The sequence below is a fragment of the Lynx canadensis genome, chromosome A3, assembly GCF_007474595.2.
Source record: "Lynx canadensis isolate LIC74 chromosome A3, mLynCan4.pri.v2, whole genome shotgun sequence".
NCBI classification, from domain to species: Eukaryota; Metazoa; Chordata; class Mammalia; order Carnivora; family Felidae; genus Lynx; species Lynx canadensis.
Genome location: NC_044305.1, coordinates 94,318,132 through 94,462,310, shown reverse-complemented (window position 1 = coordinate 94,462,310; position 144,179 = coordinate 94,318,132).

Below are 144,179 nucleotides of genomic sequence, written 5' to 3'. Positions count from 1 at the left end.
TGCTTTCAGAATTCTCTCTTTATCCTTGTATTTTGCCAGTTTCACTATGATATGTCGTGCAGATCGATTCAAGTTACGTCTGAAGGGAGTTCTCTTTGCCTCTTGGATTTCAATGCCTTTTTCCTTCCCCAGATCAGGGAAATTCTCAGCTATGATTTTTTCAAGTACACCTTCAGCCCCTTTCTCTCTCTTCTTCTTCTTCTGGAAATCCTATGATATGCATATTGTTCCGTTCGATTGCATCACTTAGTTCTCTAATTCTCCCCTCATACTTCTGGATTGTTTTATCTCTCTTTCTCTCAGCTTCCTCTTTTTCCATAATTTTATCTTCTAATTCACCTATTCACTCCTCTGCCTCTTCAATACATGCTATGGCCACCTCCATTTTATTTTGCACCTCATTTATAGCATTTTTTAGCTGCTTGTGACTATTTCTTAGTCCCTTGATCTCTGTAGCAATAGATTCTCTGCTGTCCTCTATGCTTTTTTCAAGCCCAGCAATTAATTTTATGACTATTATTCTAAATTCTTGTTGCATTATATTGCTTAAATCGTTTTTGATCAAGTCATTAGCTGTTGCTACTTCCTGGAGTTTCTTTTGAGGAGAATTCTTCCATTTCATCATTTTGGGTAGTTCCTGTGGTAGCTCCAAACTTCAGGGCACTTTCCCTGTGTTTCTGGAGTAACTTGTTTTGGTGGGTGGGGTCCCAGTCAGAACTGGTGTCTGCTCCCAGCCCACCCCTGGAGCCACAGTCAGACTGGTGTGTACCTTATCTTCCCCTCTCCCAGGGGCAGGACTCACTGTGGAGTGGTGTGGCCCCTCTCTGGGCTACTTGCACACTACCAGGCTTGTGGCACTGCTTTGATGGGATCTGGCATATTAGCTGGGGTGGATCCACAAGGTGCACAGGGGTGGGAGGGGCAGGCTTAGCTCACTTTGCCTTTGGTGGTCTCTTGCGGGAAGGGCCTGCAGCACTCGGGGGGGGGGGGGGGGGGCAGACCCGTCGGAGGGATGGATCCACAGAAGCCCAGTGTTGGGTGTTGGGCGTTTGCACGGTGCAAGCAAATTCGGTGATGGGAACTGGTTCCCTTTGGAATTTTGGCTGGGGGATGGGAGAGGAGATGGCACTTGCTAGTGCCTTTGTTCCCCCACCAAGTTCTGTCCTTCTGGGGCTCAACAACTCTCTCTCCTGGTGTCCTCTCACCCTCCCTGCTCTCTGAACAGAGCTCTTGACTTATAATATTCCAGATGTTAAGTCCCACTGGCTGTCAGAACTCACGGAGTTGGGCCCCTCCAATTTTGTAAACCAGACTTCAGGGGCTCTGCCTTGCCAGGCGGGCTGCCCCTCCACTGCCCTGGCTCCCTCCCACCAGTCCGTGTGGCACGCACTGCCTCTCTGCCCTTCCTACCCTCTTCCTTGGGCCTCTTGTCTATGCTTGGCTCCGGAGAGTCCATTCTGCTAGTCTTCCGGTGGTTTTCTGGGTTATTTAGGCAGATGTGGGTGGAATCTAAGCGATCAGCAGGATGAGGTGAGCTCAGCGTCCTCCTACACTGCCATCTCCCCCTCTCAGAACATCATTTAAATTTAAGTTTGTATTGGTGTCTCAGTCAGTTGAGTGTCCATCTCAGCTCAGGTCATGATCTCATGGTTTGAGTTTGACCCCCCCCATCAGGCTCACTGCTGTCAGCGCAGAGTCCGCTTCAGATCGTCTGTCTCCCTCTCTCTCTGCCCCTTCCCCTGCTTGTGCTCTCTCTTTCTCTCAAAAATAAATAAACCTTAAAAAAAAAAAGTTAAGTTTGTATTGAAAAACTTGGAGCACAATTATGTTAGGTCTGATGGGATGTTTAATTCTTTTCTGCAAATGATTACATGATCAACAAATAATGATAATTTTTCTCTCTCTTTGGTATCCTCTTGCTATTTCTCTTGCTGTGTTTTTTTCTTTCCTTTCCTTTTTTTTTTTTTGTTTATTTTATGGTATTTATCCCAACCTTTTGTACTATGTTAAATGCCAGCAATGAGAGTCCACATACTGAGCATCATTGTGGGATGTGCATTTTTTCCTTGTTTTAAGAGATGTGATTATTTCTCTTCTAAATGTGATGTTTGCTCTAGATTTTATATATAATTATTCACTAAGTTAAGGAATTGTTATCATTTTAAAAAATTCTCATGATTAAAAATATAAATAGGTATTAAACTTCATAAAATTACTTTATTTTGATAATCATGTGATTTTTCTTCTTTATACATTAATTTGGTAAATGTGATAAATGTCCTGATGTCAAACCATCCTTACATTTCTGGAATAAATCCTACATGATTAGTATTGTAAAAAGTGAGCAAACATGAAAGTGCTAACAATTTATTTAGAAGATGCCAGTTCAGCTCTGTGGGGATTGGTGAAAAAGAAATTGAGGTCAAGGGAGACATAATGCATCACAGATAAAGAAAATGCAGTGTGATGCATTATAGCACTGGCTACTGCCTCATGATGAACCTTGAATAAAAAAGACTAGCAGGATTCTCAGTTGGCTTTTTAATTTAACATGTATATCTTCTCTGACAGTGCTGGGAAAAAAGAAAAAAACAATCACATCTCTGAGAGGTCCCATTAGAGAGGAAAGAGGAAGTATTTACCTGCTTAACTCTTCTGATTCTCTATTTCTAATTGGTTATATTTCACTCCATGGAGTTCTAATGCCCCCATACTTCTTTATTATGCCATCTGGGCCTTGGTGGCTGCTTAGGAAGGAGATCTCATAACGCAGAGTATGGGGTTTCATCCATATCTGAAAGTGGAAGACTGTCCCATCTTTTACCTTATAAGGATAGCATAGAATGATGTGAGACCACTAGACCTCTAAAAATGTCCCCAGTAAGGCAGTACTCTGAATGTTTCAGGTTATTTTTCTTCCACTCCCTAAGACACATGTGTCTAGTAGGAAATCTAACATACATATCAATTCTTACTCACTACGGTTCATAATTGCATGGCATCATCAATATAATATAATAAACTGAGCAATATTCTTTGGAATATCAAAGCAATCAAGGCCCTAAGAAGTATATAATGACTGAGGCCAGGTAAGTTTATATAACTCTGAGGCACAAAGGAGAGATTTAAAGTGGCAAACTCAATGGGTAGGTGATATGAACTAACAGACCCATACCTTTAAAATTTTTAATGACATTAATCTCTGTAATTCCTCCAGGAAGAAGCAGAAAGTAGAAAAAGCATGTTTTATGGTATGTGGTTCATATAAACTGCAGGTGCTATTGGGAGTCAAGGTAATTGTTAGGAAAGGCACAGAGACAAATCACAGCTCATCCATATCCTATTGTGACAATTTTTTCAATGTCACAGCCTGCTTGTTTCCCAAATCTTCCTTACAATTATAGCAACTGTGGCTCAGCTTCACTCTTCCCTGTCTCTTTTTCCTTATCCTTATTCCCATTAAATATCACAGAGAATTATAAAGTATATCTTTCTACAGTTAATTTGGATTAACAACAGGGATTTAGAGCCAAGAGAACTGCAAGTTGAAGCACTCTGGTTCTTTAGTTAGCTCGTGAGGCATTGCATATCCACTCATCCATACATTTATTCATTTATTGATTCAATGGTTCCACAAATTCTTGTAGAATAAGAACATGTGGAATTCTGGACCTAGATCTCAAGGGAGATAAAGAAAATGGAAGGAGATATTTGAGAGCCAATTGCATAGAATAAACAAGGAAGACTGGAGGTGGCTCTGCAATACAGAAGGAAAATAAAAATATATAAAGAATGAGTCTTAGGGAATGCTCAGATCCGGGAGGAAAGGAAAAAGCTATGATTAAAAACAGAAATCCATGGGATTGATAAGGGATAATGCTTATGAAAGGTATACCCTACAGAGCTGAGAACATTTCATCTCTTCAGAGAATGTTGATGTTCTCAAAATGTGATATTAGGCCAACATTTCAAAGTCTCACCCTAGCCTACTAAACTAGAAATCTGGAGGGGAGGTACAGAAATATGTTTCTTAACAAGCCCTCCAGGTGATTCTGATACACAAGCTTGAGGATCACTTCTACAATCAACTATATTCCTTCGCCTACAGAGATAACCTGTGGGGATTTGTATGTCCTCATGGAGACTAACAAGCTTATAAGGCATGAAATTATTTTTTCTCCTCCCAACTCAGTGGTTTGTTGTGAGTGTACACTTTCCTTATTAATTAAGTGGAAAACCATCAACTCAAAGCCAGAATTCACCCAGGCAGAAATTGGAATAATATTTATTATTTTTCTTACCAATTACCAATTACTGTACCAGGATGGCCTCAAGACATATTAATAACTCCTAAAAAACCTGCTGAATTAGTTCAAATGAGAACAAATCCATTTTGAGGTTTTAACTAGGAAAGTAAAATCTAGTAATTTTGTATTAGATTGGAAGATATTCAAACTTAATCTTCTGTAACCACGATCTCCTTTTCCAGTGTGTAACAATGAAAAATGAAGCTCAAATAATGTCCCTAGAGTCCTGTGCAAAAATTCAATGATAAAAGACAGATTATACTATACACCGAAACTACTAAGGCAGAAAAACAACTCAGATATTTTAAAATTATGTCAAACAACAAAACAAAACAATATACAACATATTCTTATCTGGTTAAACCAGGAATTCATGCATATATACACTAATTCTAGAAAACAGAAAACCAATATATAGTATTAAGGTATATGGTAAATATGAAGCATAATAACTCTGGTTAAGGTAATGACTATGGTTAGGTGACCATGGTTATAGTTAATACTATATGCTGGGCCTCTTTTTTTTTTTTAAGTTTATTTATTTTGAGGGGAAGTGAAAGTCTGTGCACGTACCACCCATAAGTGGGGAGCAGGGGGTGGGGGCTGAGGGGAAAGGGGCAGAGAGAGGAGGAGAGAAAGTCTCAAGCAGGCTCCACGCAATCAGCACAGAGCCCAACATAGGGCTCAAACTCATGAACCATGAGATCATGACCTGAGCCAAAATCAAGAGTCTGATGCTTAACTGACTGAGCCACCTAGGTGCCCCAGGCCTAGTTTTAAGAATATTACTTATGTTATCACCTTGAAACATGTCAGGTAGGTGGTACCCATTTCACAGATGGAAAAGTTGAGAATCAGGAAGAATAAGGGCTTACCCAAAGCCATCTGGTAGTAGGCTGAATACAGTTAGGTTTGCACCTAATCATGCCTTAAATCAAAGCCTATGTAATTTACCATTGGAGCACAATGCCACAGATCTAGAGACTTCAGAATGTTGATACTCTCAGTTTCTAATATTTTTTATCTTTGATATGTATTCATGATATGAGATTTGTGTATTGGAACACAGCAAACCCCTGACTCTATTATCAGACCTCCTATGAAAACACATTTCTAAGTCCTTCAGATAGCTGTGTTTAACACTTCCAGAAATTATGGAATTTTCCCTCTTGATACCACTTCATTATTATTAATCACATAGTTGGAGATACATGATGACCTCTTCTCTGGATGCACCAAGAGTCTTATTGCTAGGGTACATCTGCAATATAAATACAGGCATGAAGAAGCACAGATCTGAATTTTTGTAGGGTCAAGGCATCATTGGAAAAAAAAATCTCCTTTTCTGCATGTCATCTCTGGTATTTTAAGTGTAACAGTCAATATTATATCTACAAAGTGTAAAAGTCAATGTTATATCTACAATATTATTACATCTTCTTGAAAAAGAAGACACAGAAAAGTGTACAGGGCCATAACATTCTGGAGGCCTTGGCTACCACTCTAATTCAGGAGTTACTAATAGTACCTACTTTATTTATTTAAACATTTTTAATGTTTATTTATTTTTGAGAGAGAGACGGAGTGCAAATGGGGAAGGGGCAGAGAGACATAGAATCCGAAGCAGGCTCCAGGCTCTGAGCTGTGAGCACAGAGCCTGATGCGGGGCTCAAACCCACAAACTGTGAGGTCATGACCTGAGCCGAAGTCAGACACTTAGCCAGCTGAGCCACCCAGGTGCCCCTAATAGCACTTAGTTTAAAGAGGGGTTGTGAAGATAAAAAGCTTCTGCACTGCAAAGGAAACAATCAACAAAACTAAAAGACAACTGATGGAATGGAAAAAGATATTTGCAAATTACATATCAGACAAAGGGCTAGTTTCCAAAATCTGTAAAGAACTCACCAAACTCCACACCCGAAAAACAAATAATCCAGTGAAGAAATGGGAAGAAGACACGAATAGACACTTCCCTAAAGAAGACATCCAGATGGCAAACAGGCACATGAAAAGATGCTCAACGTCGCTCCTCATCAGGGAAATACAAATCAAAACCACACTCAGATACCACGTCACACCAGTCAGAGTGGCCAAAATGAACAAATCAGGAGACTATAGATTTGTCAGGAGACTGGAGAGGATGTGGAGAAACGGGAACCCTCTTGCACTGTTGGTGGGAATGCAAACTGGTGCAGCCACTCTGGAAAACAGTGTGGAGGTTCCTCAAAAAATAAAAAATAGATCTACCCTACGACCCAGCAATAGCACTGCGAGGAGTTTACCCAAGGGATAAAAGAGGGCTGATGCATAGGGGCACTTGTACCCCAATGTTTATAGCAGCACTCTCAACAATAGCCAAATTATGGAAAGAGCCTAAATGTCCACCATCTGATGGATGGATAAAGGAATTGTGGTTTATATACAAAATGGAATACTACGTGGCAATGAGAAAGAATGAAATATGGCCTTTTGTAGCAACGTAGATGGAACTGGAGAGTGTTCTGCTGAGTGAAATAAGTCATACAGAGAAAGACAGATACCCTATGTTTTCACTCTTATGTGGATCCTGAGAAACTTAACAGAAGACCATGGGGGAGGGGAAGGGAAAAAAAAGGTTAGAGAGGGAGGGAGCCAAAACACAAGAGATTCTTAAAAACTGAGAAAAAACTGAGGGTTGATGGGTGGTAGGAGGGAGGGGAGGGTGGGTGGTGGGTATTGAGGAGGGCACCTGTTGGGATGAGCACTGGGTGTTGTATGGAAAACAATTTGACAATAAATTTCATATTAGGAAAAAAATTAATAAACAAATAATTGAAAAAATGAAATGCAAATGTCTCAAAAAAAAAAAAAAAGAGGGATTGTGAGTACTACACTAGTACCCTGGGTAGTGCAGGCAATACCCTTAGCACTATATCAAGCAAAGAAGCATCGGTCAATAAATGTTAGTTATCATTGCTGTCATCATTATATTTATCATGAGCATTTCTGTAAAAACACATACAGCCTTCATTCACAGTGGCCAGTTTGACTTTGCTGAAATAAGTGGTAGTGTCTATTTGCACTGGGATTTAATCCTAAACACCTATAAACAAGGCCTAAGGGTCTTCTTTGGCCACTTTGTAAGTGGTCAGTCTTTCACCAACGGGGCACGATATGTGTGCTACTGGGGTGTCACTGTGCTTTGGTAAGTGATGTCCTACAGTGCCAGAAGACCTATAGTAAAACTGAGATAAGGAAATTGATTTACCAATCTGTGCCTTCGTAAAGGGGGTATATTCAACATTGGTGTTATGCCAGGTTTATTTTCTTAAACCACTGCAATCTTAGGACACTTTTCGAAGTGCTCATTTCTTTTTCACCCTTTTAGGTGGTAAATTTTTGATTGTTAAGTTTCTCTCACCCAGTCACTATTCAATCCATGTACATTATCTATTTTATTAATGAAATAAACTTGTTTTTAAGAGCTTGCTCTTAGAAGGTCTCATTATTTTACACCCCTGATGCAGAATTCAGGGTAACCAGCTATGTTGCCAGGAGTGGTTCCCATGCCAAAGGTTCCCTTGGGGTCACAGTGAATGAGATAGAAGAGAAACAGTGATTGTCAGAGAAAAATGGAAACAAAAACAAAAACAAACAATGTGACTGGAGCCTGATCCTGGGTGCATGTATCATGCATATAAAGTCTTATTTCCCCACCTGAACCCCCCACTGGTGAGTGAACATGATGGCTCAACCCCTGTGTGAACCATGTGCAGAGCTGTGTGACTGCACCTTGAAACCACAATGGAAAGTGGCACTAGGATAACAGGATTTCTATCAGCAATTGAACTAAATGACACAGGTCAGTGGCTCCTCTTTGTTAGAACTGGGGCCAGGAGTAGCCAAATGACCCTGACCAGGGAAGGTGGTGCCAGGGAGTCTAGGCAGTCCTGCAGGATTTGATAAAAGTCCTGGAACAAAAGAGGAAAAGCATGACATGGGAAGTGACCCTGCAGGGGGCAGGGCTTTATGGTTATTTGAATCTTTTTCTAATATAAAACAACAAATGCCGTGGTTGGAGGCTGGGAGGGAGAATAGGTGTAGGCTGAGTTCTATTAGCAGGAAAACTGCAAGGTGTGTCCATGCTCTTGGTTATCACTTCCAGCTCACCAAGCTTGTTCTGTGTGCCAATGCTTTATGTAAACTAGTAAACTGAATCCATTCAATAACACTTGGCGGTAAGATTTATTACATTTGCACTCTATAATGAGGAAATTGAGGTTTAGAGTAATTGAATATTTACAGAAAGTTACCCAGAAAATAAGAATAAAATTAAAAATTAGAAGTCATATCTTTCTGTTGTCATAGGTGATATTCTCAAGAACTCAGAGAGCCTCCAAGTACTCAGCAGGTCAGGGCAGGAGGGTACAGCTTTGTGGATGGCCAGATAAAGAACTCTCCCAGGCTGGAGGTGATGCTAATCACACAGTTGTTGGCCTCACTGGCTTAGAAAATAGTGACAAAGTTTGCAGTCTCTTATGTGGGAATGGCATCAGGTCATCACAAGAAGCTAGGACTGCTAAGTTGCACTAGGGAGTCACAGAAGCATGGTCCCATGCCCCACTCCCTTGTGTAAGGTGGAGACACAGCTCCACCCAACACCCCTCCTTAGAGCCTTCTGAGCCCTGGTGGTCCAATTAAGACCACCAATCTTGAGCCAGAGACTCTCTAGGAGCTTATAAATCTCAATCAGATAATGATGTTTTCAAAAGCAAATAAAAATATCCCCTTACAGTATGGAGATGTTTATACAATTGGGCAATAAAATAAACATTTGTCTCAGTGGTTTATGAGGAGACAGCAAAGCATAGTGCTCATGGGCAGGTGCTAGAATCAGATTGTTAGGGATTGAAATCCTTGTCCTCCTACTCTACAACTTTTGGCAAGTTATTACTCTAAGACTAAGTGTCTTCATTTGTGAACCTGAGATAATAATAGTACTCACTTCATTGGTTTGTTAAATATATAGAGAGAGTTGAATGAAATAATTCATTGTAAAAATTCACCAATTGTTAGCAGAAATGATGATTGTGATACTGGGTAGAGATTCCTACAGTGTCTGCAGAAAGGCAACCAGCCCAGAAGGAGGGTAGAACAATGGTGTGTACTTGAGTGGGGATAAGGACCCTCCTTGCTCCTGGTCTTTGCTTTTCTGTATCCGTCTCCTACTATTTTAGTCACTGATTTCTTCCCTGGACCCTTCCTTAGGAACTTCTATTTTTTCCATTGATGAATTAATCAATTAATTCAATCATACATTCATTTATTCATTAAATAAAGTTGTTGAGCATCAGTCTTCTTGGAGGATGCTGCACTGGTAGGATGATAGTTTCACTTCTAAAGGCCCCAGTACAACTTCTGCACTAACATCTGTGGTTTTGGAAGATCTGTTATATACCTTGTCAAGGTTGGATACCACAACAATCCTGGAAGGTGTCATTCCTATTTGCATATAAGAGAATTAAGGCTAATTACCACATCACTATTAACAAGAATTTCATGGGTGGGGACTTAGTCTGACTCCACTTAATAAGATCCAAGTATTTCTCAGGTAGCAGCCACATTAAGCTATGTGTGACAAGTGCTACAAGGAAACTGTAGCAACAACATGGATGGAGTTAGGGAGGATTATGCCAAGTGAAATGCATCAGTCACTCAAAGACAAATACCATATGATTTTACTCATGTGGAATTTAAGAACAAAACAAATGAGTGAAGGAAAAAGAGAGAGAGAGAGAGAGAGAGAAACCAAAAAACAGACTCTTAACTATAGAGAACTGCAAGTTACCAGAGGGGAGGTGAGTTGGGTGGGGGGGGAGGAGAATGGGTAAAATAAGTGATAGGGATGTAGGAGGGCACTTGTCCTGATGAGCACCAGATGATCTATCGAAGTGTGTAGCCACTATATTTTATAGCTGAAACCAATATGAAACTGTGTGTTAACTATACTGGAATTAAAATTTTTAAAAATCTGCAAACTTGGTATTGAGTTTAAGGTAGAGAAAAAACTCATCAAGATGAAATAATCACTGAAAGCTTGATTGAAAAGGTGGGATTGAAACTGTAATTTGAAGGAAGAGAAGAAAATGTTTTGTTTCTCTGATCTGAAAAACATAAATTCCATAAGTCTGGTACCTGAAGTAAATTGAAATAACATAGAAAAGACAGGTGATGGTTCAGTGTGCCAGAGATCATATATCCAATTGCTGATAAATAGGTGAAATTCAATATAATTATCAGCCAGGCTCTGCTTAGTTACTTGTTTATTGCTATTTAAGCAGTCAGATTTTAAATAAAACATGGAAAGAGAAATGCCAAGTGCTGTCAAAAGAAATAAATCAAATTTAATTAGTTTCCAGGTACACACCTCTTATTTAGGCCCCCAGCTGGCTTTCTCTCTCACCCCTGTCAATGTGAAGAATGGGGAATGACCAAGTTAACAGAGATACTCAGAGGGCAAAGACAAACAGGTGTACTTCCCAGAGTTGAGAGAAAAAAATGGTTTTGCTGATGGTTTACAAAATTAGACTTTTATCCATTTTAAGGCAGGAGATGCAGTTTCCTAGAATGCTTATTCTGAAGTAATCATGAAAATAATTAGCTACTTTACATAATTATTATCAGTTGATGATATAATTGCATGGTAATAGAAAGCATGCCATTCATTATTACCCCATGAAGGAAAAACACATTTTTCTCTAAATTAGCCTCATTCAAAGCAGAAGAAAACACAAAACACATAACTGAAATGTGATGTAATGTTAGAAACATTTAATCCATGTCACTCTTTGATGTCTAGAAATCCCAAGCCAGATCATTCTCATTGTTTAAGTTATGAAGACAGATAGTGAACATCTTCTTCGTGTGCATGATACACAAAACTATGGAAGAAACACAACTTCTATTGAATAAATTTACCCTTGCTGAAGGTGACAAGAATTCACCTTTAACAAAACATATACCTACCGGGCATAAGTATGTTTTTAATTCATAAAATGTGCAAAATTCTCTCTTTTATCTTATTTGTTTCCAAACATTGCTTAGTGCTGCATATTTTCCCCAGGTTGATTATCTGCAAAATACAGTGGCTCATTTGCATATCCTAGTTTTGTGCAAATTTAAGGTTATAGGACTTAAGTGAGTAATATTCTATTTAACTTGACATTCAGGCTGCAAACAGGACTGGATCTATCAAATTTTTTTGTTTATTTTCCTATTTATTTTAGTTATATGATGGACTACAATTTTATATACAACTGGAAAGCTTTGTAGCAAGCCAGATAATTATGATAAATAAGGTAGACCATAATGGTAATGTTTTAAAAGAAAATATTCACTTTTGTTTGCATTATTTGGGTATTAATATGTTCTCTCAAATTCTTCTTTAAAATAGAATGATTTGGGGGTGCCAGGGTGGCTCAGTCGGTTGAGCTTTCGACTCTGGATTCCAGCTCAGGTCATAATCCTAGGGTCGTGGGATCAAGCCCATGCTGAGCATGAGATTCTCTCTTCCTCTCCCTCTGCACCTCCCCTGGCCTGTGCACAGGCACGCACACATTCTCTCTCTTTCTTAAAAATAAATAAATAAAAAGAATAATTTCCAAGTAAAATTATTCTTTTAATTCTGGGCTTCCCATGTATTTGTGCACTGCATAACCCCAAACTATAAACAAGGTTAAATTCAGTAGTGTCCAGCCTGGCTGGAGCCAAGGTAGGTTAATTGTGATTAAATAGAGGTGAATATTTATTTTGCAGGGAAAAATATTCTAGTGATGAAACCCAGAAAAATATTGGCTAGTTGGTGAGGTATTTATAAGATAGTGATTAGAACTGAAGAGGGAACAACAAAGGAAAGAGGGGAGAAGAATAAAAAAGAGAGGGGGGCTGTGTTCTAGGATCCAAATGTAGGCTGGTAAGATCAGGAACTGAAGTAATTCTTAGTAACTGCCTCTCACCTCATTGCATCTTTGCGAACATCAGAACCCAGCAAGGTAGGGCAGGAGCAGGACAGGGCTAGAAGAACCACAAATGAAGATGCTGGACACCTGCAATGAGGTTATACACAGTTCCACTTCAATGACTGTAAGGAGAGATGCATTATAAAGCTCTACACCTGTGTTTGTAACTGCAACCATGTTTTATATTCATCCTGTTTTAAAATCTACAAATAATTCCAAGAAATAAAGGATGAGGATGGTCAATAATGCCATTTACCAAGAACTTCTGGTTCTATACCTTCTCAGTAAGTTCTGGGTTCCTTGGGTGAGGCCATGTAACTAGTCTTGGCCAATAACCCATAAACAGAAGAGTCATGTATACATTCTAGGCTGGGCTATTAATTGCTGATTCAAGACCTTTCAGAAGTCTCCCTTCCTTCCCTCTAGAACAGTGACCTGTTCTGTTAGTCTTGATTACTGGGACAGCAAGGTCACCAGTCTCCATCCAACATGCAGTGGATATGTAGTGTGAATTATAAATTAGTCTTTGCTATTTTAAGCCAATGAAATCATGGGATTTATTCTTTGCAGCATAACCCAGGTTATCCAACAGAAATATGCCCCCTAATTATGCTCTTAGATTTTCCAGCTTCTAGGACAGTTTTGATTGAGTTAGATCATTATTTTTATATCTTATTCTCCCCTCTAAAAGAGTAAAATATTAAGTCCTGTTTCAAGTTGCAAAATCTGATGGCTCATTGTCATCTGAAATTAAGTTCTTTTAATAAATTTTTTAAACATTTGTTTATTTTTGAGAGAGAGTGAGAGAGTGGGAGAGGCGCAGAGGGACACAGAATCTGAAGCAGGCTCTGAGCTGTGAGCATGGAACCTGACATGGGGCTTGAAATCACGAACTGTGAGATAGTGACCTGAGCTGAAGTCAGAGGCTTAACCAACTGAGCCACCCAGGTGCCCCTGGTTATATTACATTCTTATGTTCTGTCTCCCCACTCTCATACCTGGTTTTGGCTACTTCCACAGATTTTTCTATCATCATTCGTTTTCAGTTTTCTACCAGTCTGACTTTTTTCTAGGACCAGAGCCTTCCTGGAACAGTGTACTTTAATGCCAATAAGCCCCATTGCTTCTCTTCACCACAGCCAGTCTAGAACTCTGCCCTTCTTGTCAGCCTAGGATTTTGAAGTTCTGCTTTCTTTGGACTGTGTTTCCAAACTTACCACTAGCAGCCAGTCTGATTCTTGGCTGAATGATATACCTAGCTGAAATCATTGGTGCCAGCCAGTGCTAAAACAGGGATTGTGAGTACGGTGCTACCTTGAACTTGGTGCTTGGCCCATGTAAGCTGTGCCTCTAGAGCCAAGCATTGAAGTCTAGATACATTTTTCCAAATGTTGACTTCACTGAAGTCTAGATACATTTTCCAAATGTTGAACGGTGCGCAGTTCTGGGCTAGATCTTGGCTGTTTCTTCTTTCATGTTGGTTCCGTATGGTAAATGTGACCACTGATGACTTAGAAGCAAGTTCAGAATAGGGAAGATAATCCCTGATGGGTGAAGCTGGAGGTTGAGGGTTTATTAAATAGCCCAACAAAGAGCATTAATAGCAAGTTCAGAAGAGAGAAAAAGAGAAAGAACCTCAGGTTCTGACTGCTCAGAAGAAGTAGGCTGTCCAAAGCCCGTGCCCAGAGCCCAGCAAGGTAATAGAAGACAAGTGGTTGCACTTAGAATACAGGGACTTGGAACACTGGGCCAGGAACTTAGAAAAGATCTTCAGATCTTTAGGGAACTTAGAGAGATCCTTAATATAAAAGCAGGGTGAATTATTTTGAAAAGAAAAGTAAAACAGATATGACTGATAAGGGAGCATGTAATATTACAGCAACTACATTTTTGACTCTAGTATCTTCTTAGACCAATGATTCTCAAACTGGCAATCATGTATCAGTTACCTCACTATCTCCAGGGCAGAACAGCTAACAATATGAATAAACAGGTCTATTATAAATAATAATACCTAGGGGCACCTGGGTGGCTCAGTCAGTTAAGCATCCGACTTCGGCTCAGGTCATGATCTCATGGTTTGTGAGTTCGAGCCCTGCATCAGGCTCTTCGGCAACAGTGTGGAGCCTACCTGGGATTCTCTCTCCCCCCACCCCCTCTCTGCCCCTCCTCTCCCTCAAAATAAAAAAATAAATAAACCTAAAAAAGAAATACCTAGATAATTAAGATGAACACAAGAAGATTCTACTTTCCACTAAAAGAGACATGACACCCTTTGTCTATGAGTCTAAAACTGAAGAGGGCAGAGAGAAGTACAATTAATTATTAAATAAATTGTGGTTGGCACATAGATGGAAGTAGAGTTTACAATACATGCAAAGGCGAAAATAATTTCTGGAAGCATTCCCTATATTGAAGCTTTTAGGTTAACACACAAAGAGAGAAAAAAGGTCAAAGGTGAGAAAAAGATAATTAAATAAGGTAAGTTTTCATTTTAAAAAAAGAGTGTTTAATGGGAACACAAAGGAAGGGCTATTTATTTCAAGTTAAGAGTATATGTTTTCAATAAAAGGGTATTTAAAGATTTTTAGAAGAGGGTACTATGGGGAGGGAAGGTATTCTGAGAGGAGGAAAGAATATAATTGAAGACACAGAGGTGGGATAAAGGTACACAAGTGTAAGGTTCTAAGTTAGTGCCTCCCAAATATTGTTTCACAGAGTTACGCTTACTTCTAACAGGTAGTTTATTTTAAAAGACTCCTGGATCTTAGATGGGAGGATCTGGGCTTAATAGTTGAAGCAGGTCCCAGGGAATGATAATTTGAAAACTCCTCATATCCATCAGGAATCATGACTGCAGGAAGTATAATCTACTCCCAAGGCATTAAGAAGAAATTTATTGGAGAAAAAACTGTGTAAAGGCGGCATTATCCATAGCAGCCTAAAAGTGGAAACAATCCAAATGTCCAACAGCTGTTATATGAATGAACAGAGAGCCATGCAATGGAATACCACTTAGTGAAAAGAACCAAGTATTGATACACATGACAATATAGACAACTTCAAACATTATACTTCCTGAAGAAAAGCCAGATGTCAACAACCACATATGACACCATTGGGTTTATGTGAAATATTCAAAAAAAAGCAGAATTATAATCCAGAAAGAAAGGAAATTAATAGTTGCCTGTGGCTCGGGGTTAGAACCAGGATTAACTGCAAACAGGCATAAGGGATTTTGGGGGGTAACAGAAATATCCTAAAACCGGACTGTGGTGATTGATGCGCACAAATCTCTGTTAATTTACAATAAAAAAAATCACTGAATTGTACATTGAAAATGGTGAATATTATGACATGTAAATTATACCTCGAAAAACTGTTTAAAAACGACTCACAACATTGCAGCTCCGAGGGAGCCTGCCAAAACACCTCAAACCATAGCACAGAGTTGAGGCTGCCGCCATGTTGCCCTAGACCGCACAGCAGGGCGAGCATCAGGCCTCTCATTGACACCTGGGGCACTCCAAACATGCCTCTTTTACTTGCCTCTCCAAAGCCCTCATTCAGAGTCTGGGGTGGGCATGGTGCCTGGCAGTACCTGGGTGCTGTGACCATGCACTGGTGGCTAGGGAGGCTGGGGAAGTGAGTGCCTGGCACTGGCACCTTTGTACGGCGAGCAGTGTCTATGTCCCAGCAAAGCTCATCTGTGGAAATTCTCTAATCATAGCAAGGATGCTCAGCAGTGAGGCAACCAAACTCATGGTGAGATTCTGACAGACAGCTTCAGGGACCTATATTCCATACTATAGGTACCTCTGGCGGTGTAATTTCTGATATTTGGGGTTGCACTCAAGTAGCCTATGTGGCTTGAACAAAGAAGAGGGGGCATTAGAGGAAAGGTGAAGTGCATATAGGGGCCACTCCAAAGGGAGAGGGCAAGCTTCATGAGCAGTAAAGTAGCCAACAAATAGGATGCCTCTGGTCTCTCTCAACATTACCTGCTATCTTAACATTTATGAAGGAATGGCACACATCTTCAGAGGACAGGTCCCCAAAACTGAACACACTAGATACTCAAGTTTTCTGAACACTTCTATCATTGAAGACTATAAGTCAGGAATATTGAAACATGATAAATTTCATAAAGAAAAATAACACAATCATAGTAAAAAAGCACAATGTAAATAGGTAATAGAAATTCCATGCATATGCAAATGTGCAATATATATGAACATCCATAGCTTTATGCAATGAACATTTAACTATAAATGTAACCAAGACTCAAGAAATGTGATCATCTTTGTAGATTTAGCATTGTAATTACCTTTAATTACAATGGCTTTATCATGCAACTTCGTTTTGAATTTTTTTTTTTACCATTTATTCATTTTTGAGAGACAGAGACAGAGTGTGAGTTGGGGAGGGGCAGAGAGGGAGACACAGAATCCCAAGCAGGCTCCAGGCTCTGAGCTGTCAGCACAGAGCCTGACATGGGGCTCGAACTCACAAACCACGAGATCATGACCTGAGCTGAAGTCGGATGCTTAACCGACTGAGCCACTCAGGCGTCCCTATCTTGTGACTTCTATGTGACCCTGAACTACATTTTTGACACAAACCTATATTTGCATCAACTATTTTGTTCTTCTCTTAAATAAGTGAGATTAGAAACCATAGACGTGGGGTGGTTGGACTTGAGATTGGGTAGAATTTTGACAAGGAAAAGTAGAGAAGAAAGAATTCTGCACAGTGGAGTCAGTTCACACAAATGCACCAAAAGGATGCAGAGTAGGTGAAGAAACAGCAAACAGCCTTGCAGTCCCATTTTCTCTACCTTTTAAAGATATGTCGTTTCTTCTAAGTTGTCTTGAGTACCTAACATCCTAAGTGCCTCTGAATGCATCTACTGTTTATATTTATTCGACTTACTGTATATCAGAGCTACTCTGACACCTATGTTTCTTATCACTGTTATTTCAAACTGTTTGAGATCCTAGTTGGTTTTGAATACACGCACTAACGTGCATTATCCCAGAATGCAGGGAAAGAGAGAGAAGAAATATTCATTCTAATTACCAGGGAAAGTATATGAAATGCTCTCCTCGTACAGTCTACAGATGAAAACCAAATTTTCCTGATAACCAATGTGAAAGCACTAGAAGCTTCAGTAGTTACTTTTAAGACTGAGGAAAGAGAGGTTTTAGCTGGAAGTGATGCAAGGCTTTTTAATCAAAGCAGCACAAAACTTGGCTCTCTAATTTACTCTATTTTCCTCATATACTCCTCCCTAAATTCAGTAAACCCCGGGGAGGTCGCAAAGCCAAGCACGCTCCACTCCTTGTGCCAATCGTGGTTGCTAAAGGCTTCCCATTCATTATAATGAATCCCCTGTAAGAGTTCTCCAGTTTCTCTGTGTCCTTTCCACTCTTTGGCCTGCACTGATTGTGAATGCGCCTGGATAATAGTTCCTCCTTTCCCCTCTCCCTCTCTGTCCTACTTTCAAAGATAACAGTTGCTTGTTACCATGATAAATAGGGATGGCGTACAAACACAAGACAGCTTTTTGATGTGCCATTTATTTCATCCAGAGGGTAGACAGCTCCCATGCACCCCATTTCAGCAAGGGACTAGTGTATTTGATTGACAAGAAACTGCATTTCAAATCTCACACAATTCAGGAAGGGCTCCCAACATAAAATTGGGTATGATGCTTGTCTGGCTGCTGAAATCCGGTTATTTGCACTGCATATTAAAGCCTAAGGCAGCACTTAGGGCTTGGTGTCAAAATAGGGAGGATGGATATGTTAATTATCTTGATCTTGGTAATTATCACATAATGTGTGTGTGTGTGTATACATATATCAAATTATCACATTGTACACTTTATTTTGTAAATTTTTTAAATGTTTATTTATTTTTCACAGAGAGACAGAGCATGAGAGGGGGAGGGGCAGAGAGAGAGGGAGACATGGAATCCAAAGCAGGCTCCAGGCTCTGAGCTGTCAGCACAGAGCCCAGCATGGGGCTCGAACCCACCAACTGCGAGATCATGACCTGAGCTGAAGTCGGATGCTTAATGGACTGAGCCACCGAGGAGCCCCACATATTGCACAGTTTAAATAAATAAAACTTATTTGTCAAGTATTCCTTAACGAAGTAAACAAAACAAAACATGATAGGGGGCAAAGCAGCTCAAAAATTAGTTCTTTTATATTCATTTGTTTATGCATCATGTTATGTGATGGGAAATTATAAAGTAAAAATGTACTTCTGCAAACACTTTACTGCCTTAGGTTTCTTACACCAAAACCCCCTTACAGCATACATATAGATTTCTACATAGCTTCTACATAGAAGTTCATGCTCCCTCTTTCTTATCTTTTATCTCTATAATAATCCTCTGCACATTTAAATTCTATTCACTCTTTAAGGACCATCCTAAAACCCAACCTCTCCAATCAATTATGTTCCTTACTTCCACAGATGTTACAGAATTTACAGATAATATCATCAACTTTACAGGTGCATGTTCTTTATGTTGGTTATATCATTATCTAAGAATTTTAGTGAATTATCCTTGTCTCCTAAGCATTAGTGAATATTCTATTTGGGAAGGACCTCTGTCATCTACTACTTTTACTCCCATAGCTAAACTTACCACAGGAGATTCATGAATATTTGTTTGATACTTTGGTATCTCACTTTTCATAGAAAAACTCACAGAATTTTAGTATGTGAAAGGTAGAGAGTTGAGTGCAATCTCTCATTTAATGTGTTATTTCTAGGGGCGCCTGGTAGCTCAGTCGGTTAAGTGTCCGACTTCTGCCTAGACCATGATCTGGCAGTTCCTGAGTTTCAGTCCCATGTTAGGCTCTGTACTGACAGCTCAGAGCCTGGAGCCTGTTTGAGATACTGTGTCTCCCTCTCCCTCTCTCTTCCCCTCCCCCATTCGTGCTCTCTGTCTCTCTCTCTCTCTCAAAAATAAACTTAAAAAAAATTTTTAATGTGTTATTTCTATTTTCATCTCTGTGACATCACAGATAGGTGGTTGAACATTTCCAATGGAAAGAAGTTTATTAAACTTCAAGACAGTTCATTTCATTTTTGGACAGCTTTAAATGTTATAAATTTCTTCCTAATTATGGTCTAAAGTACTCTTCAGTAACTTCTGTTTCTTGGCCTAATTCCACTTAGAGAAATGATGTAAGTTGAATCTTCCTTTTTTTTTTTTTTCTTTACAGTCCTTTACATCGTTGAAAGCAAACAAGCATATATTGCTAGGAATTTAATCAGAATGGAACCTACCAACAGAGGGAGAAGCAATTATTTCTGCAACCAGGCAACTCTAGCTCATCACCTCCAACAAAGAGAAACTTCAGCTCAAACCCAAAGGTGCTTGTTGAACAGCCTATTATGACTCAGAAAGCTTTGAACCCTGATAGTCACCCATTTATAGACAGAGAGAAGTCACATTCTGCTGGAGCCTCAAAACATAAAGGAACCTTAGTATTTCTCAACTGAAGTCTGAACTTCTTTTATAAAATGACTCCAATGTAGTTTTTTCTGCTTGACTTAGAAATCTTTACTGATGCATAAGCAGCAACAGCCTTGATTTAACAAGCAGGTAATTCAGTGAAGCCATGGTATTAAATGGTTAGATGCAGCCAAGTGCATTCGATCAACTGAATCAAATCTGTGAAGATGCAAGGCATTGATGAAAATTGTGAAAATTAAAATACGAATTATATCAGAGATAAAACTTTGTTTTCATTAACCAAGGACATAAGAGGTATGTTGAAAGAACACTGGCCTTACAGCTTGTGAGATTTCATCTCTAGGTTGAGTTTTTTTTCATTAATTTACATCATCCATTATTAGGTACATGAATTTCAGCTTCTTCAACTATAAATCAAGGAAGTTAGGTGGGTGAACACCAAGGCTGCTTGAAACTCGAACTTTCCCTGTTGTTAAGCACTCTTTTGAATTCTGTGTACTCAGGTTTCTTGGAAAAGTTCTTCAACATCTTACTGGAAAAATAATAAAGCAAATGTCAAATATTGCTTTAATTGATGTTATCAATATCTCCTTAAAAATTCTATGAAAGCCAAGTAAAATTATTTATAGTGATCAACTATCTTCAATTCTTACTTGTTCTTCTCAAATTCTAGAATTTTAAATTCTCATAATTTCCCAAATTACTATAACCCTCCCCCAATTTTGCCTGATTCCTGTGCCAGCCTCTATATAGTATATTTCACATATAATTTGAATTCACAAAGGCCTTAGAGATTGAAATCCTTTATCTTGCAGTCCAGGTGTACTGAGTTCTAGTTTAGAATGTCTTCCACTATCCCATCACTTAACAATGCAATTTATACAGAATAGCGACTTCTTTCATAACATTCAAAACCACCTTCTAATTTACCTGTTTTATATACTAGGTAATTCTTACTGTGGAGAACTAACTCCGTATCTCCGAAGCCATGTCTAATTGCAATTATCCAGGTGTGATAAACCTTTAAAATACTGTTTTTTTTTTTTTCTCTATAGTTGCTTGCTTCATTGAAGGGAAGGAAAAACAAAAACCCTGATGGAAGGGTAATCAAAGCCTGAAATATGCACTTAGACTGCTCAGAGTAACTGAATTCACAAACTACTGGTTCATCATATGTTCTGTGCTGTATGATTCTAGATTGGAAGGAGCTGCCACATACGATTGTATCTCTTCAGGCCCAAGTTGGTATGACAGGCAAATGTGTACCAAAACCACAAAATGTTCCATTTTCATAAAGTGGGAGAGGCACAAGCATATAAGGCAGAGTAATGTTACTGCCTTCAGGGTTCTAATGGTGAACCTGTCGTCCCTGAACGACCTCAGACAACTTGCCCATTCTCAGTCATGACAAAAATAAAATAAAGTAAATTTCTCAGCCGTGCTGCAGTTTTGTTCCCTGCCATACCTGTTTCTCTAAACAAAACTCAGGCATGTGTGCCTTGGAGCTCCTTTATACTACTTTCACTCTACTTCATTTTGCAACAAAATTTCTGTCCAGTCCTGAGGTTACACGGTGTTATTCAATAATTTCCCTAGGGATAGACAAAGTGATTCAGTAAAATTGTAGCAGCACATATTTATAAACAACATTAGCGGAACTCTACCAATTATGACAATTAAAGGACACTAAGGGTACCAGGATCTGTGAAACTGGATATTTGGAGGACCAGTGTATGTAAATTATACAACCGAGTTTATGTTTACTTTGGATACTGAGTTGGGAATGGGACTGAAGGAAGCTGCTTCCTTTCTCAAATCCATCTTTTTTCTTCTCCTCTGCCTTTTCTCATTCCAGGAAGATAACATGAAAAAAAGGCAAAAAGGCAAAAAGACCAAAAAAAAAAAAAAAAAAAAAAAACTGAAATCTGAGATCATTAATCCTGTGATAGGAACACTTTTCAAGGTGTTAGCTCAAGTATTATTTGGCAAGTGTGAAAAGATGTTAGTAGAAGGATCTTAACCACAATGGTATTATTCAATTCAATCCAACAAATATGGTAGGAAACCCACTATGTGTCTGTCAGTAACTGGTTAGGTATTCAATTTTTTTTTTTTTAAGTCAGCTAAGTAGGCAAAGGTGTATAGAAGCAAGGAATAGGTATTTACACAATATAAGTGTTGGACTAGAGCCTTTTAGGTGCTATAGGTGGTTGGAGAATGGACACCTAGCAAGGACCAAGGGGACGAGTAGACAGTAGAGATTTAGTGATATTGTGATTTATAATAAATATATATTTGGTCGTCATCCCCTTTCTGGCTTGGAGCGACTGTAACCTTTGGAATTTCCTAAGTGATGAGAGCCATAAAAATATCTTTTGCTATGTTAATGAGGTGACTTTTGGAAAGCATTTAAGGATGGGGGCTGGCTGCCAGAGCATCCAATCTAGCACATAGAAAGGAGCGCGGAGGAGCTGTACAAAATCAAAGACTTTTATTGGCAGACAGAGTGGTGTTAAAAAACAAAATTCAACTGAGTGAATTTAAAGATCTAATTGGCTTTCTTCAATGACTCATGAATTAGGCACCATCCTATCTAGCAAATAAAAGGGAGCTTCAAAGGGCTGTACAGAATGGAAGATTTTTAAAAATTTTTTTATTATTTAAAAAAAATTATTACTTTTTTTTATTTTTGGGAGGCAGAGAAAGACACAGCATGAGTGGGGGAGGGGCAGAGAGAGAGAGAGAGGGAGACACAGAATCTGAAGTAGGCTCCAGGCTCTGAGCTGTCAGCACAGAGCCTGAAGCAGGGCTCAAACTCACGAACCATGAGATCATGACCTGAGCTGAAGTTGGATGCTCAACTGACTGAGCCACCCAGGCGCCCCTGAATGGAAGATTTTTAAAGGGAGAAAGTGGGTAAGACAAGAAAGCCATAAGATTGTTTCAGGCAAGGTCACCTCCCTTTGGTGGGGGTGACAGGGATCTATCAAGCAGATTACCACACTAGTGTTGATCAGGTAATTCTAGATAGACTAGTTAAAGGTCATATTCTACCTGGGAGTGGCTGAAATTAATTAAGTCTTCATTTGCTGTCTTGGGGGCAAGTAATTCCATTTTGGGCCTGTTCTGTTTTTAACAGTGGGAACGAGGAGGTTACACTAGGCAAAAAAGTGAGTTGGTAATTGCAAAGTTGCTTTCCTTTAGGGGTTCTCAGGCATCTACCAGTGGGATACTTAAGTAGTGCTGACTGGGAGATTCCTGATTGACTGATTTAAGATTCCACATCTGAGAGAGTCAAAATTGTTAGAAGTCAAGTCTGGTGACATGGGACTTGACATAAGCTACTTTATTTTGAGTAACTGTCTTGTTTCTGTTGTTGTTAATAATATTTTTATAATAAATTGATGATCTAGTAAGCAAAATGTTTCTCTAAGTTCTGTGAGCTGCTCTATAAAATTAATAAAACCCAAGGAGGGGGTTATTGGGACTTCTAACCTATAATTGGGGTCAGATGCACAGGTGACAACCTTGACTTGTAACTGCCATCTGAAGTGGGGGCTGGGAGTAGACTTGTGAGACTGAACCCTTAACTTGGGGGATCCTGGTAGACAGTGTTAGAAATGAGGTGTATTATAGGGGACCCACTTGGTGTTGGAGAACTGTTGGTGTGGAGAACCACCCCCACACACATACATGCCTTGGAATTGGGACCAGCAACTGTAGGCTTCCTAGAAATTTCCAGGTATGTGTTAACTCAAATAATGAACAAATAGATGGTTATATTTTCATACAATGGGATAATATGCATCCACATTGTATGTAGTCATTTGTTTATCACCATGAAACAGTGGTCGTAATATATTGTAAAGTGAAAAAAAAAGCCAACGTAAGGTATGTGCAGTGGGATCCATTTTTGTACAATATGTAACATATTCATGTATAGTTAAATATGTATCGAAAAGTTATCAGGTTAACTGCAGTCATCTTGGCATTAATTTCTCCCTTTTTGTCTAACTGTATTTAAACACATGGAAAATTAATCTGTATTACTTCTGTACTTAAAAGTAAATGATGCTTATGACTGAGACAACTAGCATAGGAAATCAAATGGAGCAAATGCTGGGAAGTTGACACATGTGGTATCTGGTCAACCTAAGCACTTCTGTTGCCATGGGCAGGGATGCCTCATCAGCTCCACAATGCAAGTGAAAGTCAGTATTAGAATTGAATCCAGGCATGTCTGACTCTAAAGCTTAAGCTTTACCTGAGCTGTATTTGAGTCTTTTTAAAAATTATACTATGTTGCTATCTACAGCTGTCCTGACTGCTGCTGATGCAGATGAGAATGAAATAGCAAAGAGAATTCAAAATGAGTCCCAGCAGCAAACAATTTATAAGCTATGAAGACTGTAGGGAATATGCATGTAGGATGGTCCAAAAATGAGTAACTCTATTATGCTGGGAATCGTCACCTCATTATAAATGTCTCCATTCTAATCTCCATCCCTTGCTCTCTCTTAATAATTCAAGCATTAAAAATTTTTATTGGATTGCAAATTGGCACACAGGTCATGAGTCTGACTTTACAACTGCTATATTCAGAATTGGAATGGAAATAATCTTTTCCTGTTCCTAGTCACGTCACTCATTTGTACTACCCAAATACGCCTAATGGGAAGGAGAGACGTACTTGATGAGAGCAAAAAATCTCATGAAGTTAACATTTGTAGTGCAATCAAATTAAATTTCCTTTGGATTTCAGTTTAAAATGGTGCTTGGCTAGTTGCCATTGATGCATCATCTCCCATATTTCTACTAAAATAACAATGAAGACAGAAAACGACAAAAAATATACATCATCTCCAGAAACTAAAACTTAAAAAGAGACTATTGCCAGAATCAGATGTAAACCAAACATGCAAGACCAAAGAACCATGATGAAAAAAAAAAAATATATATATATATATTTTATGTATATATATATATTTTATGTATATATATATATGTGTGTGTGTGTGTGTGTATATACATATATATACATATATATACGTATATATATACATATATATATACACATATATATACACATATATATATAGTTAGTCTAACAATGCTTATGCCTAGGAAACTGAGTAAACCTCTCCCCTTAGATAGGAATATGAAAATATTTTATTCCTTCTTACACCATCAGTCTATAAATCACAGTGTTTAAATTTGTAACAACTAAAGAATGCAGCCACCTCTTTATTGTCTGTGTGTGCTTATTTTATAGCAGTCAAAATACTGAATTGATGCCCTTTTACAGCTCTTTCTATATTCTTTCAGAAATGTTAACTCCAGAAAATAAGAGGGCCAGGAACAGGGAAACATATGCAATTTTATGCACTGGGCCTCCACACAAAATTTTATTTGAACAAGTAGTATTCCCACTATTTTTGTTACCGCTGTTCCTGGTAATGATGATGAATAACCAGGGACCCGACAGGTAGAGAAGTAGCAAATCCTATTGTAAGCATTAGATAATCCCAACTGGAGTTCGTAGAATAGGATGAAGAACAGGGTTGAATAAGATAAACTAATAGGGTCTGTCTTGCTTTTAGCTTCAGCCAGAAGACATTCATAGAAGCCTGCTGTGGCCGACTGCTTCTGCAGATGTTCATTCTGGACTTCAAGGCCATACTTCTGCTGGCACTGATCTTGAAATTTGGCTCTGAGACTTAAATCTGTGTGGCCTCAGGGAAGCTGTTCAACTTCTCTGAGTCTTACCTTCCTCATCTGTAAAGTGGAGATTATTACACTCATTTCAAAGATTATTATAAGAATTAAATATGATAATGGGTGTGATTGGACACTATAAAGCAAATATAAGAGCTTATTATGATTATTATGTGTCTTCTTTTCTTTTAGTGTACTTATCTTGCTTTGTGAAACAGCCCCGCTTTGGCTATTATATCCTCCTCCAAACTACGTCAGCATTTAGGGTCTGGTGACTCTCTGACCACTTAAAAAAATGCTATCTAGGGGCCATTATTAATCTCTTTGTGTATATTTACCTCCTCTCCCTCCAACCAGATTGTGTGCTCATTTAGGGCAGAGTCCAATTTTTTTATGCCTGTTTCTTTCCCTTCTGAAATCCACTACCCTTTGCTTACTGAGCACTTGAGAAATGCAAATTGATGATGACGGCAGCCAATTTAAGTTCTACAATAATTTAGGTATTCTCCCGCTGCAGACAAGGGCATATTTTTCTTTTTCAGGTGTGAATCATTAACTTTAATAGCATTCTACATGTTTCAGTAGGAATATTTACCATGATGTGTAAGGTCTTTGAGGGCAGGACTACTTTAAAGATGTTTTATTTATTTATTTATTCAAGTTTGTGCATTGCACAGATCCAACTGCAGAGGTAGGCTTGCTTAATAAATAAATCTGATACAAAAATTTTTTCCAATGATGAAGGTGCAATCCTTAGCCAGAAGGTACCATAAAAGTCTCAAGCCCATATTCAGTTTTGATATGTGATAGATAAAAAGTAAAATGTTAGTACTCTATAACAAAGTATTTGCTATTCTAATTCAAAGTGCTAACCATTATAGCAATTTATTGCAAAACATTTTCATATTGCTATATATTCTGCCAAGGATTACACTATCCTTTTTATCCACTTTATTGTATTTTATTAGGTTCCTATACTATGCTGCTGTCCATTTGCAAGGAACTACATTTCCTCGTTGTACAAACCAAGGAGTCATTTGTCTTCTGAAGAACCTGTGTAAGTGGGAAGGAAGTGCAAGTTTTAGGTTTTATCTTCCTTTCCTTTCTCCTTAACTGTCTTTCAAGAAGATGGCACACCTTCCATTGGCCTCTGCCAATGTAACATTCAGCTACCTCGCCAGCTTTGAATCAACACGACACAATATATCCCTTTGTTTTGGGCAAAATAACCATTTTTATCATTCTCTGCTGTTTTACCTTTAAGCCTCTTCATGTCCTCAGGTGGTCATGATTGATAGGCTTGAACCTAAAATGTGGCCCCTTAGGTTGCCTCTTTGCCCCTCCATTCAAATGCTATCATTAGTTTTGATTCCCTTTCCCTGCCTCAGAATCTTTTTTTGTTCCTTCCTTCCTTTTCAGAAAGTGCCCCCCTCCACCTTATTATTAGCCATAGAAAAGAAAGAAGTGGATGCCCAATCTTCCAGATTTTTCTCAGGGGGGGAGATTTGGTTATATTGTACCCGTGGTATGTGACTGCACATAGGAAACCTCTGCACAGAGAGAACCTGGACACATTCCCTACAGACCATTCAAAGGAGCCTCATTTTTGTAATTCTTGGAGGATAATATGCATAGGTTTCTCTAATATTGTCTGAGACAATGCTCATCAATGCCACCCAATACAATGGTTCCTACTCCTGTCACTGCCAGAGCCCACCTCCATAGAACCTGATGCAGTTGTCCAGACCTGGGCCAGACATCAGTGGTTTTAAAAGTTGTCCCTGGGGGCGCCTGGGTGGCACAGTCGGTTAAGCGTCCGACTTCAGCCAGGTCACGATCTCGCGGTCCGTGAGTTCGAGCCCCGCGTCAGGCTCTGGGCTGATGGCTCAGAGCCTGGAGCCTGTTTCTGATTCTGTGTCTCCCTCTCTCTCTGCCCCTCCCCCGTTCATGCTCTGTCTCTCTCTCTGTCCCGAAAATAAATAAACGTTGAAAAAAAAAATTAAAAAAAAAAAAAAAAAGTTGTCCCTGCTTGTGAAGATAAAAAGCTTCTGCACAGCAAAGGAAACAATCAACAAAACTAAAAGGCAACCAATGGAATGGGAAAAGATATTTGCAAATGACATATTGGACAAAGGGCTAGTATCCAAAATCTATAAAGAGCTCACCAAACTCCACACCTGAAAAACAAATAACCCAGTGAAGAAATGGGCAGAAGACATGAATAGACACTTCTCTAAAGAAGACATCCAGATGGCCAACAGGCACATGAAAAGACGCTCAACATTGCTCATCAGGGAAATACAAATCAAAACCACACTCAGATACCACCTCATGCCAGTCAGAGTGGCCAAAATGAACAAATCAGGAGACTAGATGCTGGAGAGGATGTGGAGAAACGGGAACCCTCTTGCACTGTTGGTGGGAATGCAAACTGGTGCAGCCACTCTGGAAAACAGTGTGGAGGTTCCTCAAAAATTTAAAAATAGACCTACCCTATGACCCAGCAATAGCACTGCTAGGAATTTACCCAAGGGATACAGGAGTACTGATGCATAGGGGCACTTGTACCCCAATGTTTATAGCAGCACTCTCAACAATAGCCAAATTATGGAAAGAGCCTAAATGTCCACCATCTGATGAATGGATAAGGAAATTGTGGTTTATATACACAATGGAGTACTACAGGGCAATGAGAAAGAACAAAATATGGCCCTTTGTAGCAACGTGGATGGAACTGGAGGGTGTGATGCTAAGTGAAATAAGCCATACAGAGAAAGACAGATAGCATATGTTTTCACTCTTATGTGGATCCTGAGAAACTTAACAGAAACCCATGGGGGAGGGGAAGGAAAAAAAAAAAAGAGAGGTTAGAGTGGGAGAGAGCCAAAGCATAAGAGACTGTTAAAAACTGAGAACAAACTGAGGGTTGATGGGGGGTGGGAGAGTGTGGGGGGGTGGGTGATGGGTATTGAGGAGGGCACCTTTTGGGATGAGCACTGGGTGTTGTTTGGAAACCAATTTGACAATAAATTTCATATATTGAAAAAAATGTATTTAATGAAAATATATGTATGTTTAAAAAAAAAAAAGAAAAAAAAGTTGTCCCTGTGATTGAAAGGATTGAGAACATCTCGTTTAGAATTTTCAGAAACCATGAACTCTTTCCTGCTTTCCTTCCTCTTTTTAATTTTTCTCTCTTCTAGAACTACTTAGCATGTTATGCCAGGGACTAAATATACAATTCCTTTAAGTGTCCTCTGGTCTACCCTCCTCATGCCTCAGCATCAGAATCACCTGGGAGTGCTGGATACAGATGCAGATTTTGGGGTCTCATCCCAGACTAAGGAATCAGAGTAATCAGAGATGTCATAGGGTGACCAGTTGTCCCAGTTTGCCCAGGCTTGAGGGACAACTATCCTAGGAATGTCAGTGTTAAAACCAGAGAAGTCTTGGGCAAACTGGGGAATTTGGTTACTCCAGGAAGACCTAGTGTTTTTAATCATGTTCCACATGTGATTATTAGGTGCAATATGGCTGAAAACTACTATCCTCCTCCTTTTTAGAACAACTTATTTTCTCAAGTACAGATATAATGGTCTCCAGCCATTATATCAAGTAGGAGGTTCTCTTATTTTCTAGCTGAAAGAGGCTGACCCTGTCCTTGGTTCCATGTTTTATGAGAACTAGGCTCTTGACATGTGGTCCTCTGTCTCCCATCCTGACTTTCCATATGTAGGCTCCACAGTGTGGGCCTCTTCCCTTTGACAACTGCTGCCTGTGGCTTTTGCCTCCTCACGCCGCCCCCCCCCCCCATTCAAGCTTGGCCCTGTGTTGCATTTGCCTGTTCATTGCCATCTGTTTCTCACTTTCTCCTGCCTGGAGCAGTTCCATGATATATGGCTTCTGAGAGAAGTGTTCCTTCCATTGACTCTTTCATTCCAGAGCCACCATTTAAAACACCCCACAAGCCTTTCTCCAGTATTTTCTGTGGCCCAGATCCTTCCTCTCCTCTCCAGCCCTGCCAAGACGATGCAAGAATGCATTCTGCTCCCAGGCCTCTAATAGGAGTGTGCATTTTCCAAATAGACAAAGTGGCAGGGAAGCTTCCTGAGTGGCTAGGATAGGACACAGAAGTGCTGATCAACTTAGAGCATGACGTGGGCCCTGCTGAGCCCTAAATGAGCCATTTATCCAGTGTAACATCTGGAACAATGGAGTTGGAGGCACTCAGAGAAGTACTTATTTATTTAGGGAGGAGATGAAGCTGTGATTTCAGACTTCCCTCAAGTCCCTCAAAGGGGAGGAGGAAAAGGCGAGGGTTAGCATCTGGACTCTGTAAATTATAAAACTATGGCTCTATTTTTGAAGGTGCTGAGAGAAAGCTTTCCAAGGTTTCAGAAAAGGGGCTATAAGCTAGAGTTTCAAAAGTGCTGCAAAACCCAGAAATTATGCACAGTGTTTTGTTGGTTTGTGTGTATATGCATTTTCCTAAGTCTATATTTTTAATTATATTCTCAGTGGGTTCTGTGACCCAGATAGAAGAAAGAAAGAAAGAAAGAAAGAAAGAAAGAAAGAAAGAAAGAAGAAAGAAAGAGAAAGAAAGAAAGGAAGGGAGGAAGGGAGGGAGGGAGGAAGGAAGGAGAGGAAAAATTAAAAAAAAAAAAAAGGTTAGAACATTGCTTTAGAAAAGGACACAGAATTCTGGAGTCCTGAGTGTGAAAGTTGAGTTCATGTCATTTTTATTTCCATTTCTCCTTGGTCTCACAAGCCCTAGTACAGAGCCTGGGGCATAGAAAATACAAAGTACTTGTCAAACTTCTTTCTATCACTACCATGCAGACACCAGAAACAGAAAATGCAAAGGGACAATATGTGGAGATTCACTGAGGAGTTCTAGCTGGAAATTCAGAACACTTAGGATCTGGGCTTCGTTCTAGCACTTATTTCCTCTGTGACTTGGGGCAAACACTTCACTTCTCTGGGTTTTGAATTCCTCCTTGGGGGTTGGATTATATAATCTCCAAACAACTGTTCAGTTCTGAAAGTCAAGTAGTCTTTCCTTCACAGAGCAGAGTCAGAATTCTCCAGTTTTAGCAAACAAAACAAGACACTCGACTTCTTTCTTTTTGGGTGGAGAATTTGGACATTCAGAGGGATGAAGAGAAGAAGTACACAAAAATCTTTGTACTCCCTTATACTGAAGTCAAAATTCTATTCTATTTCATGTTATATAAGGCATTGATCCAATTGCATGGCCATAAATTTGAGCATCTCCTCTGTGTGCAGAATTGGGCTAAGCAATAGTAAAATACCTGGATTTTTTTTCTCAATATCTTACAACCTTATAGATAAGATTCAGACACATTAAACAGGGTGAAGGCCATTAATTGCTAAACTGCAAGGTAGCAATTATACTTGTAATAACCCTGAAGACTGGAGTGGCTTCATGAGACAAGTGGGATTTAAGTTGTGTCTTGAATGTTAGGCAGAATTTAATGTTTATTTATTTCTGAGAGGGAGAGGGGGCACGCATGAGCAGGGGAGGGGCAGAGAGAGAGGGAGATACAGAATCCGAAGCAGGCTCCAGGCTCTGAGCCATCAGCCCAGAGCCCGATGCGGGGCTTGAACTCACAAATTGCGAGATCATGACCTGAACTGAAGTTGGATGCTCAACTGACTGAGCCACCCAGGCGCTCCCTCCCCACCTCCCCACTTTTTTTTAAAAGTAGCCTCCATGACTAGCACAGAGCCCAACGAAGGGCTTGAACTCTGGATCCTGAGATTAAGACCTGAACTGAGATGGATGGATGCTTAACTGACTGGGCCACCCAGACACCACTCTTTTTTTTTTTTTTTTTTCCCTTGGGGATTTGTGGATACCAGTTTCTCAAAACCATTTGTTGAAAGTCTGTCATTTTACCCTTGAATTGTCTTGACACCCTTGTTGAAAAATTCTTTGACTGTATATGTCAGTTTATTTCTGAGCTCTCTAGTCTATTTCACCAGTCTCTGTATCTGTCTTTATGCCAGTACCTCACTGTTTCTATTAACCATAGTTTTGTAGTAGCTTTGAAATCAGAAGGTGTGAGAGCTCCAACTTTATTCTTTTTCATTTTTGTCAATGTTTATTTTTTTTTATATTTGAGAGACTGAGAGAGACAGAGCGTGTGCAGGGGTGGGGCAGAGAGAGAGGGAGACACAGAATCCGAAGCAGGCTCTAGGCCCTGAGCTGTCAGCACAGAGCCCAGCATGGGGCTTGAACTTACCAACTGCGAGATCATGACCTGAGCTGAAGTCAGATGCTTAACTGACTGAGCCACCCAGATGACCCAAATGTTGGCCAGAATTTAAATAAGTGGTAAAGGGATGGCACTCTCAGAATGGAACAATACGAGCAAAGAATGGAAGGAGGAATATACACAGTATTAGGTGAAAAGCAGATTGGCCTATATGACAAAAGCAAAGGTTGCTTTTGGGGAAATGTGAGAGTATTTGACTTTGGTAAGTCTTCAAGGCCTGAAGTTTAGGGCATTACACCTACACAGAGAGGCTGCTTTCAGCAGGTGGTCACCACCGAGAGTGGCAGTGGAGGAGCATCAGTGTACACAGTGAGCCAGAGACTGGGGTGCTGCTACAGTCATGTGAGTGTGGCTCCATAAAAGCCAATGTTAGAAGTGGAGGAGAGAGAACACATTGTGGAATCTACAGCAGCATCAGCAGCAGGCGGTGCTCAAGGACTGTGGGGAAAGCTTAGTGTGCATGTTGCTGAGGAACCATGAGGACAACACACTGTGGGTTTTTTGTTGTTGTTGTTGTTTATTTATTTATTTTGAGAGAGAGATAGAGAGCAATCAGGGGAGGGGCAGAGAGAGAGGGAGAGAGAGAATCCTAAGCAGACTTTGTGCTGTCAGCATGGAGCCCAACGTGGGTCTAGAACCATGACCTGAGCCAAAATCAAGAGTCAGACGCTTAACTGACTAAGCCACCCAGGTGCCCTGAACACACTGTTCTTGGCTGATATCTGGTTTGAGGATGGAATCCTTGTTCTCCCCAGGGAAACCCTGAATGATTCCTGCCTTTTACCCATTTATAGGGCTGATGCTATTGACCAGAGGAATGTGCGACTGAGAGCCAACCACATTGTTCTTTTTCAACTTTCTTATTCTAACAGCACTTCGCTGAGGTGCCCAGTGGTTGGAGAGAATTCTGTGGCTGGGTTAGGTTGACTGATTGGCCAGTCTCTGTGTTTAAACTTTAATAGATAGGGTTAGACATCATCCCCACTTAAGATCAAGGAAGGGTCTGGCAGGAAAAGATTTTCTTTTTCAGGTACAACATCATCCAGCCCTTCTAGAAAAAAGCCAAAACCAAAACCAAACCCAGAAACAAAACCATTTTGACTTTCAAGAATCAGAACCTTATCTAAATAAAGGTTCTAACTTGCTTCTATCCTGTGGCACAAGGAACTGGATGTAAACCCTTTCTTGTCACCTGCTGTCATTATTATAAATAAAGTGCTCAGCAGTGAATTTTTTCCTAAGTTAACTACTCTACCTTGAGTGGCCCAGCAGAACCACACTCTATTTCAGGGTGGAGGGAAGGGTCTAGAGTTTCATTCTTGGCAGCATTGTATATGAGCTGCCTCCCTGTCTAATGAGACTGTGGTGTGTCTGAAGGAGATTCCCAAGACATCTTCCCATTTTCAAGTTCAAGGGGCCCACTGTAGCATAGAAAAAGAATCCGCCTATCTACAAGAATATGGAGCCTACTCCAAAAGAAATAAATCAGCAAATGTGAAAAGGAGAGGAAATCCTGACAGCGTCCAGGTATGGAGAATCTAAGGGGTGTGATGCTGGGATGAGGCCCTGGAAAGGATGAGGTGAGACCACCCAAAGGTTTTATTGCAGGGGCACCTGCGTGTCTCAGTTGGTCGAGTGTCAGACTTGATTTTGGTTCAGGTCATGATCTCATGGTTCATGAGATTGAGTCGCAGCGGGGATCTATGCTGACAGTAAGGAACCTGCTTGGATTATCTCTCCCTCTCTCTCCACCCCTCCCCTGCTAGTGTGCGCACATGCTCTCTCCTCTCTCTCTCTCTCTCTCTCTCTCTCTCCCAATAAATAAATAAATAAACATTAAGAAAAAGGCTTGATTACAGAAGGGAATTTTGAGTAGTGTGGGAGGACCATAAAATTTACCGCAGAAGAAATAGAAGAAATAGAATTCCAGCATTAGACAGAAACAACTCTGAGCAGGAAATAAGACAGGAGGAAAATACCGGGACAGATAAATGGAGGTGCTAGCTGCTTTAGGCAGAGGTCACAGAAAATTTTTTCAGAAGGAGTCTTTTACTAAATATAGAAAGTATGCTTCTCAGATTTGTGTTAATTCTTTCTCTTGACTCAAAACTAAATTAAATTAAGTGGATGATGGAGAGTACCACCTTCATCAGTCTACACACGCAGGTAGGCAGAGTGCGTGGACAGAATTTTGTCTGTCTTAATCAAATCCTATAATAATAGCCATGGTCATCCTTTATTGAGCGTGTTACTCTGTCTCAGCATTATTGCATTTTCTCTTCATTACAACTCTATAAGGTAAATAGTATTATTTTCCCCAGAATTTAGGTTAAGAAACCAATGCAAAACTGTCATGTGTAGACTGCAGGTTATAATCACAGTATAACTGAGGTAATCTGTGTAAATTGCTTATCCTGTTTTTACTACTGCTCCATCGCCCATGATTTCTAATTGCTAGAGTGCATGCTAACCTAGTCTCTCTGTTCCCAAAGCCTACCTGTCTCTTGGCCTGGATTATGGGAACTGTGTTCAGGGGCTTACTCTGCTTCCCTTTGCCCTTTCTGGTAGATTCTCAATGAAGCAGTTAAGGAAGTCCTGGCACTCTTCTGCCAGGGATCTGCAATAGTCTAGAAAGCCTCATGCAATCTCCTTCCCAATTAGCTTTCAAGGTCATTGTTCTACCCCCAGCTTAACCGCCTTCAGCCACACAGACTTTCCCTGCAGTCCCTTGACAATGGAACACACTGTCACCCTAGGGCCTTTGCACTTGCTCTGTGCTCTGCCACGAATGCTTCCTCTTTTTTGCTTGCTCTTTTCTCTCATTTCCTTTAGGTCCTTTCCTTCTCAGACATCCTGTTTTAAATTCCACTTTCTGCTTGACCAACACTCCTCATCTTTCTTTTCAACTACATCTGAAGTATGAAATATTTTACACAAGTATGAAAATAGCTTCTGTTTATCTCCCCTTCCTGGAATGCCAAGGCAGAATATCCTTCTCTCCACCCAGCACATATTAGGTGCCCCCGAGTTGTGTTAAATGTTGAATGAATGAACTCTTTTATCTGCTTTGATCTCTAATGTCTCTCCCATGACACTAAAATCTTGTCTCTGCACTAAGGGATGGAATATTGCTTCCAGTTTTCCTTCTGAAGTCCTCTACAAATTAGACAAAGCAGAATCAGCCGGCCTGTGGCCAAAATGAACATGGATTATAAACCCTTCTCTGCTGAGAAACAGCCTTCCATCTTTTTCATCCCTTTGTCATTCACTGAGTGCTGGCAGAGAAAAGCCCAACAAAAGAGCATAATTAGGAAAGACAACCCACACCAAACAGGCCCTATAAACACATAAAACTAGGTCATTGTTCCTAATATAAGGAAGAAGATCCCTCTTTCTAGCTAGGCTATGTTCCACTTGTATGAAAACACTGTAATTAATTGAATTAATTTAATTCTCAAATATTGTGAGAAAATGTGTGCCTTGTAGCCATTCAGATCTGCCTTTTATCTTTTTTTGTAGATGGCATATCTTGTGCCCATCCTGAATTGCCTACTTAGGCTAAATATCTGTTTGGCAATATGTTTGAGGAATGCCCTTACTTCGCCCTCCATGTGATAAATACTTCCTACCACCTACTATGTAGGAGCCAAACAAGCCCTTGCCTTCCACCAGATTACAAGGCTTCTACTGAGGGCACAGACTGTCTTCTAAACTTTGATTAAAGCTGCAGAAGCATCCTCTTCCACCCAGTAAGTGCTGTGGCTGAACTGAACATTAACCCTCACTGTGTAACCTTGGGAAAACCTTTTGAATGTGCAGCAGTCATAATCCATCATAGTTGCCAGTGACCCAGGACAAATCAAGGTATGAATTACAGTGGCCATTACTGAAACATTTCACAGAACTCATGAAACATTATCTGACCCGAGCTCTCTTGGTAGGAGAGAGAGGGTACAAAGCAAAACAGCTGTGGCAGAAAGAACCACAAAAGGAACATCTCATTTTCCTTCTCATCTCCAATTGCTAAAAGAACTAGAACTAGAATCATCTTCCCACATTTTGGGTTCTTATTTGCAGGTTGCAAACATTTATTCAAATATTTTACATATACCAAGGAAGGTTGCACTATAAATCTGACATGAGATTCAAGATGCTGGGATGATTTTTGAAGAGCAAAGCTAAAACCATGTACTTTGCAAACAAACAAACAAGCAAATACAAGATTTAAATGAAAGTTAAGAAATCTTTTCTGCCTATCCCTCTTCTACCTAAACTATTACCTGTCACTCCTTTTTTTTCAAAAAAGTTTAATTATTAGTTTACATGTTAAATCTACTTTTGACATGAAACTTAGGGGCGCCTGGGTGGCGCAGTCGGTTAAGCGTCCGACTTCAGCCAGGTCACGATCTCGCGGTCCGGGAGTTCGAGCCCCGCGTCAGGCTCTGGGCTGATGGCTCAGAGCCTGGAGCCTGTTTCCGATTCTGTGTCTCCCTCTCTCTCTGCCCCTCCCCCGTTCATGCTCTGTCTCTCTCTGTCCCAAAAATAAATAAATGTTGAAAAAAAAAATTAAAAAAAAAAAAAAAAGAAACTTAGATTGATGGAGGATGAAGCTACATTCTCTCAGAAGCTTAGCTGGGCCCCAGTGAAGTGAAGGGTCCTTAAAAATTTTTGCAGGGCAGTCTTTGGTACTTTTACCTCCAGATTGTGTATTATCTTAAGCAGTTGAATGTTCTATACCTTCTGTCCAACAGACAATCCAAATTCCTACCAAGGTACTGATTTTGTTTAATGTATTGTTCCTGCAAAGGGTGAAGAAAACTTTCACCCAAAGAGTTTCATAAATTAACAGACTTGTTAGCAAAAGAGAAATTGTTTATTTTATACTAGTAGATTTTTGCAGAACTCTATAAATTACATGTCTGTAGATCTCCAACATATGAGACTGGCCCAGTAGTGACAACAGACTTGTCAGAACTTAAAGCAAACGTAAGCTATTGCTCACTGAATATATATTGAGGAAGAAAAAAAAAATCATAAGTCATTTTATAAACTTAAGGGAACAGAGTTATGAACCTTCACAAATACTTGTTATGGTCATGGTTCTAACTGTCTTGCCAAAGGATGAGTTGGGGTATTCCTTTACTCTCCTTTACTACCCATCAACTTAGCTCAACTGCCTACCCTGAAAACTGTTTACTGGTAGTTTCCTCCCTGCCCCCCTGGAATACCTTGCATTGTGAGAGACTTTAATAGCCATGATTTGCTGTGGCAGGGTGGTGCCCCATGCATGTTCAAGTTACCTTCAGATTTAATGTTTTCTGTCCGGCTCAAAGTCACATTAGAAAGTGAAACTCTGATCCGAGACCTTTACCACCCAGGAGTCAGCTATTTTCAATGACTTTCTCAGTAACATTCAATCCTTTTGACCTGCCTCTCTGCCTTTCATTTGCATTCTAGCCCGGCCCAAGGAGAGTGATTGCCTGTCCTGGATTGCTTCTTGCACGGTGTTGATTTAGTGGTAACACTGTACTGTATAATTCATCTGCTCCTTGGTCCCATAATGACACGGCTTATACAATGCACACACTGAATATCTATCTAGGAACCTTGGCCCTAGGGCATTGAGAGCAGCAAAGGAGAGTCCTTGCTCCAGAGATGGTCCCTAACTATGGTTGAAAGGAAAGTTTCAGGGATGGCTGTTTATAAACAACGTAAGAGGGTTCAGTTTTCCATATGGTATGATCTTGGCTGTGTTGGGGTAGGAGGGATATGGAATTAAATTAAATTTAATGAATACCTACCATGTGATAAATACGGGGACAAGCACTTTGCATATGTTCATTCATTTTTCAAAGCAACTGATGAGGAAACTGAGGCTTAAAGGGTTTAAGTAACATTCTTAAGATCACACAGCTAGAAATTGATAGATTAAAACTTAAATCTCTCTGATGCCAAATCCTGTATTATTTTCTTATTTGATATTAACCATTCTTCCTGTTTTTCCATGGCATAGTCTTCTGTCTCCTGTATTACCTCTGCCCCTAGCAATCTGAAGGACAGAATAGGTTATGCTGTGATGACAAACAGTCCTCAAATCTCAGTGACTTGAAACAAATAAGTTTGTTTCTCCCCTAACCTAATGTCTACTCTGAAGCAGCTAGAGGTTATACTCTGTGTCACCCTTAGTTAAGGACCCAGGCTGATGGAGCTACACTGTCTGGAATGGTGTGGTCCCCATGGCAGAGGGAAAAAGAGCTGTGCCAGATTATGCACTCATGATTACAACTTCTGCCCAGAAATGACACACTTCATCTGCTTACATTTCATGGCCATGCCTAAGGACTCAAGAAATGCAAATGTGCCATGTGCTTGGAAAAAGAATGGGGAATATTTGGCCAACACTAGTGATTACTATAGCTCTTCAGGGCCATGAAAATACCACTGGGTTTCTAAATAGGTCTAGAATACCAGAGGTGAACTCACCTGTTGCCAGTTGCAACTTCTTGGTCTACTTTTACTAATATCAACCACAGAAGATTTATAAAAATAGTTAGATGATATATAAATTTTCAAAAGCTGTGACTATGGTTTCCAGTATTTGTGAGTGCATTTGGGAGGAGATGTTGGATGAGTGGAAGTGTTTTCCAGGACGAGATCAAGGGATCTAGCAAGATAACAAATGATGGATCGGGCTGGACCAGATAGCCAGGTATAGTCACTGCTTAGTTTGACAGGCTTGAGCAAGTTCAAAATGGGACATTTGCTGATCACCATGCTGCCATTCTACAGGCAACTTTTTTTTTTTTTATTCTTAAAGATTCTTTGGCTAGCCAAGGAACACTTAGAATATGACCAGCTAACTTCTTTCCTAACTTCATGTATCATGATCAGACAAAGGCAGGAAGTAGTCATCCTATAAAGGCCTGGACATCTGATGGAAGGGACGAAAGAATCATAATCCAAATATCCATCTATATTCCTCATTCCTCCCTCTGATATTGTCACTGAAACCTCCAGCTGGACTTCATTCAGATAGAATGTAACTTCTCCTTACATTAAGGATACTTTAACTATATATTCTTTTTGTTTGCCTGTCTAAATCATAAGCATGTGTATGTATCATCTACTTAAAACAACCAATTAAACAAACAAAAATTGGAGGGAAATATCTCTCAAAATGTCAAGGTACTCATTCTGCTATAGATCTCAATTTAGGGACAATAGAAATTATTATTTTTATTTAATTTTATCAAGATCCTCCCAAGGAAGGCATGATATTCTATGTTGTTTCCCTCTCCCCTGGCAAAGCAAAAACAGTCTTGTGGTTTCCTCTGATCTGCACATACTCATTGGCCACCCATTATCTTGAACTATATTCAATGCCTTTCACTGAGATTGACAACACGGTTTCTGGGAGCTAAACATTTATACCCTTATGCAGCATCTTCTAATATCCAGAGCTTGACCACTTTTCATTTACTCTCTTTATTTTCAAAACAACTTTGGGAAGTAGGTGGGCCTTATGGTCATATGACTTGTGGGTATACTGATGTCCAATGAAAGAAAGATATTTGCTTAGGTTCAGATAGTGGGTCAGAATCAGGGATAGATCTGGACTCTTAGTTTTGGGCATATTTATGTATCTTCCCTGAAACAATTCCCTTTCAGTTTTTCTATATTCACTTAAAAATATTTACCCATACCATTAATTAGTAGTATAATTAAAGAAGGTCTTAATTATTTGCTGCCTTGGTAGTAACTTGTATTTGTTAGTAATTTATTCTCTTAGAGTGGGGAGTTTCTTTTTTTTTTCCTCTCTCATCTGCCCAACAAACTATCATGATCATTAAAATTAAGTCCTATTTAACTGTCTGGCATTCAAGCCTCCTCATACTTTCATCTCATCTCACATTCTTGGTTTTCCCTACTACTACTTATCTTCATGCACATGACATGTCACCTAAGGATTGACGGTTATCAGAATGTGCTCCATGATCTGCTGCCTCTGAGTATCTGTTTTTCTCTCAACCAGAAACATTCTGCTTCCACGTTACCATATGTTGAACTTATCCTTCTTGAAAACCCTCCTCTTGATCTATCTCTTCTATTAACCTGTTACCGACTCGAAATACATACAGCCTTTTTCTCTTATGAATACTTCTTACTGATGTTAGTAGGATGGAACCTTTTTTTGAGGGCGAAGAAAGCTCTCAGCACTGCACTTTAGTCATAATAGCAGCTTAATAATATTTGCTCATCTATAGCAGTGGTTCTCAAAAGTGTTGGTTCCAGGATCTTTAACACTCTTAAAAACTTTTTAGGAGACTGAAGAACTTTTGTTTATGTAGATTATATCTGTTAATATTGGATATCTTAGAAATTAAATTGAAAAAAATTTAAGTCATAAGAGTACTCAAGCACACATTCATTATCCATCAGAGTAATGATGTCATCATATATTATTCAGACACTGGAAACGTTCCTTATATACTTGGGAAAGGAGAATGTAAAAGGAAAATAATTCATTAATATTATTATGAAAATATTTTTATCTTACAGATTCCCTGAAATGGTTTAGGGGATACTCAGAGGTCCCTGTACCACACTTGGCAAGCACTAAACTATTACTACAGAAAGAAACTTGGACTAAGAGTCAAGAGTTCTGGGTTCAGGTCCTCTCTCTTACACAAACATAATGTTTAATATTTATCTGGGCTTGAGCCATCTTCTGAAAGTCAGGGAACAGGGGCTAAGTGACTGTGAAACTTCTCCTTGCTCTAAGTACCTGCTCCTAAACTTGTGTAGATGGATACTATGATGCTCTTGGGTAACCCTGATGCTTTCAGGTAACCTCCCATCAAGGGATTCTTCTCCCAGTTAGCATTAACCTTTTTGCTAACCGTTGAGCTGGTTGGCTATAAATGTTTCTGCCATGCCTAGAAAATTATGAGATATGTTTAGGGCATGATAATATGTGGATGCTAGGAAGGCAGGCAACGGAATGAATCTCAGACATCATTTTGAAATAAGGTGTCTCTTGCCAGAGGTGTCATGATAAGGCCCTGCTGTTAAGTTCTAACAAAATTGGGTCATGTGACATATGAAGCTAGCTGGGGAGGATTAAGACTTCTAAAAATTTATGAAGTCCATGGATGTTCTTTATAATTAAATCCCAGGGCACCTGGGTGGCTCAGTTGATTAAGCGTCCAACTTCCGCTCAGGTCAGGATCTCACAGTTTGTGAGTTCAAGCCCCACATCGGGTTCTGTGCTGACAGCTCAGAGCCTGGAGCCTGCTTCAGATTCTGTCTCATTCTCTCTCTGCCCCTTCCCAATTTGTGCTCTGTCTCTCAAAAATAAATAAAAATGTAAAAAAAAATTTTTTTTAAAAAGAATTAAATCCCAGACCCTTTGGTTTCCCCACAGATATCATAACATCCTCTCTCGGCAACTTCATGCTTCACCTTCATGTGCAAACTTGTGCCTAAGTCCATATGAGGCTTCTCTTTGTCACATCAATTCCTCTGCATCAAAAATTATCTGTCTTGTGTCCTTAGGCCATACTCAAAAGCTGAAAGTTACCCAGTTCACCTGAAAATAAATTATCATGTGTTAGTAGGATTTAATAATTTAGCATATTATATCTCATAGGTATAACTATGGTCTTTAGTAGACATCTTGTTATTTATAAAACGGACTCGCCTGAATCTCATCACACTGAAAGTTCTGTCGGGAAGATGGTTTAGGTCACGGGGTTTTAAGCGATAGAGATCACATGAACTAAGAGTCTCTGAGTGATGGAGTAGAAAGTATGTGGAAAACCTGGGTTCAGCTCCTGACTATGCCAAGGAATAGCTGATCGACCTTGAACAAATTGTGTAAGCTCTCTGAGCTTCTGTTTACTTATCTGTAAAATGAAGTTATTTGTAGTTATAAACCTAGAGTATTTAGGCTTAAATTTGCTGCTGCTTTGATTTCATGAAATGAATGCTTTGGTTCTCAGCCTTCAAAGCTTTCTGTTCAGCTGCTCTACCAACCGTATGCGGCATGCCCTCCTTTTACCTGTTATTATTTTTTTAAGAGAAAATTTTCAACAAAGTGCTTGCTTCTTTCCAGACACAAAGAAACAGCTATTTGAAATGATGTTGTACTCAAGGTTGGAGTATTTAATATAGAATCAATAATCTCAAAGGTTTTCCTTTAATAGGAAGAACACTGTGCTTTGTCCTCATCAAATTTAGTTCTCTCTCTCTCTTTCAGAGAAGTAGGACTCCAAGATAATGAGACCCACTGGAAGAATAAATAAAAGGAGGGTCTTAAAATGACATCAAGACAAAGGCCAGGATACAGGATTGTAGCAAAGAAGAGATCATATCTGTGCAGGCAATTCCAAGGGGTTTCATATCTCCTTCTTCCCTTTTAAAGGACATTTTGGCTGGATTATAGAATTCTAATTTTATAATATTACTTATTTTTTTCGGAAATTATTCAAAAATTAGCAGTCAGTCTTATTGTTGTTCATTTAGAGATATTGTGTATTTTTCCTCTGGCTTTTTTTCCCAACTACTTCAAGTATATTGATAAATCTAGAAGATATTTAAAGTATACATTATAATGATTTAATATATGTATACATTGTAAAAGTATTTCCCTGATCTAATTAATTATCACATCCATCACCTCACATATGTACACATTTACCTCTTTTTCTGAGAACATTTAAGTTCTACTCTAAGCAAATTTCAGTTGTACAATGCGGTGTTATCAACTATGGTCACCGTGTTATGCATTCGATCCTCAGACCTTATTCATCTTAGAGCTGAAAGTTTGTATCCTTTTACCAACCTATCCTTATTTCTCCCATCCCCATCCCCTGGCAACCACTTTTCCATTCTGTATTTCTATCCATTTAACTTCTTAAAAGTAGTATTATCCCACATATAAGTGATACTATGCAGTATTTGTCTTACTCTGTCTGGCTGATTTTATTTAGGTCCATCCATGTTGTTACCGATGGCAGGACTGCCCTCTTTCTCATGGCTGAATAATATTCTGTTGTATGTACATAGTACGTCTTCTTTATCCGTACATCCAATGATGAAAACTTAGGTGTTTCCATATCATGGCTATTGTGAATAATGCTTTAGTGAAGATTGGGATGCAGTTTACTTTTTGGCACCTGGTTGCTTTTAAGATTGTACTTTATCTTTAGTATTTATCAGCTTTGATATGATGTGACCAGGTATATATATTTTTTTAATCCTGCTTAAGATTTGTAATAATTTTTTTTTGTTTATTTATTTTAAGAGACAGAGAGACAGAGAAGAGAGAGAATGAACACAAGCAGGGGAGGGGCAGAGAGAGAGAGAGAGAGAGAGAGAGAGAGAGAGAATCCAAAGCAGGCTCCACACTAAGTGCAACTGCAGAGCCAGATGCGGGGCTCAATTTCACGACCGTGAGATCATGATATGAGCTGAAATCAAGAGTTGGATGCTTAACCGAATGAACCACCCAGGCGCCCCAGGTTTGTAATAATTTTTGAATTGCTGGCTTGATGCTTTACAATTTGGGGGAAATTCTTATTCATTATCTCCTCAAACATTGCCCTTGTGCAATGTATCTCTCTTCTGGGAACCTGATAACATTCATGTTAGATTGTTTTGCTTTTTTCCATGTGTCTTTGAGCTCTTTTCTGGATTTTCCATATTTTTTCTTTCTAATTCTGTTTCAGAATTTTCTACTGACATATCTTCCAACTTGATAATTGTATTTTCAGCTAAGCTCAACTGCTTTTATATGCACCTACTGAGTTCTTAGTTTCAGATATTGTATCCTTCAGTTTTAGAATTTCTATTTGATTCTTTTAAAATAGATTTTATCTTGTCATCTGATTTCTTGAATATTGAATCACAATTATGTTCAAATCTCTGATATTTTTATCCAGGATTCCCATGTGTTATTTCTATTGTCGGTTTTTAACTTCTGGTCCCATTTCTTGGTTTGCTAGGTAATTTTTGATAGTTAGCTAGTCCTCTGTAGGAAGCAGTATTCTGGATGGTGCTATCTTCTTGTAAAAGGGATTCACCTTTTCCTCTGTCAGGCAACTAGAGTAGAGGATGTTCCCCTTAATCAATCAGGGACTGTGGTGATAGAGGCTGGGTCGTATTCTTTTTCTAATTTAATATAATTCTTGTTGGGCCTAAATTAAGAACTTGGATTTTGGGGGTGGGGTCTGTTTCTAGTTCTTTACTTTATAGCACAGCAAGACTTCAAAAAGCTCAGCTTTACTTTTCAGCTGCTTCTTTCTATACTAGCCACTGCCTTACGTTAAGAATGAATAAATATAAGACACCAAAAACAAATCAACAAAAGAATAAAATAGACATCATCAAAATAAAATACTTTCATATATCAAAGGATACTATCAAGAAAGTGAAAATGCAACTATGGAACAGGAGAAAATATTTGCAATTCATATATCTGATATGGGTCTAGTATTCAGAATATAAAATGAATTATTACAACTTAACAACAACAAAAAAGATAAGCAACCCAATTTTAAAAATGGGCAGAGGACTTGAATAGACATTTCTTCAAAGAAGGTATATATATGGCCTGTAAGCACACAAAAAGTGCTCAACGTAATTAGTCATTGGGGAAATTTAAGGCAAAACCAAAACGAAATGTCACTTCATACCTACTGTGATGGCTATTGATTTTATTTTATTTTATTAAATGTTTATTTTTGAGAGAAAGAGAGCATGAGTGTGGGACGGGCAGAGAGAGAGAGATAGAGAGGGAGACACAGAATATGAAGCAGCCTCCATCCAGGCTCTGAGCTGTCAGCACAGAGCCTGATGCAAGGCTCTAACCCACTAACTGTGAGATCATGACCTGGGCTGAAGTTCGAAGCTTAACTGACTGAGCCGTCCAGGTGCTCCATGATGGCTATTGATTGTAAAAAAAGAAAATAACAAGTATTGTTAAGAATATATAAAAATCGGGGGCACCTTGGTGGCTCAGTCGGTTAAGCATCCAACTTCAGCTCAGGTCATGATCTCACGGTCTGTGAGTTCGACCCCCATTCGGGCTCTGTGTTAACAGCACAGAGCCTGGAGCCTGCTTCAGATTCTGTGTCTCCCTCTCTTTCTACCCCTCTTCCACTTGCACTCTGTCTCTCTTTCAAAGATAAATAAACATTAAAAATTTTTTTAACGTGAAGAAATTGGAACTCACATGCATTGCTGGTGGAAATGTAAAATGGTGCAATCACTTAGGAAAACAGTTTGGTGGTTAAAAGAAAAGTAAAATACAGAATTACTATATGGTCCAGCAATTCCTCTTCTAGGTATATACCTCAAAAAAATGAAAACAGCTATTCAAACAAATACTTACACAGGAATGTTCATAGCAGCACCATTGACAATAGTCAAAAGGTTGAAACAGCCTGATTGTCCATCAAGTAATAAATGAATAAAATGTTATATCCACTCAATAAAATATTATTCAGTCATAAAAAGGAATGAAGTACTGATACATGCTACAACATAGACAACTTTATGCTAAGCAAAAGAAACCAGATACTAAAGGGCATGTATTGTATGATTCTATTAATTTGAAGTATCTATAATTGGTAAATCCATACAGACAGAAACCAGATTAGTGGTTGCCAAGGATTAGGCACTGGGGATAGGAAATGACTTCAATTTGTACAGGGTCAGTGTGGTAGACATAAAAATGTTTTGACTTTGATAGAGCCGGTGATTATATAACATTGTGAATGTACTAAATTCTACTGAACTATATGCTTCGAAGTGGTCAATTAATTTTGTGTTATATGAATTTTACCTCAATTAAAAAATATTAAGCCAATATCCTGATAGCAAAAGCAACATGGAGACTGTTGGGCACACTGCAATGGCCTTCTCTTCTTTCTAGTACCTCAACTCCTCAATCCTTGGCTCCCTCATCAGCTCTCTGATGCCTTTAAATCTATGCCTGTTTGTTATATTTTATTCAGAATTGGCATCTTCCTGACTCATTCAAAGTTTTTCTAACCTTCTTCCTCTGACTTCCACGAGCTATTATTGACTACTACACTCAAATCTATAGAATTTTAGTTATTCCTCAACTTATACATAACTTGTGTCTTTAACCATCTTATATTCTTTTTCACAATCAGAGTAGTTTGTGTTTCTTACCTCCAGCACATTACACAGTGGTTTTCAAAGCTTAGAATAAGTAGAATCACCAGGGGCAATTCATTGGCCCTAATCCCAAAGATTCTTTTTATTTCTTTTTATTTTTTTTAATGTTTATTTATTTTTGAGAAAGAGAGAATGTGAGCAGGGGAGGAGCAGAGAGAGAGGGAGACACAGAATCCGAAGCAGGCTCCAGGCTCTGAGCAGTCAGCACAGAGCCCGATGTGAGGCTTGAACTCACAAACCACGAGATCATGACTGGAGCCGAAGTTGGGACACTTAACCGACTTAGTCACCCAGATGCCCTGGCCCTAATCCCAGAGATTCTGAATAAAATCCTAAATTGAAAGCAAGGAAACTGCATTTAAGCACCACAGATGTATGAAACCCATGAGCTATAAAACTTCAAGAGATACTTCTCAATACTGTTAATATGAGAGATGTCTAATAAGTATTCGTTAAGAGAATGACTATGCTCATGATTGAAAAACCCTTTTGAAATGTTCTTCCCAGTCTCATTCCCCATTGAAGATGCAATGCCTTAAGTGTTTTACATTTCACCCTTGCCCACATTCCACCCACTGTGCAATCAGAATATGCAAAGAAGGCTACACCATCAATATGCATAACATATCAAATTGTGGACAAGGTGAGCCAGTTAATATCGCTTAGAGGAATTTCCATTTTGCATATCATAACTTTTATCTTAATATTATATTGACATTCAGTGATCTTTGACAAGTAATTTGACTTTGCAATTACATTTTTTGTTGTTGTTGGCTTGCTAAAAGAGCTAATAAGGGGCACCTGGGTGGTTCAGTTGGTTAAGCTTCTGACTTTGGCTTAGGTCACGATCTCAGAGTTCATGGGTTCTGGCCCTGCATTGGGCTCTGTGCTTTTAGCTCAGAGTCTGGAGCCTGCTTCAGATTCTGTGTCTCCCTCTCTCCTTCTCTGGCTCTCTCCCACTTGTGCTCTGTCTCTGTCTCTCTCAAGAATAAATAAGCATTTAAAAAAAGAGCTAATAAGCCATATACATCATGAGTAGTAGTAAGTGTATGGGCAGTGACTGACTGCCCTACCATGACCAAAGTAAAGAGAGAGTGAAGTGGGATGAGACATCAAGAAGTGTAGAGGTTCTTCTAAAAGGGACCTAGTAAAGACCTATGTGTCCGGAGAGAACAGAGGCAAATGGAAAAGCATTATTAGAGCAATTCATGTTCAAGTATTTTTGTCTCAACTCTTATCTCAGTATTTAAATGGAAGTATTTTGGGAGCTTCTGTGATGCAGGTAATCAACTTCATGCCTTAGTTATCATTATGTGGAAACACAGACACCTAGCCATGGTTTCAGTTCAGCCCATGATATTTGAAATGTTGAGAGAACTGGGAAGAGAAATGCATGTCCCAAGATCCCCTACGTTGTTGTCTTCACATCTAGGTAGCTACCCAAATCTCCCTGGATCTAGTGGATAACTCTTCCTTCTCTACACGTTGAGACTTAAGAGAGTTCTTTCATGGATTCTACCCTCTTTGTTCTTTGTGCAGTCTAGATCCAGGTGCTGAAATCAGGTAACTGTGTTTTCATTACAACGCAGCCACTTTCATACTCTGAGTCTTTGACCAGATTATTTCATCCATTCTAAGACTCAGTTCCCTCATCTGAAAAATGGATCAGTACCTACTATAAAGGATGACCATGATGAATCAATTACATATTTTACTTAGCATAATTCTCTCTAAGTCATGAGAATAAAAAGCACAGCATAAGGAATGTAATCAATGGTATTGTAATACCAGATGTATGGGGACAGATGGTAGCTACACTTGTGGTGAACATAGCAAAATGTATAAACTTACTGAATCACTATGTCTATGCTGTACACCTGAATGTACAATGTACAGTGTACAAACGAATGTAACATTGTGTGTCAACTATACTCAAATAAAAAAGAAAGAAAAGGAAAAAGAAAGCAACTTATAAAAAATAAATGAGATAATGCAAGTAAAACAATAAGTCTAATACTGTCTAAAAAAATGAAGTACTCATTAATAGAGTATCTATTTTTATAGGAGTCCAAAGTGAGTAGTTTTGTATTTTTGTTCATTGATTCTCCCAATGGAGTTCATACTGTGTGGCCTTGTCATATGCTATCCCTTTTGAAAGTATCTTGACTATACCCTGAGCCAGCCATGCTTTCCTCCTTACCTTGTTTCCCTGCTCTATACACACAAGTCCTTAAAATGACTGCTGTTCCATGTCTGGATCCTGGTTTAAATGGACTGTGGCTGGTATCCTGTCTGTAATGATGGTCCCATCATGCAGGTGGTTGTCATTACGGACAGGATACTTACACACCTTCCCCACTAGCTTATTTAATCCTCACCTAAAACATACACAAGATATCTATATATCTATATAGCTATACAGCTATATAGCTATATCTATAAATAGACAGCCAAGATTCACAGGTCACACAACTTCATGAAAATCACACAGTTTGTAAGAGACTGAGTAAATATCTAGCCTGGTCTGCCTATCAGATAGAAAATTGATCTTTCTTCTTTCTTTCTCTTTCTTCTTTTCTTTCTTTCTTTCTTTCTTTCTTTCTTTCTTTCTTTCTTTCATCATACTCAGTCATGGTTAATCTAGAAGTGTTGAATTTTGAGCCAGGTTTTAAATAAGAATTGATAGTGGGAAGACTAAGAGGAGAAACTTCCCTGGTAGAAACATTGTGGGGGTATTTAGAATTAACTCATAACAACCACATTTGGTAGGATCCTATGGTGTTTCATTATGGTTTCAATGTGCTCTTGTATAATTTAAGACTTATTGTGCCAAACTTTTCCAGAGGGGTAACAATCATAAAAGTCAAGCTGTGACTTTTCACAGTTATTTAGAGACTGTAATATCACTGAATTTAAGCCATGTGAATAGAAAATACCAACCATTGGAGCAATAATTGCCACTAGGAAAAAAAAATCCATTTATCTTACAAGAGCCTCAAATGATTCTTTCATTGATATAAAAAATAAATCCCAGAAACATCATCCTCTTGTCTTCTGACCCAATGCCACCCACTGGAGGTGATAAATGCAGGACCATCTGGGAGGCCGCTACTCAAAGAGCTGTGCAGATTGGCTTCCTTTGGCAATTTACTGGGCAAGGACTGCCCCTTGGGACAATATACCTTCAGAAAAAAAAAGTGAGAGGGAGCTGAGTTTTTCAAGTGGCATTCCAGGACTGGCAGCTTGTAACAAGAAATGAAGTAAGGGTTTATAGACCCATAGGCAAGGAGGGTCACAGATTATGGAATGCCAGGAACCTCACTAGTCTTAGATCTAAGACCAATCTCACAGACAGAACTTTTTTTTTGTCTATTTTAAATAATTTCATTTATTTATTTTATATAACTTTATTAATTTATGACTCCTGGGTTATAAGATACAGAAGAGCCAAGTCTGGTTAACAAAAACACTTACCAGAAGGTCAAATGTGGGTCAAGAATTAAAGGAAGAGCTAAAGAATTAGCTTCAGAAAAATAAGGGCAGAGTAACAACAGGGTTTTTAGTAGCAAAAAATAATGGTTTATCTCTTCAGGCCACTGATATAGGTGTTAGGTCAATATTAATCCTTTTAAATCCTGTTTCCATAATCCAAATCCTCAAGAGAGTGTCCAAATAGCCTACACAGGGTAACGTGCCTGCTGCTTGGACCAGGAAGGAGAGAACACCTTGATTAATATCCCTATCAAGACTACCCACAGTGGGGAAGTTGGATCTGAGGCAGGGAAATTGATATGCTATTTCTAGAAGTTGTAGGAATGCAAGTCACATGAAGCAATCCACTTTGAATCATACACTTTTACTCCTGAGAGCGGAACTTAGTTCTTCTAGAGCAGAGTCCAGCCCACAGAGTTTCTCCATAGACTGGAAACTGTGTACTTGGAGTAAAAAAAGAAGTCTACTATCTCTCCCTACATAAATCATGTATATGGGTATTTTATATTTTTACATTTAAAGGTTTATTTCTTTTTAACAATTATAATTACTATACCTAATTTTCTCCATTAATATTTCATTAAAAGAATTTCCTGTCATTAAACTTATCCAAATACATAATTTACTGACTGCTATGCCATTATGGGTTATCATAATTTAGCCTATATTCATTTTCAAGTAATTTAAGTTTTTAAAGAAATTTGAACATACTATAATGGATAATCTTGCATATAAATTTATGTGCACATCTGCAATTATTTTCCCAAATAAATTCCTAGAATTATCAGGTCTAAACAAATGAACACTATTAGGATACATATTGCCAAATTTACCTCCACAAGGGTATTTACCTCCACAGAAGAAGACCCTGAAGGTGTGTTTAAAATGAAGGCAGAGGCACAGGGCTAGTACCCTGGAGAGTATTGTGGACCACTGGCTGGCTTGGCACAGTGGAAACATTTGGTCTGGTTATCACATACCTATCCCTGGGAATAGGGTGAATACTCAACTCCTAAGGAATAGTGGATATAGATTTCCAAGTTAATTTGTGTCCCAGGAATACCCAACATGAGATGCTCTGTGGTTAGAGATGTATTTACAACTGCTAGCACCAGAATGACCATAAACCAATCTTAATAAACTATCCATAGCATGTCTAATTGTAAGTAAATCTTGATAATATCTTGAAGGTAACTAATTGCAAATGTACCCTAAGGTAATTAAATCAGGCGACTAAATCATTGTATTTCTTCTTCCAGGATTATTTGCATTTGATGTCTTCTCCACAGAAGAAAGTTTGTGGTACAGAATCAAATACAGATGTGGAAAAGACATAAAATAACTTGTCCCAGGAGGGACATAAAATAATTTTTCCCAGGAGACAAATACACAGAATGTGTACCAACTCTCTTCTATTCAAAACCCATAGCAGAAAGCATTAGTCTATCAGGCAATCTTTCCTACTCAGCCTGGATACAACTTTAGAATCTTTCTCATCCCAGCAATTCAGGCAGATAATAGTGGTAGCTGGAGGAGGAACTTCACTTAAAATCTATTTCAATCTCTGATATGAAGTTTACCTCAGTTATCTTAACACTTCCCATCCCAGTGTAGTGCTCTCATGTAAGTATTAGCTAATGTTGATGCAATACACTGTACATTGCACAGTGAGCATAGGTTGCTCCATTTAATCTTTATAACATTGGGACACTTATTATCCCCCATTTTATGGCTAAAAAGATTGAAGTTTAGGGACGTTAAATAGTGTGCCCTAAATTCCCTGGCTAGTGATTATCAGCTATGTGAAGGGTCTGAGAACGTATTCAACTGGGGTCACTGTATTCAAAAAAATTTCCTGATCCATATTATGTGGGACATTGTCTATCTTACATATAAGGTATTTGAAGAAGGAGTTTAGTTGCTGTATTTTTTAGTGTATAAGACTCATCCCAGCAGCACACACAAATTCTGAAAAGCTATTTGAAGAAGACAGTGAAAATAATGATGCTCTTATTTTTACAAGGATTCTCAGTATTTCTGTAGATAGTTTGAAAGCTTCTCTCTTTGCTTTCTGGCAGCTTGAATCTGAATGATTATTCCATGAGAACACATCTTTAAAATCGTTTGAAAAGGTAATCCTATAGCCTGTAAGATCTAAGGTTTAGGAAGCTTTGGGGGGAATCATCCTTGATTTTTTTTCATTAATACATATATTCCTATTTCTCATAGTTTGGTGTCCTTCTTTTTAAATGTAATATCTCTCCTAGGTTTCTGCACCTCAGGGAGATCTTAGGCGGTTTTGGATTTATCTCTTATCTTTGTCTTCCAATAAAAATGAGACCATCCTTTGTGTTTCGGAAGATAGCTTTGAAAAGAAGCTTCAGAAAGCCCGGGATTTTAGACATATTGAAGGGTGTTGGATTTATGTAGCTTCATTTTACCAGTAGTGTCAGTCCATGCTGAGCCTGGACCTATTTCTTTGGCTGGAGGCACATCGATCTCAGGTTGTATTTTCTTTCTTGGCAGTGTTAAGTACGGCTTCTCCTTGTACTGCCTCCTGCCATGTTCTGTGGTAGTCAGGAAGGGTGACTTCTGGTATCAACTGTTCAAGACTTTTCCCTGAATAGTGATGGCCATTTGTGTGTGTGTGTGTGTTGTGTGTAGGTGTGTGCGAGCTTGTACTCTGGCCCTTCACCATCAGGGATCTCCTGGCGTGGTCATGGCTCCTGAAGGTAGAGAAAGGAAATGCCCAGAGATGCCTTGGGAAGCTTGTCCAAGGGAAATGACTGAAGGTGGCAGCTGCTACTTCTTTCGGTTGACTATGTGTAATGAAGTCTGTTTACTTTTAAATTTTGCTGTTTTGATCCAGCTTTGAGGCCCTTCTGGAGGTTGGTCAGTTCCTGTTTGGGGCCAGGTGATTAAGTCCATACCCAAATCCCTTCCATTATCAGGTCTCACACTCCAGGGCCTCTTAATACCTAATGCCCAATTACCCTAGGGCCAGGTACCAAACAACTAGCAACTGTCCCTGTGCCTGGAGTCAGAGAAGTTATTTGAATTAGCCAATTCACAGGGAGCCACAAACCTAATTAATCTCACCTCAACTGTCACACATAAGCTGTACCCTACAACTCTAGCTTGCTGCTACCCTATCTCTAGAGTGCAATCCCCTAGGTGGCCCTGCCTGGCAGTTCTTCTCTGCCTTCCACCTATTCAAGTGTAATTATGTTGCGTGCCACTAAAAGAATCTTTAAATCTCATAAAATAGCAGGGTACTGTTTAAGATGCCTTCACTCTCAGGAATTGAAAGCATGGATTCAAGTGGCTTAAACTATAAGGAGAGCTTTTGACTCAATTACAAGAAATTCAAAATAGGGTCAGCTTCAGGTACCCACTGATCAAAGCTTGGACTCTTCTTCTACATGATTCTGAAGGCTCTTCCCTTCTTTGTTAAATAATTTTTTATTGACATATAATTGATATATTAGCTTGAGATGTACAAGATAATGATTCACTATTTGTATATATTGTGAAATGATCATCACAATATGTCTGGTTAACACCTATCACCAAAGTTAAAACATTTGTTTTTTCTTATGATGAGAACTTTTCAGATGTACTCTCTTAGGGACACCTGGGTGGGTCAGTTGGTTAAGTATCCAACTTTGGTTCAGGTCATGATCTTGTGGTTTGTGAGTTTGAGCCCCACATGGAGCTCTCTGCTGTCAGCATGGAGCCCACTTAGGATCCTCTGTCCCCAGCTCTCTCTGCCCCTCCTCCGTTTATGTATGCTTTCCCTCTCTCTCAAAAATAAACACTTAAAAAAAAAAAGATTTACTCTCTTAGCAACTTTAAATGTGGAATACAGTATTGTTAACTATACTTGCCATGCTGTACATTACATACCCATGACTTAGTTTATAACTAGACATTTGTACCTTTTGATCCTCTTACCCACTTTACCCCCTTGCCCCTGCTTCCAACCTCTGGCAACCACTAATCTGTTCTCTGTATCTGTGAGCTTTTTCTTTTCTTTTCTTTTCTTTTCTTTTCTTGAGATTTCACATGTGAGATCATATGGGTTGTCTTTATTTGGCTGATTTATTTCACATGGCATGATGACATCAAGGTCCATTCATGTTTTTGCAAATGGTAAGATTTCCTTTTCTATGGTTGAATAATATTCATGTGTGTATGTGTGTGTGTGTACAGTAAATTTTCTTTATCCATTCATTCATCCACAGGCATCTAGGCTATTTCCATTGTCTCCCCTATTGCAAATAATGCTGCATTGAAAATGGGGTGTATATATCATTTCAACTTAGTGTTTTCATTTCCCTCAGATAAATACCCAGGAGTGGAACTGCTGAATTATATTGTAGTTTTATTTTAAAATTTTGGGGGAACTTCGATATTGTTTTCCACAGTGGCTGCACCAATTTACATTCCCATCAATAGTGCACAAAAGTTCCCTTTTCTGTACATATTTACTAACACTTGTTTTCTCTTATCTTCCTGATTCTAACAGCTATGTGCATTTTTATGCTATTACCATACTCTCCTGATCACTACAGTTTTGTAGTGTAGTTTGAAATGAGGAAGTGTGATGTCTCCAGCTTTGTTTATCTTTCTCAGGATTTCTTTGGCTAGTTGGGACTTCTGTGACACCATATAGATTTTAAGATTGTTTTTTCTATTTCTATTAAAAATGTCATTGGAATTTTCATAGGGATTTCATTGAATCTATAGATGGTTTTGTACAATATGGACATGTTAGATAAAATAGACTTTAATCCAAAAACAGTAAAAAGAGACAAAGAAAAAGCATTTGACAAAATACAGCATCCTTTCATGATTAAAAATGTCAACAAATTGGGTATAGAAGGAATAAACCTCAACATCATAAAGGCTATATGTGGCAAACCCACAGCTAATATCACACTCAATGGTGAAAAACTGAAAGCTTTTCTTTTAAGATCAGGAATAAGACAAGGGTGCCCACTCTCACCACTCTTATTTAACATTGCACTGGAAGTCCTAGCCAGAGCAACTAAACAAGGCAAAGAAATAAAAATATATCCAATTTGAAAATGAAGAAGCAAAACTGTTGTGATTTGCAGATGATATGATTTTATAGAGAGAGAATCCTAAATAATCAACAAAACAACTGCTGGAACTAATCAACAAATTCAGTAAACATGCGGGATATAAAATCAATATACAGAAATCAGTTGTGTTTCTTAATTTCCTCCATGAGAGAAATCACAGCCAAGATCTTTCTTTTTCATAAACTGTGCTGTCTTGGAAGAGGGCTGATATGGGTAGTAAATCTGCTTCTCTTACCCTTTCCCATGTGTCCAAACTTGTATTGTTTTGCTCCAGTAGTACACTGAAACTTCTCCTTTGAAAACCTGAACTCCCATAAAGGCTATTTTGTCCATGGGTGATTGTCTAAAACACTGTTTTCCAGGGAGTCCCTGACTTTGACTGACAGGGGCTAGGGCCCATTCATAGGCCACTGCAGGTGCCATTGCCAGGACTGAGGTCTGTATGTCTGTTACCCAATGCACGGGTTTGAGACTCATCTTCAGGGACTTGATGTATAATGCTGGATCCCATAGTTCCTTCAAAGGCACTTTTATCCATGGATAGATCTCAAACCATTGTCGAGGGGAGAACAAAAGTGAGAAACACTTTATTCCACCATATGCTGATGTCACTCCTCCTTCTTAAATTGTTTTTAAATTTTTTAAAACGTTTTTATTTATTTTTGAGAGAAAGACAGAGACAGAGACAGAGTGCGAGCAGGGGAGGAGCAGAGAGAGAAGGAGACACTGAATCCGAACCAGGCTCCAGGCTCTGAGGTGTCAGCATAGAGCTCGACGCGGGGCTCGAACCCACGGACCCTAAGATCATGACCTGAGCTGAAGTCGGATGCTTAACTGACTAAGCCACCCAGGCGCCCCAAATCGCTCCTCCTTTTTATTGACTCAAGTAACAATTCTTGGCTTTTGTTGAGACCACTATTAGGCTAAATTAAACCCGAGTCAGAATATAGCCACCCTCCCTTGAAACTCATGGTGACATAGAAGAGGTTAAATGTATGTATATATATACACACACACAGATCCACAATTTGCTTTTCAGCAATATATATATTTCACTTTTAAGGAGGAACGTGGAAATGAATGTTGGCAAAGAACCAGCAGTATTTACTGTGCCTAGGTATACGTCTTTATTTACTTCATTCTTCTAAGCTCACCTTTATAATTGCTAGCTTTGTAATCTTGGACAACTTCCTTAGACTCTTGAAACATGAATTTCCTCAACTATGATACAATTTTAGGGGAAAAAATCAATGAAAATTCGTCACCATTAACATATAGGACAAAACAGTATAGCTGATGGCTGATATTCCTTGATTTTGGATAAAGTCTTTTCTTCCTAAATAGAGGAGTTGGCTTTAGAACACACAAATAATATTGCAAAGGGGAGTAACTTACTATACTATATCCATCAGTGTAGCTGATGCTGGATGCGGTCCTGTGGTCAGGACTTGCAGGAGTAGGGGGAAATATGGAACACCTTCAGCACATCAGGGATATGAAATTTGGGGGAAGGAACACAACTAAATCTTGTCTATCTTTTATACTACTTATCTTTTTCCTGCCATGGTAAAATATCCCAAAGTCCATGAAGAAAGATGTTAAAGCAAAGAGAATGTATTTGTAGGGAAATAAGGAGCCATGGCAAATCAAAAACTTCTCTCCCTAAACACAAAAGTAATGGCTTACTAGTGAAAGAAAGCTATAGGAAAATGGGCGGGTAGAGACCGGTGAGGTAGAATGAATACCTGACCAGGAGACAGAAACAAAGTCCACCTTCACCATTTGCTCTCAATTTTATCTTGAGCAAATTCTGAGCCTATTTTAGATACAGTCTTTCCATCAGTCAAATGGTAGTAAATGTGTCTGCCTTCTGAACCTCTCAAGTGGACCATGAGAACTGAATGACTCAGTGGAAATGAAAGTGTTTTAAAAAACACTATTCTTCATAGATATGGACAAAAATATGCCCTATCTCTGTAAATATATCGAGTCCCCACACCTACCTTCTCTCTTTACTAGTCAGATCAACCAGCAAATTTAAAATCTAGGCTGAGTGTACTTTCTAACGTTTATGTTTTGGAAAAACTGAAAAGGCAAAATATAATCCACTCTCCTAAACTGATATGAGATATTCAGGAAAAACTTCTACCAAATGATTCTTTTCGTAATAACAGATATATACGTATATATGAAGATCAAACACCACCATTAAACACAGAAAGGTAATGCAAAGCCACTTCAGGGTCTCAATGAAATGGCAAGACAGTAAGATTAACAGGCAGCATACCATAGTCCATGCCTAAGAAACCATTCATTTAGTGCTTGGAAACTTCTCAAACAGAATCTTCTATGTCCTCGTTCACAATTTCCTTTGTTCCTTTAAAGACTTCTCCTTTAGGAGAGTAGTCGCAGGCTTGAGGATCATTTCCAGAATAGCTTCTGCCTATAAAACAGCTTTATTAAAGTTTTGATTTATTAATTGTCCTTAATTAGGTTCTGTGATCACATTTGCCCTTTTATCTTCAAATGATGTTCTCAGTGTAATTTTTATAAATGAAAAGACTAAAAATATGGACTTCAAATACTCAGTAGTGGTGCAGTTGGGGATAATATATCTGCTGGGATGTTATCTATGTCTGTCAAAGCCCCGTGGCTAGTCAGAGTCTAGGACGGAAATGTGGGACTTTCTGTGCAGCTACTGCTTTGAGATTATGTGTGTATGTATATGTATGCTTGCATGTAATGGTGTGTGTGTCAGCAGAGTAGTGAGAAATAATAGACATGGTTGACTGCAAAAACCTACATCTTGTCTCTGCCCTCTGACCACATTATCACATAAGGGTACCCAGCAGTCACTGTCCCTCCCTGGACCCTGGCTTGCTTTATTTATTTATTTATTTAATTTTGAGAGAGACAGAGACAGCCTGAGTGGGGGGAGGGGCATAGAGACAGGGAGACAGAGAATCCCAAGCAGGCTTTGCACTGCCAGCACACAGGCCAAAGCGGGGCTCAGACTCACAAAACCATGAGATCATGCCCTGAATGGAAACCAAGAGTTGGACACTTAACTGACTGAGCCAACCAGGTGCCCCTTTTGTCCCTGGCTTGTTATCTGTGATGCTAAGATCATGAAATTTGCTCTTCTTACTTCACAGTGCTTTCATAAAAATTATTTAAATAATACATCATTAGGAAGCATTGTGTAAAGGATTTCCTGTCAATGACACTCATCAGAGACTCTACAAACAGAAACCCTAGTCAACTCTCACAGACTAGCTTATGTCCTTCCTTCTTCACAAAACATTTCTAACTTCTTTAGTAAACACATTTCTGTTTTTTCTCAACTCCTGTGGCACCAATAATTCTCCATAACTTATTTCTGAGTGAGTCTCATATTCATTTTTATCTCAATGGGTGAACTCTAAGATTCTTGTAACTGGGGCCAATGTCTTACATGAAAGGTGGTGAACTAGGTAAGGGCAGTGGTTTTGGAGTCAACACATATTAATACAAATCCTAGTTTTTCCTAGGAAGTTGGTTTCCTAGAAGGCTGACCTTTTAAGTCTCAGTTTTTTCCTTTGAAAAATGGAGGTAGTAATAACTAGCTCAAAAATTTGGTGTGGTAATTAAATAAGACAAATATCTGAAGGCTTTAGCATGGTTTCTGGCAAATAATAAGTACTGAGTAAAGGCAGGTATGATTACTTAATAATAATAGCCAAAAATGTTATGGTATTATTTATAATGATGACCTTGAGACACCATAAGAGTCTAGAGTGCTTTTGGAATCAGTGAAGAAAAGTTAGATTCAAATTCAACATGGTATTTAGTCTTTAGTGTATTTTAATAGACCTGTGACTTTTAAACTATTATTACTTGCCTAGACTTTTGATACTTCACTGTGTCTTTCTTACTGCCAAAGAATAAAATTTGATATTTTGATTGTGAGCAAGCACTTCCATGTTGTTTTCATTTTTTTTTTTCCAAATGGTGATTTCTTTGGGGCCCCTGGATGGCTCAGTCAGTTAAGCATCTGACTTCGGCTCAGGTCATGATCTCACAGTTCATGGGTTTGAGTCCTGTGTTGGGCTCTGTGCTGACAGCTCAGAGCCTGGAGCCTTCTTCAAATTCTGTATCTCCCTCTCTTTCTGCCCCTCCCCTGCTCATGCTCTCTTCTTTAAAAAAAAATAACATTAAAAAATATATTTAAAAAATAAATGGTACTTTATTTATCTGAAAAATGCAACCACAAGTCTGATTTCCCTTTCTGCACTAGATTCTGACTAGTGCTCACGGATCTTCTCTGCAAAGCCTGCAGCCATCTCATATGTAATTTTGTCTACAGGTCTTGCCAGTGGATCTCAGCCTCTATAAGACTTCCTCCTACTTTGGGTGCAAGGATCATCAGAGCTGAAGAAACAGAGCCTTACTTTCTGCCTGCCAGGTACTGATTCCATTCAACCTTGAGGTTTACATCATGGCAAACTACAATTTTTTATAGCAACATCATCAAGTACTCAGAAGAAGCTGTATGGTACTCTATGCCTAGGACTAGGTTAGAGATGTGATAAACTTCACGTCTCCACATGTGCCTTTCATGGGCCTGGAGACCATTTGGCACATAGGATGAGTCACTTGGAAAGCTAACACACATCATAGTGGGAACCCATCTGTCCCAAGTCCTCCAGTTTCTGAGACTGCCCTTTTCTTCAAGACTAAGGTAAAATAACTTGAGACTTAAAAGTATGTAACTAAGGGAAGTCTTCTGTGTGTTCTCCAAAGATTCCTGAGGAGGTTAGGGGAACATTTCATTTTCTTGTGTCAGGCCTTGCTAAACCTGCCTGCCTCTCTGCTGTTTTCATCTCTTGACATTGGCCTTCATTCCTGAGTTTGACTTGTTTTGTGCCATACTAGGCAACTTTTTCTTATTTGATTTCCTGAAAATACCCAACTCAAAAATGTTTTTGTGGTAAGTATTTACAGAAAAAGATGAGGATAGTGGAAAGTAATGCCAGTATAGGGAAGAAATGCACATCAAGATCAATGTCAAATAACAATTCCTTGAAATTCCCTGACAAATGGAATTTCTACTAGCTGAGGCTCTTCATGTCCCCCCCCCCCCACCTACCTAGCCAATCTGGTCTCTCTTCTTTTCCTTCCCTTCATGTCTCTCTGCTTCTTGTTTTTTTCCCAAGGTTCTCTTTTCCTGTGTCTCATGAGATAGAGTGAACAACTCTCAAATCCATGTTACTTTTGTAGGCAGAGCAATTTTAGTGCTCTTGTGTTCATTCTTCCCAGAAATTCCAGGACAAAATTCAGAGGATGATGTTGTGCTTATTATCTTAAGAGAAATGTCAAAGTGTCTGTCTGAAACATGAAAAAAAATCTCATTTATTGGTGATTTATTTCACTTTCTTACTAATTACAGGCAGTTTCAGTTGTATTTTAGAAGATACATTAAGTTTACAGTAAATAAGAGGAGGGGAAGTAGATAAGGATAATAAGAAAAAATGTAAAAAGGAAAAATGTGGCCATAATATGAGTCCTGAGACCTTCAGAATGGGACTGAAAAGAGAAGGAAAGAGATGTGATGATAAGGCAGAGTTCTAGACTTCACTTTCTAGCTCCATGGTAGTCTGGTGTGGCTTAAGTTGTGGCCAACAGCATGTGAGCAGACATAATGTGCACTATCTTTAGGTGTATATTTATATTTTTTTCCCTTCTGCCAGATGACTGAGTAGGTTGCCAAGAGCCACAGGTGAAAGAATCCTGGATCTCTGAAGGACTATATGGAACAGAACTCCTCTGCACAATGGACCGTGAATAAGGTCCACATTAATTTTCTCTCGACCCAGAGAAGAAATGAGTAGTAAATTGGTTAAACTCCATGCTGGTACTTTCATCTTCTCAACTACAACTGAAACTGCCTGTAATTAGTAGGAAAGTGAAAGAAATCACCAATAAGTGAGATTTTTTTTCATGTTTCAGACAAACACTTTGACATTTCTCTTAAGACAATAAGCATAACATCATTCTCTGAATTTTTCCTAGGAATTTCTGGAAAGAATGGAGCACACATTGTATATTACAAGTTGGCAGTAGTGTGTTGGATAAACCCCATGCCAGTACGTTTTCTCTATTGGAGAAGGATTCCTTATCATTATTAAATAGTGTTCTTTCCTTATCTTCAGTACTGGCCTCACAGGTCATTCTTCTTCAGAAAAATCTTTCCTAATTTTTCAGTGGTTATTAACTCTGTGCTTCATTAAATTAGTTTACATTAGGATTGTTCTCATGTTGTATCAGGTGTACTTGTTTAGTGGCTCTGTTTAGACCAAGATTAAAGTCCAAATGGACAGGCCAGTTATCTTCTTCATTCATTCAGATGGATACAAAGGAGTAGAGAGAGTTCTTTGAGAAGGGACTGGCAAACTTGTACTGTAAAGAGCCAGCTAGTAAATGTTTTGGGCTTTGCAGGCCATACAGTTCTGTCAGGACCACTCCAACCTGTTATTGTAGCAGAAAAATAGCTATAGAAAAATAAAATGAATAAGTGTGCCTTTGTTCCAATAAATTTCTATTTACAAAAACAGGAAGCAGAACGATTTGGCCTTTAGACCATGATCCTGTTCTTGAGGATTCCTTAGACTTTCATAGTTTTCTATAGGGTACACATCCTCCCATCTATGGAGAGCACCTTAATGCCCATATAAACGATACACTCATCTTTTTATACGAGTGATCAGAGCCCAATGTATGGAAATCAATGGGATTAATCAATGTTTCTTAATTCAAATTGAACTGGGACCTGGTAAACTTTGAAAAAGTGAGGTAGTAGCCATCTTGATGTAAGAAAAAGTTAATTCTTATTAGAGAGGAACTCTTAAAACACTTTATTTTTCCTTTTTTGCTCCACCTAAAATCTACTGTTTCTATCTTATTGACCAGATTGCATTTGAATGATGGCTTCAGAAAGAACACTGATGAAAAAAACAATGAAATCATCACTTTTAAGATATGGACCAATAGCCTCAACCTAACATTCATCTTGCATTTGTCTAAGAAGAATAGATGTTCAATAAATATTTTTGAATGAATAACTACAATGTTTTTATATAATATCCTTTATAATATTACATGATTTCCATTTATTATATGAAAATTTGATTAAATGATTTAATATTTATATTGATTAACATTTGCTTATTCCAATACTTTCTTAATTTTTAAAAAAATACCTATGGTATTAATACATTAAGAGAAAATCACAGAAAAGGTCAAAATACATGGCAAACTTTAAGGTTTTTTATAAATCTTGCTAAATTTCCAGGAAGCCTAGAATTTGAAACAAGGAAAAATAAATGATCAACCTGCTCTATTTCCAGCAAAACTTATGAAAATAGACATATTCAAAGCTTTGGAATGAGAAGCCAAGTATAATTAAGGAAAATTGAGAGAGGGGGGAAACAAGCCATTTCCTCAGCATTTGGTAGAAACCTATAACAGAAGGGGCTCACTGTGCAGCCAAATCAATTCAGTTCATCACACCTTTATTGAATTATGGGTTTGTAAGTCTTTGAGTTTGATTCTGCCCATAAGTACTTATATTCTTGGTGGAGAAGAGTCTGTGAAGAAAATCAAATAACCCAATTCAATCTATAAGGCAAGTTTTACCCCGGTACCCAAATCAGATGAAGACATCAAGAGAAAATAAAACTACAGATCAATATTTCTTATTAATATGAATGCAAAAATCCTCAACAAAATCCTGGCAAACTGAGTCCACCAACATATAAAAATAATTATATACCATGACCAAGTGGGATTTGCCTCAGTCATGCAAGATTGGTTCAAGCTGTGAAAACGACTTAATGTTATGCACCACATATACACCAAGTGAAGATGTAGAGAAATCGGAGTCTTCATTAATTGCTGGTAGGAATGTGAAATGGCAAAGCCACTTACAAAAACAGTTTAGCAGTTCTTCAAAGAGTTAAATATGTAATTACTATATGTCCCATAAATTCCACTCTTAGGTATATGCCCAAAAGAAATTTTAAAAAATTCCATACAAAAACTTGTACACAAATATTTACAGCAGTATTCATAATAGTCAAAAAGTAGACAGAACTCAAAAGTCCATCAAATGATGAATAAGCAAAATGTGGTATATCTACACAATGGAATATTAGTAGGTCATAAAAATGAATGAATGGTATAGGTTATAACATGTATGAATCTTGAAAACATAATGCTAGTCTAGGAGGATGGCAGCGTAGGAGGACACTGAGCTCACCGGGCGTCCTGCTGATCACTTAGATTCCACCTATACCTGCTTAAATAACCCAGAAAACCGCCAGAAGACTAGCAGAACGGAGTTTCCGGACCCAAGCGCAGACGAGAGGCCTACGGAAGAGGGTAGGAAGGGCGGCAAGGCGGTGCGCACTACACGGACTGGCGGGAGGGAGCCGGGGCAGAGGGGCGGCCCGCCGGCCAAGCAGAGCCCCCGAGTCTGGCTTGCAAAAGCGGAGGGGCCAGACGGAGTGTGTTCTGACAGCAAGCGGGATTTGACACCTGGAAGGTTATACACCTGCTCAGAGAACGGGAGGGCTGGAGGACAACAGGAGGGAGAGTTGTTGAGCCCCAGACGACAGAGCTCAGCTTGGCGGGGAAAAAAGGCGCTCGCCAGCACCATCTCCCTCGCCCATCCCCCAGCCAAAATCCCAAAGGGAACGGGTTCCTGCCAGGGAACTTGCTTGCACCGCGCAAACACCCAACGCTGTGCTTCTGCGGATCCATCCTTCCAGCGGTGGGTCTGACTCCCTCCTGATGCCGCAGGGCCCCTCCCGAAGTGGATCACCAAAGGATAAGTGAGCTGAGACTGCCCCTCCCGCCCCTGTGCACCTTGCGGATCCACCCAGCTAAAACGCCAGATTCCCAGCATCACAAGCCTGGCAGTGTGCAAGTAGCCCAGGCAGGCCACGCCACCCCACAGTGAATCCTGCCCCTAGGAGAGGGGAAGAGAAGGCACACACCAGTCAGACTGTGGCCCCAGTGTGGGCTGGGGGCAGACATCAGGTCTGACTGCGGCCCCGCCCACCAACCCAAGTTATTCAAGACAGCACAGGGGAAGTGCCCTGCAGTTCTGCACCACTCCAGGGAGTATCCAAAATGACGAAACGGAAGAATTCCCCTCAAAAAAACCTCCAGGAAATAAAAACAGCTAATGAACTGATCAAAAACGATTTAAATAATATAACAGAAAGTGAATTTAGAATAATAGTCATAATTAATCGCTGGGCTTGAAAACAGTATAAAGGACAGCAGAGAATCTATTGCTACAGAGATCAAGGGACTAAGGAACAGCCAGGAGGAGCTAAAAAACACTATCAATGAGCTGCAAAATAAAATGGAGACAACCACGACTCGGATTGAAGAGGCAGAGGAGAGAATAGGTGAACTAGGAGATAAAATTATGGAAAAAGAAGAAGCTGAAAAAAGAGAGATAAAAAAATCCAGGAGTATGAAGGGAAAATTAGAGAACTAAGTAATGCACTAAAGAGAAATAATCTACGCATAATTGGTATTCCAGAGGAGGAAGAGAGAGGGAAAGTTGCTGAAGGTGTACTTGAAGAAATAATAGCTGAGAACTTCCCTGATCTGGGGAAGGAAAAAGGCATTGAAATCCAAGAGGCACAGAGAACTCCCTTCAGACGTAACTTGAATCGATCTTCTGCACGACATATCATAGTGAAACTGGCAAAATACAAGGATAAAGAGAAAATTCTGAAAGCGGCTAGAGATAAACGTGCTCTAACATATAAGGGAGACCTATAAGACTCGTGACCAATCTCTCTACTGAAACTTGGCAGGCCAGAAAGGAATGGCAGGAGATCTTCAATGTGATGAACAGAAAAAATATGCAGCTGAGAATCCTTTATCCAGCAAATCTGTCATTTAGAATAGAAGGAGAGATAAAGGTCTTCCCAAACAAACAAAAACTGAAGGAATTTGTCACCACTAAACCAGCCCTACAAGAGATCCTAAAGGGGATTCTTTGAGTGAAATGTTGCAAGGACCACAAAGTACCAGAGACATCACTACAAGCATGAAACCTACAGACATCACAATGACTCTAAACCCGTATCTTTCTATAATAACACTGAATGTAAATGGACTAAATGCTCCAACCAAAAGACATAGGGTATCAGAATGGATAAAAAAAATAAGACCCATCTACTTGCTGTCTACAAGAGACTCATTTTAGACCTGAGGACACCTTCAGATTGAGAGTGAGGGGATGGAGAACTATTTATCATGCTACTGGAAGCCAAAAGAAAGCTGGAGCAGCCATACTAACATCAGACATACTAGACTTTAAATTAAAGGCTGTAACAAGAGATGAAGAAGGACATTATATAATAGTTACAGGGTCTATCCATCAGGAAGAGCGAACAATTATAAATGTCTATGCGCCGAATACCGGAGCCCCCAAATATATAAAACAATTACTCACAAATGTAAGCAACCTTATTGATAAGAATGTGGTAATTGCAGGGGAATTTAACACTCCACTTACAGAAATGGATAGATCATCTAGACACACAGTCAATAAAGAAACAAGGGCCCTGAATGATACATTGGATCAGATGGACTTGACATATATATTTAGAACTCTGCATCCCAAAGCAACAGAATATACTTTCTTCTCGAGTGCACATGGGACCTTCTCCAAGATAGATCACATACTGGGTCATAAAACAGCCCTTCATAAGTATACAAGAATTGAGATCATACCATGCATACTTTCAGAACACAATGCTATGAAGCTTGAAATCAACACAGGAAAAAGTCTGGAACACCTCCAAAAGCATGGAGGTTAAAGAACACCCTACTAAAGAATGAATGGGTCAGCCAGGCAATTAGAGAAGAAATTAAAAAATATATGGAAACAAACAAAAATGAAAATACCACAATCCAAATGCTTTGGTATGCAGTGACGGCAGTCCTGAGAGGAAAATACATTGCAGTCCAGGCCTATCTCAAGAAACCAGAAAAATCCCAAATACAAAATCTAACAGCACACCTAAAGGAAATAGAAGCAGAACAGCAAAGACAGCCTAAACCCAGCAGAAGAAGAGAAATAATAAAGATTAGAGCAGAAATAAACAATATAGAACCTAAAAAAACTGTAGAGCAGATCAACGAAACCAAGAGTTGGTTTTTTGAAAAAATAAACAAAATTGATAAACCTCTAGCCAGGCTTCTCAAAAAGAAAGGGGAGATGACCCAAATAGATAAAATCATGAATGAAAATGGAATTATTACAACCAATCCCTCAGAGATACAAGCAATTATCAGGGAATACTATGAAAACCTATATGCCAACAAACTGGACAACCTGGAAGAAATGAACAAATTCCTAAACACCCACACACTTCCAAAACTCAATCAGGAGGAAATAGAAAGCTTGAACAGACCCATAACAGGCGAAGAAATTGAATCAGTCATCAAAAATCTCCCAACAAATAAGAGTCCAGGACCAGATGGCTTCCTAGGGGAGTTCTACCAGATGTTTAAAGCAGAGATAATACCTATCCTTCTCAAGCTATTCCAAAAAATAGAAAGGGAAGGAAAACTTCCAGACTCATTCTATGAACCAAGTATTACTTTGATTCCTAAACCAGACAGGGACTCAGTAAAAAAAGAGAATTACAGGCCAATATCCCTGATGAATATGGATGCAAAAATTCTCAATAAGATACTAGCAAATCGAATTCAACAGCATATAAAAAGAATTATTTATCATGATCAAGTGGGATTCATTCCTGGGATGCAGAGCTGGTTCAACATTTGCAAATCAATCAACGTGCTACATCACATTAATGAAAGAAAAGATAATAACCATATGATCCTGTCAATCAATGCAGAAAAGGCCTTTGACAAAATTCAGCAACTTTTCTTAATAAAAACCCTTGAGAACGTCGGGATAGAAGGAACATACTTAAACATCATAAAAGCCATTTATGAAAAGCCCACAGCTAACATCATCCTCAATGGGGAAAAACTGAGAACTTTTTCCCTGAGATCAGGAACACGACAGGGATGTCCACTCTCACCGCTGTTGTTTAACATAGTGTTGGAAGTTCTAGCATCAGCAATCAGACAACAAAAGGAAATCAAATGTATCAAATTCGCAAAGATGAAGTTAAGCTTTCACTTTTTGCAGATGACATGATATTATACATGGAAAATCCGATAGACTCCACCAAAAGTCTGCTAGAACTGATACATGAATTCAGCAAAGTTGCAGGATACAAAATCAATGTACAGAAATCAGTTGCATTCTTATACACCAATAATGAAGCAACGGAAAGAGAAATAAAGAAACTGATCCCATTCACAATTGCACCAATTGTGCAAATACCAAGGAATAAACCTAACCAAAGATGTAAAAGATCTGTATGCTGAAAACTATAGAAAGCTTATGAAGGAAATTGAAGAAGATATAAAGAAATGGAAAAACATTCCATGCTCATGGGTTGGAAGAATAAATATTGTCAAAATGTCAATACTACCCAAAGCTATCTACACATTCAATGCAATCCCAATCAAAATTGCACCAGCATTCTTCTCGAAACTAGAACAAGCAATCCTAAAATTCATATGGAACAACAAAAGGCCCCGAATAGCCAAAGAAATTTTAAAGAAGACCAAAGCAGGAGGCATCCCAATCCCAGACTTTAGCCTCTACTACAAAGCTGTCATCATCAAGACAGCATGGTATTGGCACAAAAACAGACACATAGACCAATGGAATAGAATAGAAACCCCAGAACTAGACCCAGAAACATATGGCCAACTAATCTTTGACAAAGCAGGAAAGAACATCCAATGAAAAAAAGAAAGTCTCTTTAACAAATGGTGCTGGGAGAACTGGACAGCAACATGCAGAAGATTGAAACTATACCACTTTCTCACACCATTCACAAAAATAAACTCAAAATGGATAAAGGACCTGAATGTGAGACAGGAAACCATCAAAACCCTACAGGAGAAAGCAGGAAAAGACCTCTCTGACCTCAGCCGTAGCAATTTCTTACTTGACACATCCCCAAAGGCAAGGGAATTAAAAGCAAAAATGAACTACTGGGACCTTATGAAGATACAAAGCTTCTGCACAGCAAAGGAAACAACCAACAAAACTAAAAGGCAACCAAGGGAATGGGAAAAGATATTTGCAAATGACATATTGGACAAAGGGCTAGTATCCAAAATCTATAAAGAGCTCACCAAACTCCACACCTGAAAAACAAATAACCCAGTGAAGAAATGGGAAGAAGACATGAATAGACACTTCTCTAAAGAAGACATCCAGATGGCCAACATGCACATGAAAAGATGCTCAACGTCGCTCCTCATCAGGGAAATACAAATCAAAACCACACTCAGATGTCACCTCACGCCAGTCAGAGTGGCCAAAATGAACAAATCAGGAGAGTACAGATGCTGGAGAGGATGTGGGGAAACAAGAACCCTCTTGCACTGTTGGTGGGAATGCAAATTGGTGCAGGCACTCTGGAAAACAGTGTGGAGGTTCCTCAGAAAATTAAAAATAGACCTACCCTATGATCCAGCAATAACACTGCTAGGAATTTACCCAAGGGATACAGGAGTACTGATGCATAGGGGCACTTGCACCCCAATGCTTATAGCAGCACTCTCAACAATAGCCAAATTATTGAAAGATCCTAAATGTCCATCAACTGATGAATGGATAAAGAAATTGTGGTTTATATACACAATGGAGTAGTACATGGCAATGAGAAAGAACGAAATATGGCCCTTTGTAGCAACACGGATGGAACTGGAGAGTGTTACGCTAAGTGAAATAAGCCATACAGAGAAAGACAGATACCATATGTTTTCACTCTTATGTGGATCCTGAGAAACTTAACAGGAAGCCATGGGGGAGGGGAAGGAAAAAAAAAAGAAAGGTTAGAGAGGGAGGGAGCCAAAGAGACTCTTAAAAACTGAGAACAAACTGAGGGTTGATGGGGGGTGGAAGGGAGGGGAAAGTGGGTGATGGGCATTGAGGAGGGCACCTGTTGGGATGCGCACTGGGTGTTGTATGGAAACCAATTTGACAATAAACTTCATATATTGAAAAAAAAAAAAAGAAAAGAAAACATAATGCTAAGCGAAATAAGTCAGTGACAAAAGATCACGTACTGTAAGATTTTAAGATTCAATTTGTTTGAAATGTCCAAAATAGACAAATTTCTAGAGATCCAAAGTAGACTAATGTTTGCTTATGGCTGGTTGAATTGAAGAAAAATAGAGAGTGACTGGTACTGGGTATGATATTCCATCTTGGAGTGGTGAAAATGTTCTAATATTGATACAGTGATGGCTGCACAATTCTGTAACAGTAATAAAGCCACTAAAATCATAGACTTTAAATGGATGAATTATATGATGTGTGAATTATACTTCTATAAAGATATTAAACTCTTTAAAAAATGAAATGAGTCAAGAATTAAAAGGTGGGTGATAAGGATGGTAGGCCATCCAATGTTACATTAATTTCAGATATACAACATAGTGATTCCACAAGTGTATACATTATGCTATACTTACCACTAGTGTAACTACCATCATGTAACACTATTACACTACTATTGTAATAGTGTTTCTTTTATCCTATGCTGTTCCTATTATCCCCCCCCCCCACTTACTAATTCTATAACTGGAAGCCTGTATCTCCCACTCCCCTTTAGTTATTTTGCCCATTCAACCATGCCCTTTTCCTCTGATAACCATAAGTTTGTTCTCTGTATTTATGCATCTGTTTCTGCTTTCTTCATTTGTTTGCTTAATCTTTTTTTTTTCTTTCAGATTCCATATATAAGTGAAATGATATGGAATTTGTCTTCTTTGTCTGACTTATTTCACTTGGTACATCCATATTGTCGAAAATGGCAAGATCTTAGCATCATTGAAGTTTTGAGGAGAAACACAGGGAGAGGTAGAGGGAAAACAAGAGGGAGAGAGAACTTTGGAGGGATAGGGTATACCTATCACTTCAGAACAGTAACTTCCTAAACTTATCCATATTATTTTTCTGATATTCTGGAATTCATAATGAGACTAAAAGAATAGGTAATAATTCATTTCCATTTACCAAAATGTGCCTTTGAGCTTAATGTGACCTTCACCTATTAAAGAGCTAGTACAAAAATGGGGCTTTGTCAATGAGTGATGACTTCAAGGCATGCCAAACAGTGTTCATGTACTTGGGTACTAACAAGTAACTGAAGCATCTGAGGATACACAGTAGACCCTTTCTCAAAGAAAGGAATTGGATCCTATGTGTAGAATGTCGTATGGGAATCCCCCAGTAAAGCAACATGCAAGGTGGACCAACCATGCTGAATAAAAATGGGGAACTTTGGAGAAATTCTAATTTGGGGAACAAACAAATTTGGGAACAAATCCAAAGACCAGTTGAGGATTTGGGACCATGCTCCTGAGAGGACGGGACACTAAAATTATCCTTTGCCTGGAGCCATCCACTGGGGTCTCACTTCTTTGGGCCTTGTTACTACCAAATCTTTGATGTAATTCTGTATTGCACACTCCACTCCAAAGAGTTCCTTTAATTGTGCACTGTCAAAATTGTGAAACCATAGACTTGAGTGTCAGTTCCAAATATAACACCAATCCATCAGGTCAGAACCAATTACACATATATGTGAGGTCTGTCCAGCTTCAATCCAGCTATATAACATAGAAGGGAGTTAGGGGTATAAAGTATTATGTCAGTTGAAATGCTTGAGGATGGTTTTATAAAAAATTAATTGAAGTCACTGAAGTAATTTTTCTCTAGATATCAGCATTTTGGTCCTTTAGTTCTTTGAGTGAGGTAAAAATGTGGCTAATGCTGTAAGCTAATTAATTGCTCTGTGCACAAACATTAATTACAAAGAGATAAGGTTCAATACTAGCTGTACACGGGGTGTTAAGCAGCCAGCTAGGTTTTGAAAAGAAAAGAAGAAAAAGCTCATTTCTTGGAAAGGAGAGTGAAGAAATGAGAGTTATTGGATTTAAGCTAGGAAAATCCATCAGGATAAAACACATCCTTGTTTCTTTACCTTTTTGATGAGATGCTGCATGATTCATGCATCTCATCTTTGCAGGGATATTAGAATTGTGACAAACACCCAGCCAAATATTCTGCATGGTGCATGAAGGTCAAGAGTGAGATTTAAGCTGGGTGTGGAACATCTATTTTGTCAAAGGCTTTATCTACAATCTTTGGACTTCAGCCTCCACTCTGGACACATTTTCAACTATGGACCTCTCAAACTTGCTTAAGAAATAATTTCCTTACTTTAACTGTTAATTGACCTTTAATTTAAACACGGTCTAACTCCTAACAGATATTTAGCATAATTTCTGATGCACAAAGTACTCACTACATCCTTGTTGAATGAATGAATGAATGAATGAATGAATCAATCAATCAATCAATGAGACTACTCAGTTGTGGCTGTCTGAGTCTACACCTGCTTCACTGTTGGGAGAACACAAAGCATATATTATACAAAATGTTAAAAGGTAGATTTTGTGTGAGAATGAAAGCTTATACAATTCATATCATAAATAAGCAAAGAGTGACTGTATGATATCCTTTGAAAATTCTCCAGAAAGGCACCTCGCCAAGTAGATCTCTTTCTGTTGACTAAAGTTTTACATTTTGACTAATACCTTATGTCTGGTTAAAATAAAACTGCCCTTGGGATAGAATGCATTCATATGTTGCAGATGTAAATACATCCATAAGAAAAGACTTACCACTGGGGCGCCTGGGTGGCTCAGTCGGTTGAGCATCCGACTTCAGCTCAGGTCATGATCTCACAGCTTGTGAGCTTAAGCCCTGCGTCAGGCCCTGTGCTGACGGCTCAGAGAGCCTGGAGCCTACTTCAGATTCTGTGTTTCCCTCTATCTGCCCCTCCCCTGCTTGTGCTCTTTCTCTCCTTCTCTCAAAAATGAATGAAAACATTTTAAAATTTTTAAAAAAGAAAAGACTTACCAGATTCACTCTGCATGCTGAGGGTCTGAAGACTGCTCCCAGAAACAAAACAACTAATGGACACGGTTTGCTGGAGGAAGGGTGGTGCAATGCCTTACAGCAGGAGTTGAGAAGGGTAGACGTGAAGGTTTGTAGCAGCTGTACGACAGCATGAGGGTACCAAGAACCTGAAGATGGGAGAAAAGGAATGAACTGAATTGGAGTTTAGGAATGTGGGAGGCAGTTGCTGATGTCTTAATTATTAAGAAGCAGCTGGGGGGGCGCCTGGGTGGCTCAGTTGGTTAAGCGTCCGACTTCAGCTCAGGTCATGATCTCCCGGTCCGTGGGTTCGAGCCCCGCGTCAGGCTCTGTGCTGACAGCTCAGAGCCTGGAGGCTGTTTCGGATTCTGTGTCTCCCTCTTTCTCTGACCCTCCCCTGTTCATACTCTCTCTCTGTCTCAAAAATAAATAAATGTTAAACAAAAATTAAAAAAATAAAATAAAAAAAAAAGCAGCTGGGATAGACTCTGTCTTTACAGTACAATGAGACTGCATCTTGTGTCACTATTTCACCTTCTGACTATGAGTGAGAGATGACTGTAGAACATCAGCACCAAACAAGTCTTTAGAAATCATCTAATCACTTCATTTTACTGTTCCAGTTAAGTAATTTGGGCTAAGTCACACATAAGTAGTTGATGATGAGAGACCCCCCCTCTGCAGTGTTTTTGCAGTAATCCACAAATATGCAAGTTATAATTCTTCTGCCTGTTTTATTCCCCAAATTTCACAGGTATGAAAATAAAGGATTTCCAAGCTGATAGTGGAAGCCACCTGAAGCTGAGCCACGTTGTGTCCCAGTCTCAGTGCAGGTGGTTACTCTAAAGAAACACACAAATCTAAGAACTGGAAGGAAATGATGAACACTTAATATTTTGCAGTTATTCAGAAAAATACATTTGTAACATTCAGCTAATCCTCCTATAAATACTTTCTCAAAGTCTCATCCATCACAGTATAGCTGCCCCCAGTCTCTCTTCCCCTTTTTCTAGTTCTCCTTTGAACCCAAGCTATACTGGCTGTGACTATCTTAATTTCTCACTTTCTGTGTTGATTTGTCTCTTCAGAGGAAAAGAAAAGTATTTTTCTTACAAAATTAATTACATTATCCATACTTTTTAAAATTATTCTTACCACCTCTCATTTCCTACATGGAAAACCAGACCCATTAACTTCATGGGCAAGGAAAATATTTCCTTAGTAGCCTGAGAATAATCTTATGTTACATTATAACTAGAATGTATGGCAGAAATGCAATGATAGTTTAAATACATGTAGAAAAACTATATGAAATAATTCAGCATTACTTGTGTTTAAAAATAAAAGCTCTTGGAAAAACTTGGAAGTGAATTTTCTAACGCCCAAAAAAGGTATTTACAAAGGCCTATAGCAAACATCAAAGTATCTTAAAGATAGGGGAAGAAGGAACCCATTTTATCACCACTGATCTTTAGTATAATATCAGATGTTCTGGCCAATATGGGAGGACCCTCAAAAATAACAAGCAGTATTCATAAGAGACAAACTGTTGTGATACATATATATATTATGATCCTTCACATAGAAAACACAAGAAGACCAACAGACTATTAGATACGTTAAAGACCAGCACATGCAAATCAATAATATATTTGTAAAATTTTTTAAAGTTATTTATTTATTTGAGAGAGAGACAGAGAGAGAGAGAGAGAGAGAGAGAGAGAGAGAATGAGCAGGGAGGGGCAGAGAGACAGGGGACAGAGGATCTGAAGCAGGCTCCGCGCTCACAGTCAAAAGGCCAATGTGGGGCTTGAACTCACAAACTGTGAGATCATGACCTGAGCCAAAGCTGAACACTTAACCAACTGAGCCACCCAGGCACCCCAATAATATATTTTATACTGGAAGTTACTGATTAGAAAATGTAATTGAGAAAGAAGATAGCATGTACAACAATAGGTGTAGAGTATATAGGAATCAACCAATAAAAATGTGCAAATTTTATGAATAAAATTATATTAATCTTAAAAAAATGTTTTTAATGTTTATTCTTGAGAGAGAGAGAGAGAGAGAGAGAGAGTGAGTGGGGAGGGTCAGAGAGAGAGGGAGACACAGAATCTGAACCAGGCTCCAGGCTCTGAGCTGTCAGTACAGAGCCTGAGGCAAGGCTCAAACCCATGAGCTGTGAGATCATGACCTGAGTCAAAGTTGCACGCTTATCCCACTGAGGCACCCAGGTGCTCCTATGAATAAAATGTTATTTAAAAACTTTTAAAAAGCTGAAATAATGGAGAAATATACCAGACGAAATGAGGATTTCATATTATAAATATGTCAATTTTCCCTAAGTTCATCCAAAAATATAATGAAACTCTAGTTGAAATCTGAGGATATGGGGAGGTGAAATTCGATAATCTGCTTAAAATGCACATGGAAAAAGTAAAGGTTAAAAATGAAGAAAGGAAACTTCTCAAAAAGAATTAACACTATGATATACTAGAATGTAATATATACTACAATATATTACAAAGCCAAGGCAATTAAAACAATGTAGAAATGGGTCAGAGAAAGACAAAGAGACCAAAAGAACAGTCTGGAAAGTTGAGAAATACACCCATATCTACAAAGCTCCCCCATTTGATAATGGTGACAACATGAAGCAGTAGGGAAGACATTGCTTGACAAATAGTGTTGAGAAGTTTGTTTTCAATATGAAGAAAATAAAACTGGATTATATTCCAAATAGTAAAGAAAAATAATTTTCTGATAGATTAAAGATGAAAACATTAAGGGAAAAACTAGAAAACCATTAATACACACACACACACACACACACACACACACACACACACATAAACCAAGGAAAAAATTCTTAAAGACACCAAATGCAAAAACCATAAAAGAAAACATTTTGTAGATTTAACTATGTCAAAATTAGATTGTAAATAATTATAGTGTGAGAGAATAAGTATTCATCTATAGAGAGATAATTAATAAAGGATTAATATTAATTAATACATAATTAATAAAGGATTAGCACATAAGCAAAAGAAAGATAGTCTTCTCAATAGAAAACTAGGCAAAACATAAGTAGGCAATCCAAAAAGGCAAAACCAAGAATTGCTAATGTGCATGTAAAGAGATGCCCAATTTCATTAATTATCAGAGAAATGCAAATTAAACTAACAATGATACAGTACCCTATACCCATCTGATTGGCAAAAGTTAAAGTCTGATAAAATCATGTTCTGGTGAGGATGTGAAAACAGGAATTGTAAACAAGTAGAGCTATTCTGAAATAATTTGTAAATATTTAATAAAGTTAAATATGTACATACCTAATACTGAATATGGAACCTAGATTATTTCTTACACAGATGCACAGAAATATAAATGATTGGGCAAGAATATTCATCACAGTATTGCTTACAATAGCCAAAGCCTCGAAACAGCCTAAGTGTCCATCAAAAATATGTTATCTAGGGGGCCTAAGTGGCTCAATTGGTTAAGCATCTGACTTCAGCTCAGGTCATGGTCTCATGGTTCGTGAGTTCGAGTCTGCGTTGGGCTCCATGCTGACAGCGCAGAGCCTGGAGCCTGCTTTGGATTCCGTGTTTTCCTCTCTCCCTGCCCCTCCCCTGCTCACTCTCTGTCTTTCTCTTTCTCAAAAATAAATAAACATTAAAAAAATCTTTTTAAATGTGCTATCTAGAAAGTATGAAGAGTTATGGATAAGCTAAAAGGAGGGTTCCAGATTTTTACCTAGCTATAGATTGGTCTATATAGATAGATGCATAAATGGGTATCAGTATGGATTGATCTCAGAAATAGATCTCAGAAAAACTGTCATGTTGAAATATTAAAATTGTAATTTATTGTATAGAACAATACCAATAACGTAAATTAAATGGTTAAGAGTGGGTACCTATGGTAATAAGACTAACGAAACAAAAAGAGGGAAGAATAAAATTAAACACAGAACAGAGAATATGCACAGACCAATTAAGATAGTTACAAAATTATTACAGTCAAATCCACATCAGTGCACCTGAATTTATATACATACATACATGTGTAGCTATATATTTGTGTCACATAAGAATTTGCTAATTTTTTCAATTAAATACATGTCAGGTTTTGTTTTAAAATGACTTCACATTTTCTTCCGTTAATTCTTCTGACAAGTAATCTGAAGTGTACTGTTTTGTACTTGTCCACATGGAGACTCCTTGGTTACTAGTGTGACCCACTTTCCCAGAGTGAGTATAAAACCCAGCTGTTGTCTTTCCTTGTCTGCATGGTTTGTCATAATCAAGATGCTCTGGACTTCTCTGCAAAGCTCGAGATCTAATTGAGGGTTTTACTCCACAGTTCATTTATATACATATCAGATAAGACTCGTTGGTATTCAACAAAACCCGTCAGTTAGCAACTCATTTCTGAGTTCCTCATTGCCTGAATCATTTATGAGCTCTGGTGCCACCTTAAAAAGACTGTATCTGTCCTGTTTATATATCTTCCTTGTGGCCTAAAGCACTGACAAATTCTGGTTAACTGAAAGTTTGTTCTAAATTTGGTTTTGCTCAAATCTTTTTTATTTTTTAATTTTTTTAATGTTTTATTTATTTTTGAGAGAGAGACAGAGTGCGAGCGGGAGAGGGGCAGAGAGCGAGGGAGACACAGAATCCGAAGCAGGCTCCAGGCTCCGTGCTGTCAGCACTGAGTCCAATGCAGGGCTCGAACTCATGAACTGTGAGATCATGGCCTGAGCTGAAGTCGGATGCTTAACCAACTGAGCCACCCAGGCTCCCTGGTTTTGCTCAGTTTTTGATGTTTTAACCACAACAGATATTTATTGACTTCTTTTTTATTTTTTTTAAGTTTATTTTGAGAGAGGGAGAGCATGTGCACGTACACATAAGGGAGGGGCAGAGAGAGAGAATCCCAAGCAGGCTCCATGCTCTCTGCTGAGCCTGACTCTGGACTCAAACTCACAGACCATGAGACCATGACCGGAGCAAGAATTAAGAGTCAAATGCTTAACTGACTGAGCCACCCAAGCATCCCTATTGACTTCTTAAAACAGATATATTTTTTTGAGTTCTTACAATAGTGATATCTATTGAAAAAGAACCCTTTGGAGGGAAGATCTTTTCCCTCTCTCTGTAGGATGTGCTTAATCCTTTGGTTTATGAGTTCATAATCAAGGCATTTACAGCCACCTGAGACAGTCTATTTGTATTACAGATGACTTCTCCAGGAGGGAGTAGTCTGTCTCACCTAGACAAAGCCTTGGTAATTCACTTCCTTAAAATTAATGAAAACACCACAGTAGAAATTACATTGAAATTCACTTTCTTTTTCTGTAATTCAGTCAGATTTAGAGAATCCAGATAGTGTTCTGGGATTGTTGTGCCAATTTCCCCATTTTTCTCTGAACTAATATCTACTGTGAATAAATGAAGTGGCCTGGGAAGTGTGGGAAGCTAGTAAGATTGTCCCAGGATGTTCATATGACAACAGTGGTTTCCTACATTATATCTCATCCACAAAGTCTTTTTTTCTTAAAAAAAATTTGTTAATGTTTATTCATTTTTGAGAGACAGAACAGAATGTGAGTGGGGGAGGGGCAGAGAGAGACAGACAGAACCTGAAGCAGGCTCCAGGCTCCGAGCTGTCAGCACAGAGCCTGACGTGGGGCTGGGGCTTGAACTCACTGACTGCAAGATCATGACCTGAGCCGAAGTTGGATGCTCAACTAACTGAGCCACTCAGGCGTCCCATGTCCACAAAGTCTTATACCACAAGACCCCATTCTGGATCAGGACCTCTAATCTCTATGACATCTTAGTGGGTAAAGAGCTAGAGCTGATGATGAGACAAGGCTGATTTCCTAAACTGACTTTCCCTCTATTTTCAAACTCTGTTCATGGGCTATAAAATGAGAATAATAATAATAATAATAATAATAATAATAATAATAATAATTCTCATCTTACAGGGCCAAAAAGCAGGGCCAAAAAGCATAGTTTCTACAAGTTTGGGCACAGATTCATTTGGTCCTGGAGTCAATTTTCAGAACTGTTTTACTAATTATGTTTTCCTAGACAAGTTGATTAACTTCTCTTTATGTTTTATTCCTATCTGCAAAACAAGGATAATTTAAAAGTACCTATATTATAAGTGGTTGTGAGGGTAAAATTAGGTAGCTCAAGTAAACCTGTTAACAGAGGGCCTGACACATAATTAGAGCTCAATAAATGCTGGCAATATTATTATTATGGCTGTTGTGAAAATTGAAATGATGACTATTTATGCAAATCACTCAGCGTTAAGCTTGGTGCCGAATAGACACTCAATTAATATTAGTTCCCTTCTTAGCAACGAAAAAAGTGTGGATCTAATTTGCATAGGACTTGAAAGAGGGCTATCTCAAAAAACACCATAGGAAAACAAAACAACTTTCCTATACTAAGGATTTACATAGCAACATTTGTTAGAAAGTGTTGTAGACAGCCTTCTCATCAAGATACCTCAGTCTTCACTAAGAAAACAGCTAATATTTCCTAACAAGAGAAAGATGGCCCAAATCTTCAAAGAAAGATCTAAAGGAATGAGATGGACACATCAGAGCTGTCCTTTGCCTCTCCCACATTCCTTGCAGATACTCTTTAGTCAAGTGACAGAGGAAAAAAGAGTCTGATATTTTGTTTTGTGAGTGAACAGAGCCAGTCTGGCTTGACCTTAAACACTGAGTAAACAGCCTGTCCCAGAGAAAGGGGAGATACTGTTGGCCAGCACCACCCATGAGAAAATGAATAGGAGGAACCTGAGCCAGAGATGGACAGCAGAGAGGAATGAGAAATATGAGAGGTAGGTATTGTCATGATAACTCTTTCAGATGTGGGTTAGCATTTGACCTCATTAATCCTTTCAAATAAATTCCCTGTTCCTGGCAAAGCTTCTTATTTAATGAGAAAGCCTAGATCTCACTCCTTTACCTTCCAAGGTAGCCAACTGAGGGGACTCAAGTTGTCCCCTGTTGAGATAGCTTCACAGGCATTACATTGACTTTACTCAAGGGGGAACTGGAGAGATAATGTTGTGGGAAAATGTTGTCTATGCCAAGATATGAGCAGAGAGAAAAATAATTTCTAGGTATTGCAATGGATTTCAAAGACATTAGCACGGAAAACAGGAACATAGAGCATTGGATTTTTATCAGGGTTCCTGTAGTCCATTCAAGAGTCTTCTGCCCCAGACTGTGGCTTGGGCCAACTGTAGCCATCTTCCATATTGGTGTCCTCAGTGAGAGAGATAAGGACTTCAAGCATAAAAACTCTACTCAATGGTCAGTCAGGAATCAGATCAGTCTTAAACATGTACTCTTTTATTCATTTAAATAGCATCTATAAACTGTACTATGTAGCAATCTCTTTGCCAGGAGTGATGGACTTAATGATGAATGAGTCTCTGTCCTCATGAATCTTACAATCTAGTATAGAAGGCAGATATAGAAACAGATAATCCTATAAGCCACAATAAGGCAGGTATAAAACTAGATATATGCACAAGGTCTACTACAATCAAGAACAGGGGATTCAACACAGTTGAGACAGAGAGGAAGGAGATAAAGTAATTTCAGGGAAAGTATATTGTAATGTAATATTTCAGCTAAGATTAAAGTCAAGGGAAGTTGATCAGGGGCCATAGAATGACATTTTAGAAAGAAGGAAGAGTAAAGCAGTCAGAGAAGTCAGGAAGAATGTTGTACAAGAAGTGGTGTTGCCAAAGAGCAAAGTGGCAGGGAGGAGCGAAAGATGAATCTGAGAGGCAAGTAGAGTCAGAAGACAAGGGACCTGAACTTCATGCCAAAGGAGTGAGGAGTCAAATTATTTTTGCAGAAGAGTGACATAGTAAGATTTCTATGTCAGAAAAATCTCTCTGGAAACAGCAAAGAACAGAGATTGGTGGAAGGCATGGCTGAAAGCAGAGAATGCAGGTAGAGAATAATGCAATAGTTTGTTGAGAAATTATCAGGGCCTAAACTAGTTGCAGGTAGGAGAATTTAAAAGAAGGTATGGATCTAATAACATTTAATAAATTTAGGAGGTAAAATATTCAGGTTTGTTGTGATTGGTTGGAAGCAGTTTGTGATGGTATATCAACTGAGGTAGAGAATACAGAAAGAATTATCCTGATAGGTTGCCATACACAAACCAGTCTTCTCACAGTGAATGAATTCTATATGGTCCTTCTCCATTGGAGAAAGAAGAAAAGGATGAGATTTCCTGGATGGTGTTCCCTTGCTACTGGAGGGGGTCTATGATATATTGTTAAGAATAACATATTTTTGTCTCTCTCAGTCAGAAGAGACAAATATGATTTCACTCATATGTCAAATTTAAGAAACAAAACAAAGAAAAAAAGAGACAATTACAAAAAACCTAGACTCTTAAATGTAGAGAATGTGCTGATGGTTGCCAGAGAAGTGGGTGGGGGGATGGGTGAAATAAGTGAAGAGGGTTAAGAGTACGCTTATGGTGATGAGCACTGAGTAATGTATAGAATTGTTGAATCACTGTATTGTACACCTGAAATTAATGTAACACTGTATGTTAATTACACTCTAATTAAAAAAAAAACTACAAGGATTCAAAAGACAAATAAAACACATCTTTTTATATCCATGCAATGGAATATTATTCACAAATATTCACAAAAAAAGGAATGCGCTATCAAGCCATGAAAATTCTTAGGTGAAAGAAACCAATCTTCAAAGGCTATATACTGTATGACTGCAACTTCCTGGCATTCTGGAAAATGCAAAATTATGAATGTGAAAAGTGAAAATACCAGTGGTTGCAAGGGGTCGGGAAGAGTGAAGAAGGAGTGAACAGGTGGAACACAGAAAAATCGTAGCATGGTATAACTAATCTGTATGATATTATAATGGTAGGTACATGCCATTATTCATTCGAGAAAATCTATAGACTACACAACACAGAATGAACTTCAGTATAAATTATCATCTGTAGCTCATAATAAAGTATCAATACTGGCTCATCAGTTGTAATAAATATACCACTAATGCAAGATGTTAATAGTGATAGAAACTATGTGATGTATGTGCATCTGGAGGGGTAGAGAGTGAAAAAGTATATAATAACTTGCCATAATTTATGCTCAATTTTTCTGTAAGCTTAAATATCTTTTTTTTAAAAAGTTGATAATAAAACAATATATTTCCTGGCACATCTGCTTCTTAATTTACAGAAAACTGTTACTGCAGGGTAGCCTCAGCTCAACACCAAATATGACTTAGTTCCCTAGGGTTTACCTGGAATTTTTTATGCATATATGTGCATAATGTATTGCTAACATGGAAAACACAAATCATGTGGAATTTTATTTCAGTTTTGGAAAAATTCTTCAAGCTTTAGATCCAATAAATCCTCCATTTGTTTGATTATTCATTATTACATCAGAAGGTACATACAGTACCTTGTATTACTATTGATATGTCCATATAACCCTAGAATTCAGTTATTACTTCTTACTCACTTATCTCATATTTTCTGCTTTGTGCATTATGATCTCCAAGATGAACAGCAGGGGCAATTTATTTAGTTTGGGATTTCTAATTTCTCCCATCACTGGTTTGGCAGTGGGCTCTGAAACAGAGCAACCTCTTAGAATCCAGAAAGGAGAATTAATCTATAAAAATTCAATTAACCTGTACAATGCTCATTGAGTCCTCTCGAAATGTAATCAGAGTTTTCTTAACTTATTAGCCGCTTCGCCTATTTTGCATCTTGTAGCCTGTGACGATGACACTAAACAAATAGAATAATGCTGACAAGCTAAACAAACTAATAGGGTACATATAAAGTTTGGATCCTTCCATCACTTGTTAAAGACATTCACATAAATGTCACCTGTGAGTTGCAGAAGCAAGGCTTCAAGTGCTGGTAGGCTGTGAGGTTAAGCCATCACACCCTGCCTGATACAGGAATTCACAAAGCAGATGTGTTGCCTGCTCTACTCCCAACTTACTGTGTCCACTCAGAGAAAGCGCCACACTCTTAGAATCCAGTCTCGGGATCCCATGTAATAGAGCTTATCTCAGAGCCAGTATTCACAACAAAGCTGTTCAAGAAGCTGTCAAAGAAGGATAATAAAGGACTATGGATTATTCCAAGCATTTGAAATGAATATCTCTGTTGAGAGATCTATGTAGAATCAGCAGTGCTTATGCTGGATAAGTTACTAAGTGATTCCAAGTTCAATGTCCTCTCTACTCATTCAAAACCTATTTTTAACTACCAACTATGCATCAAGCAGATTTGTGGAGAGCACACCTGTAGGAAGAAAGGGTAGATTCATTTTTGGATGTTCAGAGTTTGAGATGGCTATTTCAAGTATATTTCAGTGGAGATGCTCAGCAGGAAGATGGTACTGAAGCTCTGGAGAGAGTTTTGACTTGAAGATAAGATTTGGGAATATCAGCATCTAAGGAGGAGTTGGGTCTTTGGATATAACAGAGGAATATATATATATATATATATATATATATATATATATATATATATATATATACACACACATTCCTCTCTCTCTCTCTCTCTTTCTATATATGTATATATCTATATATAGATACATAGATAGATATATATATGGAGATATATATATGGATATATATATATATATATATATATATGGAGATGTATATATATGGAACAGTCAGATCTGGGGGGAGGAAAAGATGAGTGATGTCAAATAAGCCAGATTTGGGGGGGGGTGTGAAGTGTTTTCTGTAGCAGTATCAAGAATGATCATGACAGACTGTTTTTGGAATAATGAGGTCATGAGTGACCTTTGGAAAAGCAGTTTCATGAAGTGGTAGAAGCTGAAAATAGATTATAGAGATTTGGAGCTCAAGTGGAAGATAGATGAGTAACTATTTCCAGTTACTTATTTGTTTCCAGTAAGTGTGGACAATCTGTCTCATAATTTGACTTTAAGGGAAAAAAAAAGAAAGAAAAAGGAAAGAATGGAAATCAGAGAAAGGAGATATGTAAAACAATGAATAGGTGAAAGATAAGATGATAGGTAGATAATAAATAGATAGATGATAGATAGATAGATAGATAGATAGATAAAAGATAGATTTGGGGAGAGAATGAATTTGTAGTATCTCCAATCTGCATGGTTGTATGATTTGCCTCAGCAGTCTGGGAATAGGTGTAGAGAAAACTAATGGATTGTATTCACCAAGGTGGTTGCATGATAGGTGACAAAGAGCTTTAAGTGCAAAGGAGAGAAAATAATAAAATAAACCATGAGGTCTAGCTGAGGATAGGAGAAAGTTAAATACTGGTGGGGAATTAAAGTAATCTGGAGACTGTAGGTCTTGCTAGTGTCACAGGATTAGCTTTTTAGGAATTTTTTTCAGGATTCTTGTTTAAATATAAAAGAATAAGGGGACACTGTTAGTACCAGTTTAGAACTTAAAAAATTAATGTCTTTGCAAGCTTCTGGAATCACAGAATTGTTTGGTCCTGTGGTTTTGGGAAGAAACTCTGAACAAAGCACTGTAAAGAGAACATTACTTTCCTTGCTGGGGGTAGGGTGTGGAGAGGAATATTTTCTTTTCCATATATGTGTTTCCTATCTATCATTCAACTTTCGGATGCAGTAAGCTCCAGGAACATGGGGTCTGTCTTACTTATTGCAGTATCTTCAGTGCTTAGCACAGTGCGGGGCACATTGTAGGCACTCAGGTGCATACGCGCATGGACAAATGAGAGTTGCAAATGAGAAAAAGTGGACATGCTTAATAAGCAAAAGTCATAGTTCATATTGAACTTCTATTCCAGCAGGAAAGTTCTTTCATGGCTCTTAAAGTCTTTGTTTTCTGACCCATAATGTTGACGGAGATGCTTTGGAAGTCTGAAAAGGTAATAATGCTATATAAATTAAAAGAGATCCAAGGAAAGAGTTCTGTTATTCAGAAAATCAGATAATTCAGCATTCTCCCTTCTTCAATTTGATAGGGACAATATGATTACTTGTCTCTGCTGTGAAGAATGTTCCTTATAGTTTGTATATGTTCATCTCTTTAACTATCTGTTAGATTTCATATAATCTGAGCCTAGAAGTTAGGTCAACATCTTCCCCTTTACCTTCCTACTATTCCTAGAAATCTATTAGTAAGTGTTTACAGTTCTACTATTTACTATTTTTAGGTGTAGTATAAGGAAAGGCAGAAAAAATAGAAGTCAAAATTCCTGCCTTTGGAAACTTATAATTCTGTTCAGGGAAACAAGATTCACATCCTGGAAACATTTGGCAGAGTGTGTGATTAAACACTCAGTAAATCCAGGTAGTACTTTAGGAATCTAATGGAGGATGACAGAGATCCTAAGAGGATGTCATAAAGAATTGGTAGAATTTGGATATACAGAGAGGTGGGGATGGAGGGTAGGTTCTCTTAATATTCACAAAGTCTATAATTTGTAGTCTCATTTCATTCCTCTACTGTTAACCAGATACACACATCAGTATTTGCCAGTTAAAGAGCTTTTTTTTAAAAAATTTTTTTTAACGTTTAATTATTTTTGAGACAGAGAGAGACAGAGCATGAATGGGGGAGGGTCAGAGAGAGGGAGACACAGAATCCGAAACAGGCTCCAGGCTCTGAGCTGTCAGCACAGAGCCCGACGCGGGGCTCGAACTCACGGACTGTGAGATCATGACCTGAGCCAAAGTTGGCCGCTTAACCGACTGAGCCACCCAGGCGCCCCTAAAGAGCTTTTTAAGAAGTCACTTTGGGCATCGCACATGCAGGGGCAGAAACAGAGGCACATTTAGGAAAAAACACCACATGTGCATATGGAGGTTGGAATCAAGAAACCAAGGAAGCCGGCCAAGTGGAGAAAAGCACCTTTTCCATTGACTGGAAGGAAGAATTGGCACTGTTTCATTTATCTGTGGCCTTTTACTTCTGGCCTAGAGCTGGCATTTAATTTGAATTTTATTAACACATGAAATCTAATGCAGCAACTTGATTCTTCCCATTCAGGGTGCTTAATTTTTTAAAAAAGCTTGCAAGTTGAATAAGTGGTTTTGCAGAGAGGATAGGGTTTCTTCTCAGCAAGGTAAGTGTCAAGCCCACTAGCATTTGAACTAGATTAGCTCTCCTGGATCTCAGGTCTTGGACTGGAACTACATCATCCACTTTCCTGAGTTTCTCGCTTTCCAAAAGCCAATATTGGGACTAGTCAATCTTCATAATTGAGTGCCAATTCCTTATAATACATACATGCAGACAGACAGACACACACACACACACACACACACACACACACACACACATCCTATTAGGCTCTGTGTTTCTATGTATGTAGAGACTTTTCTTTCGTTTAATCAAAAGCTACCTTCAGGAAGGGCTCTGAAAATAGTTTATCTTTGTGTGAAATACTCATATATTTTCTCAACCAGGGGGATTTGCTTTCACTACCTATATCATTCTGGTATATAAGACATCAGTAAGCCAGTGGGGAGATGTCTTTTCAATATTTCTTTGCCTAATGAAAGCAGATATGTGCTTCACCTACTAATCAGATTGTTTCTTCAGGAAAGTTATGATTACCTTGCTAAAAACATGTCACCGCTGGGTTCTTTGAAGACACAGATTGGGCAGAAACCTTGAGGAGTCAGCTCTTTCCCCATCAGACAGAACTATACATACTCATATACAAAGAATCTATATAAAAGCAGGATGTTTCCCTTTTCATGTGCTAGGACAAACATTTCTGGTTCTTTAAAAAAATTTTTTTTAATGTTTATTTATTTTTGACAGAGAGAGAGAGAGAGACAGAGCACGAGCGGGGGAGGGGCAGAGAGAGAGGGAGACACAGAATCCGAAGCAGGCTCCAGGCTCTGAGCTGTCAGCACAGAGCCCAACACAGGGCTTGAACCCACAAACCATGAGATCATGACCTGAGCCAAAGTAGGACACAACCAACAGAACGGCCCAGGCACCCCTGGTTCTTTTAATAGTTTTTCCCATATTTTCTTTGAGGAATTTAGTCACCCCCAGGACATAGTAAAGATTGTCAATGTCTTCTAAATTCATTACCAGATTCAAGTATGCAGCCAGCCCCTCCCAGCGAAATGATGAGCTCCTTTATGTTGACATTATTGTTCCAGAACAGCCTAAAACTAGTGGCAGTTTGAAGGCTACCATAACGCTCTCTTCAGTCCTTCAGATCATATTTGTATAAGGTACTATTCACTCTTTGACTACTCTTTGCTTTTGTTTGTGACATTTGCTAGCTTTATTTTTATCCTATTCTATCTTCCTTTTCTTATTCCTAATGAAACTGGAAATAAAGCAAGAAACTAAGTTATTTGCATTTTATAGCCCATTATAATCACTGATTTGAGTAAAGTCTTCCTCTGATTTTGTTTTCTAGTTACACCTCAACCTCACTCCCTTTTCTCCCTACACAAAGGCACCCACACTAATGTGTTTGTTGTGAGTGATTAAACCCATATGTCCTTGAAAAATAGTGTTATCCTGTATGTGTATTTTAAATTTATATGAATGGTTATATGTCAATTCTATTTTAATTTGCCTTCAGTTGATGGCAATTTCTTCTACAAAGTCTTTTCCAACTTTACATTCTCTGTGCTTTTGAGCTTCTGTATAGAATCCTTATTGTCTGTATTATTTACTGGATTCATAATATGTTTACTTGATATTGCTTTCCCTTCAAGCCAGAGTGTAAGCTCCTGGAGGAGAGGGACTGTAGTATTTTTTGCTCAGCACCAAAATCGTTTTTCACATATTGCTTAATGCATTCATATTAAATAAGTGAATGAAAATGCCCAAGGAAACTAAGCAGCCAATTTATGTTCCTAAATTTTTTCATCTGCAACACTTCTCCTCCTGAATCAGAAATTGGCCCACACATCTCCATGAAGACATTTATATTCTGAACCTCTTCTAGGTAAAACCCAAAATGTGACTCAATACTGCAATACCACTGATGTCATCAGTGGCCTCATGCATGCAAATAGATGTCTCAAAAAGGAGGTCAGCTCTGAGAACTCACTCAAGAAAGACCCATCAGCTTTTGATGAGTGAGGGAATGCTGCCAAGTAGCCCAGGAGAAAGCTTTGGGGGATAAATCAAAGAACAGTTGAAGCGAAGAGAAAAGGAAAGGTGACAAAGAACTCAGGCAGGTAAGTGGTGACATTTGGATTGCTGCAGGAAGCAGGCAGTTGTGGACCTTACCATTATTCCACCACTTTGAAAGAGAAAACAAAGGTTATTATACTAGGGAATTCCGATGAGAAGCCATTGCTCAACCCAGTGTGATACTGACCAGACCGAGGGCATTGTCCCCACTCAGAAATGCTCCAACAGAACAAAGGGAAGGATTATGGGAGCCAATATGTTTTTGTTAAATTCTTGTACTGAATCCAGAGTTGCTCAGGGAATAAAAGCTCAGTTTGCTAACTCTGATCCTCAATTCAATCCAAAATTCAGGTTGTTATTTTGTGTTTTCATTTCCATCATTCATTTGCTGTGTAAGTCTGAAAACATCCATTTCCATCTGGGCCTCAGTGACTTACCCTGGAAAATGGGGTACTTGTACTTACCACACCCCTGCTTCTAAAGACACAGTGGGAAAATTAATTGGAAAATTTAAAAGAAACCTTCCTCTTTTAGTCCCTCAGAGACAATCTGGCATTACAACTGATCACCTAGGTGATGATTCAAGCCATTCAATTCTTGCTGTTCTGTATGCACTTCTCTCTCAGTTCGCCTCTGAAAGAAAAGCCAGCCAGTTAAGGCATCGGCTGGAACTTGCTCAGCTCTCAATGACTACAGAGTGAAATATAGCTCTCAGCATAGAAAATGTCCTTCTAGTGCTCCAATAAATAGCATTCCATTTGCAGCCCCAGGGAATTCAGTGTAGCCCTAGCTACCCCTCACTGCCACTATCACCATAGCTTCCTTGGGGGCAGAAATGATTTATGGAGGCAAATAGCCATTCCAAACTTTAATTAAGGATGTAAAGAACCATTAGTTTTTTTAAAGGGCACCCGCCAAGAAAGATGAGAGCTGACCCTATAGAACACTAATTACCTTTCCAACATTTCATCTCCTTGTTTTTCATCAAGATGAGCTGAGATACTGAGTCAATCAGTCACCCCCAGTGGGTGAGCTCCATGTACCCAAACTCCTGGTTATCTGAAGTATTGCTCCAGAGGCCTGTGAATTTACTCCTCAATCCTGTTGCTAATCAACAATCTCACTCTCTTTTCTTTCTCTCGCCACTTCCCCCCCCCCCGTCTGTGTGTGTGTGTGTGTGTGTGTGTGTGTGTCTCTCTCTTTGTCTCTTTCTCTCATCTTTGCAATACAAGATCTTGGCTGCCATGGCAATAGGAACCATGGCAATGCATAGTAAATAGTTTTCTCTTTGAATAAGTATGTAAGGAAATAAAAATAAATATAGATGACCATGGGCCAGATCCTCCCCAGTGTCCAAGTTACTGCCTTGGGTGGAAACCATTTGCAAATGATACAGTCAGACTACCTGACAAATTAGTGAGTCTTTATGTATATTCACTTCCTTAGGAGAAAGGTTGGAATTAAGGAGAGAGGTTGGCAATAAAGGGGGCTGGCAGCCACACATCTGAGTAAATAGAAGTATACCAAATCTTAGGGTACAAATTGTCCATACTCTGTAGTGGGAAATGTTTTCCTAAACCCCTGTGGTTTAGGGAAGAAACAGACGAAAGGGAAGGAAATAGGAGAAGTGGGATGACTGGAAATTTTGGAGTTCAAATACTAAAAAAGTAATACATTATCAGTTATACTTCAGCAAGATAGACCCAGGTGTGAGGCAGAGGCTAGAAAGTACTTCATAAGTAAGAAGATAGAGGGTATGCTACATGCACCTTCTCCACTATCTCCGCCTCTTAGAGATCTGAGACCAACATTCACCTGACAGCCTCCCAGGACATTCACACTTGTTATGATGCCTTGATTTTAAAATATTTCAGCATAGACAGTGTAACACAATACATATACTAGTTAGTTTACAATTTACCTCTCTGGCCAGTTGTTGCTCAAACTAAGAATTCATGGCTTAAGGGTAGTTAGCTGGCATCATATCAAAAAGGACCACACTCCAGGGGCAGCTGTTTTAGTGCTTCTGCTGTCTGTACTAGATCAGTAACCAATGCTCTACTAATCAACACACCAAATGTCAGGGGGAGGGGTGGGGAGCGGTTAACAGTAAAAAATGGTAGTCATTGACCAGTCTGATAAAAATGGCTCTCTTTGGTTTGGTTTTTAAATGACTCCATGTCCAGACCAACATCTGGATTAGAGTGAGGCAAGCTCAGAGCCCAGGGTGCAAAAAGTTAAGGAAATGTTCATTTTTAGGGTCATGCAAGTGCATGGTGGGTGCCTGAGAGGAAGTAATATCTTAACTCGCCTCGCATGTCTCACCCTAGTCTGCACCCTGGTCAGCCATTTGTTTAGGCGCCTTTCTGAATTTTGATACTGCCTCTAAGGTGCCAAATCCTGTCTCTGGAAAGTTGTTGTGTTGGCCACAATTGAATCCTTCATGTAACGTGAGAGCACTGGAAAGGCAACAGCACTGGAATCTCACCAAGCTTAGGAGACAGTTTATACTATCTGTTTTGTGCCTCTCTGCATGCATATCTATATGCTGACAGGTTTTGCTGTGAGACATTAAAAAAAAATTGTTTTGATGTTTATTTACTTTAGAGAGAGAGAGAAAGCGAGCAGGGGAGAGGCAGAGAGGGAGACACAGAATCCAAGGCAGACTCCAGGCTCTGAGCTGTCAGCACAGAACCCGACAGGGGGCTTGAACTCACGAGCCATGAGATCACGACCTGAGCCGAAATTGGATATTAACCGACTGAGCCACCCAGGTGCCCCAAGACTTTATTATTATTTTTTTAATGTTTATGTCTTTATCTATTTTTAAATGTTGATTTATTTTTGAGAGTGAGAGAGCGCATGTGCAGGGGAGGGACAGAGAGGGGTGGGCAGAGGATCCGAGTGGGCTTTGTACTGACAACAGAGAGCCAGACTCAGAGCTCAAACTCATGAACCATGAGATCATGACCTGAGCTTAACCAAATGAGCCACCCACGCACTCCAAATGTTTATTTATTTTTGAGAGAGAGAGAGAGAGAGAGAGAGAGAGAGAGAGAGAGAGAGAGAGTACAAGTGGGGAAGGGGTAGAGAGAGAGAGAGAGAGAAGGATCTGAACCAGGCTCTCCCAGCAGAGATCCCAATCTGGGGCTCAAATTCATGAACTGTGAGATTACGACCTGAGTTGAAGTTGGACACTTAAGCGACTGAGACACTCAGGTGCCTGAGACATTATTTTTTAATAATCACATGGCAAGGTTGTGGAGCTTGCTAGTATAAGCCAGTAGGGAGTAAGGGAGTAGCTAGTCTTTACCCAACTCAATCTTTTGGTATCTACTGTTTACCTAAAAGAACCTAAAAGTTGTGCTTGATTATAATTACTTTAGTCTTCCCCAACAACATTTACTGTGTTCCCCTGGTTAGACAGTAGACAAATCAAAATCACCACCAGCTCATTGGATATGGTGTTCACCTCATCTATCATGCTCCTGACTTGGAATTAAAATTAGGAAGGGAGGTGAGATGATTGACTGTGCTATTCATGTTGACATTTTCAACACAAGAAAAATCAAGGGAAATTAAAACCAAACAAAAGTGGCTGGTTGATAAAGAGAGATCAGTAACTCCTTCAGATTCTGAATCTATGATAGACACTAAACCCTGTCTGGTCTCAAAAATAATTCCACTTAGTGGAGAATAGAACTTTTGATAGATTTTATTGTATATGGTTACAGACAGCTGGGTCTTCCCAAAGCCAAATCTATGACTAAGCTAGGCTCAAGTGTTGAAAGGATACCCCCCCCTCTTAGTCTTTGGGAGATTCCACTGAGCTGGGCCTCCTACATGAAAATAAACTCTCTGGTCTGTCCTTTGTTCTCATCTAGTTTCCCTGTGAAGTCATATTTTTAAGTAGTGGTCAGGCCCCTGAAAGGGATCAGTTTGTAGTCGGTCAAAGTGTAGCCTCTGATGGAAGTTAGTCATCAATTTATGGAAAAAGTTATGTGAAGTCTGAAGCCATGGGACCCAAAAACCACCATCTTGAATAGCAGCCAATTATACTGAGTGCTACACTTCTCTGAGCATCTTACATGTAGCATCTTATTTAATCTTTATAATCCTCTGACATAGATATAGAATGTATTTCTATATATGATAGAATATCCCCACTTCACAGAATTAGAAATAGAGGCACAAAGAAGCTGAATAACTTGCCCAAATTTTCATAGCTGGTAAGCAATAAAATCAGAATTTAAACAGTCTGAGCCCCCATTCTTTTTTTTTTCTTTTAATGTTTATTTACTTTTAAGAGAGGAGGGGGAGGGGCAGAGAGAGAGGAAGACAGAGGATCTGAAGCAGACTCTGTGCTGATAGTAGACAACCTGATGTGGGGCTTGAACTCACAAACTGTGAGATCATGACCTGAGCTGAAGTCAGACACTTAACCGACTGAGCCACATAGGCACCCCTAGAGCCCCCACTCTTAACTGATGCGTTGCATTTAATGCTATGATGATTGCCTCAGCAAATACAAACACTAATAAATTAGACAACTTTGGTTGTTATAGGGCTGAATACTAACCAACCCAATTCATTAGCCCACCAATTGTCACATTTACCTATAGGAAACTAGACAAAGAATATAATTATCATTTTTAATAACAAACACCCACATCTTTTTCATCTTCATCATTAAATCTATATTTACCTTATGGAAATTCTGCTAACAGCTCACACAAACAAGACAAAATAAAACAACCTCCAAATAACAGGAAAGAAAAATAACATCCTTGCTTTCACTGGCTTTTTCAGAAATCATCCTTTCCAACTCAGCTTTGTGAGACTGAGGTGGTGGAATCTATTGTCCACACTCTTGAATTGCACAGACAATAATAACAAAACACTGAGAGGCAGAGACCCAGTTTGGAAGAAAATATATTCCCTCTAATTTTCAGATATAAGATGCCATTCTAGGAAAATCCAATTTGACCCATATTTCTGACATACACAAGAAAACCAGGTTTCAATACATAGGCTTAAACCATGTAGTTTTTAGACCACATCTTGAAATACTATTATAAAATAAAAAATAAAGTCATCGGGGTGCCTGGGTGGCTCAATCAGTTGAGCATCTGATTTCTGCTCAGGTCATGATCTCACAGCTCATGAGTTTGAGGCCCGCGTCAGGCTCTGTGCTGACAGCTCAGAGCCTGGAGCCTGGTTTGGATTCTGTGTCTCCTTCTCTCTCTGCCCCTCCCTTGCTCATGCTATGTCTCTCTCTCTCTCTCAAAAATAAACAAACATTAAAAAAAAATAAAGTCATCAACTCGTTTCTTGAGAAGTCAGGACAAAAGACATAATGCCTACAACAGAAAAAATATATATGATTTCCAAATAAATGGATTATTCTCTTTTTTCTGTTTCAATTTTGGGAAATTTTTCAATTCATGATTAGCTTTTTCATATCCTTGTGAAAGTAATGACTAACTCTAAATGCCAGGGATAGAGTTTAGGATGATGCGGCTAATTAAAGAAAACCACGAAGTGTTTGACACTCCTCCCATTAAGAGATGAGATCTATGTCTTCACATTTCAAATCTGGGCAGACCCTGTGACTGTTCTAACAAACAGAATACAGTGGACATACCACTGGGCCTAATTTCCTGGTGGGCCTAATTTCCTGGCTCAGGTCTAAGAAATCAGAAGCTTCTACCTTCTCTTCTTTGGAATATTAGCACATGGAACATGTCATAGACTGAATGTGTCCTCCTAAAATTCATGTTGAAGCCCTAAATGGCAATGTGATGTTATTTGGAAGTATGATCTCTTGAAGATAATTACGTTTAGATTGGTTAAATTTGTTATATTAAGGATGGGGTCCTGGTGATGGGTTTAGCACCCTTATATGAAGAGGAAGAGAAAGAGATCTCTGCACCAAGAAAAGTCCAGGTGAGCACCCATTTTGAAGGCAGTCATTTACAAGCCAGGAGGAGGGCCTTCACAAGATCCAAGTCTGCCAGCATCTTGATCTTGGATGTTTTAACCTCCAGAACTGTAATAAATAAATGTCTGTTGTTTAAACCACCCAGTTTATGGTATATTGTTACAGCAACCTGAGCTGACTAAGACAGAATCCTACAACAAACATCTGACTCCAATCACATGAGAGACTCCAAGTGAGGAATACCAAACAAGTCCCGTGAACCCGCAGAACCATGAGTGATATTAATACATTTGAGTTTAAAGCACTAAGCTTTGGGGTTGTTTATTATGCAGAAATATCTCATAAAAATGTCCTGTAATGTCCTAAACACTGGACAATAAACTACAAAGCACTTATAAAAGATAAAAGCTATTATTATGAATATTTTTATTGACAGATACCTACTATAAATGAGTTATTTGCAAAACCAGTAGTTGCACTGGATTATTAGAAATATTAATGAAAGATTTAGAAACGAGCTAATTGTGATTTTCTGGATATATACCTAAGGAATTATATCAGTCATCTCTTCTGTAACAGCCAATGTGCTCCTGGCAACTATGCCAAAAACTGATAAATTAACAAATATAAAGCACAGATGTCTGGAATCACCTTATTCTGTTCTTGGAAGATGTTAATACTGTCATCAATAAATAAAAATTCCGACCACGTGTGCATTGTCTTTGGTAGTTTCAGAAAGTTTTCTTGTCAACTGCTGAAACTGTGAAATGCACAAGTAAAAGCTCTAAAAGGCAAATATAGGTGTTTTCTTTGGGTAATGTTAAATAAGCAATATAGTGAACAGCAAAATAGCACTAAGTGGGACTGTTTTTGCAATAATAACAGATGACTTCAGAGGAGTGCTCACAGTTGACAAAGCAGTTCTTTGTTATTTTATTTGATTTCTGTGTCAGTTAGGGTTATTTAATCACAAGCAATTCTCAGTAATGCAATGGAAAAACATAATTTATTCTAAGTATATAGGCTAGCTCACAGAAATGAAGACAGTTGGGAAAATGAAGTCTGTGGAAGACCAACAATCACTGTTGTGGTGGATATGGAAGTAGAAATGATTGGCTGGTATCTTTAGAGTATCACCATGGAAACCAGCTTCTCCAGCTGAGTCATCTGAGGGAAATGTAAATTCCCACTTGAGAGGGTCTGGTTGGTGCTTTGGGTCACACGCCACTCTTGGTCTGTGGAATTCCGTACCTGACTGATAGTTCCACCAAGACTTCTTACAATCATGGAGGGATGGTACTTCTCTTCATTTAGATTCTCCAGAAGCATTCTCTGAGATGAGGATTTATCTGCAAATGACGTGCGAAATGCTTCTGGGAAAAACTTATAAGGATGTGGGAAGGGAGAACAAGGAGGAAGTCAACCAGGAGTGGGATCCCTGGAAAATTATATCCAAGATCATGTCAGTCTGATCCTGCAAGGAGAGCTTCAAGGTGTAAGCAGAGTCTCAGAGTTATCTCAACAGGATTTCATAGTCCAGCACCCACTATCACTGGTTATAGGCTTGTTTTGGAGAGGGAAGATTGTAAATCGCCAGGCACTCTCCTCTTTTTGGGCATGTAAGGCAAAGTATGCTAGTAGACCAAACAGACCAAGGGCAGTCCTCTAGAAAAAGTTGCCAAAAGGGCATGTGATAGAGCCCAAAAAAAGAGTAAATGTGTCCTAAGGAATTCTGAGAGCTATACTTCTTTCAAGGAAAAGTGAAGCACAGGGGACGGATGCTGGGCAAATGCAAACAGTAAAAAGCCCACCATAACATTCAAACCACTGACATTATAATCTTTATTTTCCCAGTTTTAAACCCAGGGAAGTTAACTGTTTTGTCACTGGTCTAGTGGTGAGACCAGATTCCACTGGTGCAGTGATTTTTTTTCATCAGACCCTAAAATAACTGGCTTGACTGCTCTGTGTATTTCATTTGTTTTCTGCCTGTAGAAACGGCCAGTTGTTTTGGCAGAGGCAGTCAAGACTGTGCAGTAATGTAGACATGCTGTGTTTTCATACACATTCCAGTTAACAGATTAACCGTTAAAGAGCTTCCCAATACAGGCTTTTTGGCTTCCACACCACAAGGATGAAAATAGAGTCCCAGGTAGGATTCAAGAAGCTATTTGTTAGGATTGGTACATATGCCTTACCAGAAGAGGCAGATAATTATGGGTATGAGAAAGAAAAGACATGCTATTCTTTCACCCTCCTTAAAACAAGTGATAGTGAAAATTTTTGTCCCTTAGCAAAATAAATGGCAGGAGGGAAGAAAAGTTTTGGAAGAGGTGACCTTCCAAGTCCTATAGACCACAATTTCAAAAGGCTATTTTGGAACACAAAGGCATGGAAATGAGAATGCAAAATATCACCACCAGTTCCTTAGCATTTCAGAGATGGAGAAGAGCAAAAGGTGAGAATTAACCTTGAGAGTTCTATGTCCTAACAAATGAACATAAATTTCATTGTCATTCAAGAAAATATTCTGGGAAAGTGGGCTCACAGGAGAGTGCTTAAGAAATGAAAAGAAACAGGATTCCCCCAAAAGGAAGGATCATATTTTATTCTTCCCATAAATCCCACACATTGCAAGCAGAGTTGGCTATATAAGTTGTGGGGCCCAGTGCAAAATGGAAATGTGAACCATTGTTCAAGAAGCAGGAAACAAAAAATGTGTTCCTAAAGGTTCTACAGTGTAAGCCTTTCTCCTTTCTGAGGTCTCTCAGTCAAGTAGTTTTTATATTATTTATTGTGTGGATCTTCTAGGTGCCTGCATTTCTCTGTTCTCTTCTGGGTACATTTCTACTCCACCTGAGCTGGTCTATCCTTTAGCCACAACAGAAGACATGGCCTTGTTCCTGCTATTCTCTGACATACTGTCTGATGGCTTCAACCTGAACAATCTAGACAGTCCCTGACACTCTTCCTCATTGGCATAGGATGGGGAAATGTAAGTTTAATGCAGATAACTACACTGGAGGTAGGGGGAGTCTCTTACTAGAGGGAGCTGGGACTCTTCCTTTGTGTTTATTTTCTGAGCAGAAAATTATGATTTAACAGTTTCACCAAACAAGTATAACCAGGACTTAAGTTTTTTCAATATACATAGCTAACAAAATGCATTTCACAAGTTTATGACAACTACTTTTTCTTTTTCCCATCTTGGATTTGGGCATATCATTCTTGTATTGTGAGGCACACATAGGCCCTCTCTTTATGGCTGGCCTGAAAATATGCTTTTGTTGTCCATATAATCCTTTCTACTTCTAGAATAGTGTCCTTGCCCATTGCTTCCTTCCCAATCTCTCCCCATTAATACAGAGGAGAACTAAGTTGTGTTTTCCTTACTCAGTTTGGACTTGATTGCTGATTGCCAGCACTGTCCCTGGGGCTGCTGCTTAGGACCCATTTTCATCCCTCACTCTGCCAGTTCTTACAAACTTTCCCTCTATTTGGCTCATTTCCCCATCTATGTTAGCTGCCTTGCACCCAGGGCTAGGCAGTAGAATGAGAGCTAGAGATGGTGAGGCCTTGGTTCTACAACAGCAAGAATACTTTCTCTTACAGAGTCCTTCACCCACCCACCCACTCCCAAGTACTCTATAGAAGGGAAGCCTGTGTTTTCAAATGAAATCTTATATAGAGAGGTTTTAACAAATCAACAAGCAGCAAGACCCCAGAGCAGGCCTTCACAGCCATCCCTCACCCACACCTCCCACCTCTAGAGGGCTTCAGAGTATAGTTTGAAAATTACTGATTGGGCCAAACTTTTCATTTCACAGACAAAGAAAATGGAAGTCTTGGTAACTTGCTCAAAATTACACAGCTTATAAGTCACAAAAGCTAGGTATTCGGATTCCAAATCCAGGGGACTTCTTTTCTCAAATGGCTGATGTACAGATGTGGGTAAATAAAAGAGTCCATGAAAGTTCAAAAACACTTTTCTGTAATTACTTAATGGTGATGGTCCCAATCTATTATTTTCTCCCATTGCTCTTAAAAGCATCATTAGAGAAAGTAGAAGTTATGGTGGCAAGACATGCACAGGTTTGAACCCTAAATCTGCCAAAGCTGACTTGAATTGGTCACCTCTGAGGCTCAGTATCTTATGTGTAAAATGGGGATGATAACAATATCTATATCATAAGGCTCTTATAAAGATTAAATAGTATAATTAGGCATAGAGCTTAGTGAAGGAAAAGGTAGGAACTTCCTATCTCCCTGAGAAAGCCACTAGTGAGGGGATTCCCAGACTCCAGATACTTCAGGCTGAATTGTTGTCCTGCCTGCCTCAGACTATGTTCTGACCTCCTCACACAATTGCCTCAAAGGACTCTGTCCTTTGGTGTTGGGCTCACTGTAGCTGGCATTGGTGGTGGGCTTTTAATAAGCAAACACAATCAGACAGAGATCCAGTCAATAGTGTAGATTTAAAAAGGCAAGCCAGAGCAGCCCACATACTCAACAAGATAAGAATGATAAACAGCTTTTAATAAAAAAGGAATATTCCACTGCATACAATTTCCTTTAAGCTATCTGACATCTCTCTGGGCTGCTGCTGCTGCTGCTGCTGTTGCTGCTGCTGTTACAATCTTGTTGCAAGCAGATGTGGAAGAGTATAGTCAGTCTAAAGTCATCCAGAGAACTGAGTATTTGGGAGACAAAATGACCCTGTACTTTGCTTTTTGAGGAGAAAGTTCCTTCATGATTTTCTGGTCTGAGACCCAAAGACCCACTCTCAACAATGCAAACAAAAACAAAAACAAAACAAAACAAAAAACCAGTGTGGATAGGTGCAATTCTAGCCATGTAAAATGGCAAATACAAAGTGTGTGTGTATCTGTGTGTATGTTTGCACATGTGCAAGTGTTTGTGCAGGCTCAGAGGGTAAATATGTGAATATGGCTCATGATGATGACAATAATAAAAGTAAAAACAGGCAAAAACTCTCATCCTACATACATGCTATTCCCTTCTCTTGATAGGGAAATACAAGTGGGCTATGATATTTTTTATTTTAATCAAAGTAATCATGAGTGCAAGAAGAGAAGATACATAGATTCCAAACTAAGGGAAAAATAGGACAAAGAAATCCTCAGAAAACCACCAAAAGACAAAGAAAAATTAGTAAAATTTATCAATATATAATAATAACACAAAACAGATAAACAAAAGATTAAGAATGAGTGTAGATACTCAGGTAAATCAAATGCAAACAAAAGAAGGCAAGGGTAGCAATATTGGTATCAGACTAAATAGAATTCACCAAAAAATTTACATTGGACAAAAGACATACAGTGACTATATATACACAATGGAATATTATCCATCCATAAAAAAAAGAATGAAAGTTTGCCATTTTCAATGACATGGATAGAACTAGAGAGTATAATGTTAAGGGAAATAATCAAATACCATATGATTTCACTCACATGTGGAATTTAAGAAACAAAACAAATGAGCAAAGGGAAAAAGGGGAAAGAGGGAGACAAACCAAGAAACAGACTCTCAACTATAGAGAATAAACTGATGGTTGCCAGAGAGGAGGTTGGGGGAGGGGAGGACAAAAACTGGTGATGGGGATTAAGGAGGACACTTGTCCTGATGAGCACCGGGTGATGTGCGGAAGTGTTGAATCACTATATTGTACACCTGAAATTAATATAACACTGTATGTTAATGAACTGGAACTAAGATAGAAAACCTGGAAAAAATTAAGTATAGATTGCAAGGCAAAAAAAAAAAATCAATATGTGGATCAAAGGAACTCAAACAAGAGCAAATACTGTACGATTTTACTCATTTATAATAACCAGCCTACAGTAAGGCGGCGGTCTTTGGGTAGGTGAGTAGTACTGATTGGAAACTGTCAAAAGGAGACCTTATGTGGTGATTATGTTTCTCTATAACCTGTTTTGGGGGTGGTTATAACAGTGTATACAATTTTCAAATTATACTGAACATATTTAAGATATGTGTATTTCACTTTACATGAAATATACCCAAAAAATAAAATGCTTAAAAATAAAAGAAAAATATTACATTGGACAAAAGTTTACCTTGTATTATTATACCCATTATATGGGTATAATTTGCAATAAATGCATAATAGTCACTTTACTTTTTCTAATTTTAAACTTTTTTTATTATTTATTTTAGAGAGAGGGAGAGCAATGAAGTGTGAGCAGGGAGGGGCAGACAGAGAGGGAGAGACAGAATCTGAAGCAGGCTATAGGCTCTGAGTTGTTAGCACAGAGCCTGACATGGGGCTCGAACTCATGAACCGTGAGATAATGACCAGAGCCAAAGTTGGATGCTTAACTGGTTAAGCCACCCAGGCACCCCCACTTTACCCAATGTAATGTACCCAATAAAATAGCATTGAAATGTATAAAGCAAAAACTGTTAGAAAAATAAGAAAACTCACCTAATGATAATATTGGATATTTTAGCACAATTCTTTCAACCTTGGATAGCTCCAGCAAATTAAGGCATTGAAATAAACACACAAGTAAATACAAAAGCAAGGATGCAGAGGACTTTCTTGAATAAAATAATTAACAAAATAAACAGTGTGAAACAGAAGTCCTTTCAAGAGCTTAGACTGTGCTCCTTGATCTGCTCTGCATTTACTTCTTCAATGTATCTGTATTTGTAAGCCCGCACATTCTCACATCAATGTATGTGTACATTTTGTTCTCTCTTCCTAGAGAACTCTTTCCAGATATCTTGAGTAGTTCACTTGTTCACTTTTTTAGGTCTTTATTTTATCTGACCTCCTGCTTCACCCTTTCTAAACTGTGACCTGGCTCCCCCTCTGATGCTTCCCATCCCACTTCTCTGCCTATTCCTCTTTGGCATTGCTTGCTATCTAACATATTGCTTATTTTCCTTATTAACTTTTTTGTTGTCTGCCCCCACGCTCCAAATATAAATTCCCTGAAAGCAGGGATTTTTATCTAATTTGTTCACTGCTGGATCCTCTAGAACAATGTCTGACACACCACATGAGCTCAATAAATATTTGTTGAGTAAATAAAATTTAATTTTTATATGCTCTCAGATTGACGAATGAGCACATACTAGGCAATATGTAACACACTAATATAGTCCAAATATTATAAAGTATATAGCTTCCTTTTAAGAATAATATTAGAATAATATTAGAATTATTAGAATTCTATTATTATTATTATAATTATTCTATTAATAAGAATAATTATTAGAATAATAATATCAGACAAAATAATAACTTTAGAAAATTTTCCCTACAAAAATTATCTTCCCTGAAGGAAATCCTTTCCTCAAATTCTGAGGGAGTCTACATTAGTTTGGGTTCCTCCAGAAACAGACCCTAAGAAAAGGTGTTTATTTAGGGGATTTAGGAAGTGCCAGCAGTGGAGTGAAAAACTGAAGAAAGCAAAACCATCCAATGAAGGATGAATTGTTAACCTGGCTATACAGCTCTGTTATGGGTGCTGACTCCCACAAGGGAAACTGGAAAATCTTATCCCACACAAGAAACAAGGAAGCTGGGGTATTTATACACCAGCTCCCATCAGTCATTGGTAGGGAGTGGAGCTGTTCTTGAGGATGTCAATTTGTCTAGTGCTTCCAGCCAATTATAGATAGTTCTAGGAATGCAGATATTGGCAGTTTGAAAGCCCACCAAAATGACAGAGTCAAAGGGATAACGTTAGAGCCATGCTGACTTGTGTTATAGAACCCAACCATCCTGACATCTCATATGGGAGCATTCAGAAACTCCACCCTCAATGATTCATAATAAGCAGCAATAATTCATAGTAAATAGCATTCAAAGTAGCTTTGAAGCTTTTCCAAGACAGTTTGCAGAGAAGGGATCTTAACACATGGGAGATGGAAAAAGATCAGGAAAAACAGGGCAGCCTGCACTAGGTGATTGGCTTACATGTGTGACATCTACTTAGGGCTCCTGGAAATATTGGAAGAAACTTGGAGTAGACTACTGAAAACCTGTTACCATAGGAGGTGACTGTTAAGCCAGGAGACTTTACTGAGAGACATAAAAAAGGATTAAGTAGGGGTGCCCGGGTGGTTCAGTTGGTTGAGGGTCCAACTCTTGATTTCAGCTAAGGTCATGATCTCAGGGTCATGAGACTGAGCCCTGTGTCAGCCTCTGCGCTGAGCATGGAGCCTGGTTGAGATTCTCTTTCTCTCTCCCTCTGCCCCTCTTCCCTATTCACTCACTCTCGAAAGAAAGAAAGAAAGAAAGAAAGAAAGAAAGAAAGAAAGAAAATCAGAGAAATATACCCCAGTGTGAGTTTAGAAATAGATGATTCACTGAAACAGTATAGTTCAGAAGCAGAGTCAAGGGTTGTTATGACTTTGTTAAATTAACATCTGTTAAATGGAACCAGGATACCAGATGGCAAGCTGCAGTTCAAAAAACAAAACAAAACAGGGGCGCCTGGGCGACTCAGTCAGTTACACAACCAACTTCAGCTCAGGTCATGATCTTGCAGTCTGTGAGTTTGAGCCTTGCATCGGGCTCTGTGCTGACAGCTCAGAGCCTGGAGCCTACTTCAGATTCTGTGTCTGCCTCTCTCTCTGCCCCTCTCCCACTCACGCTCTGTCTCTCTCACTCTCAAAAATTAATAAATGTTAAAAAAAATTAGAAAACAAAACAAAAAAGCACACGACAAAGAGAAATAGACAAGTTTACTACTTACAGATATATAGATCCTGGAATAAGTATATGGCACACCTCCAGGGGCCACGTGGGGAATTCATGGCAGAGTGCAGGCAGAGAAAGATAGGACCTAAATCACATGCTTTTGTTAGGGTCAATGGGTGGAGTGCCTTTGGCTTCCTGGGATAAAGCCATATTTGTCAATTCAAACCAAAAGAAATGTGGTTTTGTTCAATTCCACAGAGGTCTTACCTAAGGGGTACACAAAGGGGAGGCCTTGGGAGGCTGAAAAGACTGTCAATCACAAATGCTGTTGGGGAAGTCCTATGAGGAACTTATATATGCTTGTGAGTCTATGAGCTATTATTTAGGTCATGCATTTGTAAAAACTATAAATTAAAAAAAAGATAAATGAAATACTTATATGTAAAAAATTAAACTATGAGAAATTAATATTGACAAAAAATCATATATCTTTAGATATGGAAGGAAGGACTTTCCACTTAGAAAGCATTAAAAAAAGAGTCAATACTTTTGATAAAATATACAAAATGTTACAAAAACATCAACAAAATATTAGAAGATAATTTAGTTTGATTAAACTTATATCTTCTGCTTCTTCCTTAAAAAAAAAGAAGATAATTTAAATTTTAATTATGAAAATACTGCAGTATATATGATAGACTAATATCCGTATCCTTAATATATAAAAAGCTGTTACATATCATTAAGAATAAAATGAACAGGGGTGCCTGGGTGGCTCAATCAGTTAAGCATCCAACTCTTGGTTTCGACTTAGGTCGTGATCTCACGGTTCATGGGTTTGAGCCCTGCATCAGGCTTAGCACTGACAGCATAGAGCCTGCTTAAGATTTTCTCTCTCCCCCTCTCTCTGGACCTGTCTTGCTCACTTGCTCTCTCTCTCAGAATAAAGAAATAAACATTAAAAAAAAATAATGAAATGAACATTAATGGCAAAATGGGCAAAAATTAGGCAATTCAAAGAGAAGCTTTACAATGTCTAATAAACTTACTGAGCCTTAATAGTAACTAAACCAAAAGGAACCAAAACAGGTATTCTATAACTTTTTTTAGGAGGTCTAACATAATTTTTTTCTCATGTGGATTATACTTTTGGTATCAAGAACTCCTTGCCTAGTTCTAAATCTCAGAGGTTTTCTTTTGTTATTTCTTAAGTTTTATAGTTTTACATTTTACATTTAAGTCTGTGATCCATTTTAACTTAATTTTTGTATAAGGAATGAGGTTTAAGTAAAGATTCATTATTTCCTTTTGTCTGTTTCTATTGGGTTGTTGAATTGTGAGTGTTCTTTGTATATTCTGGATACAAGTCCTTTGTCAGATATGGTATTGTGAATATGTTTCCCAGTCTATCTTCTTAATAGTATCTTTTGATAAAAAGTAAATTTTAATTTTGATAAAGTCTGACATATCATAATGAAGACTATGAAGACTATAGTTAGATCCTTAATGTCTCAGCTAAGAAATATTTGCCTACTCTAAAGGCATGAAGATATTCTTCTGTGTAGTTTTTGAAAATCTTTGTCATTTTGTCTTTTACCTTTAGGACTATGATATATCTTGACTTATTTTTGGGTATAAGGTAGGGGAGGAATTGAAGGTTTGTTTGTTTGTTTTTTCCCTCACTGATATCCAGTTGTTCCAGCATTATTTGTTAACTCTACTTTCCTATTGAATTTACTTGGTAGTTTGGTTGAAAATCAATTGATGGTGTATACACACACCCACACATACAAATACACACACTTTCTGATTCTATTCTATTCATTGATCTATGTGCTTGTCTTTTTTTTTTTATCTTTATACCAACACTGCAATGTCTTTATTAATGTAGCTTTAATAATATACCTTGAAATTAGGTAATAATTGTTTTTCAACTTACTTAGTCAAGTTTGTTTTAGTTATTGCCCATCATCTGCATTTCTATATAAATTTTAGAATAAGATTACCAATACCTTTGAAAAATCTTGCTAAGATTTTGGTTGGGATTTCATTGAATCCATAGATGAATTTAGAAAAATAGGTAATTTAACAATATTTTTTAAATCCACGAACATGGTATATTTTTTCATTGATTTAGATTGTTTTGAATTTCTCTGTGTAATGTTTTGATCTCGGGAAAAGCAAGGCTGGCATTTTCAGAGAATTACCATATAATTCTCTTTCAGCAGTGAAATAAGCCTTATCCTTAGCAGAGTAGTAAACTGCTTCCATTAAGTGATTTGAGCAACTAAGAATGCCAATCCTGTACTAAGATTAGTTTAAATATCAGAAAAGTTACTAAAGTCTATAAACTAGAACCTAGTGCATGTTAGGTATTATTACCATAAGTCATTAGAGTTCAGTATGAATTCATTTTATAACAAGGCCCTGACACAATGGGTTCAGGCCAGTTTTGATGGAAGAAAAGGAAAGTTATAGCACAGAATAAAATATGAGCTGATGAGGGCTCCATAGACAAGTCTTCTGTCATTAGGAGGAGCAGAAAAGCACACTTGCTATTTGCCTAGGATGGAGACGGAGCCAAGGAGTGATGGAAAGACACTGAAATGCAGCCTGGACTACTGTGCAACTGTGCACAGAGTCATCTCTGTTAACTTCCTGAGACAGAGGAAACTTCAAGGCTGCCCAATTTGCCCTGGGGACATAGTCTCCTTCTTCACTGTCTATCAGCAGGAAAGGTAGAGAGGGGTGCACTTCAAAGAGAGAGCCTCCTTGCCCAGGGCGGAGATCTGAGAGCTGCCTCCACCCACTGTTGTGAGGATTCTCTAGTCAGACTGCCTGAGATCAAAAGCTATCTCCATCTGCTGCCTCTCCACACACACAAACTGAAAAGCTAATCATATTAGCCACTTTATAAGGAATAAATCGTTATTTCCTCTCTACTTTGATTTCCCCTCTTCTCTCCCTGTGCTATGGCCAGTAAATGGCTCTCTATCAGTCTCTCCAGGAATTTTCTTTTTTATTTATCTATTATGTCAGAAAAGCTCTTTTGCTGTGGCTTGTGTTCACTGCAGGAATACGCCACCTCCTGGGACCACCAGTTTCAGGATCTACATATGGTCCCATAACCCATATACAGACCATCTCTCTCATGGCTCCACTATCATCCTTTCATAATTTTGAAAAGTCTAACTGCCAAAATGACTGAAAGAGCAATTTATTCCTTACTAGAATATATTTACCATTCACAGATGCTGAGCATCTTGTTTTCAAAAGTACAGATTCCAAGGCTATACCATCAGAAATTCTAATTTTGTAGGGTTGTGGAGGGAGCCTGGGGGTCTGCTTTTTAGTAGTTACCCTAGGTGACACTGCTACAGATGGCCTAAGGACCACCCTTGGAAAATCTGTGGGTAAAGAGCAGAGCATAAATGAGGCACAGTAGAATTAAATGGTAGAACATACATAGGAATTGACACACATTAGAATTTTACTAGGAGTTGGGGCACTTGGGTGGCTCAGTCGGTTAAGCATCTGACTTTAACTGGAGTCATGATCTCCCAGTTCGTGGGTTCAAGCCCCATGTCAGGCTCTGTGCTGACAGCTCAGAGCCCTGAGCCTGGCTCAGATTCTATGTCTCCCTCTCTCTGCCTCTCTCTCTCTCTCAAAAATAAATAAACATTTTTTTTAAAAAAAGAATTTTACTAGGAGGTAAAGACACTGCAGTCCTCTCCCTTCTCACCTGGTCACTGGGAGCATTACTGATGACTAAGGCTGAAATCTGCAGTGAATGAACATGATGTTGCTTTCTTTGATTTGGTTAGGTTCAGAAGTCCTTCCTTGCAGACTTAGGTCCACTTCTGCCAGGTTATGACAAATGCCACCTCTCAGCCATAATAACCTCCACTGAGCTCCTAGTTTAGGCTGTCAATGTTTTATAGCCTTTGCTGTAGTATAACTGCATACTTGTCAGTTGCTGAGTTCTCAACTGGTCTCTTCCTTGGAAGTATCCAGGAAGTTGCAGATCCCTTTATGCCACATAAGGCTGAAGAACTCTCAAAACCATTGTCTTTTTGTCCTCAGCAGCACAGCAGGCATTTCTAACATACTGCATGGGTTGTGCCAGGGTTAAGATGTGGTATCTCTGAGGTGGCTTGATATGCTTCCATTCTTCATATAAGGAAGTGAGGAACATGCCCCACACAATGGGGTTCAAACTTATCTTGTTAAGTTGGATGCCCATTTCTGATGTGAGTAACTGTATTTCATGTCTGGCAAAAGTCATTGTTCCAAGGAGTTGGCCCATTAAGGCCTTGGACTTTTTAGCTGTCTATCTCTACAGACACCAGAAACAAGAAGTTCATTTTCTCTTTCTCTCTCTCTCTCCCTCTCCCTCTCTCTTTTCTGACAATTGCAAAGTCAGAACCTATTTCCATAATGTGAAAATAGTCTATTTTCAACAGGAAAAAAAAATGAAGTCAACTTGCCAAATTAGGCCAAGATTAGGGATAAGTAGAGAAGATCAAGTAAAGAGACTGCCAGGAATATTGAGGCACAGACTTCTTGCACTGTTCATGCTCCTCAATAACTTTATTCTGTCTTGTTCCTGACTCTTCAAGGTAGTTTTCTGATTATTATTATTACTATATGATTTAAATACATGATTAATATGAATATATAGGATATTTATATATATGATCATGTCTTTCTCTCCCTCTCTCTCCATATATATATGATTAATATATATGATTAATGGGACAAGCTAAATTCCTGCTGCTGCTCTTACAGCTGGTCCCAAGGTTATAATGGACATTTGTTATATTGCTCTTCAAGGAGCCTGGGTAGCTCAGTCGATTAAGCATCTGACTCTTGGTTTCCAACTCAGGTCAGGATCTCAGGAACTGTGAGAATGAGCCCTTCATTCGGCTCTGTGCTGGGCATGAAACCTGCTTGGATTCTCTCTCTGTCTCTGTCTCAGTCTCTCCCTCTCCCTCTCCCTGCACCTCTCCCTCTGCCTCTCCCTCACTTGTGCATGCATTCTGTCTCTCTTAGAAAAAAATAAGAAACAGAGGAAGATGGCGGCATAGGAGGACGCTGGGCTCACCGTGTGTCCTACTGATCACTTAGATTCCACCTACACCTGCCTAAATAACCCAGAAAACCACCAGAAGACTAGCAGAATGGATTCTCTGGAGCCAAGTGTAGACTAGAGGCCCACCAAGAGGGTAGGAAGGGCAGCAAGTTGGTGCGCGCTACATGGTCTGGCGGGAGGGAGCCGGGGCGGAGGGGCAGCCTGCTGGCAAAGCAGAGCCCCCGGGTCTGGCTTGCAAAAGCAGAGGGGCCGGACGGAGTGTGTTCGGACAGCAAGTGGGACTTAACATCTGGAAGGTTATAAGCTAACAGCTCTGCTCAGAGAGTGGGAGGGCTGGAGGACAACGGGAGGGAGACTTGTTGAGCCCTGAACGACAGAGTTCAGCTTGGCAGGGAACAAAGGCGCTTGCCAGCACCATCTCCCTTGCCCATCCCCCAGCCAAAATCCTAAAGGGAACCGGTTCCTGCCAGGGCACTTGCTTGCACCGTGCAAACACCCAACGGTGTGCTTCTGTGGATCCATCCCTCCGGTGGTGGGTCTGACTCCCTCCGGTGCCAGAGGGCCCCTCCTGAAGCGGATCACGGAAGGAAAAGTGAGCTGAGCCTGCCACTCCTGCCCCTGTGTACCTTGCTGATCCACCCCAGCTAATACGCCAGATCCCCAGCACCACAAGCCTGGCAGTGTGCAAGTAGCCCAGACGGGCCACGCCACCCCACAGTGAATCACGCCCCTAGGAGAGGGAATGAGAAGGCACACACCAGTCAGACTGTGGCCCCAGTGTGGGCTGGGGGCAGACATCAGGTCTGACTGTGGCCCCGCCCACCAACACAAATTATTCAAGACAGCACAGGGGAAGTACCCCGCAGTTCTGCACCACTCCAGGGAGTATCCAAAATGAGGAAACGGAAGAATTCCCCTCAAAAGAATCTCCAGGAAATAACGACAGGAAATGAACTGATCAAAAACGATTTAAACTATATAACAGAAAGCGAATTTAAAATAATAGTCATAAAATTAATCGCTGGGCTTGAAAACAGTATGGAGGACAGCAGAGAATCTATTGCTACAGAGATCAAGGGACTAAGGAACAGCCAGGAGGAGCTAAAAAATGCTATAAATGAGCTGCAAAATAAAATGGAGACAACCACAGCTCGGATTGAAGAGGCAGAGGAGAGAATAGGTGAACTAGAAGATAAAATTATGGAAAAAGAGGAAGTCGAGAAAAAGATAAAAAAAAAATCGAGGAGTATGAAGGGAAAATTAGAGAACTAAGTGATGCACTAAAGAGAAATAATCTATGCATAATTCCAGAGGAGGAAGACAGAGGGAAAGTTGCTGAAGGTGTACTTGAAGAAATAATAGCTGAGAACTTCCCTGATCTGGGGAAGGAAAAAGGCACTGAAATCCGAGAGGCACAGAGAATTCCCTTCAGACGTAACTTGAATTGATCTTCTGCATGATATATCGTAGTGAAACTGTCAAAATACAAGGATAAAGAGAAAATTCTGAAAGCACATAGGGATAAACGTGCTCTAACATATAAAGGGAGACCGATAAGACTCATGACCGATCTCTCTACTGAAACTTGGAAGGCCAGAAAGGAATGGCAGGAAATCTTATATGTGATGAACAGAAAAAATATACAACCAAGAATCCTTTATCCAGCAAGTCTGTCATTTAGAATAGAAGGAGAGATAAAGGTCTTCCCAAACAAACAAAAACTTAAGGAATTTGTCACCACTAAACCAGCCCTACAAGAGATCCTAAGGGGGATCCTGTGAGACAAAGTACCAGAGACACCACTACAAGCATGAAACCTACAAACATCACAATGACTCTAAACCCATATCTTTCTATAATAACACTGAATGTAAATGGACTAAATGCGCCAACCAAAAGACATAGGGTATCAGAATGGATACAAAAACAAGACCCATCTATTTGCTGTCTACAAGAGACCCATTTTAGACCTGAGGACACCTTCAGATTGAGAGTGAGGGGATGCAGAACTATTTATCATGCTACTGGAAGCCAAAAGAAAGCTGGAGCAGCCATACTAACATCAGACATACTAGACTTTAAATTAAAGGCTGTAACAAGAGATGAAGAAGGGCATTATATAATAATCACAGGGTCTATCCATCAGGAAGAGCTAACAATTTTAAGTGTCTATGTGCTGAATATAGGAGCCCCCAAATATATAAAACAATTACTCACAAATGTAAGCAACCTTATTGATAAGAATGTGGTAATTGCAGGGGACTTTAACACCCCACTCACAGCAATGGATAGACCATCTAGACACACAGTCAATAAAGAAACAAGGGCCCTGAATGATACATTGGATCAGATGGACTTGACATATATATTTAGAACTCTGCATCCCAAAGCAACAGAATATACTTTCTTCTCGAGTGCACATGGGACCTTCTCCAAGATAGATCACATACTGGGTCACAAAACAGCCCTTCATAAGTTTACAAGAATTGAGATCATACCATGCATACTTTCAGAACACAATGCTATGAAGCTTGAAATCAACCACAGGAAAAAGTTTGGAAAACCTCCAAAAGCATGGAGGTTAAAGAACACCCTACTAAAGAATGAATGGGTCAGCCAGGCAATTAGAGAAGAAATTAAAAAATATATGGAAACAAACAAAAATGAAAATACCACAATCCAAATGCTTTGGTATGCAGTGACGGCAGTCCTGAGAGGAAAATACATTGCAGTCCAGGCCTATCTCAAGAAACCAGAAAAATCCCAAATACAAAATCTAACAGCACACCTAAAGGAAATAGAAGCAGAATATCAAAGACAGCCTAAACCCGGCAGAAGAAGAGAAATAATAAAGATTAGAGCAGAAATAAACAATAGAGAATCTAAAAACACTGTAGAGCAGAACAACAAAACCAAGAGTTGTTTTTTTGAAAAAATAAACAAAATTGACAAACCTTTAGCCATACTTCTCAAAAAGAAAAGGGAGGTGACCCAAATAGATAAAATCATGAATAAAATGGAATTATTACAACCAATCCCTGAGAAATACAAGGAATTATCAGGGAATACTATGAAAACCTATATGCCAACAAACTGGACAACCTGGAAGAAATGGACAAATTCCTAAACACCCACACACTTCCAAAACTCAATCAGGAGGAAATAGAAAGTTTGAACAAACCCATAACCAGCGAAGAAATTGAATCAGTTATCAAAAATCTCCCAACAAATAAGAGTCCAGGACCAGATGGCTTCCCAGGGGAGTTCTACCAGATGTTTGAAGCAGAGATAATACCTATCCTTCTCAAGCTATTCCAAAAAATAGAAAGGGAAGGAAAACTTCCAGACTCATTCTATGAAGCCAGCATTACTTTGATTCCTAAAACAGACAGAGACTCAGTAAAAAAAGAGAACTACAGGCCAATATCCCTGATGAATATGCATGCAAAAATTCTCAATAAGATACTAGCAAATCGAATTCAACAGCATATAAAAAGAATTATTCACCATGATCAAGTGGGATTCATTCCTGGGATGCAGGGCTGGTTCAACATTTGCAAATCAATCAACGTGCTACATCACATTAATAAAAGAAAAGATAACAACTATATGATCCTGTCAATCAATGCAGAAAAGGCCTTTGACAAAATTCAGCAACCTTTCTTAATAAAAACCCTCCAGAAAGTCGGGATAGAAAGAACATACTTAAAGATCATAAAATCCATTTATGAAAAGTCCACAGCTAACATCATCCTCAATGGGTAAAAACTGAGAGCTTTTTGCCTGAGATCAGGAACACGACAGGGATGTCCACTCTCACCGCTATTGTTTAATATAGTGTTGGAAGTTCTAGCATCAGAAATCAGACAACAAAAGGAAATCAAAGGCATCCACATTGGCAAAGATGAAGTTAAGCTTTCACTTTTTGCAGATGACATGATATTATACTTGGAAAATCCGATAGACTCCACCAAAAGTCTGCTAGAACTGATACATGAATTCAGCAAAGTTGCAGGATACAAAATCAATGTACAGAAATCAGTTGCATTCTTATACACTAATAATGAAGCAACAGAAAGACAAATAAAGAAACTGATCCCATTCACAATTGCACCAAGAAGCATAAAATACCCAGGAATAAACCTAACCAAAGATGTAAAAGATCTGTATGTGAAAACTATAGAAAGCTTATGAAGGAAATTGAAGAAGATATAAAGAAATGGAAAAACATTCCATGCTCATGGGTTGGAAGAATAAATATTGTCAAAATGTCAATACTACCCAAAGCTATCTACACATTCAATGCAATCCCAATCAAAATTGCACCAGCATTCTTCTCAAAGCTAGAACAAGCAATCCTAAAATTCGTATGGAACCACAAAAGGCCCATAATAGCCAAAGTAATTTTGAAGAAGAAGACCAAAGCAGGAGGCATCACAATCCCAGACTTTAGCCTCTACTACAAAGCTGTAATCATCAAGACAGCATGGTATTGGCACAAAAACAGACACATAGACCAATGGAATAGAATAGAAACCCCAGAACCAGACCCACAAAAATATGGCCAACTAATCTTTGACAAAGCAGGAAAGAATATCCAACAGAAAAAAGATTGTCTCTTTAACAAATGGTGCTGGGAGAACTGGACAGCAACATGCAGAAGATTGAAACTAGACCACTTTCTCACACCATTCACAAAAATAAACTCAAAATGGATAAAGGACCTAAATGTGAGACAGGAAACCATCAAAACCCTAGAGGAGAAAGCAGGAAAAAAACCTCTCTGACCTCAGCTGCAGCAATTTCTTACTTGACACATCTCCAAAGGCAAGGGAATTAAAAGCAAAAATGAACCATTGGGACCTCATGAAGATAAAAAGCTTCTGCACTGCAAAGGAAACAATCAACAAAACTAAAAGGCAACCAAGGGAATGGGAAAAGATATTTGCAAATGACATATTGGACAAAGGGCTAGTATCCAAAATCTATAAAGAGCTCACCAAACTCCACACCCAAAAAACAAATAACCCAGTGAAGAAATGGGCAGAAAACATGAATAGACACTTCTCTAAAGAAGACATCAGATGGCCAACAGGCACATGAAAAGGTGCTCAATGTCGCTCCTAATCAGGGAAATACAAATCAAAACCACACTCAGATATCACCTCACGCCAGTCAGAGTGGCCAAAATGAACAAATCAGGAGACTATAGATGCTGGAGAGGATGTGGAGAAACGGAAACCCTCTTGCACTGTTGGTGGGAATGCAAACTGGTGCAGTCGCTCTGGAAAACAGTGTGGAGGTTCCTCAAAAAATTAAAAATAGACCTACCCTATGACCAGGCAGTAGCACTGCTAGGAATTTACCCAAGGGATACAGGAGTCCTGATGCATAGGGGCACTTGTACCCCAATGTTTATAGCAGCACTCTCAACAATAGCCAAATTATGGAAAGAGCTTAAATGTCCATCAACTGATGAATGGATAAAGAAATTGTGGTTTATATACACAATGGAGTAGTACATGGCAATGAGAAAGAATGAAATATGGCCCTTTGTAGCAACACGGATGGAACTGGAGAGTGTTACGCTAAGTGAAATAAGCCATACAGAGAAAGACAGATACCATGTGTGTTCACTCTTATGCAGATCCTGAGAAACTTAACAGGAAGCCATGGGGGAGGGGAAGGAAAAAAAAAAAAAAGAGAGGTTAGAGTGGGAGAGAGCCAAAGCATAAGAGACTCTTAAAAAATGAGAAAAAACTTAGGCTGATGGGGGGTGGGAGGAGGGGAGGGGGGGTAATGGGTATTGAAGAGGGCATCTTTTGGGATGAGCACTGGGGTTGTATGGAAACCAATTTTACAATAAATTTCATATATTAATAAATAAATAAGTAAATAAATAAATAAATAAATATAAAACAAACAAACACACACACACACTTAAAAAAGGAATCATATAAGCGGAAATAAAAGAGATCATAATAATGCCTAAAAAAAGAAAAAAGAAAAAAAGAAAACAAAATATCACATTGCTCATCTACAACCCATTCTAGAATTCCCTTATCCCACTTACTTGACCATTATTTCAACTTGTTTTTGTTGCTGGTGCATGACAACTCAGACTTTTATCCCTGAAAGCTTTGATGCCTCTGTTAGGCTATGATTATTGTAATTGCCCACTTGCAGTTATCATTAAACGAGGATATACAATTCCACATTTTCCAGACATGCTCCTTCCTGCCCCCTTATTGTCTCATTTCAATTCAATCTCACCTCATTGGGTGGTGGGTGACATGATGACACTTCGGGCCACCTGATACTTATGCAGTTGTGTGCCATGCGCTCACTATAAAACAGCTATTTAAATGGACTCTATTTGTTACTTTTTTTCATATACATCCCCTGATATAAATGTCAACTTAGATCCTATATTCAACACCTCTTGAAAATCTGGATACTCCACTTTTCCTAGTATACAGTTATACTGCTGAATCGCTGGGAATCTCTTTGGGAAAGTATTAGAAGAACTGCTATTGTATTATTTTGATACCATTATAGGGTTGTTTCTCAAGAAGACACAGAGACCACTTCAATAGATAGGCTCTAAATCTGAGAACTGTCTGATGTCTGGAAACTAAATGAGAAATTGTGATTTTTCCAGTAAGGTAGGCAACATTCACCTTCTACTCACCAGCTATTGAACATGTTTTGATTAAATGGGTCAATCAAGATTCTTGCTGACTAACTATCTGTCTCATTTCTAGGAACACCAAATCCTACTCACCACTGTCACAGATCCTTGTTGATTAGATGCTACTGTCTACCGTTATAACTTGCTGCCTGTTATGGCAATTATGTCCCCTTTGCATCTGATGTTTAAGAGTAGCCACCTGGCCTATCCCAATCTGGAAGCCTATCTATAAATGAAACTAGGTAAGCCAATTCATAGCAGAATTTCCTACCATACACCGGGCTTACAGAGGACAACCACCATTGATCTTGTCAATATAGCTGGCACCCCCTTCACTAATGCATTCCTTAGTGCTTTGGTGAAGGGAGTCTCCACCAGGCTTCCTGAGGTTCTCTGGTCTTACATAATAAATGCATTCTAGCTTTCTCACCTCGCTGAGCTTTTTGGCCCCTTCATCCATACCCTGTATACTCCAAAAGGACGTTCTGGCATCTCCATCTCATATACTGTAGGCCATAGTTTTTCCCAAGCTCCAAGAAGCTGTTCCAAAAACATGTTAAGATTATCTACAGGGAACTTCCAGGACATTAAAATATGAGTCAAAGGAGGATGCCCCTGTATCAATAAACTCTGTTTATTCAGCTTTATACCCTTCCTCCCATTACTAGTCTAGCATCCTCAAGAATCATTCCCAAGTATTTTCTCTAAGTTCTATTGTAGTTCTTTGTGAATGATAAGAGTATTTCTCAGGAAGGTCAAGCTAAAATTTGAGTCTAGCTATTGGTCTATAAATGAGAAAGTCTATCTTTAGGAAGACAAGAATTCTCTTTTGAGGCACCTAATTCAATGAAGCATTTTCACAGTCTCCAGGCAAGGAAGCCTGCTATGCTCCATCAAGGCGGAATGGAACATTTCTGCTGCAAAAGAATCTGGAGGTTCAAGGTTCTAAAGCACATCTATTCAGATATCTTCATCCCAGATCTTAGGGCTCACCCCTTTCCATTAGGGTCTTTACTTTAGCATAGTAGACTTGCTGGGATTATGAATTTGCCTTCTTTGTAACCCAGCCACTCTTGAATCCAAGTATTAGGGTTGATATCCAGTGCAGTCTATTCTTGGTTTAAGGAGAGAAGGATCTCTTTAAATGATGTCAAGAAACTCTACTGCTCTATGCAATGCCCTGATTTGTCTAATCTAAGCCTGGGTTTTCTTCCCTTGAGGCATTTAACATTAACCAAGAACCCTGTGTTCATATCTCCCAAATACTGGAGGTATTAGGTAAACCAATGCATCCTCTGCCATCCAGTTCATCACAAGTAAGATTCTTAGCAATCTGATACAACAGCAGGCCAATGGTTATCACTACCTTCACCTACTACCAGAAATTCCTGCCACCTGTTCTGAAAATGATCTATTTCAAAAATTCTCTTCTGAGAATCTTTTCCTATAACCACACTGAATACCAATTTCCTTAGTGTGGATATTCCTAGAAGTGAATTCTAAGAGAAATGTTTGAGCCAGGTATTTTACTTATGATCTCAGGAAATACCCGTAGGAGGGTAAGGAGATGAGATGGGGAAGGAAAAGAAGTCAAGAAGGATTTGTTACCAGACACATTACCACTGTGGGTAATTGAAGCTTGAGCCCAATGGGACCAAAGTAGAACTGCATCTCTGAGACATTTCCACTGAAGAAGTTCAAATATTTATTACCCTAATCCAGACAGTCATTGCTTGAGAGGAATTCCGAAGGGCTGTTAATTCCCTAGCATTTCAGCCCTGCTGTGAAGGTAGTCAATGCAAACCTTAGCAGCCAGAGAAGCAAGTAAATGAAGGTGCTGGCCCTTGGAAGTCAGGTTGACACACACCAAGAGAATAAGGGTGAGCTGGTAAAGATAGGACACCAAGAGTAACTACTACAAAGGTAGTTGGTAACTTTTATGTTTGGTAGCCCTCAGTAATTTTCAAACGATTTTTAAAATACACAAACCAAGCCAAACAAACCAAAATCATTGTTCTCATTAACTGCACTTCTACCCATTCCACTTTGGATCTCTTTTTTCTGTAAGGATCTCTAAGAGAGTGCTAAAGTCCCGACTGACTACCATAAATATCTCCCTGATTTACAACTCTAGTTTTTGTACAAAAACCAAAAATTCAGCTTTGGAAAAATCTGTCTGCTTCAAGGCTCTTTGACTTTTGTGTTCATGCCATGCTTATCCAAATGGATAGCAGCATTTACTAGAAGGTAGAAAAGAGAAAGTTTGCTGGGCTCTAGGCTTGCCTCAACCTTAAGGCATGTCTCACAATGCCTTCATTTTCAGGATGAATGTAAGACTTCCTAGGTGTGACAGTCTCTGACTTAACGATTTCCAGACAGTACTAGGCAGAGGATTTCCATTCCTCCAAAAGTCCAGGCAGGTTGTCTTGGCTCCAGATGGAACTGCTTTCTATTTCTCTTCTTGAATATCTCATTCCATCTCAGCTCTGGACTGAAAATATATTATCTTCACTAATTACTGGGGCTGCCTGACTCAGATTTATGAAATATTCTGGCTTTATTCCATATGTTGTGTGTTATCTGTTGCTAATATCTGTAGTGACTGGCGAATTTGTCTCCATCTGGCAATTTGGAGCAGAGGAGATTTAAGTAGTTGTGAGTAAAACTGGGGTTGTGATTCTTCCTTAGAACAATTCCCTAAAGTTCAATAATGTTATGCTTTAAGCATTTGAGTATGATGAGAGGTCAAGTGTTCTTTATCCTATTATTGTATCCTTTAAAAAGCTAATGAAAAATGTAGTGTGAGGACTGTGTACTGGCAGAGCAGATTGGGCCAGAGGACTAGGGACAAAGCTGCTGCATTGTATGCAAAAGAGGGTCTTTTATAATGTGAGGCAGTATCTGGTGTAAAGGCATTAGAAATTCCACTCCATAGCTTAACAGCACTGAACTTCAGTTAACAGAATAGCTTCAAGGAGGTTCCTGATAACTATCTCCTACTTACAACTATATTACTTTGCAAGCCATCATAGAATACAACTATTGCTAATTTCAAAACAAAAATAGATTGCAGTAGAATATGAAGTATGAGGTCCAGGGTTCCTTTGGTTCTAATGACTTCCGAAAAAAGTCAGCATTCTGTCCTCTGAAGAGATTATAATGGTAGATATGTTCTGTAGCTTTAAAGAACTGAATGGTGAATAATGAATGAATTCTGTTCAACCTGGTGATTTCACATCAGTTATTACAATATTACCTAAACTTCAGGGTTTTTTTTTTTCTTTTTTTAAATGATCACTTTATATCTGATTATCTCGTGCATTCAGGAGATATAGAACATGTATCATTATTTGCTCAATATTTTTTTAAAAAATTAACTTTTTTCTCATTTAGCCTCCTTATAAACAATAATGCCCATAAAATCATAGGCTTGCTGAGCTAATTATAATTCCCATTAAGTAAATACATATTTTAAAAATACATGTACCATTTACAGGGGCTCCTGGGTGGCTCAGTCTGTTGAGTGTCTGACTTCAGTGCAGGTCATGATCTCATGGTTGGTGAGTTCAAGCCATGCAGCAGCTCACTGCTGTCAGAACAGACCCTGCTTCAGATCCTCTGTCCCCCTCTCTCTGCCCCTTCCCTTCTCTCTCTAACCCTGCTATTCATGCTCTTTGTCTCTAAAAAATAAATAAAACATTAAAAAAATAAAAATAAATAAATAAATAAAAATACATGTATCATTTACATAATCATCTGTGCTATCAGTTGTATGAAAGGCAGGGAGTGTTTAGTTTTTGTACTCTATCCTTACCCCTTTAGACGCAACTGGCCCTCACCCTAGTACGTCACACCCCATAGGCCCTTAAAGCCAGCTGTGTACAATACTGCTTATTCCAAGTGGTACCTATATGCCCCTGCTCTATTCCAGATAGAATAGGAATATAACTCTTCATCCTGAGTTATATTTTCTCTGAAATAAGTGTTGTTCCATCCACTAGTTTTTCTTTGCATTTTCCTGGAAAATCTTTAACAATAGTAATAGTAATAATAATAATAGCAATAGTTATTAACTAATAATAGTAGTTATTAACTATATTATATAGTATTAATAATATTAAATTAATTATTAATTAAATATTATTATTATATTATTCTTATTTTGAGCCTGTCTGCTTTAGATATGTGTTTCCTAAGTGGTAAGTTGTTGAATATTTTTTTATACAATCTCAGATTCTTAGTGTTTCAATTTTTTTAAAGTGCAGATTCCTTATATTTACTGTTACAAGTTGTTTATTTACACGTTATCTCTTGTAAGTATTGTTTTTCGTATGTCCTTGCTCTTTCGTTGTTTAATCTTTTCTATATAGCTTACAGACTGCTCTATGACTCAAGCGTTTACTACTGTATTCTCAGCACCTAGAGCGTAGTATGGACATGAGAGTCAGCCCATAAGTTATTGAATAAATGAAAAGAGAAATGAAAAACTTTTTTGGTTGTGGCTTATGCTTTTTAAGTTTAAATTATCTCCTCATTTGGAAGGTGTTTCACTAGAGCACTGATTCTCAAATCTCAGGATGTATCAAATCACCTGTAAGGGCTGTGAAAACACAGATTGTTAGGCCCCACTCCAGGTTCTGTTTCAATAAGTCTGCAATGGGACCTGAGGAGTTGCATTTTTTTTTTAATTTTTATTTTTTTAACTTGATAGAGAGAGAGCACTTGTGAGAGAGAGGGGCAGAAGGAGAGGGAGAGAATCTTAAGCAGGATCTACACTCAGTGAGGAGCCTGATGCAGGACTCATTCCCACCACCCTGAGATCACAACCTGAGCCGAAATCAAGAGTAGAGACACTCAATGGACTGCACCACCCAGGTGCCCCATGAGGAGTTGCATTTTTAATGGATCCCAGGTGATGCTGCTGCTGATTGTCTGGGCCCATACTGAGAGCCATTGAATTAAAGGTTTTCTCTGACTTTCATAAAACTCCCAAGCCTGGATTTTTTCTATATTTTTCATATTCAAGAACAATATCATAACTTTTGACTACTGTGTGTCTAGAGAATACTTTTGAGAATTTAGAGTTCTTTCCTTCTTCTACTTTCTATCTTTGGGTTTTAGACCCACATTATTGATGCCATTTAATTTAAAACTAAATTTTCAACCTGTTGTTTAGTGATTTCCTCTTTCATATTCTAGTCTATGTTTTCTAGAATTTCACTGAGAAAACAAAGCAACTATATTCTAAAACCATTTTCATGGCTATGCTTTTCCTCTGCATGTTTAGATCATTTTTCCATATACAGGGATCTTTCCACACATCGCATGTTAGCTTTTCTCTGTTTTTTTCATGTTTACACAAGGATGCCTCCCTGTATTCAGTGTCAGTGATGTGAAACGGAAGTGTTCTTTTCTCTTTGATCACCTGAATGATTTTAAAAATCCCTTTGCCTAATCCTAAACTGCAGTAACAATTATTTATATCCAATCCTACTCATGCTCCTGAGTTGGGAAAGCATTAGCCAAAGGCAGGAATATAGTTTACTCCTATGGCATCCTCCTCTCTTATTATAATGAGGTTCATGTATGGCTGACTAATTTTGAATAGTTGTCTTTTGACACAGGTACTATATAAAAATCAGACTGCTGAACAATTCCAGATCTTCTCCTGTCTCTGCTTCTGCCTTTCACTAACTGATATGGACTGAATTGTGGCCCTACAAAATTCACAAAATTAAGCATGGATCCCAAAGTGACTATATTTGGAGATGGGCCTTTAAGGAGATAATAAACATTAAATGAGGTCATAAGGGTAGAGTTTAGTTACAGTAAAACTAATGCCCTTACAAGACAAGGAAGAGACATCAGAGAAAAAGCCATGTAAAGATAGTGAGAAGATACCATGTACAAGCTGAGGAGAAAGGTCTCACCAGACACAAACGCTGCTGGCAACGTGATCTTGGCCTTCAGAACTGTAGAAAATAAATGGCTGTTATTTAAATCACTTTATGGTTTCTTCTTATGGCAGCCTTAGAAGACTAATGCATGCTTTGGCACTATGAAGTGGGATGCTGTGTAACAAATACCTAAAAATGTGGAAGTGGCTTTGGAACTGGATGATGGATAGAGGCTAGAAGAGTTTTGGGATGCATGCTAGAAAGCGCCTAACTTTCCCTGAAGAGAATATCAGTAAGACCTAGGGAAGTTGAATGTGAATCTGGTGAATACCCAGAAAGAAAAGAGGAGAACTATAGAGACAGCCTTTATCATCTTGGATAATACATACAACACCATGAATAGTGGGTATAAATAAGATTAAGGGTGCTTCTGATTAAAGGTGCTTGCTGATTGAAATGAGGAGCATGTTATTGGAAACTAGGGGAAAGGTGATCTTCATTATAAAGTAGCAAAAATCTTTCTGAATTATGTTCTAATGTTTGGTGGAAAGTAGAACTTAGGAGTGATGACCTTAAATATTAGCAGAGGAGATTTCTAAGTAGCATCAAAGGTATGGTCTGGTTTCTCCTTACAGCTTATAAAAAAAAAATACAAGAAAATATGAATGAATTGTTAAGCAAAAAGAAACCAGAACTTGAAGGTCTGGAAAATACTTAGCCTATCCATATTACAAAAAAAAAAAAAAAAAAAAAAAAAAAAAAAAAAAAAAAAAGAAAGTGTGTCAGGTTGAGAACACTGGTGTGGCAGAACAATTACTCCATAAAGAGATTATCCTCATAGTTAATGGGTTAACTCAGCTGAAGTCAGTAATACAGAGAGAATTATACCAGCAGAAACTCTACCAACTGAGACTAAAGGGAACAGAGAAAAGGGATGGAATGAAGGAAGGCTATCAGACGTCTCAGATTCTACACGTTGGGACAATAGAAATATCTGGTTTTGAACATGTGTTATCCTTCAAGAAAAGAGAAGAATGACCCAGAAGGTGACTCAGAGGTCATCGGGACTGCCATTCCTACCACAGACCCTGGGAGCAAGGCTTGGGTTCAGAGGGTGGGGTCATTTCCTTGATTGGCTATCAGAGGATGCCACCCAGTGCCCCAGAGACAAGGCTTTCCTACATAGCCTTGGGGCAGGGTATTCCATCTAGGTCCAAGGGTGATGCTGCCTTCTCAGTGAACCCCAAGGGCAGAGCATTGAGCCAAATAGGGTCATTCTCAAGCCTTAAGATAGTATAGAATTTGCCTTGCTAGGTTTGGATTTGCTTAGGATTTTCTCTTTCTGATTTCTCCCTTTTGGAATGGAAATGTCTATCTTATGCCTGTCCTACAATTGTGTTTCCAAAGCATGTTAACTTGCTTGGTTTTACAAGTTCACAACTGGACAGGAGTTTTGCCTCAGGATGAATCATACCTCAAGTTCACCTCTACCTGATTTGGGCTTGGGATTGATGCTGGAATGAGTTATGACTTTTGGAGTTATTGGGAAAGAGTGAATGTATTTGGCTTGTGAGAAGCACGTGAGTTTTGCAAGGCCAGAAGGCAGAGGATCAGGGATTGAGTTGTGTATGCACATTTCCCAAATTAATAGGTTAAAGCATTTAATAAATAAATAAATAAATAAATAAATAAATAAATTGAACCCTTAACACATCCTGTGACTATATTTGGACATTGGGTCTTTAAAGAGGTAATTAAGGTTAAATGAGGTCGAAAGAGTGGTGTCCTGATCCAATAAGATTGATGTCCTTATAAGAAAAGGAACAAAAACACCAAAACTTTCTTTTTCCAAGTATGTGCACAGAGAAGAAGCAATGTGAAGACACAATGGGAAAACATTATTTACAAGCTAAGGAGAAAGGACCTACCAGAGGCCTTTGCAGGCACTGTGATCTTGGACTTCCAGCCTCAGAAATGTGGGAAAATAAATGTGTCATTTAGGCCATCCAGTTTGTGGTATCTTGTTATAGCAATTGAGCAGAATAATATACTAACTTTGCATCTTAAAGTTTGATACATACTCCATGGTTACCACTCTAGCTATTTCAAAACTTGCCTCCTAATATGTGATGCATGTCCCAGGGTCTCCACTTTACCTATGGGTAACCTTACATCTTTTTTTTAAACTTTTATTTTTTTAATGTTTATTTATTTTTGAGAGAGAAAGAGAGAGAGGTGGGGAAGAGCAGAGAGAGAGGAAGACACAGAATCCGAAGCAGGCGCCCTGCTCTGAGCTGTCAGCAGAGAGCCCATCACAGGGCTAGAACTCATGAACTGCAAGATCATGACCTGAGCCAAAGTCAGACACTCAACCTACTGAGCCACCCAGGTGCCCCATAATCTTACGTCTTATAGTGCAATGCATGTCATTCTCCTGCCTTTATCGCTATTGTGTTTCTGAGAGCTTGTTTTCCAAGCAGATGAAAAACAGGTGGGATTGGGAGTATAGACGAGGAACAGAAAGCCCTGAATGCCCTGAAGTACAACTTCTGTACCAGGGTAATGAGTTGGCAGAGAACTTACTGATGGGTAGCACCTCCTGAGCCTCTGATATCAGAATACACAGTGTAATCCAGCCAATACTGGATTGAGGTTCTTTCCTGTCTATGTTGAGAAGTCTAGATATTTAACTCACTGCTCACTTTTCTCAATTCTACTGTCAACATGTGTCTAGAGCAACTTTTTTTTTTTTCACATATTGGCATTATCATTGTTACCACTACTCTTTTGCCATGTTTTCATAGGTATTACAGGGAAATGTGGTGAAGAATAAATTAGACATATGTAAAGTAATTTGAATGTCCTCTCTCTCTCCTCTCTCTCTCTCTCTCTCTCTCTCTTTCTCTCTCTGGAACTTGGTTAAAGGTCCAGTTTGAGTAGGCATGAAGGCTTAGTTGTAACCATGATAGGGACTGGGATTAGAGTTCAGCTTCAGCCTATGACTGGGCTTCAGGTTAGTTTCTGGCCAATATTGCTTATCAATGTGATCTGTGATGAAAGTGAACTCATCATTTTTGTCTTTAACCACTCAGGACACTAGAAATTCCTTTGTATTAGACATTAGAATGTGAGACCTTGGAGACCAACTTTCTGGGCTTGTACAGAGGCAAAAAATGCAATGTTGTGAAGTTCCTACATTTTCCTGACACTCTTGGATCATTGTAAATAACTTTAAAATACCTTATCATAGTTCTGTCCCTTATTTCTATTTATCAAATTCTCTCAGCTCAATAGGCTCAAGTGACTAAGAAAAAAAAAAAAAAGAGTAACCAAAGGCAGAGAGAAAACCTAGATTTCCTCAGATACTTCTGAGGTAATTTTAGACTGATATTCAGTAGAGACAGAAGAATTTGCTTTGCCTGAAGACAGTGCCCACTCCTTTTACAAATGTCTCATGTGTGTGGTCCTGCTCAGACAACTGACAGATTTGCTTTATACTGTAGAGACAAAAAGCAAGGAGGGGCCTCTGTATGGGAGGAAGCCTGTGGGAGAACATTTCCATGAGCTGAGAGGCATGAATGAAGGTGGGTGATGCCTTCCTCAGCTGTAAGATTCAGCAACAGTTGCATTCAGAAGACCTTCCATGCAACACCCATGACCAACAGGCCAGCTTCAAGGAGAAGAGGGGCACTGGTGAATGGCTTGTCTAGTTTTCTGGTTTATTTTGGGGAACTTTAAATTAATAAGGGAGAAATTACTATGTGGGAAAATCTACCAGGAATACCAGCCAATAACTTTCTAGGTGTCATCTCTTCCTGTCTGTCATTACTTTCTCATTTTCCAAAATAGTTCTAATCCTAATTTGATCATTTCTTGTCTCAAATCTAACCAAATAAAGGTTCTGTATCACAACTCTGGAGCCTACCTGCATAGGTTAGGGCCCAGACCATCTCTTGTTTGAAGGGTCCCACCTGTTCCCAGAGTATTTTGATGCTTCATGCATTCCCCATGTTGCTTCCCAGTCATTCACCACAGGGCTGACTGCAGCTGTCCTCACTATGTCATCCTGACAATGAGTAGGATGGGAGATGCTGCAGGCAGACAATCTGCATGACCTCCTCACAGCCTTGTCCCCATGCTCTGCATTCTCCACCTCATGCCCTGGGCCCCAACTCATTCTTGTCTCACACCCCATCTCCTCCAGGCCCCTGGGCATAAAAGGATCTCCAGGTGTGTGCGCCTTGAAAATTACTGGCTAGTGGGATTTTTGCTTCTTTAAGGTAAACATGATCCTGCCACACCAGAGCTGACTCACCTCAGGCCCTTTTCCTGGCCACCTCAGAACTCATTCTTTCTACTGCCTCATTGTTGAGATGGGATTTGCCCCAGTTGACTTGAGCACTGTAATCTTGAGCTTTTTTTCTATAGCTCAGCTCAGTCTATTATTTGGATATTGAGGAGGTAGGCGTATACTAGGAGGAGCTGGGGAAGGGAAGTAGGCTAATGGTTACCACTGCTCTCCACAGGAATCTAAACAATAGAGAGAATAAGCACAAAGAGCATATGCCCAATGGGGGTCAACACATTAGTTTTATATACTGGTCCAGCAAGTGCTAATAACTGACAAAACACAGGGCTCCCTGGTGTAGCTGACTTTCTAGAAGTAGGGATCTGGTCATTCTTCCTCATCTCTCAAACTTAAGAATTATCTATTTGATAGTTGAGTTGTCTGGGGAACCCTGAGGTGCCCAGCAAGCTATTAGGGTCATAGGCCTGCCGTTTTACATCTCTAACTGGCAGGATAGAGAGAACAAAAGATCAAAATACAGCCTAAGTTTTCTTGTCACTTCCTGGGAAAACTGAAACCTACTGACCATCTGAAATTCTAACCAATCAGACTAATTAGTCTTTTTGTGTGTTGGAATTGGGCTGGGCATGAGAGGAACCGCCTGAGTCCTCCACCTTGTGGGCAGAGGCGCACCCTCCTCTATGGAAACTGAGGGACTTGGAGAAGAAACGTAGGCCTGTTTTCAACAGCAGTGTGCTTAGTCCTGCATTTTTCTTTAAGCCTCCTGGACTGCCACTGTTTAACACCCTCCACTGAGCAATCTATTCTTTCTCTTCGAGACATCATTTTAAGATTTTATCAAGTGTGTTCTAGAGACAAAGCTTTCACACATAGAAAATGGTCCCAATCATTGGGATTTCCAGTCTTATCTGTATAGAGCCAGTGAATGCCATTTGGATAGAAGGATCAGTAATAATGGCACTTTACAATATTCAGGTCTGGGGCTCTGAGATTCTTAAAGTGCTTTCCCATCATCATTTCATTTTACCCTCCAAGAACTGTCATTTGTATAAAACAGGTAGTTCTGTTCCATAGGTTCAGAGAACTTGAGGGGAATTGCCCAAAATCACATGGATAAGAAATGAACAAACCAAGACTAGAACCCAAAGAGTTCAGTTGTTTCACGAGGCCAGTTCTATAGTATACTCTCTTCCTTTGAAAAGATCACTGATTTGGCATTATTATGGGTTGAATTATCTACCTCTCCCCCTCCCTGGCCAAAAAAAAGATACATTGAAGTCCTAACTCCAGTTCCTCAGAATGTGATCTTATTTGGAAATACTGTGATTGCAGATGTAATTAGTTAAGTTACAATGAGGGTTGTACTAGAGTAGGGTGGGCCCCTAATCTAGTATGACTGGTGTCCTTATAAGAAGACAGCCATGGTGAAGACTGGGACACACAGTGAAAGCCATGTGATGATGAAGGCAGAGGCTGGGGTCATGCAGCTGCAAGCCAAGGAATGGCAGATTGCTAGGAAACCACCAGAAGCTATGAAGAGGCAAAGAAAGATTTCACTACAGGTTTAAGAGTGAGCATGGCTCCACCAACACTTGATTTTGGATATTTAGCCTCCAGATCTGTGATCAAATAAATGTTTGTTATTTTAAACAAACCAGTTGTGATACTTTGTTATAGTAGCCCCAGGGAACTGATAAAGGCATCAAACAAGATCCTCCCTATGACAGTTCAGAATAATTGAATCACTTCATATTCCTCTTCTTCTCACTTGTCCTTTTCATCTTTTTGAATCTCTTGTTACCTTTTGATACAGGCTCTCTTCAATGTATTCTTGGAGTGGTATTGTTTCTACAACTACTGTTGAAACCCTACCTATTTTTCAGTACCCTATTTAAATTTCACCTTCCCCATGAAGGTGCTCTGCCATTGCTTGTCATTTGTACCTCTATGAAGGCACTAATGGCAATAATGATGCAAAGTGTTTTCAAACATTATTTGTGTGCCCCTACTTTCTCCAAACAAACCAACAAGCAAACAAGCAAGCAAACACACTGTGGGTTCTCCTTGAAGTATTTACCATTGGAGTTCTGTGTCTCCTAGTATTGAGTACAGTGTTTGGCACAGAACAAACATAACAAAGTAAAGTCTAGATGCATTGGACTGATTAGGAACCAGAAACTTCAGCATGCTATTTTTATGTTCATATATGTATGTGTCATGTTGATTATTTTTAAACTTCTATTATGGAACTTTTAAAACATATACATAAGAGGGTAGTAAAGTGAATACCTATGTATGAGTTGCTAAAATAATCAATACTTAATTTGTAGCGAGTACTGTGTAATTTTTGGTCCCTTTCCCCATCAACTCAGATATTTTGAAGTAGATCAAAATTATTCCATCAATAAATATCTCAGCTTTTACCTGTAGCAAATAAGGGTTTTCCTATAAATATACAAATACAGTATCATCACTATACCTAAATAAGTGAAAAATAATACAAAATATACAAATATACAAATATACAAAAATATACATGTACAGTATCATCACTATACCTAAATAAGTGAAAAATAATTTCTTATGTAATCAACTACCTAGACAGTATTTAAAATGTCCCCTACTTTACAAGTGCTTATTTTTTAATTTTTTAAAAAGCTTTTTTGGGCGCCTGGGTGGCGCAGTCGGTTAAGCGTCCGACTTCAGCCAGGTCACGATCTCGCGGTCCGTGAGTTCGAGCCCCGCGTCGGGCTCTGGGCTGATGGCTCGGAGCCTGGAGCCTGTTTCCGATTCTGTGTCTCCCTCTCTCTCTGCCCCTCCCCCGTTCATGCTCTGTCTCTCTCTGTCCCAAAAAATAAATAAAAACGTTGAAAAAAAAATTAAAAAAAAAAAAAAAGCTTTTTTAATGTTTATTTATTTTTGAGAGAAAGAGACAGAGCATGAGTTGGGGGGGGGGGGAGTGGCAGAGAGAGAGAGAGAGTGAGACACAGAATCCAAAGCAGGCTCCAGGCTCTGAGCTGTCAGCACAGCTGTGCTTTTCATATGAATGGTATACTAAAAATGATAGGATAATTACAAAAAAATACTATATCAATTAATAGTACACACTGTGCCAACCATTATGTGTAAGCATTATATCTCATTTAATCTTCAAGTGGTTTTTATTCTAATTTAGCATTATTATTACCATCCTAACTTTACAAATGAGGAAACTGGGGTTTAGAGAGGGTGACTTCTTGTTCAAGGTTGGAGAGCTGGGCTGTGAGAAAAGCATTTCCAGGATCTAAGCGGCTGACTCTGGGTATGCGCTCTTTCTAGGATACTATATAGTAGTGTCAGCTCAGCTACTCTACATGGGAGCTCTGACAGAGACATTTTCTTGAGCAAATATTGGGTGGGATCCATAATAACTTGTTTCAATATTACTTTCGGATCAAATGTGTCCTAACATGTACATCAAAATATTGTACTCATGGGGAATTAAACAGTGATTCATAATTTTTATTCTCTGATGCTGGTAATAATCTACATATTCATTCATTCATTCATCATTCATTCATTCATTCATTCCAGTCTTTAGTGATAATCTGCTATGAGTCAGGCACTGGGGATACAAACCCTTGACTTAGAGGAGCTACTGAGTTATATATACATTTACTTAAAACTAGTTAATGGCTTTTCAGTAAAGACAGAGAAATGTCCATATTTGTAATAGTGGGAAAGTGAGATGGTTGGAAAGAGGGCTCACATAATTGATGGTATGCATCTCCTTCCCTCAGGATCCTGGAGCTTAAAGATACCTGTCACAGTACCTCACCTTTATCAGCAGCCTCATTTGTCTTCTCTTCACAATACCAACTTATAGTACCAAGTGCTAATGTGACAGTTGCTGGTCTAGGCACTTGTCATGTATTTACTTATTTAATCTTCATAATAACCCTGCGATATAGCTAAATAGTATCTCCATTTTACAATTTATAGTACTCGGGTAGAAAAAATTTAAGGTAAAAGAGTTTTGGGATAATCAGTTTGTCTCCATAGCCTTCCTTCTCAGCAAATACAATAGGCTTGTCTGGAAAATTAATTTGCTCTTGACTTTAAGCAGTATTACGACCCAAACTCAGTAGAGTATAGAATGAAGCTAAGTAACAATCCTCGTTCAATTATGTGAACATTATCAACTGTCAGAATCCCATGATATTTATGTATGTCTGATTTTAAGCAACAGAGGAAAATTTAAATATACTCACACATACGATGTTCACAGTAGTTAGACTATTCCAGATTGTGCCAAGCTGTTCTAACCTCTTCCTGGAACTTCCCTCTTACAGGATTAGCCTTCCTATCTCTCTTCTTTTGCTAAACTCCTGTTCTTTTCAATACCTAGCTGTCTTTATTTCCTGACCACCACCTCAATTGTAACCTCACTCTATCTTTGTGCCATACCCTAGTATTTATATGTTTCGATCATAACTCTGCACTGCTGACATTTCCTTATTTGTTTCACTCCTGTTCATTACTTGAGAGACAAAGGGACAGCTGATGCCTTATTTCTATCATCACAGATGTACCAATAATGTATTATCTATAATGAACTTCTACTTAGTAAATTTAGAATTGGGAGCTCTGATTTGGAATCTCTGAGAATGCACTCAGTTCCCAAATATAGCAAGTATCTGTGGTTGGAAAGAATTAGTGAAGCCCTGAATAAAAGTCATCTTTATTAGGAATGATAATGCTTAGCTGAATCTAATGCATTGACTACAGGAAATTGCATATTAAACTGGATGCTGTAGTGAAATACAACCTGTATGTAATATAAATGTCTGTTTCTATGTGAAATTATTAGGACTTTTTCACATTTCAGGGAAATTTGATGCCATCTAATACAGAAGTTCCTAAAACTGATTATACATGAAATCTCTTCGGAAGTTTATTTATCATATGAATGTCCTCCTCTTAGGTCCTGGTAAGGAAGGGAATTCTGCTTCAGCCAAACCATGGACTACTGTTTTGGAGTCACTGGTCCTTGCCCCTACCCTATATGCTTTCCTTCTAGGCTGGTAACTCTTTCTAGTAACGGTGAAACTTCAAAGATTTTTCTCCCCATTTATGGGCACTAGTCACATTAACAAAGGCAGGATATCTTAATTTGGATAAATAACTTTGTCATTAGAGTTATATAAATTTGGATGTACTCATTGGTCTTTTTGCTGCAGATATTTGTGCTGTGGTTAGTCCTCCTTCCTCTAGGGCACTAACATACATGTAATAGAATTAGTCTCAGTGCAGCTCACTTTCTGCCCTACAAAGAGTAACAGGATCACACAGTCTCTGGTGTGGAAGGTGCCTTAATGGTCCTCAAATCAACCTTGAGATGTTTTTCTTTGGCAGTTATAAAAAATAGTCATTGAACAACTGACTGATCTTGTTTACTGAAGTCTGGAGTAGACTGTTCCAATCCAGGCCAACTCAATAAATTTTAATACAGAAACTTCCTCTTCAAGTTAAACTAAGAGCTCTTCTCTAAAACTTTTACATCTTGGTCCTAGAAACCACAAACTACAAATGTGCTCGTTCTTCCATAGACAGCCCAACTGAGCATTGATAACAGCTAACAAACTCTGTCAATCCCAGTCATGAACTATATGATGAATACACACAGTCTTCTTTTCTTCTAAGAAAAACAAGTAGCAAGATGATCAGACATGTTATCTCTATATATGAAAGTTACTAAGAAATGCAGATATCACCTCTGCCTTAAGAGAGTTTGGACAAATGAATGTAAACAAAATTAAAATATGCAGCATAAAAGAAAGGTGGTAGTTCCTTCTCTGCTGTCCCTCTCTTCCTCTCCATCAGAATGAGCCTCCCTGGTAACCAATGTCCACCATCAGGTATAAAATCACTAGACATTGGTGAGCTGATTTCAGGTTCCTGGCACCATGCCAGCACAGTTATACAAGTCAAGTTGTTTGAAAGCTCACCAAATTACAATATTAACCTTGGAAGATAGATACAGGCCGATTTGCAAATCTTATTTTGATCATTAACATGCACTAGCAAGAGAAAACAAACATCAGCCTTTCCCTGGACATCTATTTCTTGTTTGCCCATGCTAATTAGGAGAATTTGCATAAATACATAAAAATCTTGAGTTTTCCTCAATGTATTCAGAGCTCATTTCTCATTAGCTTCAGTAAATATTCCCACACTGCAAACAGATTTACTCTCGACTTCTGACCAGGTCAAACCCAGGAGCACACTGCCTCTTTGACTTTTTTTTTTCCGGATATGCTCAAGTAGAGAATAAGTCAGCCATATGAGGAACCTTACGAAACATCTAACTGACCCCAGCTTAGTTTGTGGATTGAGAAACTGAGACAGATACGTTAAACAAATTGCCCCCAGGGGTACCTGGGTGGTTCAGTCAGTGAAGCATCTGACTCTTGGTTTCAGCTCAGGTCATGATCTAACAGTTCGTGGGTTTGAGCCCCACATCGGGCTCTGCACTGGCAGTTGCATAGCCTGCTTTGGATTCTCTGTTTCCCTCTCTCTGTGCCCCTCTGCTCTCTCTCTCTGTCTCAAAATAAACATTAAGAAAAAGAAAAAAAAGTAAATTGCCCTGAAATCACAGTCCTAGAATTTGTGCCTCTAGAGTAACCAAATGAGAATGTGCTTCCAAGATAATGGCCCTAAGGAATGGCATTATAATATGCATTTTCCTCAAATTGCTCCCCCTTTCTCTCTGCTACAATCAAGGTTGGCCAGGGCTGTGGTCACCTCAAGACCTACCTGGGAAGCGAACCACTTCCAAGATGACTCACATAGCTGTTGGCAGGACTGTTGAGACCTCAGATTTTCATCACTTCTTTCCCAGGTGGGCTACTGCATAAAGTTGATCATAACATGGTAGCTGGCTTCCTCCACAGCGAGAAATTAAGAGAGAGCAATAGAGGACCCTAAGGTTTTTTTTTATAATCTAGTCTCCAAGGTGATTATCACTTCTGCTGTACACAACTTGTTAGGAGGTACTAAACCCAGCCCATATTTAAAGGGAAAGGATAACACATGGGTGTCAATATCAGGAGGTTGGGATCTGTGGGGCTATCTTAGAGGTTTCCTTCCCTAATAGCCCTCTGAACACTGCCCCCACCCCATGCTCTCCCTGGTCTACGATGTACTTGCCTGCTCCCAGGGAGGCAGGAAGGTCCTGCAGCAGAAACAGCAGGCTTTTTGAATCATAAGTCAGTAATTGGGGTAAACGGCAACTGGATTTAGCCTGACTCAGAGCTGCAGGTACAATGCAGTTATGTAAAATCTCAACACTTCTCTTGATGACCACATCCCCGAAACTGGCATCCAGGGCCTGGGTGGCTTTGTGAAAGAACAGAACTGAGCTAAGCTGTTGGTTTGTGGTAATACAAAACATGGCAGTAAACAGAGGTTGTATGAATAGTCTGATTTTAACCATTGCTACATAGACATACCACTTTGATGTCAGAGTAAATAATCCACCCCCCATAAACCCACTTCCATTAGTAAAATGGGCCTGAGGTGGTTGTTTTCTTTTCATAATCTTGAGGGTCAATATCTCTACAGGTTGCACCTGAAGCCGAAAATTCAAATGCCTCCAGGGCCAAGTGTTTGTGAATTGGGCCAGACAGAAGACAAAATGGGATGGTTGGGATTGTGGGGATGTGAAAAGGCAGGCTTGGCAGAGTCATCCTGTGATATTGTGATTTTCAATAAGAAATAGATATTTAATCTTTGTCATTTCTAGCACAGAACTCCTAAAACCCTTAGGATTTCCTAAGTGATAAGAACCTAAAGGTATAAGGGGCCCTTTTTTCTTCATAATAAGCCCCTTTTAATTACCTATGAATTTATGCTAATGAGGTGACTTTTGGAAAGACCCTCTGGATAGAGGTTGGTTGTCAGGGAAACCAACCAGGATTGGAGAGTGTAACTTCCAGCCCTGCTCCCTGACCCCAGGGAGGAAAGGGAGGCTGGAGATTTCCAATCACCAGTGGCCAATGATATAATGAACCATGCCCATGTAATGATGCCTCCATAAAACTGAAAATGACAGGGTTCAGAGAGCTGCTGAGGGGGTGAACAGGTGGAGGTGCTGGGATTGTGGTGCTCCTGGAGAGGGCACAGAAGTTCCTCACCCATTCCCACACATCTGCCCCTATGTATCTCTTCCATCTGGCTGTTCCTGTTAAATCCTTTTATAATAAACCAGTAATCTGGTAAGTAAATGTTTTCCTGAGTTCTGTGACCCACTCTAATTAACCCTGAGGAGGGAGTTATGGGAACCTCCTATTTGTAGCCGATTGATCAGAAGCACAGATAACAACCTGGACTTATGATCAGCCTCCGCAAGGGTGAGGTGGGGGCAGTAATGAACTCTTCACCTGTGGAATCAGATGGTGCCTCCAGGTAGCTAGCGTCAGAATCAAGTTAAATTATAAGACACTCAGTTGGTGTCGCAGAATCGGTTTTTGGCATTGTAAAACAGATGTTAGACATCTGAAATTAATTCAAAACAAAACACTGTGCTTGCCAAATAAAACATGACAGTGAGGTGAATTCTGCCTAAAGATTGTTAAAATGTGAGCCTGCAGGCCTGGAAGTAGAGTGGAATTCATAAACCAGATATCAACCAGATATCCAAGCAACCCCTCACCAGGGCTTTAGGATGTGACCAGCCTAACACAGACCCAGAGAAATGCATGCACAGCTCAAAGGAAGACTAGAAGTCAGGCCTCCTAACTCTTGAGTCCAAGTCTCTTTGCATAAATGAAGCTTAAAATATCCATATTTCTTTCTGATCCTGGCACCTCTGATGTTAAAGCCCTTTGTGAATAAATCTCAGTAATGACAGACTTGGGGCAGGATGTTTATGAGTCTACAGGGGACCAGGTGTCTTCCCAGGTATGTGTATCAGGACAGCAGGATATCAAAGATATCAGGGACCGAGACCAATATGTGGTCCAGGTCTTCACAATGGAGAATGTACTGGAGCCCAATATGGAGACAGGTCCTAGAGGAAGAGGGTTTCCTCTACAAGAAAATAGGAGAACCTAAATAGGCTATAAGCAGCAAATCATTCCCTACTAAACTGACTTAGATGGCCTCAGGGCTGAGACATATTTAATCTTCATTATAGAGTGCCAATATAGAGGGTAAAAGAGACAATGATGGGCAGTTTCTGGCAGTAGTAGGCAGCTTTTCTAGCCACAAGGGCTGATACTAGTTCTGTCAGTAGGTTGCAGCCTGCTCAGGGGGAATTTAATCATTAGACTGGTAAAAGACAGCCCAGAAGTGGCAGATGCAGCTGATATGAAATACTTAGGTGCCAGCCAGCGGCAGTTCCCATAATCCATAAATGTTAATTTCCAAACAAAAGACCAGGGATGGGAACAAAGCCCTAACCCTAAAAGAAAAGGGATGACAAAAATTAGTGGGGTGTCAGGGACACAGACCAACAGAAGCTGAAGGTGAGCTCCTAGTCCTAGAGAAAGGCACTAAAGACCTAAGTGGAAAAGCATTTGGAAACTATGAAAGAGGAAGACCTGGTGCTCTGTATGGCATAATAAAATGAGTATAAAGTCCTGTGCCACAGGAACATAGAGACTGTGGAACTCTAAGGTCTTCTACAAGCTGGTGGGCCAACTCACCCAACTAGGTTTTAGTGGTTTGCTCTGCAAGGTCAAAGCATAGTGTGCCCAGAAGAAGGATTTGGGAAAGGGTCAAGGACTGCTGAAGACTGAGGATGACACAGAGGAAGAAGGCTCAGTCAGGAGTTCCTATTTCATTTTGGAAGCTCTAAAGGAATACCCAGGGAAAGCTGGTAATCTTCCTGAAGATTTGAGTTACAGTATTGAGTCATGAAATTAGATGATTTGATTAATGTCCACATGATGTGACAACTTCCTTGGTTCCAATGAAATCTTGCTCTAAATTTGTGGCCCAAGAACTAAAATTAGCCCTATGGACAAAAATTTCAAACACTGTTGGATTCTTTTAATTCTTTTTTTGTTTAATGTTTATTTTATTTTTTGAGAGAGAGACAGAGACAGAATGTGAGCATGGGAGGGCAGAGAGAGAGGGAGACACAGAATCCGAAGTAGGCTCCAGGCTCTGAGCTGTCAGCACAGAGACCGACGTGGGGCTCAAACTCACGAGCCTTTGAGCTGGAGATCATGACCTGAGCCGAAGTCGGCCACTCAACCGACTGAGCCACCCAGGTGCCCCAAACACTGTTGGATTCTTAGTGTGTTGGGTAAATAACAGTGGTAGAAACTTTATCCTAACCTTAAAAATAGAGAAATCAAAAATCAGATTTGTTTATTAAAAAAAAAAACAAAAAACAACAACCTTGCAATTATAGCTAAGGTTTATTAGGCATAAACTAAATATGTGGCAGGCATTTTACAGTCATTGTTTCTATTTAGTTCCCTAAGTAATATTATTATTCCCATTTTAAAGACATAGAAACTAAATCTTGAAAAGATTAGGTAACTTTCCAATGACTCATAGCTAGTTAGTGGAAGAGACGGGACTTCAAATTAGGTCTGTCTGACTCCAGAGTCTAGGAAATTAACAGAGCCACAATAGAGCAGAGGCCTAATTAGTTCCCTGTGTTGTCTACAGAAGTTCCAGCCCAAGGCACGTCAAGGGGACTCTCTGTTGGAGAACTGGTTAAGAAACTGTAGACAGCAAGGTGTTGAAATCGTTGGAAATAATTTAAGAGGGGAAGAAAAGGAAAAGCCTTGGGATTAAGTGTCTCCTTCACATAAACACATTCTTGCTCTATTCCTACAAAGCAGTCATTGGAACCCAACTTCTAGAATCTATACATCATTATCTATCACTGCGGGGGGTCATGAGGGATGAAAAGAAGCCCAGGGCTGAATCACACCTGGAATTAGATAAGACTGCAAAGGTCCAGGCTAGTGAAGTCTGGAGGTTGGAGACTGGAAAAGCCTGTCAGGAGATGCAGATGGTATGGGAGATGCCCAGTAATTGACGAGACAGGATAACATCACTGCTGTCAACAGACATTGGGCTCCAGGTGTGACACAATGTGAAGCTGGAGTTTTGACTCCTCTATGTTTCAGACATAGGGTAGGAATTCACACTTTCCATAATGATAACTACTGTTTACTGAGCATGTACTAAAAGTTATTTTGGGGGCATGTGGGTGGCTCACTTGGTTACACACCCAACTCTTGATTTGGGCTCAGGTCATGATCTCACAGTTTGTGAGATCAAGCCCCACTTTGGGCTCTGTGCTCACAGGTTTGGAGCCCGCTTGTGATTCTCTGTCTCCCTCTTTCTCTGTCCCTCCCCCACTTGGGCTCTCTCCCAATGAAATAAATAAATAAACATTTTTTTAGGTCATTTTGTCAGGTCCTTTCTGTGCATGCTCTCATGTAGTGCTCAGAACATGCCTGTAAAGTCAATGCTGTTATTCCAAGTTTGTAGATAACAGCACCTGTGACTACTGAACATGTGAAAGGCAGCTGGTACCAATGAAAATGTGTCGTAAGTATAAAAGACACTAGATTTCTAAGAGGTATGAGAAAAAGAATGCAAAATTTCTTAGTAATCAATATAGTGATGATTAAGACATTTTGCATTCTTGCATAATATATAAATTTTAAATGATCCACATATGTGTCTTGCATTATATTGCTAATGGACAGCCCTGGACAAGATATCATCTTGTAATGTCTCAAAAACCTAAAAAACCCTATTAAGTAAACCCAGAATTTACAAGTGAGAAAAGCAAGTGTCAGAGAGATTAAGTAATATTCCAAGGTCAAACTGATTAGTAATAAATACAGGCTCCTGACCCACACATGGCAGCTGCCCTGCATTCGTTTCCTATTGCTGCTGTAACAAATTAACACAACTTCAGTGGCTTGAAACAACAAACACTTATTCTCCTAGAGGCCAGAAGCCTGAAATAAGTTTCACTGATTTAAAGTCAAGGTGCTGTCAGGAGACTGTTGGGGAGAATTTCTTTCCTTGCCTTTTCTAACCTCTAGATCTGCATTTAATGCATTCCTGAGCTCAGGACCTCCTCCTTTACCTTCAAAGCCAGCCCCTAGAACACTTCCTACTCATCTTTTCTAAGGTCTGATAGGTACTGAAAGCAATAGAGATAAAAAAATAAATAAGACACAGTTCTTATTTTCTACTAAGAGGGAAATATATATATATACACACACATATGTATATATATATATATATATATATATATATATATATATATATATAAAATGCTCTGAAATTAGTACCTTGATGAAGGTATTCCCACAGTCATAATTGGACAAGAGCCAATAGCAACTTAAATATGTTTCCTAAATTCAAAATATGTTCTCATGTTTAACTCATCTGACACTTGCAAACTCCTATAAAGCTAACATATTTTCTTTAAGTCTAAAATTACTTCAAATTAAAAGTTTCTAAGTGGGGAAAATCCTGTACAACAGTTCTGGCTGAGGAAGAATCCAGGGACCTGAAGTGAGTTGTGTGAAATTCTAGTTTAAGTCAGTAAGGTGATCATAACTGGGGTCTGATGACACTTGGTCCACAAGTCCTCTCAGTTCAACAAGTGCTTTCTGAAGGCTTTCTTGGCCCAATAAGGTGCTAAGCATCGCTAGAACACAGAATAGCTCTGCTGTGAGTGCACCCAGAATCTCAGCAGAAAATGCAAATGTGCCACACCTATGCTGTGCTTCACATATGTTTCTGCAAAAATGTCCAAGGATAATTGTCTCCCAGGGTGATATACTTCCAAACCCTCAACCATGGAATCTTTCCTCTTTTCTTTCAGATGTCTAGATATTATGCATCCTTGGCTTCTGTCTCAGCTGGAGCTTGAGTAATTAGAAATTAGGAAGTATGGTGTCAAAGACATTGTAAACACTTTCTTCTTAGATTTTGAGGTCAACTGTGATTTCTTCCCTCTCTATGGAAGGAAGAAATAATTACTTTGGAATCCACTTAGTATGGCTCCTCAGCTTTATCAGATAAAACCAGCAGAGTGTTTATATATAAACCTGTTTATAACACAATTACCACCTAAAACCTTAACTTTGATGTTTATTGTATCTTCCCTCTGTCTCATCCCTTTTGCTGTTCGTCACCCCAATCCTCACTGATACTAGAAATGTTAACAGAGGGAAGGAAGACACTGACAGCTAATTCTTGAGGATTTGTATGACAGTTTGGCAAATGGTAGAAAAAAACCCAAATATATTATATACAAACAATGCCTCACATGGAGACTCAGCTGTAAATTATAGAAAATGAAAGGGACTCAGGACAGAAAGCAAATTAAATATCACCAATGGGATAAAAAACATTTTTCCCAGCAATATCAATGGAGCAGTGTATCCTGCTGTGGATCTTCCTAGGGTCCAGGATAGAATCATAGGGTGTAAGCGCCTTCAGAAGAGACCTTAGAGACCACCTTGTCCACATCCTCAAACGAGTAGGGAAAATGAGGACCAGCAATGGTAAAAGACTTACCCAAGGAGGTACAATTCTGGGACTGGAATCCTGGACTCCTATCTCTCAGTCCCAAGTTCTTTCCATGATTTCAGAGTAATTAGTTTGGAAGACATTATATTAGCTCCATAAAGCAGTAATCAAAATTCTCAGCATAATGATGGTGTCTAGGTGACAGCTTGGATTATGGAGTGAGCGCCAGGCATCAAGAAACAGGGCTAGGGTTGGTGGCCTCCCTCAACTCTGAAATGCCTTGGTTTGCTATGACTGAGTACCTGAGATCTGGGGTAAGGTCTCTGCCACCTTAACTGTGGATAGAATGGCATGAAAACCACAGTTCATGCTTGGAGAAACCCAGCACCTTAGTAAAGTCATTTGGGGATGGGATCAACCAAACCAGCAATATATATTTCATGTGAAAAAGCCACTTATCAATTTGGTCCATCATTGGTCATTTCTGCGACAGTTTCAATGACATAAGTCAAAGAAATTGAAAGAATAAGTCAAACAAAATTCCATTTCCAGTGATGGAGACAGTTTGAATTGACATCAAATGCACCACCCTGAAGGTAAACCTGATCTTCAGCTGATCCCCAGAACAGACCTTCCTAGAAGTATTTTGACCCAGACCCATCCTTGGGAAGGCACAGAACTCAGACTCATAAATAGATAATATATGCTATGTATAATACATATCTTCAGGAGAAGAAAACCTATGTAGTTTGTACACTGATTTCGTTACAGATTATTGTCTCTAAATTCTACTATTGCTAGTTGTGTATCCATTTATTCAATAAATATTTATTAAATGACTACAACATGATGGATATTGCTACAACTGCAAGACACAGCAGTGAACAAAGTCGATGAAATCCCTGCTATCACGGAACTTCTATTTTAAAGAACTCCAGTCTGTTGTTAGAATCGACAGGTTGTTCCTCTTTTCTGGAATCCTGTGAATGCACATGGTTGTCTTTATACATATTTACTATGCTAGGACTCTTCCTCTGCTCCCTAGAACCTATCTGGGTAGTTGTACAAATATCCTTAAAATGAATTTACACTAACTGGAGCCTGTGCCTGAATCAAACTAGCCAAATGAAGCAAGAGCCAAAAAATCATAGTAAAAACAAAATAAAAGCCAAGTCAGTTATTTGTGTCAGTCTGTATGTGATTAGCATCCAAGGAAGATCTTACAGTGTTGGATCAAATGCTGCACTAAAATAAATTGTTTATGGCATGCACATAATGAACGCTTCCCCCGAACACCAAAGAGATGAAATTGATGAAACACAGAAGAGTTGGTGTTAAACTGAAGATGGAGTTCCCAGTGGAAGTTCTCAGGAAGCGATTAAATGGGAAAGCATGTAACTTGCATTGAAACAATCCACCTACAGACAATATGCAAGCAAAACACAGTCTCCAAAGTCTACACAGAAAATGAGGCCCAGAGCCGATGAGTAATTCCCCAAAGTGAAGAAGGGCAAAGATGGAAACAGCTGAGCTAAGAGTGGGCATAAGTTCTGCAATTAAGGTGTTCCCAGGGGCTGTCAGGGTGAACCTAGACCTTTCCTTGCACTATTAGACCCTACCATCTGTTCTTAGCCACTGCCTAAGACCTCAGAAACAAGCAAAAGAGCTAACATGGAAAGAAAAAATAAAGGAGAAGGAGATAAAAAAGAAGTAGTAGCAAATTGGCAAAGGGGGACCACAGAAATGTAAGGGAAAAAGAACAAATTTGCCATTTCAAAAATTTTCCCCTCCATATGGAAGCTTCTTCCTTACCTCATGCATCATTCTCGTATGTTGTTCTCAGTTCCCTTTTCCTATTACTTATGCCTCCTCCCTTTCCCTGGTTCATATTAATCTGGGTGTTTCAGCTTAAAGGTTTCTTCCTTGGAAAAGCATTCCCTTACCCTCATCAAGATCCTGGTTAAAAGCATCTATAGTACTCTGTATTTCTCCTTCAAATAACCAATTATAGTTATAATTACCTGTTCAGTATTTTTTTTTCTTTTCCTTTCTTGAATGTGATTTTCAGGAAGAACCTTACATGTGCTTTTGCCAGCATGACCCTGATGCCTGCCAAATAAGTGTCTAGCACATGAGATGGGCTCAACAAACTTTGTTGCTTAAAATGGGTACACCAAGAGCAAGATTTTGAGATAAAATGGTAAAAGGTAAGAAACACTCAGATCCTGCAATTTCTCACTTTAGAGAAGGCTAGCAGTTTTCTGTAATATTAGAATAACACATCCTTAGTTTTCCTTTGACTTTTGCTATCCCAAATAATGCCCTTTACAGTAATACATGCTGTTTAGAAAGAAAAATACTTTGTTTAAGTTGAGATTATTATAATTTCAAAGCTTAAGTCAAAGCAATCTACAGATTCAATGTAATCTCCAGCAATATACCAACAGAATTTTTCATAAAACTAGAAAGAATACTTACAAAATTTGTATGGAACCACAAAAGACCTTGAATAGCCAAAGCAATCTTCAGAAAGAAGAACAAAGCTGGAGGTATCACAATCCCAGATTCAAGATATACTACAAAGCTGAAGTGATCAAAACAGTGTGGTTCTAGCCCCAAAATATACAAGTAGATCAATGGAACAGAATAGAGAGTCCAGAAATAAACCCATTTTTATATGGTCAGTTAATCTACAGTAAAGAAAACAAGAATATACAATGAGGCAAAGATAGCATCTTTAATAAGTGATGCTTGGAAAACTGAACAGCTACATGCAAAAGAATGAAACCAGATAATTTTCTCACAACATACTCAAAAAAAAAAAAAAACAAAAAACTCAAAATGTATTAAACACCTAAATGTGAGACCTGAAACCATAAAACTTCTAGAAGAAAAAATAGGCAGTGATTTCTTTGACATTGGCCTTAGCATTATTTTTCTAGATATGTCTCCTTGGGCAAAGGAAATAAAAGCAAAAATAAACTATTGGGACTATACCAAATGAAAACTTTTGCACAGCAAAGGAAACCATCAACAAAATGAAAGGCAACCAGGTGAAAATGGGAGGAAATATTTGCAAATGATATATCCAATAAGGGGTTAATATCCAAAATATATAAAGAACATATACAATTCAACACCATAATAATAATAATAATAATAATAATAATAATAATAATAATCTGGTTAACAATGAGCAGAGGACCTGAATAGTCTTTTTTTTTTTTTTTTTTTTGCAAATAAAACATGTAGATGCCCAACAGACACATGAAAAGGTGCTCAACCTCCCTAATTGTCAGGGAAATGTGAATCAAAACTATGAGATATCACATTATACCTCCCAGAATGGCTAGAATCAAAAAGATAATAACAAGTGTTGGTGAGGATGAGGAAAAAAAGGAACCCTTGTGCACAGTGGCATTGGTGCAGCCACTATGGAAAATAGCACAGAGTTTCCTCAAAAAATTAAAAATAGAAACACCATATAATCCAGTAATTCCAGTATTGGGTGTTTACTCAAAGAAAACAAACATTCACTTGGAAAGATATATGCACCTCTATGTTTATTGCAGCATTATTTCCAACAGGCAAGATATAGAGGCAACCCAAGTATCCATCAATGGATGAATGAGAAGGAAGATGTGGCATACACACACACTGGAATATTAATCGGTCATTAAAAAAATGAAATCTTGCCCCTTGTGACAGCATGGATAGACCTGGTGAGTATTATACTAAGTGAAATAAGTCAGTCAGAGAAAGACAAACTGCATGTGATTTCACTTATATATATAACCCCCCCCAAAAAAAAACCCAGAAAAAAACAAAGCAAAGAAATTAAAAATAAATAAACAAACAAAAAACAGACTCTTAAATACAGAGAACAAACTGGTGGCTGACAAAGGGGAGGTGGGTGGGAGGATGGGTGAAATAGATAAGAGGGATTAAGAGATACAAATTTATAAAGTAAATAAGTCATGGAGATTAAAAGTAGAGCATAGGGAGTATAGTCAATAATATTTGAATAACCTTACTTGGTGACAGATGGTGATTACACTTATTATGGTGAGCACCGAGTAATATATAGGATTGTTGGACCAATATGTTATACACCTGAAACTAATACAACATTGTATGTTAATTATACTTCAATTTAAAAAAAAGTATCTTTCAATACTTTCCCTTAATTACAATTTTCTCTGCCTTAATGAACAGCTAATGTTCTTTCACTCACAACACATCTATGGTCATCTTCCCTGACTGGATTTAGTCTTAAAATGTTTTCCTCTTCATAACTATACTCCTCTCTGTTCTTTACATATCTCTTCTCTGGGAGTTTTCTCTTTAGATAAAATAGAGAGTAAAAAAGAAAGCAAAATATTATTTCTTAGTATCAGTTTTATCATGAATATTTTGAAAACCAATTAGAATAGCTCTAAAATGCGTCTGTGGTACAACTGGGGAAATCTGAATGTGGATTGTATGTTTGGTGATTTTATTTTATTATTGTGATTACAGAGGAGAAAATCTTGTTTACAGGAATAAGTGCTAAAGGATTCAGAAAAGAAATGGAAGAATATTAGCCAGAGACTCTTCAGTTAGGCAAACTACAAAGTCAAAACCCCCCACAAGACTGCCCTCACTTCAGGTATAACAGAAAGTTAGAAGGGTTCCCTAAATCACCCTCAAGTTTGATAACTCACTAGAATGACTCACAGAACTTAGTATAGCTTTATACTTATGATTACAGTTTTATTACTTAAAAAAAAAAAAGATACAAATCAGAACCAGTCAAAGGAAGAGGCACGTAGAACATGGTGTGGGAAGCTTCCAAAAGTGAAGCCTCCATTGGGTGGAAGCATCCTTAGGATGTATCACTCTCCTGTCATTAACATATGAAAATATGTACAGAGTATTGTCAACCATGGAAGTTTACCCAAGCTTTAGTGTCCAGAATCTTTATTGAGACTTTATTACATAGGCAAGATTGATGGTTCATAGCCTATACGGTGGAACTCAATCTCTAGCCCATTCCCTCCCCTAGAAGTAGGGCTGATATCACATTGCCTAAAGATGGTTAATCAATGAAATTATCATATTTCTATAGAGATAAGATAAAACCTCTTGATTTGTCCTTACAGTCAAGATGGAGACATGAGGTATGGACATTAAATAAATAGAGTAGCTTGATAATTGGCTGAAACATGATACCCAAAGAGTGTCTGTAAATAAACTGAGATCCACAGGTGACAAGGTTTCTGGTGGATTGTCACTGAATTCTATCCTTTGATCAACCAACCAATTGTTGGTACCTTAACAAAAACAATAACAAAAGCTCAGAAAATTGGGTTTGACTGATATGTGCTGCACTTCATGAACATGGTTGGTCTTATAATACTACCTTGTTTCTCTTATTTCTATTTGGTATTCTACTTTAGACTATATCATTTGTCAGGGCTGGGAGTCGTAAAATATTTTAGAGTATCTAGGGTCTCCTTTTCAGTTTCCTCACTGAGCCTCTGTGTCAAATATTACACCTTCTTTAGTTTAATACTACTTTCCCCAATGGAGGCCACAAAAGCACAATGTGTTTGAGGATTTCCCTTTCTAACTGCAGTGTGCCAATGCTACTTTAGCTGTCCCAATTAACAAAGTGATCTTCCTTCTTTTGGTCCAATATTAAAGTACAGTAAAACCTTGGTTTGTGAGCATAATTCATTCCAGAAGCATGCTTGTAATCGAAAGCACTTGTATATCAAAGTGAATTCCCCCATAGTAAATAATAGATGATTCATTTGATAACCCAAAAATATTCACATAAAAATGATTACAATACTATAATATAAACAAAATAATAAAGAAAATATAAAAAACAAATTAACCTGCACGTACCTTTGAAAACCTTCATGGCTGGTGTGAGGGAGACAAGAGAGGAGGGTTATTGTGTAGGACAACTTTCACTATCATTAACAGAATCACTGCTATCTATTGGCTCAATGGAATTTTTTAAAGCTTGTTTACTTATTTAGAGCAGAAAGAGGGAGAGAGAGAAATCCCAAGCAGGCTCCCCACTGTCCAGCCAATGCTGGGCTCTAACTCACCAACCATGAAATCATAACCTGAGCTGAAATCCAGAGTCATATGCTTAACCGACCAAACCACCCGGGCATCCCTCAGTGGAACCTTTTTGTGACTGGGGGCCATTGCTGACTCACACAGATGTTGACTACAGTACAGTATTAATAAACTCTTGTTATATACTGTATTTAATGTAACTGGCAGCAGAAGAAACAGTCTGTATCTGCAGGCAGCCTGACCTAGAATGAAGCAAAGCATTCCTAAGCTTACTCCTGTGTGGAAAAGGAAAAGACTGTCCATAGGTGCATTGAAGTGACAAAAAATATGTGAGTGCCAGTTGTGGGCACCTTCCAACGTTCTGAAAAATCACTGATTTCTGCCAAACACCTCTGCCTGAGACTGAGTATCTGAGCATGGGAGATCACCCGCAATCCTGCAGTGTACATGCGAGAGAGAGAGAGAGAGAGAGAGAGAGAGAGAGAGAGAACCATTAGCTCATTTTTGATCATGTGATGTTTGGCATCACATACTACTCATAATGCAAGACATGCTCTTTATCAAGTTAAAATTTATTTGAAATGTTTGCTCATCTTGTGGAACTCTCACAGAACAAGTTACTCACAATCCAAGGTTTTTCTGTAGTTTTTTGTGGTGCCTGGGTGGGTCAATGTGTTGAGTGTCTGACACATGATTTCAGCTCACGTCATGATCTCATAGTTAATGACATCAAGCCCTGTGTCAGGCTCTGCACTGACATCTCGGAGCTTGCTTCGGATTCTCTTTCTTCCTTTCTCTCTGCCTCTCCCCCATGCGTGTTTTCTTCTTTCTCTCTCAAAATAAATAAACATTTTTTTAAAGTAATAAGCACTTTTCTTCTTTAGTTTCTGTAAACTTCAGCTTCTTGATATTGACCATGCTATTCTGCCAGCAGTGGGGTACAGACAGAAAAGATCCTGCACAGGATGACTTTTTGGTGTTGATTTTGACATTCTCATCCATAAAGAGGGGATAGAAATACCTGTCCT